This window comes from Camelina sativa, chromosome 20, assembly GCF_030686135.1.
Source record: "Camelina sativa cultivar CO46 ecotype springtype chromosome 20, ASM3068613v1".
Classification (NCBI taxonomy): domain Eukaryota; kingdom Viridiplantae; phylum Streptophyta; class Magnoliopsida; order Brassicales; family Brassicaceae; genus Camelina; species Camelina sativa.
In genome coordinates, this window is record NC_141899.1 from 18,002,214 (window position 1) to 18,119,715 (window position 117,502).

The following is a 117,502-nucleotide window of genomic DNA, read 5'->3' on the forward strand; positions in this document are numbered from 1 at the left end:
AGGATCTTCTGAATATAAAAACAAGTCATTGTGTCATAGTGTCTTCGAAAACAACACATCAGTGTTCTCAGAATTTTTTAACCAGTTTTATTGGTCTGCATGTCTATTTACTTTCTAGCTCGAATATAAATAATATCCATGGCGTATGAATGTATGATGTCTCTTGTTGTAGTATAGTTGCAATAAATAAGCACGACATACATTTTATGCACAAATGGTAGACATTTGATGATTTCTCACCGGTCATCTTTTCTTGGAGGACACCCCGGCTCCTCCGACTACATGAGTTATAAACTCAAGCTATGATGGACACATATAGCAAACTCAAGCCTAATTTCAGTTCTCAAGCTTTAAAACTTTATTTAAAGTTACCTGATTTTTAAGGAAGTTCTTCCATTCACACAATATAGCAAATGTTTCATCCTTTATGTGAATGAAAGTCATGGGTATTTAAACAGTTATCTATGATGGACACATATAGGACTATATACATATATATGTATTGTAAGACAAAGAGTTCACAAAATTCAATATCTCCATCATTTTTTTAAGGATACTCTTTCCAAAAAGAAACAAAAAGTAGCTTATTAAATGCTCATGTTACCAAGTCCACTATGTCATATTGATGATTTATGTAACCCTTTTCGGTTTAAAATTTGAGACAGCTCACATTTTACTGTCTTCTGTCTAATAGATTTAGTCCATTAGCCAAAGATTCTTGTATTGTCATTTTCTAATTCTTGTAAAACACCATTTTCCTCTTCCACCTTCATGTGTGTCTTCAATCATAAACATGGATTTTACTAGTTTTTTCCCGAATATTAATGGTCTTTTTTGTTCTTTGATCGGTCAAGCTTCGACATGTAAGCTCACATTTTGCTAAGCAGCTGAGCTAATTAGTACATGTACTCGTTTGTACAGTGATATGTTAATCAAGTTTAACTATTTTAAAACAAACTTTTTTTGTATAGTGCATGAAAAAATATATAATCAGTCGTATGTATAAAGAATATATGGATGGAATCATCTACACCATTTGATGTAAAAGAGCACCAATTTCCAACACAATATGGTTGACAAGCCAACCATATGATTCAGAGCCATGAAAAAGCATAAACTAAAAAAGGCAAAAAATGAAAGAAAGAAAAAACTTCAGAAAAAGCAGAAACATTATTTGAAAAAAGTAAGTGCTTCTTATGTTAAAAAATGTGGGACTAGGAACTGTAATGATATATCAAATCTGTTCGCCTATTTGGAGTCAGCCACTACTAATTACTTCAACCACATTTAATTGAAATACAAAAAATGGAAATTTCGAATTAAAGATTCGATGTTGACAATAATATAATTGAAAGATTTGATTTGGGATCTGAATATCTGATTTTGTTTTCTAAAATTTCCCCAACAGCTTGGCAAAAGTGTAAGGGCTCCAGCTTGTTTACTTATGTGCTTTTTACAAAAAGTAAATTTCTGTAAGATCCTTGTTCCCCTTTTTTCCTTTTCCATTATACTTGTCATAATTAAATCTTTATTTCATGTATAAATATCTTCTGATGAATTGAAAACTTCAGGATTTAAATAGGTAGAGTTCTGAGTGAGAAAAATGAACCATATCTTAGAGAATATAATTATGTATGTTGATCAGTCTTGACATTAAAGACAAACTGAATACAATCTCTAATATACATTGACTTTCTAAGGTCAGCCGCATGATTAATGATGGTCCAAAGACTTCGAAAGAAAGAAACACAAAACTATTTGTTATGTTCCGATTATAATTATATGTCCCTGTCTTCTTTGGCAGAAAACTTATAACTTTATTGAGTTTCTCATAAATTTTGTCTATCTTAGCAATAGTAATAGTGTCTTTGTGTCTCTGATCAAAAGTGTGATTGGTTAGCCTGTAAGTCCATTCTATCGACTAGTAATAACCTTAAAGAATCATAACTTGGTCCTGAAGAAACCAAAACTGCCGCGAGTTTTCACCAGTGTTACGTATGACTTTGGTGTCTTCATCTTATTTTGACCATCCTATTTAGCCTCTAAGTCCATTCTATCGACTAGTACTGACATTAAAAAGTCTAACACCTTTGCTCATACGTTAATGGATTGACCTACGAAATCTTAAAGATAGATTTGATTATTTCATGGCGGCCAAAAATCTAACTGAACTTAATGCTAATAAATTGCATAGTACCTTCCAAACATTAAAAGTAATTATTGAAGCTTCCTCTATATTTTAAACACAATGCTCACATTCAGTCTACGTGTACCCACATATTGGACCACGGTATCAACCATGCAAATGATACTTTCTAAATGTTATAAATTTGACACGCCCATTTTGGAGAGGGATATATGAAACGCGGCTTCATTCATGATACAAAATTTGTAACATCCATTGGATGAACCCCACTAATATTTGTTTTCAACATCATCTTATCTTGCTTCGTCAAGATGTTGGGGCAAAGGAAGCTACACCTCGTCAATATATGTGTCTAAATTGAATTTTTTTAGTACAATGATAATTTATTCTTCCGTAAATCTTCAAACAATTCAAGTGAAACATATTTCAAACCAGTTTCTTCACAAGTTTTAATCGTATTCTGAACAACAATTTATGAATCTCTTTGTTTGCCAACCAAAACGACCGCAATATTAGGTATTTTCTAGTAGTCTTTTTCATATTCCACACGTCACTAATAATTTTTTTTTTCTGATTTTCTCGATATAGGATTCACCATTTGTTACTACAATATCCGGTTCCTTTCGTATAAAACATCAAAGTAAGAAATCAAAATTTCAGGTGGCTCACACGAGGAGGAAACACAAAAATTCATGGAGACATGTAATGAGAGTCTCCATCTACTGACAATTCTAGAACATTAGTTTTTCCATCTAAAACCAATGCCTGTGTTTGAGAAGCAAAAAAAAAGACTTGAATGCTCTCTACAAGGCTATCTATCTATGCACCCTTTAAATGTAGAGTGGCCTTAAATACAAATGCCTTGGCTCTTTCGCTACATATAATAATATCGATGACATCTTCTTCAGCGAGAGACTACTAAAAAAATCGATCGCGGACGAGCTTCCCATTAACAATTAATATATTGTGGTGAACTTTTCTTCTCTTTAATTGTCAAATATAGTCTAGTTGAATATAATTTACAGGTAGAATGTTGCTAAAACATTGTTTTTGTTACACGGAAGTACGTATAACAAGTTTTACCAATTTTTTGGCAGAGTATTAATACGGCCAAGGTAAAAACAACCTGATTATGAGATCCACAATGGAATCTAAAACGGACGTACGATGTTATATATATATGACTAGAGAGATCTAGTATAGATTTCGATATAGCCAAATTAATTAACAAAAATATGACAAGAAAAAAAAAATCATGTGGAGGCCGTACATCTAGCAATAATTGGAAAAAACGGTCAGCAGAATTATAAATGTGCAGGTCTTAATTTTCTGACGAATGTACAAGCTGTGGTCCTAATTTATATGACGCTTCTACTAGGGAATGAAATCATTTCGACAAGGAAATTTCATTGACACACTCATTGGTAGGACACATATAATCAATTATACTTATGTCCGTTAAAAATAAGAGTTTAGTTCAAAGTTAAAAGTTAAAAAGTTAAAACAAATATTATGTATATAACAAACAAAAACCTCACCACAATACTCTGCCAAAAAAAAATTGAACCAAAACAGGGAAGAAAAACAAAGAGCATACCTAACTAGGAAAACTAAAAAAAAAACAAAATACAAAAAAGAAAAGAGAAAAGAAGAAAATTTTAGAAACATAGAAAGAAGGTATAGAAAGATTTACAAAGTGGGTTATAAGCATGCAAAGAGAAGAGGGTCCCCTCTCCTTTGGGGCAGATGATCATCAATTCCCACCACAATCACTCTCACTAAATTTCCTTTTCATTCTTTTCCCCAATTTGCATCGCAGCTGGAAATAAGTCTTTAATTTACATCACCTCTCCTCCCCGTCCAATTCTCCTTTTAAACCAAACCATCAGTTTCCGATCGCTACCGGCAGTTTGGCAAGTTATGTTTTCTTGATTAGAAAACCGATCTTAATCTTCTCAACTGTCTATAGTCTATAGGTTTGATCATATTTTCTTGACTTGCTCGTCTTGTTTCCAACACTTGTCTATGTCTTCAGCTATTCTCTTTGCGTCCATTGATGCTCCAGAAATCCCACGTTTTGTGAATCCGACCGCGTATAGCCCACATTCCCCTCTCCATCCCTCTGGGAACTCTTGTATTGGAAATCCATCTTTCTTACTAAACATTTTATTCTCCTGAAATATTATTTGTTTTCCAAAGCCCATTTAATACAAACTTTATTACAATGGATATATTTCTAGTCTTATATAAGAAAATAACAATAAATATGTGTTAACCAATATTACTATCATTTATTGATTACCTTTAGCCAAGAGGGTACGTTGCTTTTGTAGCCAGTTGCCAATATTATGGCGTCAAATCTCCCCGTTATACCGTCATCGAACTCAACTTCATGTCGTTTTAACCTTCTTATCCCGGAACACACCTTTTTACCATTAACAAAATCAACATCAATATCAGTAAAACAGGTCTTAAGCATGCATGTATATGTATCATATTTGATTAGATATAACCGTACACCGTACCTTGATATCTCCGGTTTTGATTTTGGCGAGTGTGCCGACGTCGAGAACCGGAGTTTTGCCGGAGATATTTTTGAGTTCAAGTGGGCCTAACTTAGGCCGGTTAAGACCTAACAGGGTTGTATCCCCGAGGATGAACCGGGAAACAACCAAGAGGAAACGGTCAACGAGCCGGATGGGCAACCATTTGAGTAAGAACATGGACAGCCCAAAAGTCGAAGTACCCAACATCTCTCGTGGTAGGACGTGCACCTTCACCAGTTAAAAATATAAAAATAAACTCAAATTAGCAAAATACTGCAACTTTATAATTCGGATGAGAAAAAATCATAATTATAAAATAATATTTAAGAGATTTTTTTTTTTTTTTTTGGGGATGAGAATGTTTGCGCGTGCTCGTTACAATCCCAATAAAGTTGTTGTTCTCATAGTATTTATTCTTTGAAAATGTTATAAAAATGATATTATGTATTAAAGAAATTAGGTAAACCTCTTTTTCATATAAAAAACTATATTAACAATTGTTGGAACTTGAAGTCACAAGGGCCTAAAAGAGAGAATAAATTCTTAAATTAGGATAATACCAGCCTTTGTATTTTCCCGTAAATTTTACGAATTTTCTAAACAGATTTAATAATAAGAATATCAATCTGAAAAGCAAAAGAAATATGATACTTTTTTTTTTCAAAAAAGTAATATAAAACAAAAAATAGGAAAAAAAGTTGCACATGATTTCAGAGAAATCATAATAAAGAAAAGATAGTTAAATGTCCAAAGAAAATATATTTCTTAAAAATATTAGTTTAGGCTTTAGACACCATTTGTATAAAATTTGGTTTGTTTTAAAAATACTTACAATAATAAAAAATCTTATAACTGATAATAGTAAAAATAAGAAATAAGATGCATAGTAAGGGTAAAGAAACTTACAACTATTTTTTCTTCAAAATCATATGTGGTCATTTAAGCAAATACTATTTTCTATCATATTTAAGAAAAAATTTTTTTTTTCTTCTAAATCTCATTTAACTATAGAACATAGAAAACATATATATTGGTGGAACGGAATTTAGTACAATCTAGACTATTATATTGATATCGGATAATACTTACAGAAATGCACACATAATCCTAGAAAATGAAAAAAAACCTAGAAAACAAAAAGAAATTTTTATTAATAAAGTAGGTAATATCTTGAGTTAAGAAAAAAGAAAAACAGTTAATATCAGAAGAAGATCAACTTGAATGAAAAAGCTTTTCAAGATTTTGTTTTTTAGCATAGAAGAAGAACTCCACAAAACATGAAGGAGCCAAAATATCGAAAACGCATACGAAAAAAGTTAATTTAATCTCCAAAATACTTTCTCTTTTAAAAAACTCAAGAAAACAAAAAAAAAAGCAAAAGAAAGAGAGAAAAAAAAAAACTCACAGCGTCTCTGACAACGAGAGAAGGCTGAGCACCGAAGTTGCATAGATCCAAACAAACCTCCATACCGGAGTTTCCACATCCGACAACAAGAACCCTTTTTCCAGCGAAATCTCCACCGGTCTTGTAATGACTCGTGTGCTTAACTACCCCGGTGGCGGCAAACTTGTCCATCCCCTCAAACCTCGGCACCACTGGCTCCGCATTCTCCCCCGTCGCCGCTACTAACCACCGGCAAACATACTCCGTCGTGCCTTCTTCTCCCACGCTCGTCACGCGCCACATCCCAAGGTTTTTATCAAATTCAGCCGACTCAACCGTCTGGTTGAACTCGGGCTTTATGTCAAAACTCCGAGCGTAGTCCTCAAGGTACTCGATGAACTGTTGCTTCGTCGGGTAGGTTGGGAAATCGGCCGGAAAGGGTATTATCGGAAGTTCACAGAACTGTTTAGGGAGGTGGAGGTGAAGACGGTCGTAGGTCTTGAGCTGCCATAGTGATGCTATACAGTTTGATCTCTCGAGTAGTACGGACGTGATTCCTCTCTCCTTTAAACACGCGGCCGTGGCTAGCCCCGACGGTCCGGCGCCTACGATCACCGGTCCGGTGACGACGCAGATACGACGTGGTGACGTCATGCCTCGGTGGTGGCTAGACAAGTAATCATGTGCTAGTTTACCTTCAATCTCTCTCTTCCAACAGAAATCCATCAAGAAAATAACTTCTCTTTGTTTCTCTCTCTTGGCTTTTATATATATAGAGAGAGAGAGACTTGGTGTGTGTGCGTGTTTTGTAATGTGTATTAATAAAGTACGTATTGATTAAGAGAATACGAGAAGGGTTTGTAGTAAAGAAGTGGTGGTGGTGGTGTTGAGACTAATTAAGAGCAAAGGACAGATAGAACAATTTGACATTGATGGCATGGAGTAAGTTAAGTTAAAAAGAACACACAAAAAACAAAAAGAGAGAGATGGTAAAAACTTTTTTTGTTTAGTGAAAGGTATTTATAATGGGTTTTGAAGAGAGAAAATATTCTCCAAATATCGGAATCAAAGAGGTTAGGGTTCGGATTGAATCTGCTGAAAAAGAGGGAGAAAGAGAGAGATCTTATCCAAATGAGAAGAATGAGTAAAGAGATAGTGAGAGATAAGCGTTGTGTGTTGTGTTTTGATGAGAGTAGAAACCGGAGGAGGATGATCAGAGAACTACGGGTCTCTTAAATCGCCATTCAAACTTATATGAGAGAGAGATTGTTAGTTGTGATGTGACTATCTCTTATGTGTGATTGATTATGTGTATATTTATATGATGAGTGTGCGTATATGTGTGCTTAATTAGTTAAAAAAAATGCTTAAATAGGGTGTTTATATATTTAATGGACTTCTCTTTTTAGATTGCCCACCTGTGAGATTTTTGGTGTTCCACTATATAACTTTTGACTCTTTCTTTACCTTATGGAAATCTCAAAGATTGATGTAACTAATCTTTTGATTGTCTTATGCTCAACCAATGGGTGCACAAATAATATGATTATGTTTTTAGTTGATATAAAATTTAATATATATTTTTGTTTACTACATCATTTCAGCATTATATTTATATACATTAATTACTTTGCAAAATATTTTACATATCACTGTTTATAAAATATGATGAACTTAGGAATTCCTCAATAGAAAATTAGTCCACAACATTCGCAAATACAGCAATCTGTTCATCATGCAGTTACTAAGAATCTTTGATGTATATGCATTCAAGATATTAAGATATAAAAATAAACTAAACTGTCAAAAGTTCGAAACATTAAATGGTATTCATAATTTTCAGTAACCCATCTAATAGTGTAAAACATTATATGCATATATTTATATTTCTTCATCGTCCTTTTTTAATTATTAAGCTAAATTGATGATAAAAATGCAATAAATCAAATAAAAATACTATAAAATTATGTCTAAATTGTTAAGATCCCACCTGGACAGTTCAAAGTACTACCATTTATATATAAGAGATATGTAGCTAGTTTACTAACTAATTGGTTTTGAGTTAATAGCTCATAAAATTTTAAAATGGTATCAAAACATTGTTTATTAACCCGTATATGAAGGCCTAAAAAGGTTTATTGTAACGCTTCGACTGTCATCTCTTAGTGCGTTCTATATCCAATTTCAGTCCATGGGCCTACCTTATTCAATGGGTTTCACGTCCTCTCATTATGCCTGTGAGCTCATCCATATCCGACGGCCGGTTTGCTACGTCCGGAAGGTTTTAAAGACTTGTTATCGTTCCTATAAACTGTTCCTATAAATCACCACATGATATTTCCCTGTGTTTGTCCTTACTCGCACAGTTCCAACAGTCACTTCCCGGAAGATCACCCATCCTGAGACTACTCCAACATAAGCATGCTTAACAGTGGAGTTCTTTCAAGACCACTAACTGAAAAGATAAGTACACTTTGGTAACAGATGTGGTTAAATCAATCTTTTAAACCTCTCCGCAAGTCCCTGAAACCGAGGTGTCATATTTATTAATGGTCCAGAGTGATATTCTGTTTGAAATGAATTATTAAGAGTAATCGTCAAAGTTTGAAAGAACAAACACTAGCTAATATATACTCTCTCTGTATAAAAACAAGGATGATTTTTTAGGATTTTCACATAAATTAAGAAAAAGCATTTAATGTTTAGATAAAAATGTATTATTTATTTATAACAGCACATTTCTCATATCTATTAAACAATAGTAATTCATTAAACATTTAAATTATCATTTAATAACTTTAAAAAAATTTACAATGTTTTAGTATTATTTGAAAAAAGTTTACAGGAATTAATCTTTGTGTACAAAAAAAAAATCCTAAAAAATCATCCTTTGTGATACCGAAAGAGTAATAGACATGAGTCAATCCACTTATTATCTATTAGTTTGAATTGGAAGCCATAAATCTTTTATAAACATATGTTTGATACATAATTGCTTATAATGAAAACTAATATTTTTCATCACGAGCTTTGCGAGTTAGAAGACCTACATTGACATTTCAATTTTGCTTGCTACTAATTCAAGTAAAGGAAACTAATATTATGTTCTCCAAATCAGTCGACATCAATTCCCAGTTTGGTATGCTTTTCGATTTCAAACCAGATGTAGTACTAATTCAATTGAATTTGTTTTCACATCGAGCAAAAGCAAAAGCGAAGCGCCGGATTTTTCTTCTACACTCTTAAGTATCCAACATATCTACAATATCATTTATAAATTTTATGACTCCATGTTTTACGAGTTAATTACTTGATAGGGACTTATCTTATAACTCCATTTATAAAGTTTATGACTTCATTTTTTAATATATTTTTTTCAAACACACAGAGAACCCAAACTTTAAAAAAAAAAATTTTAAAGTTAATTTAACTTATTGTAATTATGTAAAAGAGTGTAAAAATGAAAATGACCAAGAAAATAAATATTTTTGAAAAAAGTATCTAAAAAGGAATATTTCTAACACATTTAATATCTAAAACACAAATTTACATATGATGCTTGGGTTTATTAGAGCATCTCTACTAGACATTTCTCTCACAGTTACTCTTATGAATGGGGTCCAAAAACAAAATAAAAAATTCATTATTTGATTCAGTAAAAAGAGAATCGTTTCTTATGTTGTTTGTGGAAGCAACGATTCTCAACAAATATCAACAGATGTCGATTTTTGAGTGGTTATTATTAATTGTGATTAAAATAATATATATATATATATATATATATATATATTTTTAAAGAAACGTTGAGAGCGGTGCTGGGCTGGTGATAGTCTTAGATTCTAGTTTTTTTTTAAGATATAGTTCTGGTTATGAAATATTTGTTTCATGAAAAAAATTATGAAGTATTTCATATTTAAAAATAACAAAAAGAGAAATTTTGGCCTAATAAGTGACATTTTGTGTAAGAATCCCATGTTTTACTATTTGCGCTATCAGCAAATCGTAAACCATAAAAAAAATACATGTTTATAAATCAAAGTATGAATATGTAGAATATGATACCCTTTTCCAATGTGGGCCGTAAAACAGATTCAACAATATTCCTTAGTTGCAATGATCTCAACCGTATATTGAGGAGAACGATCCTTACCTTCAAAGAGTTTTTGTTTCTTTTTTTGGCCTCCAAGTTCCAAGTGAAGCAAGTTATTGTAGGAAAGACTCTCATCACTGGATTAGTTACATAATCATAGTTAATGTAACATATCAAAAAGTTTGTTTAGATGTATAAAAGAACCTAAATGAACAATTAACTTTAATTGTAGACAATTTATTTTTCTTCTATGGTTATATCAAAACTAAAACTTTTAAAATGTGTTTGAAAAGATGTTATTTATTGAGTTAATTATGAAAAGCCACTTTTTTAGTGGCATTTATGGATTTTGCCATTTTGGCTAAAATCTTATGGATTTGCCAATTTTCAAGATTTTTAAACACAATTTTACATATTATGTCTGGGTATGTTTTTTTGCAAAAAAATTTCACAAATGTATAGATTTTAAAGTGATTAAAAGTGGCAAATCTAAAATATTTGAAAAAAATGGCAGATTCATAATAATTGGAGTGAAAAGTGGCATAATCCATAATAATCCCGTTACTTATTTGGGTATTTTCTGGATTTTTTTTCTTGCGCAAAAACCAATTATATTAAGTAAATGGTCGGAGACTTTCTTCTAAAGAAAGCTGTTCCGGTATGGAGGTATTATCATCTTACATATCTACCATTATGCACCATATAATACCATTTCTATATATAGCGATAGCTCACTGTAGAGTGGTAGCTCATTGTACTTACTAAAACGTAGATGTAAACCCATATGAAGTGTCGTGACTTGCCAGCCACATAGATAGTACATTTGGCAACTTTGTACTTCAAATGCTCTCTTTTTCCAAATGGTACCATTTTATATTTATTCTTTTTGCCTCTCCTCAATAATCAATTTAATTGCTAAGCTTCTATTGGATGTGTATGGGCATTATTATAACAATTTCTTTTAGATTTATGTCAAGGGAGTCTTTGCTTTAATTTTTAAAAAGATGTCACAAAAACAATAATAAATCTAAGGTGGTTGATGAGTGATTAATCATGAGTAACAGTATTAGAAATTTTGGCTTTAATTAGAAAATCTAGCACGACGTAGGTGTTTTTTAATTTTGTATTTTTTCACGCACGATATATATACATATATGTATATATATGATTAATAATAATAATAATAATATCTAATAAGTATATTAAATTTTGTCAGAATTACACAATGTATTAATGTTTATCACTTACTTACATTAAAGCATTATATATAGTTACATCTTTTTTAAACAATTTCCCTCCAGATTGGGTAACCAATCGAGAAGTTTTATTTTAGTTTAAGGTGAGATTGACAAAAAAAAAAAGCATTATATATAGTTAGGATTATACAGTACAACCTCTATAAATTAATAATCTTTAAATTAATACTCCCTATAAATTAATAAATTCTTTCGGTCGCAAGTTGGACCGGTGTAAAAAATGACACATTTCGATAAATTAATAAGATAATAATATTTTGAAAATCCTGTATAAAAATATGGTCCCATTAATATCATAAATTAATAATCAAATAATAATAATATATATATATATATCTAAAAAATTTAGTGAAATATGACTCTATTGTTGTTTGCATATTCTTGAATTTGCATTTTTATTGGAGTTTATCTATAATCTTTTTCATTGTCGTCTTCTCAAATCGCATCCAAAAATTGTGGGAAGTCGTAAATGCGATAATTGCTTCTTTACATGTAATTGATTCTAAAATTACCGCAATATCTTCTTCGACTTCATCATTACCATAAATGATACTAGTAAATGATAATAGTAGCAATTTCTTCTAAACTCTAAACTTAAAATATTTATCATTTTTACCTAAACTCTAAACTTAACAATTACGATAGCCAAGATTATAAATTAAGATTTTTAAAAAAAAAAAAAATATGAATGATAACAAAAATATCTTATTTTGTAATATAAAATTTCAAAATTATGAAAATTAAAAGTATCTTCATAAATTAATAAAATATTAATTTATCGATAAATTAAGACCTCTATAAATTAATAAAATTTCATGGTCCCGACCTTATTAATGTATAGAGGTTTTACTGTATTATGAAGTAATTGGACCAATCTAATTACCGAATCTTATTATATATAGTTGATTCTCAAAGTTAGTTACTCACCAGATCGTGACACGTGTTAGTTTTAACGATCAGAGATCAAAGTTAAAAACTCACCAGATCGTGACATGTGTCAGTTTTAACGATTAAATATCCAAGTTAGTAACTCATCAGATCGTGACATGTGTCAATTTTAACGATCAGAAATCACATATCAAAGTTAGTAACTCATCAGATTGTGACACATGTCAGTTTTAACGATCAGAAATCACAGTTTTCAAGATTGGTAAAATGATGCATAAGATAATTGTAATCTTATTATATTAAAAAAAAACTTTGTTAAACCTAAAAGGAAAAAGATTGTAAATACACCCCTCTATATAAGCAAAGAGATGATAATATATTTTTCACCAAACAAATTAATTTCAATTACCTTTTTTGTTCTTGGTATTTTTTTTTTTTATTAACCTTTTGTTTGACACATCATTGTTCTTGAACAAGTCTCGAAGGCAATTTGTTTGTTGTCTAATCGAAGCAAGTATATAAAAAGATTTCTAGATATTACTACTTGTTTTCATCGTCGTTTCTTTGAATTTTGTTTTGTTTCTCAATTTCATAATGCATACTACGCAATCTTTGACTTTGATGTGTTAACAAAATTTTTTATGCATAATAACTAAGGTTTTTAGGATTAACAAATTTCTCACGGTGTTATTATTATTTCATTTAATTTGCAAGACAGGTAGCATAAAAAAAAGATGAATACATAAATGCAAGATAACAACAGAGATTATATAACACCAGATCAACTAAGCAGAAAGCATTTTTATCGTCGAACGACAATACGTCTTACAAGAAAGTGGGAAGCAAGAAATTAAAAAAAAAAACAATGAGCTCATTGGGATAAATTTTCTAATAAAATAAAAAAGAGATTAAGGAAAATATACAGAAAATTAGTAATTTTTAAAAATGTTAATACTCACTTCTATATAAACATAGATCGTCTCATATTATTCATCTAACAAAATAATTTATTCAAAAATATTACTTTCAACTTTGTTCTATTGGTCAAACTTTTTTAATGGGAAGACAAAATTTCCTTATTTTTTTAAACAAAAAAATACTCCTACTTTCTACTTTTTCAGCTTGGAATAGGTAAGATTAATATGTTGACCCAAAAAAATGGAAGATTAATATATGCATCTTCTTTTCTTATACTGAATTTTAAAATTTATTGTAGTAGTTTCAGATTGTTTTATTTAATTTATATTTTCATCTTTGAATTATTTGAGATTCATATATTATCGTACTTATAATTTTCTATTATTTCATTAATTATGTCAAATTAATTTTCTTCTAATTTCTCAATCTTGATTGGTTGGTCATAGACCTATTTTTTTTTTTTTGCAAACATAATTGTTACCATTCTTTCAATCTCAAAAGGAGATAAAGAGGAGAAGGTCATCAACCTAATGGTTGGATAAAAAAGACTAATCAAAGACAAGCCTACAACAAACATAGATAGATTGGAAAACATAAATCGTTGTTGATAGATCTATAGGAGCTTGAAGACAGAGGCTACTTCATGGTGTGTCAAAGAAACTTCCATGAATACATTGGAAAATTTACAATTAGTTACTATTAAAAGATTTTGTGATATTGGAAAAAAGTCTTTAGTTTTACTGGTTGCTGGAGCAGGCCACTTTGAGATAGCTAAAAGACGTTAATATGTTCTTTCCACACAGGAGAAAGGCAGAGCCGAGATTCTCTCTATGGTGGAGGAGGTTGGACGCACGGTTATATCCCCAAGGGAGGAAGGTGGGAGAGGTTGGACGCAAGGTTATATTCCCAAGGGAGGAAGGTGGAGCGAAGGTTCTCTCCATGGTGGAGGAAGTTGGACGCAAGGTTCTCTCCATATAAGGGAGGAGGGCAGAACCGAGGTTCTCTTTATGGTTTATCATACACTATTGTGATGTAATTTATTTTGTATTCCAAATGTTTTTTGAGCCAACAATTTTAGTGATTATAGAAACTATGCAAAAGTGAAAGTAAAGAGACATATAATAGCTGATTTAGTTTGTTCATATACACATTTTCTAGGTGGTGGTAAATAATATATTTGTAACATACAATATACCTAGGTGTAAAAAATACACTTTTAATGGTAACATACATAAAAGATTTGTATATGGGTATAAATCAGTGTATTATAGCAAAATATTTTTTTATAAATAATGTACAATAAATTTTAAATACATTTTTATTAGCTTTTATTTTATTTACAAAACTTTAAGCCCGCACATCGGACGGGTCCTTATCTAGTCTTATTATATAAAGTTGGGTTTTGAAAGTTAGCCATAAACAAGATTTTGACATGTGTCAAGTTTATATCAATCTGTGTAAATGTTAGTATTTAATAAGAGGGATTTGAGATTACAAAAATATATATATATATATATTTTGTTTTAAACAATATTAATAATGTAAAAAGATAATTATAAAAAAATTTACCAAATTACAAAAAAAAAATTAAATAGGTAAGGTTAATATATAAAAAAAATTAATATATGCGTCTTCTTTTTCTAATACTATATTTTAATCTTTAATGTAGTATTTTTAAATCTGTCCTGTCTTTATCTAGTTAAAGTATAAATCACCGCAAATTGTGAAAGTCTTTCAAGTATAGTGAATGGTTGACCAACGATTAATTAATTTATTTACACTTTGTATATATTCAATTCCCGAAATTGTGACCTATTGTAGGTTAAGAAATGAAGTTTATTGAAAATTTATTGTAGTCTTGTTTGTGAAAGGGTACAGCTTTCCATCTTGAACATGGTGTAAAGAGAATCATCTAAAAAGGATCTTTATATATGGTGTGGTGTGGATAGTACTGTTAATTGTAAAATTGTCTACAGAATCTCCTTGTCATGGAAAACTGAAGAAATCATTTGCTTGTATAAAGTTAATCATTTACACAAACAAAAATATTTTTAAATATTTTCATATGATATTATTTCCGACTACTTTACTAAACAAAAATAAAAATCAAAACCATGGAATGCAACTTCTCTTCCATTACCGGATCAAGGTTTCTCTGATGATGTGGTGGAAAACATTGAGTATGTGTTACGTCTCATGCAACGAGGAGAATTAAGTAGTTCACATAGGCTTGCGATTCCTTGGATCCTTTGGGGTATATGGAAGGCGAGGAATAGCTCTGTTTTTGCAAATCGAAGGCAAGATCCACATGTAGTGCTGGCATTAGCTTTAGAAGAGTCGGAGTTTTGGATCCAACATCAGCATGTCAACTCTCAGGAAGAGTGCAGTGAGGCTCGAGGGGGAGCGACACCTTCCCCGACTTGGACAAGACCCCTTCCGGGGATCACCAAATGTAATGTTCATTGCTCTTGGGTGAATGCATCTTCTTACTGTGGGGGAGCTTGGTTATTACGTGATCACGAAGGATATGCTATTCTGCATGCTAGAGATGCGTTTTTACCAGTGGCGAATAGAATTGTTGCAGAACTACATTGTATCTGGTGGTGTCTCACAAGTGTGCAGGTATTGCGGTTTGCGAAGGTTGAGATTTGGTCAGACTGTAATGCGGCAATATCAGCGTTGGACAATCCGTCTGCTTGGCCAAAATACAGATCCCAGCTATTGAAAATCCAACGAGTGATGCAGGAGATGGGAGAGGTTACTTTTAAGCTCTCCTCTTTGAAAGCTAATTCTTTGGTCAGGGAGATTGCTGGGAGTGTTACTCGTGACGGTCGTCTTACTTCTTATTTGGCTAGGGGCGGACCGGCTTGGTTACACGGAAGGATTGAAGAAGAACGTCGTCAAAGATCCTGAGTGTAGAAGCTCTGTTTTTGGGTTAAGATCTTAATTCGTTATGTTTTCAATTCTTTATTTTTTCTCTGCAACATTGGTTGTTTCATTTTATTATTATTTCAAGAGTTAAAAAAAAAAAAAAAAACCATCCTGAATTTTAGTGTATCTTTTGAATAAATACAATAATACATGATGGTTGTAATATCAGAAGTTATCTGATTAAGATTTAATCTAAGGTAAGACTAAAATAGAAATTCTTAAAATATATGTGTGTGTGTGTACCTACACTTTTTAGTAGGAAAATAATAATTTGTTAATATAAAAATATTTATCTATTTATAATCTCTTTTTTTGTTTGCCGTCAATCTATTTATAATCTTTTTGATATAATTTTTTTTTATTAACTAATAAAAACTATTTATTTTGGTATAAACATTAAATAGTACCTTATATACATACGGATACCACATTAAATAGTACCTTATATACATACGGATAAGTATTTCAACTACAATATTTTTAGGTTTTAGTTTTTACTTATCTTAATGTTATATGTTCATATAGTTTTTCCTTGGGAATATATCCTCGTAGAGAATCCTTCCATATATACTAATATTTGAGTGTTAGAAAATTAGAAAGTTAATAGCGTAGATTAGCTCTATTTAATACCCGTGTTAGAGCACATATTGAAATTCATTTTATTTATATTGTAATTTTTATATAAAATATCATTTATTATGATTATTTTTTAAAAAAATTTTGGTTAAATATTATGCAATAAAATCATATGCTAAATATGATGACTCGAAAAAAGACACTTATTTTGTAAGCTTTATATTGTTAATAATTCTAGATAAATACATGTGCTATAACGTTGGTTAAATTTTATTTTATACAAAATTTTGTATATTTTCTATTTTAAATTTTAAAATAAAATTTTAATATGTCGTGTTAGTTTATGTAGTAGTCAACAATATATTCTACATCATGACTTGAATGTCATTATAAGATATAATTTTGTGAATTTGGATTTTAAAAAGCAAGTTATTATATTATGAGTAATTTAATATATTGTTATACTTTTGTTTTAATATATTTGGTTTTTTAGAATTCTTTCATATTATAGTGACATAGTATTGACATTGCTATAAAAAATCAATTTAGAGTGTTTATAGTTTCTAACTTTCATATCAATTTTCAATATTTTAAAGATATTTCAAAATAAATCATTTAAAGTTTATTATATCATAAAAAATTATAAAGTTTAACAAAAAATATGAAATTTTGAATATTCAAATTTTAACCCGTTGCTCGGTAAATTTTTTAATTCAATAAATATTATTTTTAACGAATAATATTACTAAAGCTTGAATATTTTATAGATTGAACAATTTATATTTGTTTTTAATTTAAAAATTCAACTTATGGTATATCCGGAAATAAAACTATTTTCTAATTATAATAAATAATATGATAATTTATTTGTTTAACAAAATAGACTCATATATAAAAATGAGAGGTGAAGTATAATGATAATTAACAAATTAATATGTTAAGTTAGATATCAAAATATTTTAATATGGATGAATAATTTAATAAAAGAAATTAATATGGTAAGTTAGATGATATCAGATGATTCTTTAGAATATTATCTTTAAGATTTTCGGAAATAAATGAAAGTTGCACCCACTATTTAACTTGTAACCAGTTAATCTATCAATTAATCTATAACCTATTTGTAACCAACTTATTAAAAGTATATAGTCTACAAAACAATGTTGTGTACTTCCGTTTTATTATAAAGGGGAAGTACACAACATAGTTTTTGTAGACTTTATATTTTTAATAAATGGTTACAAATGGTTACAAATAGGTTACAGATAGGTTATAGATTAATCCATATATTAATATTAATAGTTACACCTAAATATTAAGGATATACCAAATTGATTGATATATTAATGGTAACAAATAAAATCATGGATATTCCAAACTATATTTTTGGAAGATTTTAGTCATAATCACGTTGTTTCCAAAGATCTTTAAACACAATATTACAAATTTATTTTCCCATATTTTATCGATAGAGCACAACGTTAACCGACTAAAATAAAAATAAATTGATAGCTGATAAAATCGTATTCTCTCTCAGACACGATTCCTGAGACACCTCAACTAACCAAGCTTTCCGACGCCGGTGGGGCTGCTGCTCGCCGGCGTCGGGATCTCTCCGGCACATCTCAATCTCGTTCCCGATCTGTTTCTTTTAGTGCTCTTTTTTGCAGAATTTTTCCCCAATTTTTCGTTTTATTTAACCCTTCTCAAACTCTCTTCGTTATCACCTCCATCCCAAACCCCGACCTCTGCCTAATCTTTCTGGCTTTCTTTCCACCGAAGATGGACCGTAATCGACAAAGATCTCTGCATCATTTAGGCAGCCGCTACAACCATCCGTCTTTTTGGCGATTGATGGCGAAACTAGGGTTCTCCCCAGTGGACTTAGTTTCCAAATTTGATTCAGTTTTTGGCCAATGTTCAGCTTCCGCTAATTCTACAAGCACCGGAGATGGTATTTGCATCGCGAATCCTTCCGTCAAGACCGGACAGACTTCTCACCCAGCCCTTAATTTGGCAAGCGTTTGTGACTCTAGGGTTTTCCCCAGTGGACCTAGACTCCAACCTCGAATCAAGACACAACCACCGGCCAAGCCCGCCGATCTATCACGCACAAGAGTTGCTTTTTGCTCCGCAAGACTCTCTGCAATTTCCGGCCAGCCGCCTCACCCAAACTCTTCGATTGGAAAACTAGGTTTTCTCTTGGTGGACCGTGTCCTATCTACAGGCCCACTAAGTTTACCAAAAGTAAAGCCCACAGCTTCAACCCCCAGGTCCATTAATTCTGAACTTCCACTAATCTCGTTCCTAAGTGTATGTCGTTTTGGTGATTGTAAGAGTTTTCGACAACTTCTACAATTTATATCGACACTCTTGACTCGGGATAGCTATTATCAAGTGCGAACCCTGGTTAGAAGCGATTACTCGAAAAAATCTGTTCATCAAAGCTTAAGGCAATCGAGCCTCCCGCCTCTGTCTTCTATCAATTCCGGAGATAAATCCCATCCAATTGCTGATCCATCGCTAAATCCATGTAAGTCCAATTATGATCTTGTGATCCATGTGTCGATGCCATATTATAGCCGATGGTGTAATCAAGATCACTTTCTCTATGGTTCCCATTTGAGAAGTGATTCGTCATCGTTGCTATGGCTCTGCTTAAATTCCTTGAGAATCATGGCACTAGACTTCAGTTTGGTCTTGTTATTTGAACCCTCTTGCTTGAAGCTTTATGGCTCTTTGATCCCGATTCCAAGTTGTCTCTTTGACTACGACTTTGGTCTGTCCAAGGCTAGTTGTTCGTCGACGGCAGCTCTAACAAATATCTTCAAGCTTCAGAGCATTTTCAACCATGCTCGAAATCTTGTCAAGCTACTTCTCCGTGAACTCAAACCGGTAAGAAGCTCAGCTCAGACTTCTTCATTAACGCCAACTCATCTTATGACAATGGCTATCACCTTTTCCACTGATTTGATCATGGAAGAGTTTGTCGACAATCTTGATCTCACATGTTCCAAGTATCTTCCTGAATTTGGCTCAAAGCTCTCAAGAACATATTGCCGACTGTTTCTATCTTTAATTGTTTTTTCCTTGTTCTTTGGCATTGGGGAATGCCCTTTTATCTTGTATTGTAACCACTGCTTGTATGCTACTTCACTCTCTTGAGTAATGAAATGCAAGTGTTTGACAAAAAAAAATAAAAAAATAAAATAAAAGAGCACAACGTTAACCAAAGATAGATTACGAAATTGATATATTGATTGGTTACAAGTTAAGTAGTGGGTTACAAGATAGATTACGAAATAATATTTAACCAGTGTTATAGCATGGGTACTTATCTAGAATCATTAACAATATAAAATTTACAAAATAGGTATTTTTTCAAGTCTTCATATTTAGCATATGATTTTATTGCATAATATTTTATCAAAAAAAACTTTTAAAAACAATAACATAAATTATATTTTATATAAAAAAATATAATATAAATAAAATAAATTTCAACTCGTGCTCAAGCACGAGTCTTAATAATTTAATAGTATATTATGACGAGAGCAAAAAAATATAGTAACGCCATAATAACTTTAGGAGGGTTGCAAACGCCTGAGGATTGGCCCGTTTTCTCGAACCTGCTGGAGGAGTTATTCTCGCTCAGATCTTCTTTTCCTTCCTTCACCCTGACCAGGATCACCCGCGAGCTCAATGTAAGGGCAGATTGTCTTGCCCGTTCTTCAAGATTATTACCTTCTGAAATTTCATTTGTAAACTCTTTTCTTCCGGTTTGGGCGACCAATCTGGGAGTTATCTTTTAATTTCATTAATGTTTGGTTGAAAAAAAAAAAAAAAAACTTTAGGAGGGTATACCAAATTGGTTATATTGCATGCTGATCAATAAGTTTAATTCAAATAGTTTTAAAGGATACCAATTTCATTGTATTGCATGCCGACTAACTGGTTAACGTAAATGATACCGAATTCGTACCCCAGTTTTAAGCTTCTCGGCCTGCCTTTTTGCTATTTAAATGGTTTTGTCATTTGGCTTTTGGTCATATATATTTAGAAAAAAAAATTTCGTCATTTCGGATGTCATGTCACCACGAGAGATAGAGAGAATTCATTGGATGTGGATTTGAGTGGAGTAAAGATCCCCAAGCAAGACAAAAATACACATACCTAATCCTATTTGTTTAATTGACCACTTCGAGAGTTAATAACGTAAATTAATCAAATAACATCAGCCAGTTGAATCTAGCAACCGACCCAACCATGTACCTGGTAAATGTGATTATTTTAGAGTAATACTAGTAACTACAACCAGATTTAAAAAGAATTGAGAAAATAGCATTGAATCATAAAATTTTAGAAATTATCATTATTCAATGATGTAAAAAATCAAAACTGTCCTCAAACAAAAGAAAGAAGATGTAGCAGCATAATATATTTTATAAAAAATACGTCATTTAATAAAAATAACATATCATAGTAAAAGAATAAGCGTTTTATTTAGAGAAATCATGTATTTTTGACACAAAAATTATGTATTTCTTAAAAGTTATATATGATCTTAATAAATACCGTATAATATAAAAATATGCATGTTGAAAAAATGAAAGACGATGAAGATTCTAAAAAAAATTTGACATTCGGTGAAATAAAAATAGAGATATTTCGCTGTTGAAAGAAGAACTCACACATAAATATGCAGAGAGTTAGGATGACATTATTGTTGATGGTATCAGAGAGGTAAAGAAGATGGAGAATGAAGAGCACTTGGAGAATGAGGAGAGAGGAACTGATGGTGGTAAAAAGGTAAGGGATGAAGATGGACAGGAATGAGAGTTGTTGAATCCTTGAACTCAATTAAAAAAAAAAGGAGAGAAGATGAAGGAAAATGTATTGTATAGTTTGGATACTATTTGGTCAAATGGTAGTTCCTTAATTTCTCTCTAACATTGTGCTATCTAGTACATATACCCTTTATTTTAAGTAAACTTGGCTACTATTCATACAATGCACGAGATTTCAAATTATAGTGAACTGGTTAATAAAAATGAAACAAAGAATATCTATATTAACTATGTAGCATTTTCATATTATTTTTAAATCCTGAAACTCAAGAAATTTCTTATCAAAATCTCTGTATCGGCGAAAACAAACTGAATTCTGTATAATCATATTGTAATGTCCGTGAACCGGAAAATTTCATTTTGTGCATCGATCGATGTAACTGCGCGGATTGTGTTGAAGTTAGTTCTATTTTTTCCGATTTAACGCGTTTTAGTTGATGCGAACCTAAGGCTCAAGTATTTAAAGGGAACTCAACTCCTAGGGTGAGTTTTGGCCGTTCTTGTTGTTCTAAAGGGTTTGAGAGAAGAAGAGTTCTTCCAGAGTCTTTTTTTGTGGTTTTTTAATGTCGTTTCTCGAGAGATCTGTCTGTGGGAGTGGAGATCCGAGTTTAAGGACATGTTGGGACTTGATGTGGTGTTGTTTTCGTGCTTCTAGAGTCAGAATATTTTCTGTTAAAAGTGAGTGCATGACCATGGCTTATCTGAACATGAGATCTTTAAGTTTTCTGTGTTTCTCTGTGATTTGGTGGATTGATTCTTTGTTGGTTGTGATTTTCGTGTTTTCTATGGCCTGTTTTGGTTGTGGTGATGTTCTTGAACGATTGGTGGTGTTGGAGGACGAGTTGCGGTCGAAGACGGTGTCTGATTTCGACGCTAGAGAAAGTGCATCGATAGATGTCATTTAAAACTACTCTAGAATAAGCGCTATTAACTCTAAAATTCTCTAAAAACCTTTGACCAAAAAGATAAGTACGTTTTGGTGATATAAGTGGTCAAATCAATTATTTTAAACATCTCTGCATATTGGGGTGTCAGTTATGAAGTAATCATAATAATAATAATAATCATTTAAACATTTCAGATATTATATATGGGTTGATATGATATATCATATATATATATATAGATATACACTAAAAAGAACACATTAAGTGTTCATTTAAAAAAAAAAAATGGTGAAACATTTATCAATGGATCCAAAATTTGACAATTTGGTGTCTCTATTTCAATTATCACAAACATTTAGTGGAATAATAACACTCTCAGCCTCAAGAGAAACAAATTTTATACGCTCCTCCTTGATTAGTCAAGCCTTAGTCTACTCTATATAGAAGGAACGTAAATATCATAACAACATCTCGATCTCCAGCCTTACTAGCGATTGTTATCAATCGGACTATGCGAGCTAAGCTTCTTGGACTCTATACCGAACAGCTTCCAGACGACGACGACAACAACAACAACAACCCTTCTCACACCACCACATCCGTCTCAAGTGAAATTTATGAAATTCAAACCACACTATCTCTCCTATCTCGTATTTTTTTATTTCTCATTTTTGTAAGCTGTTAAGGCTCGGACAAAACTCTTCTGTATAGATTTAGACTTCATGCTATATAAAATTTAACCTTAAAGCCAAAATATCAATTAATATATAAAATAAGGGAAGACATAAAACGGAAAAGTATGTATCATCTTTATTGCCGCGGATGAATATGATCTTCTACAGATTGTTTTTATTCTCAACAATCTTCTATATATTGGTAATTAGAATATTAGTTTTATAATGAAACATTCTTAATATGGTAAAAAAAGAATAACTGGATAATTGTATGTTTTCAAATAAATTAAAAATTGTTTCCCCTTCAATTCCAATCCTAAGAAATTTTTTTTTGGCAACCATTCTAGATATTTCTAACTAACGTGTACTCTTAGTTCGACATATCACATGTGTTGTGAGTTCTTACCCCAAAAAAACTATACTCCTAAATGATTCTATATATTACTGTATTAGTGTCCAAGATCTTTTGGAAAATGAATTTGATTAAAGCATGTGCAATATAATAACAAAAGAATTACAGATATATAATTTAATCAAAGCTAATATCTGAAAAGGCCATGGGAACTGACTTCAAGTGTGAGATCAACAAAAAAGTATAAAGGAGTAACGTTTAGTAGGCTTTGTAGTGCCTATAATTGTAGCCTAGGCGTTATAATTGTCTTTTACGCGTCAGTTTAAACCGCCTTCTTTTTAAATTTACACTTATGCAATCAGAGTATATCATGATTCATGAAACTAATACTCCTAGTGCAACTTTAATAACCCTAAAGAACAATAGAAAATAAATAAAAATGTATAAAGGGTCTCGCTCCAATTGGTAATATATAGTATTATAGGATAGTGGAAGTGTGGAATGGAACTAGAATTGGTAGAGCGAATCTCGTTCCGTTAAATTTAAGTAACAAACACATGCAGAATCATATTTTTTTGTTTTCCTGATTTTAGGCCTGTAAAATCAGATTATTATGTATGGATTACACAAATCACGACTGTCAAATTAACGTACTCTTTTTAATGAAATAAATTTTCTAAAATACAGTACTAATTACTATTTACTAATTAGAGTTTAGTTTTGAATATTCAAAGTATAGTTTTCGTATTGTGGTATTTTTGGAAAAATATATTTTACTAATATTTTTTGAAAACAAAATTAATAATGGTGTTTTTGGAGAAAAAAATTGTTTAAGTGGTATTTACAAAAATTAGTCGATATTTTATCCGTTTAAGTTGCCGATATACTTCATATGTATCATCCAAAAATTTTCTGAAAACATACTTCATGTATAATTTTCGATATCCTAGCTAAGTCTATAAACGTTTGTAAAAATCAAAAATACAACCAAGTGTATTGTAGCTCATCTTAATTGTTTGTATACAATTAAGATGGATCTATCCGTAATCCTTTGCCCACTCAGTTCCACTTAACTTATAGTATCTCTTTTTCTATTCTTTTTTTCTTCTTTTCCGCTCACGAGAGACATTCGTGGGGAAGAATGACTTATGGTTTTTAAACAATAATTAAAGGGGAATTTCACACTGGCCGGTTCGTTTGCTTTACTTAGAAATATGATAAAAGGAAGAAAAAACAAAGTGATGAATAATTAATCGTGCTAAATTTTCTAATAGCAAATGGGGTAGCTAATAATTACCCAATCTGTCCAATGATTAAAAGATTAAGTGGGGTTGTGAGAAAGAAGAAAGCAAAGGTAGGAATTTCTAACATGATTAAAGAACTTACATACTTAATTAAAAACTTCATTACTATTTAATTACTTTTTTTTTAGTTTGGCTTATGCTCGTTATTAGGATACATAAGGATTGGTTATTAACTGGTTCACAACTGGTTAACCCTTGTTCAATTACTTTGGTTAATATGTGTTAGTATATAAGAAGATTAGATTGAGAGAGTATGGTTAAGCTTTGTAATATACACTTTATTTTCCAATTAAGAAAGTTTGTTAGAGCTCTCTGAAGCTCGCTTCTTCTCATTCTTCTCCGTTATATTTTCTGGTGAATCAGAACTTTGTTATGGTATCAGAGCAATGCTCTTAAGTCTTCTGCTTCGATTGATATCATCAGAATTTTTGTGAGAAGCTCAATTGAGAAAGATGAGTTGTTCTGTTTCTTTTCTTCGGATTGTGAGAATTCTTATCGCAGCAATTTTAGAACTCTTCGTTGGTGTTTTCTTTGGGTTTTCTATTCTGCTTTTCATTTCTTGCCTTTGATTGACCTTGTTCGTGGCAAATTTCTCAATTTCTTTTATCAATTTCGTCGCGATTTCTTGAAATTTTCTTATTCTTTCATTGAGAATGAAATCTTTTGTTCTTCCTTCTTTGACTAACCCAACGAATTCAAACTCGCGTGAGACAGTTGAATCTACGCGTTTTCAGATGGATCAATATGAGAATCCATATTATTTGAACAGTAATGATCATGCTGGACTTGTTTTAGTGTCTGAGTAGGCTTTCTACAGCTTCTGATTTTCCATCTTGGAGGCGATCTATGTTGATGGCATTGAATGTGCGTAACAAATTGGGATTCATCAATGGTACGATCTCAAAATCTTTGGAATCTCATCGTGATTTTGGCACTTGGTCACGTTGTAACGACATTGTGAGTACCTGGTTGATGAACTCAGTAGAAAAGAAGATAGGTCACAGCTTGCTTTATATTTCTACTGCTGAGGGAATGTGGAAGAGTATATTATCTAGGTTCAAGCAGGATGATGCACCTAGGATATTTGCGATTGAGCAGAAACTTAGCAAGATTGAGCAAGGTTCTCTTGATGTCACTGCCTATTATACGTCTTTGGTTCCTTTGTGGGAAGAACACAAGAATTATGTAGAACTTCCGGTTTGTACATGTGGGAAGTGTGAATGTGATGCAGCTGCTAAGTGGGAAAAGCTACAGCAGCGTGGTCGAGTGACTAAATTCCTCATGGGTTTGAATGAAAGTTATGAACAATCTAGGCGTCACATTTTGATGTTGAAGCCAATCCCTACTATAGAAGAGGCTTTTAATATGGTCACTCAAGATGAGAGACAGGGAACTATTAAGCCACCTACTATGGTTGATAATGTAGCCTTTCAATCCTCGGCTCCTGTTTCTTTTGATGTTGATGGTGCTTATATTGCTGCTTACAATACAGTGAGACCTCAGAAGCCTGTCTGTACACATTGTGGGCGTCTAGGACATACGATTCAGAAGTGTTATAAGCTTCATGGCTTTCCTCCGGGGTACAAGACAAATACTGGTGGCTATAAGGGGATTAACATGAATCCATCGTCTTACAACCCTCGTATGCAGAATACTCAATTGCAACCTCGTATGCCTCAAAGTCAACCGAGAATGTCGATGGTTCCTTATGATCCTATTCAGAAGGCGAATGTTGTTGCAATTGAGTATTGATAGTGGGGCGTCTAGTCAAGTTTGTTCTGATTTAGCGATATTTAGAGAATTAGTCCCTGTTTCCAGTGTTACAGTGACTTTACCAAATGGTACGCGAGTTCCTATTACACACACATGCACCATATGCACTTCACAAACATTGATATTGCATAATGTTTTACATGTTCCTGACTTCAAATTTAATTTGATTAGTATTAGTTGTTTTAGTTCAGAGTCTATTTTGTTCTGCTCACTTCTTTCCACATTGTTGTCTTATCCAGAAACTTTCTCAGGGATTGATAATTGGGAGGGGTAGACTCATCAATAATCTCTATATTCTTGAGAAAGAAAAAAAGACCCTCTCACCATCGCTTCCTGCTGTTTGTTCCTTTTCTGCTTCTGTGTTGGCTGATGGAGTTTTGTGGCATCAGCGACTTGGACATCCATCATCTGCAGTTTTAAAAAGTCTAGTTAGTATGATTCCTTCTCTTCGATCAGTTTCTTCGAATGTTTCTCCATGTCAGATATGTCCATTAGCAAAACAAAAACGCTTAGCTTATGTTTCTCATAATACTCTAGCTTCTAAACCTTTTGATCTAGTTCATATGGATATTTGGGGTCCTTTTAGTACTGCGTCTGTAGAAGGTTTTCGGTATTTCTTAACTTTGGTTGATGATTGTACCCGTGTAGCCTAGCTTTATATGCTACGAAATAAGAGTGATGTTTCAATAGTCTTTCCTACTTTTCTCAAAATGATTTCAACATTATATGCATCGAAAGTAAAAGTAATACTATCTGATAATGCTCCAGAGTTAGCTTTTACTGATATTGTCGAAGAACAGGGTATGTTGCATCAATTTTCTTGTTCTTATACACCTCAACAGAATTCGGTTGTTGAACGTAAACATCAACACTTATTGAATGTTGCTAGGGCATTGTTATTTCAGTCGAATATCCCATTGAAATATTGGAGTGAATGTGTATTAACTACAATTTTCTTAATAAACAGAATGCCTTCACCATTGTTAAATGATAAGTACTTAGTGATAAGCTTCCTGATTATACAATGTTTAAAAGTTTTGATTGCTTATGTTTTGCATCCACTCATACTCATGAAAGGCATAAGTTTTCTCCTCGATCAAAACCCTGCATTTTTCTTGGCTATCCCACTGGTTATAAAGGATACAAACTTTTAGACTTAGAGTCTCATTCGATTTTCATTTCTCATAATGTGGTTTTTCATGAAAATGTTTTCCCTTTTAAAACATCGGATTTGTTAAACCAGGCTGTTGATATGTTTCCCAATAGTATCCTACCGATGCCAGCGCCTTTACATTTTGTTGATTCTATGACTTCTCTTGATAATGTTGACATTGATATACCTGAGAATACTAATACATCTCATACATTTGCATCACGCATAACACAAATGGAACCTCGTACTGTTTGTGAAGAGCTTCCTCTCATAGCACAGGATACAGTTTCTGATTCTTTACCTATTGCTAGGCCTAAACGAACGGTAAAGACTCCCTCCTATCTCTCTGAATATCATTGTGCTCTAGTTCCTTATATTTCTTCAGAACAACCTTCTTCTAATCTTTCTTCTTCTCTTTCTTTACCCACTAAAGTCTCTTCTCCTAAACACCACACTACACCCTATCCTATTTCTTCTGTTGTCTCTTTCGATCGTTTCACTCCTGTTTCGCAATCTTACATTTTCTCATACAGTCTAGAGACTGAACCCAAAACCTTTGCTCAAGCTATGAGATCAGAAAAGTGGACTAATGCAGCTGGTGAGGAGCTTCATGCTCTCAAGCTTGCTAATACTTGGAATGTTGAGTCTTTTCCTCCAGGTAAATATGTTGTTAGTTGTAAATGGGTGTTCACTATTAAGTATAACCCTGATGGCTCAGTGGAACAATATAAAGCGAGGCTAGTTGCACAAGGCTTTACGCAACAAGAAGGTTTGGACTATATGAAGACCTTCTCACCTGTGGCTAAGCTAACAAGTGTAAAATTTCTACTTGGTGCTGCTGCTAAACAAGGATGGAGTTTGACGCAGATGGATGTTTCTAATGCCTTTCTTCATGGTGACTTGGATGAGGAGATTTATATGAGTCTTCCTCAAGGTTATACTCCTCCACCAGGTGTTTTTCTGCCTCCTAATCCGGTATGTTGTCTTCAAAAATTACTTTATGGTTTGAAACAAGCCTCTTCTTGGGTGTAAACAATTATCTTTGGTCTTCTTGGGTGCTAACTTCATCCAATCTCCTGCTGATAATACTCTCTTTATCAAAGAAAGACCAGGATTTTTTATCACTGCTTTGGTATACGTGGACGATATAATGATTGCTAGTAACGATGATCAAGCTGTTGAGAGCTTGAAGGTTTTGTTGAAATCAGAATTCAAAATCAAAGACCTTGGTCCGGCAAGATTCTTCTTAGGATTGGAGATATCTTGTTCTTCTCAAGGCATTTCGGTATGTCAAAGGAAATATACCCAGAATTTGTTGGAAGATGCAGGTTTACTTGGTTGTAAACCGAGTCCTGTCCCTATGGATCCTAGTCTTCATCTTACTGCAGCTATGGGAACTACTTTGCCTAATCCTCATTCTTATAGGGAACTCATTCGATGTCTACTTTATCTCACTATTACGAGACCTGATATTATATTTGCCGTTCATCAGTTGAGTCAGTTCATTTCAGCACCTTCGGAAATACATCTTCAGGCAGCTCACAAGGTTTTACAGTACATTAAAGCCAATCCTGGCCAAAGACTTATGTACTCTGTTGATACTGACTTGAGCTTGAATGCCTTTTGTGATGCTGACTGGGGGAACTGTAAAGATACTCGGCGGTCTATTACTGGTTATTGCATATATCTTGGTAACTCGCTTATCTCGTGGGGATCTAAGAAGCAAGGAGTCACTAGTCGAGTAGTACAGAGTCTGAGTACCGCAGTATGGCTCAGGCGACATGTGAACTCATTTGGTTACAGCAGTTGTTTAAGGATCTTCGACTTCCAGTTACAGGACCAGCTAAACTCTATTGTGACAACAAGTCGGCTCTGCATATTGCTATGAACCCTGTTTTTCACGAGAGAACAAAGCATATAGAGATTGACTGTCACACAGTTAGGGATCGGATTAAAGCAGGTACTCTCAAAGTCTTCCATGTTCCTTTAAAGAATCAACACGCTGACATCCTCACCAAGCCACTTCATCCAGGTCTTTTCTATGGATTGCTTTCTAAGATGTCATTGTCAAGCCTGTATCTTCCAAACCAGACATCTTTAAAGCTACAGACTTGAGAGGGGCGTATTAAGATACATGAGGATTGGTTATTGATTGGTTCACAACCGATTAACCCTGGTTCAATTAGTTTGGTTAATATGTGTTAGTATATAAGAAGATTAAATTGAGATAGTATGGTTAAGCTTTGTAATATACACTTTATTTTCCAATTAAGAAAGTTTGTTAGAGCTCTCTAAAGCTCGCTTCTTCTCCTTCTTCTCCGTTACATTTTCCGGTGAATCAGAACTTTGTTACTTGTCCCTTTGATATATTCTTCTATCTACTATTCTTTGTCGAATGTTAACTATTATTGAATTTATTTGACTCACGAGTAGTTTAAATTGTACAAGTTAAAATATACTCAAAACAATTTTCTAAATATATATTTAGAATTTAAAATATACCAGAATACATTTATAAGTAAAATAATCATTATATAATTAACCGAAATCATATAAGCGGAAATTTCAAAAATATTCATTTTATACTACCTCTTTTCATATTTACACTCAAACATCGTCTAATTTTGATTACACCCCTTCTATATAACAAAAAAAAGGTTTTATAAAATCCAATTCATATTATTTTACACAGTTTATTTTTTAAAAAATATTTTATATTTTAAGGGTTTTAGAAAAGATAATTTGGAGGTACAACCACTACACGTCTACACCCGTAGTCATAGACATCAAAAACCAATTTTGAAAAAAGGAAGAATTTTTTTTTTTTTTTTTTGATAAGAGTACATATTTGAATAAATTATTTGAAAAGATAGTATATTTCTAAAAAATTCGCATTTATCCATTATCAAAAAAATTAAAAAGTTATCAGTATAGATTATATTGTTAATCATTATTAAGTTAATTATAATTAAGTAGTCGTTATCTTCAATGCCTCCTTAATAATAATAGTACGTACCCCTTGTGTTCACATCAGAAGTAGTTAAGGTGTTTGCACATAAGAAAAATTACTTTATTTTTTAAAACAAAAACATAATTTATTACCTATATGAAAATAATAAAACACTGCATTATATAAATAGTTATAAGAAAAATAAATAATCATTTAACTGTTCATTAAAGTTTAAAAAATCAATAAAATGAAACACTTTTCTACTATAAAACATTATATATTTAATATAGTACAGATGAGGTAGTATTTAATTTAAATTGTCGACTGATGTTAATTTCGTCATCTATTAGATCAAGTTATTTAATAGCGTAAAGTTATAGTATAAGGTTTTCTCATCAATCTTTTAACAAAAAAAAAAAAGGTTTTCATCAACTTTTTTTTTCTTTTGGACAAACTAAAGGTTTTCATCAACTAGTATTTATTATTACACCTTAACCCAAAGCTTTCTTTAAATATCTTACACAAAACAATAACCAGTTACTCTCTTTAGCGCAGTTTCATGTGATGAATTATGAACGGACCGCCAAATTTTGTCAAGTGTAACTCTCAATCGAAGCCCATTAGGGAAAGTTAAAAAAGTAATGGGATAGACTTGGCTGCTACATACAATTGTAGTTTGTGGACATTCTCAAGTGCATTGTTTTTTTCTTTTTTCTTTTTCGCAAAGCACAATGGAAAAGCAAATGGAATACCCTCATCTTGTATAATTCGTTGAGTTGTGGCGGTAGCTCTTGTTTCTTTTCTTTGACTGATCATATTGTGTGATACGTTCTGTGGCATTAGTTTTTTGTTTACGAACTTAGCTTAATAGCTTATTAGATACATTGATATAGTCCAATTTTTATATATAGATATCAGATCCGTGTATCAATCCTAAAAACCCATGCAAATAAAATATATTTTTCTTTTGCATAACATAAATGTTCATTGGCCTAATTTTATAGTCATTGTTATAAGATGGTTAGATGAACGTACGTTAATTCTCGAATTAAACATTAATTTGGACTATAATTTGATTGGAGCCATTAGCATAGATAGTAGAAGATGATGTGTCAAAACAACGATCCTTCGTCGACATGTACGGCTATATATGATATATCCACGTAATAGTCAGCGCCTTGTCAAATGGAAAATAAAATATAGTGTAGTGTGATGTCAATGGGTATATAACGTATTGAGAAAATTCAATGGATGATGGATACTTATTGGTTTTTATGCATTTTACAAAATATCGTAATATTGTTGGGTAGTTGGAAGGTGAGGTTTGGGTCTTAATTAAGCGCCCACCCAATCTACTCTTGCCAAATTAGACAAACTAAAGAGATTAGACAGATTATATATGTATTGTGTCTATCTTTTAATTCATATAGTCGACAACTATGTATTGTCTGAGTGGGTGACTACTAGATCACACTTATCCTCCATTTGGATACTTTCTCTAGATGTTTTGAATTCGAAAACGTTAGTGGTAACAGTTAGCCTCTGCCCTCATTTGATGAAACTCTGGTTGAACAACAACATGTAACTATTTCACAAGCTCGCAACCTCGCTTTGCATAAATGTTTATAAAAAAAAATGGAGAAAAAATATGTAAAGTTCATGAATTCAGCACATCATCTTCTGGATAACAAGGTTATTCCATAACCCATATCGAACCAAGTTCCACTATAGAATCAAATAACATTTCCACTTCGGGTTAGGGTCGATACTAATGATTATATTAAAAAAAATGTCCATATTAGAGAATCAATTAACGAGTTGTGTAATGGCCAATATATTTTATTTTATATATACATATGTATTTATCATACTTGAGCACAGAACTTAATTAATATTAATTTACGTATAAATCTCGGTAAAACACAAAGTTGGCGAAAAGACAATGGGCTTTTAAATACTGGACATGATACAGATAAAACGACGTCGTTTTACAGCGAGATCTCATTCAGTATAAAAATGCGGTGAGCGTGGATCGAACACGCGACCTTCAGATCTTCAGTCTGACGCTCTCCCAACTGAGCTATCCCCGCTTGTTGATTTAATGTTAGTTGTTGTAAGATATAAACCGCTAAAGAATTATGGATCTTCAACTTTGCCCTATAAATTAGTTTTATAATTGGGTTAGGCCTTTCTTGACCCATATTAATCCATGTATCGAAATAAAAATTCTGAAGACCTTGTAGATTTTTTATCGCGGAAAAATACAACAAAATATTAATGGAGATTTGCTACGATTACATATAACTAGGTGTTAGTTTACGCCACGCGTGAGTTCTTACATAATCGCTATTCTATTTTGAAAAATAATATAAATTAATATGTTATTATTATTTTGTTTTATCTGTGTACATCAAAATTTAAAGACTACATAGTATGACTTTAAATAAAGTACGAAAATCAAATGTTCTTTTGATCGTAATATATTTAGTGCAATTAAATCATATTGTATCTTAAATACCATATGCCATATATTTTTGTAGTTGTAGTCATATTTCAAAATCATTTTGATATATATTTTCATAAAATTTATTTTGTGGTGTTAGTTATGCATGTTTTTTATTTATATATGGCGATAGCTTAAAGAGATTTAAAATGTTTCAATTAAGAAAAAAACAAAATAATAAACAGTAGGTTTGCAATGTCTCATACATATATAACTAAGTGAGTCTAACCATAGATTATTAGACTAATACATTTTCCATAAAAATAAAATAAAAAAACAGCAACTACTTTATTAGGTTTCTTAAAGTATTATTAGACTTTGATTTATATGCAATGAATAATAATAATACATAAACTAAACTTTATATCAACTATATATCATATATTACATGTATATCATATTCAAATAAACTAAACTTTTATTAAGTTAAGATATCATTGGTTAAATCAAGAAAAAATAATGATATTGTAGAATTTATAAAATTATATGAGATTTGAAATATGAGGTTATAGTGACTTGGGGTGGTATTGGTTTGAGATTTATGAAGATTTTTGAAGAGTTCAACAAAATCATAAAAAATGAATAAGTGAAAGATTGTTAAAGATTACTAGAGAGTTTTGTTGATTAGTTTTCTAAAATCTTGTAAAGTCCTCCAAACAATCCCTGTATTTTTATGATATTTTCCATGACTTTATTTTATAAAGAAAGTGTTTAAAATCATGAACCAATAACATAATAATTAAACTCATTAACAATCCTAGATTCTTTTGTTTTAATTGAATAACACAAAACTTTTAATGACTTTATAAAAGTCTGAATCCAATAACCCAGATTTGTTAAGATTTTAAATGACTTTTTATAAATCACAAACTAATAACACTAAAATTTAACATAGTTTAACAAAATCTTGATCTAATAACAACAGATTCTACATAACATTTAAAATCTTTAAAACTCTATTCAAATCTTAAACCAATAACTCCCACAGTGAGATATGTGTCATTCTTTTAATAGTTAATACATGATTTGATGTATTAAAGGTAAATATTTGAGAGTTACAAAAGTGCAATTAAGTGTATACTAATACACTTTTAACATGTTCTATTATACTAAATTAAATTCACTGAGAACATTACTATGATATTATTATGGGAGTTACAAATAAAAGTTTATACTTTTCCAACTCCTAAAATTAAAACTCATTTAATTTAAAAGTTAGTGTTGGTGGGTCCATAATTTGATTTAAAAGTATAATATGTTACTCAAATAAATTTGATTTTTTTGTTAAAACCAACATATGTGAATTTAAATTTAAATTTAACTATAGAAATTAAAAAATAAATATGAATAGATTAAAAAGGCAAGAAATAGTTTATTTTTATATAAAGAATAAAAAAATTAAAAACAATGTTAAATATATATATAACACTTTCTAAATAAAAAAATAGAATTAAACTCTCACAACACATATGAGATATAACAACATTTGATATTGGTAGGAGAGGAGGAGATAACTATTAATTATATATGATAATCCAAATTAGATAATGGAGATGAATCCTTAAAATAAGAACAATGTAAAATATATATAATATTTTCTAAATTAAAATATAGAATCAAACTCTTACAACATATATAAGATATAACAACATTTGATATTGGTAAGAGAGGAGGAGAGAATGATTACTTATAAGATGATAATTCAAATTAGATAATGGAAATGAATCTTTAAAAATAAGAACAATATAAAATATATATCATGCAGTCTCTAACATTAAAATTTAGCATTAAACTTTTACAATGATATTTCATTTGGTTTTTTTGTAACCCATACAACAAAAATAAGAAAGCAAAAACAAAAAAAAATGAAAAATGATTTGAGGTATTGTGGAAGAGAATGAGAGAATGTGAAAATGAGAAAGTAAAAGAATGTGGAAATGAGAGAATGGTTATTTATATGATAAGAATCGATGGAAGATATATTTAGAATTATGGGAGTTACAATTATAATTTATTGTGTTTGAATAAAATTGAATGGTGGAATATGATTAATGCATAATTTATTTATTTCAGTTATAATTTTATTTTAATGTGTGAGTTATTGTATTGTGTTAATTGAGTCTTTAAATATTGTTGAAAGCAATCAAACAATTAGAAAGCAAATTAAAAAAAAAAAAAAAATTAGAAAGCATTAAATAAAAATCAACCAATAAGGAAAGACCAAAACCTTACTTTTATATATATGATTTATTAAAAACAAGTATTAAAGAAGAAGATGTACGGGACAAGTATTAAAGAAGAAGATGTACGGGACAAGTATTAAGAACAAGTATTAAAGTACGTAGTACGGGACAAAAGTTAGAAGCAAGTATAAGGATAAAACATGAAGAAATACTATATTACGACATTTTAAAAATTGTTAAGCATGTACTAAATCATAGATAAATAGTGAACAAAGTTTTTTGAAATATTATAATCTAGAGTAAGTGTGGTGAATGACATTAAGGAAAGGGAATATGCAGTAGAAACCACTGAAACCAAACATAATTAAGTAAATAGCACAAGAGAACAGTATTTTGTCGGAAGGACAAAGGAAATTACTTGAATATCCCTTTTCTCATCTTCTTCTTTCATTCAATTCTCTCTCATCCAAAACCAATATCTCTCTCATTCAACTCGCCAGAGCATTGATGACTTTCTCTCCTTCACAACGAGCCCCACCCCCTATATTGAGATTTTTAATTTTTTTTTTGTTATGTCTTTCGTATCCCATGATTCCCACCACTGTCATCTCCGTATCCACAGTCACTGCCACCATAACCATATATATACCTAACGATGACCACCACCACCACCAGATCTGTAACCTCCATTGTGTCTTTCATAACTCACCACTACTAGTTATGTATCCACAGCCACCACCTCCGAACTGAACCATTTTCACGGCGGTGGTTGGATATGTTTTTAAAAAATTTCATGGGTTTTGTTCTAATCTCATGTTTTCATAACAAATACCACGTTGTTGTTATGGTTGACACGTATTTATTTTGTAAAACATTATATTTTAAAAATATCACTGTATTTCTTATAGATGATGTGCTTTTTTAAAAACATCATTCATGTTTTTTTATAAATCACATAAATCTTCTCTCTCATTATCTCTTGATATATGTTTTCGGTACATAAACTATGTTGTTTTAATGGTGGACGTGTATTTTCTTATAAAACATCCTATTTTTAAAAATAACATTGTACTTTCTATAGATGATGTGTTTTAATATAATTCATGTTTTTTTTTTCAAAATCACATAAAATTTCTCTCTCATTATCTTGGAATGTTTGCTTTCTCCTTTTATGTATCCTCAGTCACTACTGTTATACCCTTCTTTCTTCTGACAACCACCACCACTGTATTAATAATCTCCATTATGCCTTTTGCATCCCAATAACGCCATATTTGTATTCACAATCAACACATTTGTTTCTCCCACTCTTCCCAAACATCTTCTTTTTTCATTTTCTATCCTTATCTCCAGATGGCTTCTCTCTATCACTGTCGTTATTGTTGAATACTGATTTGTTTTTATCTTTCATCAGATTTTATGCCGGAATTTAAATTGGAATAATCTCGCCGATCATATCATATGAAACCTCAACTATTTTTAAGGATGGTTCATCTTGTAAAAACATTTAAGGGGAGGGATATTTTGGTATTAAACCTACTCCAGAAAATGCTATTTACCCACAAAATATGACAAAGTGGTATTCTCTTAATTCTTTTTCAGTCAAGTGGTTTATAACAATATTACCCTTGAGTAAGAAGATATACAATAAAATGTCCTTAAAAAACTTGAAAACATTTGATATTTTAAAAACCCAAATTGTTTTTTTTTAAAAGACCCTAAATTGTTTGATGAGATTAATACCTTGGCATGAGATTTGAGTAACACGGTCCTAAAACAAACAAAGAGAAACAAAAATGATGTGGGTAAAATTAAAAATATTACCTGGAAAAATGATCTTGTTTGATGAAAGATTTCAATAAACAATAAAAAACTAAGAAACAATAATAAGAGATAGAGATCTACAAAACCAGTAAAATTGTTTATTTTTGGTGTTAAAATATTGATGAAAGTGAAACGTGAATTGGGGTTTGAATATGAACTTTTTTTTTGTAGAAAATATTTTGTTCAGTTTTTGAAAAAGAGATGGAAGTGGAAGATTAGAGAGATAGTGGGAAAGAGAAGTTGCTGAAGAAAATAATAATTTTTGTTTTTTATAACCGTAGTTATTTTTTTTTCCTTTTGTATATGGGGGGTTATTGTTGATTTGGGGATTTTTTAGCCAAAATCTTTGAAATAGAGTACTTTTATCCATGCTTCTAGATTTAGGCTTTTTGGTGAGGCAAAAACCCTAATTTAGCCTTGGCTAGTTATTGAGATAAGAGGAAGAGAGAAAGCTCAACAACAACCATCTTTCACTGCCGGCCACATATTCCAATGTCGAAAATGAAATCATCAAACTTATATTTAGTCTGCTGAAAGTGATAAAAACTCATTGTGTCTGCGTATTTTAAACAGATATCTTAAGTTTTTCCAGCAGACTTATATTTAGTCTACAAATATTTTGCAGATTAACCAAATATTTGCGTATGTTCGGCAGACTTCTAAAATGAAATCATCAGACTTATAATTAGTCTGCTGAAAGTGATAGACATTCATCGTGTCTGCGTATTTTAAACAGATTTATTAAGTTTTTCCAGCAGACTTATATTTAGTCTATGCATATTTTGCAGACTAACCAAAAATCTGTAAATGTTCGACAGACTTCTAAAATAAAAATCATCAAACTTACATTTAGTCTGCTGAAATTGATAGACATGCATAAAGTCTACGTAATTTTAACAGATTTCTTAGGTTCTTCCAGCAGACTTTTATTTAGTCTAAGATTATTTGGCAGACTAACAAAAAATCTGCATATTTTTGGCGGACTTCTTAAATTTAAGTATTAGACTTACATTTAGTCTGCTGAAAATGATACCCATGCATAAAGTCTGCGTATTTGTAACAGAAACATCTGTGTATTTTCGGTAGACTTCTTAAATTAAATCACCAGACTTACATTTAGTCTGCTGAAAGTGATAGACATGCATAAAGTCTGCAATTTTTTTTTGTTTTTCCAGCAGACTTATATTCAGTCTAAGAACATTTGGGAGACTTGCAGAAAGTCTGCATAGTTTTAACATACTTCTAAAATTAATCTTGCAGACATACAGTTAATAGACTTCCAATATATTTTCATAAAGTCTGCTCAATTTTGGTAGACCTATCAATTCGTTTTTTACAGACTTGTAAGTTATATTTGACAGACTTATAAATTAAATTCAGCAGATTTGGCAAACTTCTAAAATAATTTTGACGAGTTGTTTTGCCAGTCGTTTTCAACGATCACCGACTTTATCGAACAATCTTTCACCAAAAAATTCTTACGCTGATTAGCCTTTTGATCTGTTAGATTCGGTTGGAACCAAGTTGGAAGAGAAATGCGAACAATGCATAAAATTTTTCGCTTTAAGAACTGGAAAAAGATAAAGAAACAAAAATAACTAAATAAAGAACAAGGATTTTAGATGGAGAAATAAAAAGAAAGCTTTCTTCTTGTAAAGTTATGGAAGAGAAGAGTAGAACAAGTTTGTATACTATTAAAAATCAATAACATAATAATAGTTAGATTATATTTTTGGAATTAATTTTAAATTAACTTGAATGTAATTTTTTTTAAATGATTTAAAGAGAAGTTAATACCAATTTTTTTTTAAAAAAACCCAAAATTTTAATAAGGGTAGATTTGGAATAAAAAAAGTCTGGACATAAAATGTGAGTTATCAAGAAAATAAAAAATTAAATGGGTTATCATAGTTATTTCCTATAATAAGGAGGTTATCCTGGGTAAAATTATTAAATATTAAAGATAAAAAGAAATATTTGTGGACAGAAAACAAAATTTTTTCCATAAAAAATTTGTCGTTTCTCAAATTATTTGTCCTCCTTATCGAAAAATTTTCGTTTTTATTTTCCTATGGACCCTATCATCTCTTATGAAATGTAAAGACAGGTGGCGTTTTATTTAGTCTGAATCTGTAAAAATTAAACTTTGTATTCGTTGCAAAGACACAGATTCTTTTCCCGACAAATCATGGGAGACATCGAGGAGAAGAAACCACCTTCTATGTCTGAACCAGAAAGATCCACACCGATTAAGGTAACAGTATCAAGAATCGCTGTCTTGAAATTGAACCAATTTTGACACACTGCACACTTTTCTTGATTTTGAGTTTAATGAAGTCTTGATTTTTCGAATCTTGAGTAATTTAGAGATATTGTATCATTGTATGTCCCCTCGAGTCTTCTGGTGAGCAAAAGGCTTTGTTTTTTTTTTTTTTTTTTTTTTTTGTAGACTAGAGGACAGTATCGTTTCTGCAAGTCATGTGGTGAAGGAAGTAGTTGCAGGACAGTGAGGTCAAGAACGAAGCTTATGAACGTTTTGATCGAACGTGGACGGCCTCACGAGGCTCAAACCGTTTTCAAAACATTGGCAGAGACTGGACACAGACCGTCTTTGATCAGTTACACAACTCTTCTAGCTGCGATGACGGTTCAGAAGCAGTATGGTTCCATAAGCTCTATAGTCTCGGAGGTGGAACAGAGCGGGACGAAGCCTGACTCTATCTTCTTCAATGCTGTTATTAATGCTTTTTCTGAGTCCGGTAACATGGAAGACGCGGTGCAGGCTCTGTTGAAAATGAAAGAGCTTGGTCTTAATCCGACCACGAGCACTTACAACACTTTGATCAAAGGGTATGGGATCGCAGGCAAGCCTGAGAGATCATCTGAGTTGCTTGATCGTATGTTGGAGGAGAAGAATGTTGATGTTAGACCGAATATAAGGACGTTCAATGTGCTGGTGCAAGCGTGGTGCAAGAAGAAGAAGGTGGAGGAAGCGTGGGAGGTGGTGCGTAAGATGGAAGAGTGTGGAGTTAGGCCGGACACGGTGACTTATAACACGATTGCAACTTGTTATGTGCAGAAAGGAGAGACTGTGAGAGCTGAGAGTGAGGTGGTCGAGAAGATGGTTATGAAAGAGAAAGCTAAACCGAACGGAAGAACATGTGGGATTGTGGTGGGAGGGTACTGCAGAGAAGGGAGAGTGAGAGATGGTTTGAGGTTTGTGAGGAGAATGAAGGAAATGAGAGTTGAAGCGAACCTTGTGGTATTCAATTCCTTGATCAAAGGCTTTGTTGAGGTCATGGACCGTGATGGCATCGATGAGGTAAAAACTTAACACTTTTATCTAATGTCCATTGATGAGGAGCTTGATTGGTAATAAAAAGAATGAAAAGTGCAGGTTCTTACCTTGATGAAGGAGTGTAAGGTGAAGGCAGATGTAATCACGTACAGTACCGTGATGAACGCTTGGAGCTCAGCTGGATACATGGAGAAAGCTGCACAAGTGTTTGAAGAAATGGTTAAAGCAGGAGTCAAACCAGACGCTCACGCTTACAGCATTTTAGCCAAAGGGTACGTTAGAGCAAAAGAGCACAAGAAAGCTGAGGAACTTCTTGAGACTTTGATAGTTGAATCCAGGCCCAACGTTGTGATCTTCACCACGGTGATCAGCGGGTGGTGCAGCAGCGGAAGTATGGATGATGCAATGAGGGTTTTCAACAAGATGTGCAAGTTTGGGGTTTCGCCGAATATTAAGACATTTGAGACATTAATGTGGGGTTACCTAGAGGTGAAGCAACCATGGAAAGCAGAAGAGGTTTTGCAGATGATGAGAGGGTTTGGTGTGAAGCCTGAGAATTCAACCTTCTTGCTCTTAGCAGAAGCTTGGCTTGTCGCGGGACTCACTGATGAGTCAAACAAAGCGATCAATGCATTGAAATGTAAGGACATAGAGATCGCAAAGTTGGAGAAGCTGTACCAGAAACAGTCATCTGGTAGTTTTAATCTCTTGCAGATCCCACTAGGAAAACGAGAGCTTCCAACTGCAAAAGCTATGAATCTCTCTGCTTGCAAACTTGGAGCTCGAGTGCCAATCATATGCCAGAAGCAGTCCCAAGCGCAGTTTGGGATCAGTGGACAATTTGTACATTCTTGTACAGTGTTCTTGAACTGAAACAAACCAAACCGGCTTTGGCTGAACTGAATCCAGAGAATTTGGTTTTCCAATTATTCTTCTGTTGAAACTTCAGAGTCAAATACTTTGAGAACTCTCACTCTATGTACATTGCAGCTGAATGATCTTGTATAAAAGAAAATGTATTGTACAGTTCTGCTGTTTTCAATAACTTTCAGACTCATAGATTTGGAGAAATAAATAAAAACCTCTTAATGAGCAGTAAGATAGACAAAGCAATTACACAACTCTGCTGCAAAAGAAATAGTTTTATCAGCTTTGCATTCTATTATTACCTCACTTTTGTAGGATTTTTTTAACTTGTTGAACCACAGGTTCTGAGGGAAATTTGCTGAGAAGCCAAAGTAAGAGAACACCAACAAGAGCACCCGAGAACTGTGCAATGGGTTTGAGAGTCCGAACAACTATCACTGATGTAAAGCCACCAAATATAGTTTCTAATAGTCCAGCTGAACCCTGAGCTGCTTCATATACCTGTAAGAATCAATGAACTGATGAAATGGGACTAAAGAAACACACAACTCCCACTAAATCAATGGGACTATAACCACAATGATGATGTGTGTAAATGTTGAGCGAGGTTCTTACCTTCTTCAAAACGAACTGACCCAATATAAGAACTTCAAGGAATTTCCTCCAATCCCGAGACATCTACAAAATCAGGTTTAAAGATGTCCTTCTGATATGATTTACAAGCATTTTGTAACAAGTATAGAAGATAACTATTAGTACCTTGAGGAAGACACTGATCAGAAATAACCCACAAACAGCTCCCGAGGCTCCAGCAGAAGCTGACTTTGACGGTAAAACTAACCACGAAACCAAATTAGCTCCAAGACCAGTATACAAGTAGGACATCCACAAACCAAAGGATCCTATTTCTTCTTCAACAATCTTTCCTGTTATGTAGCCACAGAACGAGTCTCATTACCCATTATCTCTGCATTCGATAAACTTATCTTACGAGTAAAATCCTGAACTCTCACCAAAGATGTACAAGAAAAAAAGATTGCTGGAGAGATGGTTCCTAGAATTATATATACAAAAATGTCAACATCAAGGAGGAGAGAAATAAGTAGATGAAGCAAAAAAGAAAGCGAAGAGAGCTCTCTCACCAGTTAGCATGACAGAACGCTGCGGTCACAAACTGATACCATACCGGAAAATCACTATACAAATACAAAGATTTGATCCAGCGAACCTATTTTGAATAAAGAACATACAAAAAAAAAAAAAAAACGAATGACACATCTTGAAACATAGCAGCAACCTGATTTAATACAAGCCACAAAAAGTTCAAATACCTGATAGAAGTGTTCAGCGATAAATATGGCAAGATTGGTAAGTATGATCAAGAATATGCCATTCGCTAGCTTTCGTGGTTTCTGTTTGTCTTGTGTCTTACTCAATTCATATTGTGGCGTAATATCTGAAAAAGAATCCTCACCGGGTTCGCTGAAACGAGATCTGACGACGGTGAGAGGACAAGAGACGGTGGGTTTAGTTGAGTTGAGAGAGAGAGAGAGGGGAGGCTGGTTGGTTGACGAAAAAGCTGCACGGTAGAGATGTAAGGAGGGTGAAGAAGGGAATCTTGAACGAAGAGAAGAGTGTGGGAGGGAGAGATAGTGACCGTGAAGCTGAGACATTTGAGACACTCAAATCTTTGATTCACCACTCGGACTACTTTGTTCTTCAAAAAATTACAATAATTTGTCTTTTTAAAGATTTGAAATTTAAAATTCCTATTTGTTCTAAGTTTGAGACCAGTTTAATATAAAGTAAAAGTTAGATCTAAGATCATCTATATAAATAAAAAGGTAAGATCTAAAGATTATATAAATCAAAAGTAAGTTCAACAACAACTACACCCACATACATATATATAGTTTCAGGAAAGGCTTTAATGCATCGGCTTGTCAGCCCATATTATTTAGGATGACATTTCACTAGTCAAAGCAAGTACACAGTTAATAAGGTGCATTTGGAACATAACACCTGGTAACTACCAGTACCGTTCAAGGACAACGTGCAGTATCCGAGAGTGTGATGTTGATAGACTGGTGGCGTATTGAATAGAGTTTCAATGGAAGATAGGTTCATATGAATCATACCTACGGGCCATGATATTCATCTACTAAAACTTTTTTTCTTTTTTTTTTTTATGTCTGATAATAGGGACAGAGAACCCGGTTTAGTGCCCATTCTTCAGTTTTACAAGGATATATTTTGTCAATCTATCGATCGTTTCATCTGCCATGCATTCACTGGCGAGATAGTATATGTTTCCTTAAGTACAAGAAAAGTTGTCTCCTCATTTTAGGGGGGATTTTTTAACTTGATGATCTACAGGTTCCGAAGGAAATTTGCTGAGAAGCCAAACTAAGACAACGCCAACGAGAGCACCAGAGAGATGAGCAATGTGATTAACAGTCTGTAAAGAATAGCCACCATATATAGTTCCTGATAATCCAGCCGAAGCCTGAGCTGCTTCCATTACCTATGAGAGAATCAATGAACTAAAATAACGGACGAAAGACAATAGACGAGCTGTGAGCTCGTCGATTCTAACTTAGACGAGATGTTGGTCGTTACTTCTATATGTATTCTCCCTTTGCAGCAATCTTGCATCCCTGTTCACGGACGACGTACTCTCGCCTTTATAGGGATTTGTGTCGGTTCGTCCACCGAAGGGACCGAAATGCTCCTCCCAGCTAAAGGGCATTTCTTGGGCTTCAATGTACTTGGGCCGGGCCATGTTGTGGGAGTGAGAACCCACCCCCAACAAACTCTCACCAAAGATGTACAAGAAAAAAAAAGATTGTTGGAGAGATGCTTCCTAGAAATTATATATACAGAAAAAAAAAAAAAACACTTAAGAATCATTAGGAAACAACATCAAGGAGAGGCAAAAAACTAAAAGAAAGCGACAGAGGCAGGCAGCTCTCTCTCTCTCTCTCTCACTCACCAGTTAGCATGATAGAAAGTTGCAGTCACAAACTGGTACCATGCCAGAAAATTGTGATACAAATATAAAGATTTGATCCTGCGAACCTATTTTTTTAAATAAAGAAGACAATGTCAACCCTAAGTTCAAAAATACTAAAATACAAAAAGAGCCACAGCAGCAAGTTCAAAAATACCTGAAAGAAGTGATCAGCCATATATATGCCAAGATTGATAAGTATGATCCAAAATATGCCATTTGCTCCTTGCTTTTGTGGTTTTTGTTTGTCTTCTTTTGCCTTACTAAATTCATCATCATATTGTGGCCGCGTAATGTCTGAAAAAAAAAAAAAAAAAAAACAAGAATTACATTTATACAATGTATATGATGGATTCCATTGAACATTGAGAGATACCGAATACGAAAACTTGGAATGTATCATGTAAAAACGATTTATAGGCACCTGACTGGCTGAATCTGCAAGAAGTTATCCGAGATTTGGAGACTGTGATAGGAAGAAACACGGTGGATTTTGTTAAGATGGTAAGCGACGAAGCTGCACGGCGGCGGCGATGTATAGGTGGGAATCTGAAACGAAGAGAAGACTGTGGAAGAGAGATACGGTGAAGGTGAAGAAGGTGAGACATTTTTTATTTGAGAGATCTCTCTCACACAAAAAAATCAATTTAGAATTTATTTGTTCTAAACTCTTGGTATACACAAAAACCAAACCGGAAGAACCCGGTTATCGTCAGAAAAAAAAACCCGGTTATCTATAATAATGTAGTGTAAACCCTACGAGGGGGAGGCAGTAAAGTGTTTCCTCCTCCTAGTCTCTTCGGCTTCATCCTGAATTAATCGGCGAGCGAGAAAGACATGGCGGCGAACTACGAGTACGAGGAAGCGGGGGCGGGGGCGGGGGAGGAGGGGGAGAGCGGCGGGTACGACCCGAATTACGTGGCGGATTCGGTGAAATCGTTCGTGGTACACATGTACAGACACATAAGGGAGAAGAACGTGTACGAGATCCACCAGATGTGTGAGACATCGTTCCAGAGCTTATCGGAACGACTGTTCAAGGAGACGCCATGGCCAAGTGTGGAAGCGATTGCTCCTTACGTAGACAACGACCACGTGTTCTGCCTTCTGTACCGTGAGATGTGGTTTCGGCATTTGTATGCGAGGTTATCTCCAACGTTGAAGCAGAGGATCGATTCGTATGACAACTATTGCAGCCTCTTCCAGGTTTGATTTTGAATCTTGATTTTGTTTTTTTTTTTTTTGGAATCTAGAATCTCTCTTGTTTAGATGATTAAGAAGATAGAATGGTTGTTAGGTGGTGTTGCACGGCGTAGTTAATATGCAGTTACCCAACCAGTGGCTGTGGGATATGGTGGATGAGTTTGTCTACCAGTTCCAAAGTTTCTGTCAATTCAGAGCAAAGCTCAAAAACAAAACAGAGCAGGAGGTTGCATTGCTCAGGCAGCACGATAAGGCATGGAATGTGTATGGCGTTCTCAACTTCTTGCAAGCCCTTGTGGAAAAGTCCTCTATCGTCCAAATCCTTGAGCAAGAAGAAGACAAGGAACATTTCACTTCCACTGATGGCTACGACTACTCTGGTGGCAGTAACGTCTTGAAGGTCCTTGGTTACTTCAGCATGGTCGGCCTCTTGCGTGTTCACTGCCTCCTCGGTGACTACCACACTGGTCTCAAATGGTTGCAGCCCATTGACATCTCCCAGCCAGGTGTTTACACCAGTGTCATTGGATGCCATATCGCTACTATTTATCACTATGGCTTTGCCAACCTCATGTTGCGACGCTATGTTGATGCTGTTCGTGAATTCAACAAGATTCTCCTCTACATTTTCAAGACTAAGCAGTACCATCAAAAGTCACCGCAGTACGAGCAAATCCTCAAGAAGAATGAGCAGATGTATGCCTTACTTGCTGTTTGCCTCTCTCTCTGCCCTCAAACTAAACTCGTTGACGACTCTGTCAACTCTCAGCTCCGCGAGAAGTATGGTGAAAAGATGATGCGTATGCAGAGGTATGACGATGAGGCTTTCGGTATCTATGATGAGCTCTTCTCTTATGCATGCCCCAAGTTCATCACCCCTTCCGCACCAAGTTTCGACGAGCCTCTTGTCAACTACAATCAGGTACCACAGTTTTTATATCATATTTACAAGTTAGGAAGGACTTGTGTGTGTTTGTTTACCTTAACACCAAACTTGGGAATTATCTCAGGATGCATACAGGCTTCAGTTGAAGATGTTCCTTTATGAGGTAAAGCAGCAGCAGCTGTTGTCGGGAGTGCGGACATTCCTGAAAGTCTACTCCTCCATTTCTCTTGCTAAGCTCGCTAAATACATGGAAGTTGATGAGTCCACGCTAAGGTGAGGAGCCATGGGCTGATGGCTTTTACCAAAAAAGTCAGTCTCTCTGCAATCTAATTTTTTTTTTATTAATCTTTTTGGGGTTTTGCTTGCAAGGACCATATTGTTAACATACAAGCACAAGACCCATTCAGTTGACTCCAATGGTGGGATCATCTCCAATGCAGACATTGATTTCTACATGAACAATGTATCTTCTTTCTTCTTTCTGTATCTCTCTTTGACATGGATACTAGGGTTGCTTGTACAAGTATTAACTTTTAAATCTGGTGAGACTGCAGGACATGATCTACGTTGTGGAACCAAAACCCGCAAAACGTTATGGGGATTTCTTCTTGCGGCAGATTGCCAAGGTATGTAAAACTGAAACTAAGACACTTTGAGAAGAGTCCTGTGCGCATGCATATGATAAGAGTCCTGACTGTGATGTTTGATATTTTGATTCTTTTCCACTGCGTAGCTTGAAGGCGTGATAAACGATATGGACCGCGTCAAACTGGATTGAGGAATTTTTCTGTGTTATGCCTATCCTCTTTGCCCAATTGATATGTGTTTTTCTTTTTTTACTGGAGACAAAAACACTTTGAGAAGCTGTCTTCATGTAGTCAAAATGGTGTAGATCGACTCTTTCTGGTGGAAACTGGAATCATTATTGTTATGAAATATTGTCACTTAAGATTATATACAATCGATGAGTTCCTTTTGGAATGATTTGTCCTGAGTTGTGCTATGCCAAAGATGAGTCTAAATCTTCACTAATACAAGTTTTTGCTTTTTAATATGTACGAGCTTTCTTGCTCTCATCAAAGAAAAGTTTATAATGTGTATGTCTCAGTCTCATTAACAGTATAGAGAAATCGTCATTTGCCATCTTTACATTATATGCTCTAGTCTCATCGAATCGTTCCCCTTATAAAAAAAAGTCACGTTCTTTCACGTGTCTCTTTATAAAACAGGTAAAGAATAGAAAGGGAAGGAAACACCAAATGAGATAGTCTTTCTTGAAAATATCAAAAATACTAGTTACAATAATTACAAAATTGACTTTTGAAGTGTACAAACTAGTTCATCGGGATCTCCGAATTATTGGAGAATTGCAGCACATAGCTGCTTGCGAATCTGTTGTTTCATCTTGGGAAGAAGATGTCTATACGTCATACTCTGACTGGTTTGGTCCTTTACCTTCTTTTTCAGATTGCTTCTTCCTCAAGTCATGCCAGTAATACTTTGGTCCCTTCCGAATCCTTGCGGCCATCAAGCAACCGTACGCTTGCGTCTCCCGGGGATGTCTTCGAGCTTGGTTTTTTCAGTAGTGGTAATCGTTGGTATATCGGGATTTGGTACAAGAAGGTCTCTGTGCGAACCTACGTTTGGGTTGCCAATAGAGACAACCCTCTCTTGGATTACAATGGAACCTTTGGAATCTCTGCTACTAACCTTGTGATCCGGGATCAAGTTAATAGACTCGTCTGGTCAACGGAATTAAGAATCCAGAGATCTCTTGTGGCGGCAGAGCTTCTTGATAACGGAAAATTTGTGCTGAGATCCTACGATCTTGATGAAGATGAGTTCTTGTGGCAGAGTTTCGATTTCCCAACAGATACTCTAATCCCTCAGATGCAACTCGGGTTGGATCCCAAAAACAGGAAAACCAAGAGATTTCTAACAGCCTGGAAAAGCCTAGATGATCCGTCAAGCGGAGACTACACATTCAGACTCCAAACCCAAGGTTCCCCTGAGCTTTTCGGCTACTCTAAAGGTGCGCGAGTCTTCGATAGCGGTCCATGGGAAGATGATACAAAAAAGTTTAAAAAACTACCTCCCTTGTTTAATTTAACATGGACAAGAGTGGATGCCACTTGTTCGTTCATAGCAACAAACAACTCCTATTTATCGAGACTAGTGATGGCCCACTCAGGTTTGTTAATCCAATTTACATGGAATCAGACCACAACAAAGTGGGACTGGTTGTGGAATTTACCGAATGCTAGATGCGATGTCTACAATCCATGTGGGTCTAATGGTTACTGTAATACGAACACGAGCGAACAAGATTGTACATGTATCGAAGGGTTTGAGCCGAGGGACCCTACCTACGTGGCAAAAGGGTGCATAAGGAAGAAGCCTCTGAAATGCGGTGCAGATAAGTTTATCATACACTAACGGAGATGAGTTTTCCAAACAGAGATACTGCGTCGACGATCCCTGTGGAAACCAACCAAATTCAAGAATGCCAGAATATTTGTGTTGCAAACTGCAATTGCACTGCATTTGCAGTAACAAATACCCTACAACGTGGCATCTCAAATTGTGTCACTTGGAGAGGGGAACTGTCCACTCTGCGGCGTAACGCTAATGAAAGTCTAAATCTCTATGTCAAAATCAACGGTTAGTTCTGATGAATATATTAATCATCCTTGACTTTATACAAATATATATATATATATATATATATATATATATATATATATATATATATTGTTTTCACAACTCTTATCTTTAGTTAAAAAATATCATTTTACGAATCTTTTAGGGGAGAAGAAGAGGAAAAAAAAAAGGAAAAATCATAGGTTTAGGAGTTGGCATCCCCACCGTGATTATTATCTTATTCTCTCTGGCTGGTTTTTGTTACTGGAAAAGGAAACAAAATCTAGCAACTGCTGTTGGTAATAATAACATGTTTTCTTCATCCTTCTTCTATTTAATTTGTTTTTTTGGTTTTTAATATGCTTGTTCCAATTCCAGTGATGATTGATGATAATCTTATTATGTTTTGCATTTATCAAGTTGAGGTTGTACTCATGCCAACTGATACAGACATGTATGGAGCAGACACAATAGAGAACCAACAGATGGATTTTGGGATCATATTGAGGGCCACAGACAATTTCTCTGATTCCAATGAAATTGGACATGGTGGCTTTGGTAAAGTCTATAAGGTTAGTAGGAGGAGTTATAGACTAGAGAATAATTTGGACTTTTTATGCATGCTCAATTTTTCATTTTATGCACTTTTGGTTGCAGGGACAGAGCTTTACAACGGAGCAGTTAAAAAGCTTGACGAGTCCTCAACACAAGGCCTCTCTGAATTTAAGAACGAGGTTAGCGTGATTGCACGCCTTCAACACGTTAACCTTGTTTGCCTCCGTGGTTGGAGCACTTACAATGAAGAAAAGGTCTTGATTTACGAGTATGATAAATGTCCCACATCGGTGGGATAGAAAATAACACAATACCATATAAAGTACCACTGGTCCCCCCACTCATAAGCTAGCTTTTGTGGTGGGTTCTACCTTTGGGGTTTTATTGGCTTGGTTAAGGCCCAATATGATACCAAAGTGTATCAAATGGTATCAGAGCATTCTGATCCTTGGACATGCGACGTCTGGCTGGAGAGGAGAGAAACGGGAGAGGAGTGAATGGAAGAGGCCCAAAAGTAACAGCCGCCCGCGTACCAGCCACCAGCGACGTGGATGTCGCTTGTTTAAACGGGGCGGTATTGATAAATGTCCCACATCGGTGGGATAGAAAATAACACAATACCATATAAAGCACCACTGGTCCCCCACTCATAAGCTAGCTTTTGTGGTGGGTTCTACCTTTGAGGCTTTATTGGCTTGGTTAAGGCCCAATATGATACCAAAGTGTATCAGAGTACTTGGAAAACGGAAGCCTTGAAGGCCATCTCTTTGGTTAGTGTTTAGTAATATACTATTACTAACTTATTAACTCGTACGTAGCATGACTTGTTAATGAGAGCATGCATAGTTCATATGTAATAATAGATAATGAGACTGATGGATTTTGGGATGATAATTTTGATACTTTACTCCAATCTTTGTGTTGTGTAGGTGGAAGAACCCAAACCTCTAGACTTAATTGGCAGACAAGATTTGAGATAATTGATGGCATTGCGCGAGGGCTTGAATATATGCAAGAGGAATCACGGGTTAAAATTGTACATAGGGACTTGAAACCGGGAAATATCTTGCTTGATATAGATATGGTCCCAAAAATTTCAGATTTCGGCCTGGCAAGAATCTGCAGAAAGAACGAGAATGAAGCTTTTACCACTGCGGCGGCTGGAAGCTAGTAAGACATCATCATATCATATCTCTGATTTTTTTTTTTTTTAAATGCTTTGAACCTTATATACATCTATATATATATATATATATCTGAGAATTAGTTAACTCCTTAGCATTGACTTTTATTATACATACATATACAGTGGTTACATGTCTCCAGAATACGCGGGAGAGGGTATATACTCGACGAAATCGGATGTTTACAGCTTCGGAGTTATTGTGCTTGAGATTGTAACTGGCAAGAAGAACAGGACGTTCTCCCTGTCGGACCCAAACTGTGTTAATCTCCTCAGCTATGTAAGCAAGCTTGTAGAAGTTTTGTTCTGGTTTTTTTTAATTTTTAATTTTTAATTTTTAATTTTTAATTTTTTTTTATTATTATATGTAAAATAAAGGTTGATTGGTAAATTAACAAACGTTGCTGCGTTGGTTGTTTTTTTTTTCTCTTAATAGGTATGGATAAACTGGATGAACGGGAGTTGGGAAAAGATTGTCGATGAGATCATGCTACATGATGCATCACAGTCTGGACAAATCCTAAGGTGCATTGAGATTGGTCTCCTCTGCGTCCAAAAGCTTGCTGAGGACAGACCAAAGATGTCATCCGTGGTGATGATGTTGGGGAACGAAACATGTCCAATTCCCAAGCCTAAACCACCCGGTTTTTTCATTGGAAACGGTCCGTCTAGCACTGGTGAACCTTCATCGGTTAATCAGTACACAGTTACCAACATCCCACCCCGCTAATAAGCGCAGGCGAATGAATTACTACTACAAGTCCGAGGATAAGTTTCGTTCGACTATTTTAAGTTTTAAGAATACCTCATTTTAGTAAGTGTTGAAATAAAAATGTGATAAACTTTAATTTGATGATAGCAGAAGAACAAGAAAGCTCGTATCACTGAAAATTTAAATGGCATACGAAATCATGAAACTCAGAGATTGTATATAATCTGATTGAAACTCAGAGATTGTATATAAACTTAATGGTAAAATGGCACGAATTCATAGATGATTCCAGTTTCCACCAGAAAGAGTCGATCTACACCATTTTGACTACATGAAGACAGCTTCTCAAAGTGTTTTTGTCTCCAGTAAAAAAAGAAAAACACATATCAATTGGGCAAAGAGGATAGGCATAACACAGAAAAATTCCTCAATCCAGTTTGACGCGGTCCATATCGTTTATCACGCCTTCAAGCTACGCAGTGGAAAAGAATCAAAATATCAAACATCACAGTCAGGACTCTTATCATATGCATGCGCACAGGACTCTTCTCAAAGTGTCTTAGTTTCAGTTTTACATACCTTGGCAATCTGCCGCAAGAAGAAATCCCCATAACGTTTTGCGGGTTTTGGTTCCACAACGTAGATCATGTCCTGCAGTCTCACCAGATTTAAAAGTTAATACTTGTACAAGCAACCCTAGTATCCATGTCAAAGAGAGATACAGAAAGAAGAAAGAAGATACATTGTTCATGTAGAAATCAATGTCTGCATTGGAGATGATCCCACCATTGGAGTCAACTGAATGGGTCTTGTGCTTGTATGTTAACAATATGGTCCTTGCAAGCAAAACCCCAAAAAGATTAATAAAAAAAAAATTAGATTGCAGAGAGACTGACTTTTTTGGTAAAAGCCATCAGCCCATGGCTCCTCACCTTAGCGTGGACTCATCAACTTCCATGTATTTAGCGAGCTTAGCAAGAGAAATGGAGGAGTAGACTTTCAGGAATGTCCGCACTCCCGACAACAGCTGCTGCTGCTTTACCTCATAAAGGAACATCTTCAACTGAAGCCTGTATGCATCCTGAGATAATTCCCAAGTTTGGTGTTAAGGTAAACAAACACACACAAGTCCTTCCTAACTTGTAAATATGATATAAAAACTGTGGTACCTGATTGTAGTTGACAAGAGGCTCGTCGAAACTTGGTGCGGAAGGGGTGATGAACTTGGGGCATGCATAAGAGAAGAGCTCATCATAGATACCGAAAGCCTCATCGTCATACCTCTGCATACGCATCATCTTTTCACCATACTTCTCGCGGAGCTGAGAGTTGACAGAGTCGTCAACGAGTTTAGTTTGAGGGCAGAGAGAGAGGCAAACAGCAAGTAAGGCATACATCTGCTCATTCTTCTTGAGGATTTGCTCGTACTGCGGTGACTTTTGATGGTACTGCTTAGTCTTGAAAATGTAGAGGAGAATCTTGTTGAATTCACGAACAGCATCAACATAGCGTCGCAACATGAGGTTGGCAAAGCCATAGTGATAAATAGTAGCGATATGGCATCCAATGACACTGGTGTAAACACCTGGCTGGGAGATGTCAATGGGCTGCAACCATTTGAGACCAGTGTGGTAGTCACCGAGGAGGCAGTGAACACGCAAGAGGCCGACCATGCTGAAGTAACCAAGGACCTTCAAGACGTTACTGCCACCAGAGTAGTCGTAGCCATCAGTGGAAGTGAAATGTTCCTTGTCTTCTTCTTGCTCAAGGATTTGGACGATAGAGGACTTTTCCACAAGGGCTTGCAAGAAGTTGAGAACGCCATACACATTCCATGCCTTATCGTGCTGCCTGAGCAATGCAACCTCCTGCTCTGTTTTGTTTTTGAGCTTTGCTCTGAATTGACAGAAACTTTGGAACTGGTAGACAAACTCATCCACCATATCCCACAGCCACTGGTTGGGTAACTGCATATTAACTACGCCGTGCAACACCACCTAACAACCATTCTATCTTCTTAATCATCTAAACAAGAGAGATTCTAGATTCCAAAAAAAAAAAAAACAAAATCAAGATTCAAAATCAAACCTGGAAGAGGCTGCAATAGTTGTCATACGAATCGATCCTCTGCTTCAACGTTGGAGATAACCTCGCATACAAATGCCGAAACCACATCTCACGGTACAGAAGGCAGAACACGTGGTCGTTGTCTACGTAAGGAGCAATCGCTTCCACACTTGGCCATGGCGTCTCCTTGAACAGTCGTTCCGATAAGCTCTGGAACGATGTCTCACACATCTGGTGGATCTCGTACACGTTCTTCTCCCTTATGTGTCTGTACATGTGTACCACGAACGATTTCACCGAATCCGCCACGTAATTCGGGTCGTACCCGCCGCTCTCCCCCTCCTCCCCCGCCCCCGCCCCCGCTTCCTCGTACTCGTAGTTCGCCGCCATGTCTTTCTCGCTCGCCGATTAATTCAGGATGAAGCCGAAGAGACTAGGAGGAGGAAACACTTTACTGCCTCCCCCTCGTAGGGTTTACACTACATTATTATAGATAACCGGGTTTTTTTTTCTGACGATAACCGGGTTCTTCCGGTTTGGTTTTTGTGTATACCAAGAGTTTAGAACAAATAAATTCTAAATTGATTTTTTTGTGTGAGAGAGATCTCTCAAATAAAAAATGTCTCACCTTCTTCACCTTCACCGTATCTCTCTTCCACAGTCTTCTCTTCGTTTCAGATTCCCACCTATACATCGCCGCCGCCGTGCAGCTTCGTCGCTTACCATCTTAACAAAATCCACCGTGTTTCTTCCTATCACAGTCTCCAAATCTCGGATAACTTCTTGCAGATTCAGCCAGTCAGGTGCCTATAAATCGTTTTTACATGATACATTCCAAGTTTTCGTATTCGGTATCTCTCAATGTTCAATGGAATCCATCATATACATTGTATAAATGTAATTCTTGTTTTTTTTTTTTTTTTTTTTCAGACATTACGCGGCCACAATATGATGATGAATTTAGTAAGGCAAAAGAAGACAAACAAAAACCACAAAAGCAAGGAGCAAATGGCATATTTTGGATCATACTTATCAATCTTGGCATATATATGGCTGATCACTTCTTTCAGGTATTTTTGAACTTGCTGCTGTGGCTCTTTTTGTATTTTAGTATTTTTGAACTTAGGGTTGACATTGTCTTCTTTATTTAAAAAAATAGGTTCGCAGGATCAAATCTTTATATTTGTATCACAATTTTCTGGCATGGTACCAGTTTGTGACTGCAACTTTCTATCATGCTAACTGGTGAGTGAGAGAGAGAGAGAGAGAGCTGCCTGCCTCTGTCGCTTTCTTTTAGTTTTTTGCCTCTCCTTGATGTTGTTTCCTAATGATTCTTAAGTGTTTTTTTTTTTTTTCTGTATATATAATTTCTAGGAAGCATCTCTCCAACAATCTTTTTTTTTCTTGTACATCTTTGGTGAGAGTTTGTTGGGGGTGGGTTCTCACTCCCACAACATGGCCCGGCCCAAGTACATTGAAGCCCAAGAAATGCCCTTTAGCTGGGAGGAGCATTTCGGTCCCTTCGGTGGACGAACCGACACAAATCCCTATAAAGGCGAGAGTACGTCGTCCGTGAACAGGGATGCAAGATTGCTGCAAAGGGAGAATACATATAGAAGTAACGACCAACATCTCGTCTAAGTTAGAATCGACGAGCTCACAGCTCGTCTATTGTCTTTCGTCCGTTATTTTAACTCGTCTAGACCAAATTGTATACCGCGACTTCGCAACGATAGTTCGAGCCTCCTTCGGATGATGACAAGACAGATTGGCGAGTCAAGATTCGCGCATATCTCGCAGACGGCGACGTACCAGCAAACAAATGGGCCAAACGATGATTGAAAACGAAGGCGCCCACTATACCTTGATGAAGGAACACTTACTCTGATGGACGGCATCAGACGCCCTGCTGTTATGTTTACACGGTGACGACACAGAACGGGTCATGATGGAAACTCACAAAAATGGCCGAGCCTTATCACTACGAAGTAAGAAGCATGGTCACTACTGGCCAACGATGATGTCCGATTGTGAGAAGTTTGTCGCCAAATGCGAGAAGTGCCAACGACACACCCCCATCATCCATCAGCCGACCGAGCTGCTGCGGGCTGGCATAGCTCCATATCCTTTCATGCGCTGGGCGATGGACATTATCGGCCCGTTACCCGCTTCCAGACAAAAACGCTACATCCTCGTCCTCACCGACTATTTCACCAAGTGGGTCGAAGCCGAGTCCTACGCCAACATCAAAGCCAAAGAAACAGGCAGGCTGAAGTAACGAATAAAACTATACTCGACGGCCTAAAGAAAAGGTTAGACGCCAAGAAGGGTGCTTGGGCCGACGAGCTCAACGGGATACTTTGGTCCTACCGTACGACCCCGCGACAAGGTATGAACCAAACTCCGTTCTCCCTGGCCTATGGGATGGAAGCAATGGCGCCTGCCGAGGTCGGCAGTACAAGTCTTCGACGAACAATACTCGTCTAGGACACCGCACTCAACAGTCAGATGCTTATGGACAGACTCGACGAGTTGGAAGAGGAACGCGATAAGGCACTTCTGCGAATTCAGAATTACAAGCTCGCCGCGGCCAAGTACTACAACAAGTAGGTCCACAATCGACACTTTGACAAAGGGGACCTCATCCTACGGAAGGTCTTCGAAAACACCGCCGAGGCAAACGCCGGAAAGATGGGGGCTAACTGGGAAGGTCCATATCAGGTGTCCAAGGTCGTCCACCCCGGCGTGTACGAGCTTTTACTAATGAGCGGCGAGCCAGTACCCAGATCTTGGAACTCCATGCATCTAAAGCGTTACTACTACTAAATAAAAATGAACTCGGCTACGCTTAGCTCGCTTTCTACAATTTCGAACAATCATGTAATGTGAACTACAAGTGGCTTGATCCCTCCTGATTGGAGGGTACATAGGCACTCCCGTTTAACGGGATACAACTGTCTGTAATATAATTTCCTTTTAGTTATCTCAAGTTTGCAAGACTTTACGAAACATTTATAAGCCGTTATCCTTGCTCGATAACGACTCGACGTTCCGACGTGTTATCTAAGCCGAGTCGCAACTCGCAAAATAGGGGTAAGCCGATCATCACGAGTCACACCTGAATTAAAAGAAAAATACGCCAAGTCGCAACTCGCAAAACGGGAGTAAGCCGATCGTCACAGGTCACACCTGATTTAAAAGAAAAATTAACCGAGTCGCTACTCGTAATAAGGATAAACCAACCATCGCGCGTTGTACCTGAATAGTTAAAACAATGAAAGTATAATAGAAAAGCCGTGTTAAAGTTAGCGAAGGGTGCCGACCCCTAGCCCGACAATAGTTCGACACGGGAGCCGACCCTGACACGGCACATACCCAAAAAAAAAAAGAAGGGGGGGGGGGACAAGAGAAAAGATAAAACTTGACAAATCACCAAGCATGAGTAATGATCAGTGCTCTCCAGCTGCTTGATATACCGACGCAATACGTCGACCCGAGTTCGGCAAACATCGAGCTCCGTGTGATCTTTGAAAGGCCTCCTACCAATGGGCTCAAGATCGCCCTCTTCAAGATCGGGAACTTTCGCTTCAGCCAATAACGTTTCACAGCGAGCGCGTTCCTCAAGCAATCGGTCCCATCTCCATTTCAAAATGAAGAATCCGTCATCGATCAAAAGCTCAATATATTCCACAGTTCCATCCACACGGCAAAACTGGAAATGACGCTCGAACATATGACGCGTAGCTGCGATATAATTCCCCAGCCTCTGAATCCGAGTGTGGTAGTACTCGTTCTCCGAACGAATCACATCGTCGGATCTTACAGCGAGTCACTCTCGCGCTCTCCTCAACCACACCGACCTCGTTGTCACAGGCATCAGAGCAACCTCACCTACCCTACCAACGAGCTATCTCTCGGAAGCAAAGAAAAGAAACAGAATGAAATATGCAGAGTTTGGAGGGCTACTTATAGAATGAAGGGCGCAATTTCCCGAGGACAAACGACCAGTCAAGAGAGCCTCAGAAATCGCAACTGTTAAATGGTCAACACGAGTCATAAACGCTATTGGATAAAAAAGAGGCTCATGCAATAAAACCAATCAAGATCAAAGGGAGCCGACCCCTGAAACACAGCTACCATGAGTTCCAAGGGACCCAATCTCCGAAAATGGCAACTTAAAAAAAACACACAACGAAGGGAGCCAACCCTTGAACACGGCAATCCGAAGTTTACGATAAAAAGATAATGGTAGGAGCTGACCCCAATACGGCGAAGACCTTATCAAACTAAACTGGCGACAGGAGAATCCTCCTCGCATTCCTGGGTGGCAACCTGTTCACTTTGCTCCTCTACCAGAGTGACGACCTGTCCACCTTCCCCTTCTGCTTGGACGACGACCTGTTCTTCTTGTCCTTCCACCCGGGCGACGGCTTTGTCACTTTGTACCTCCACTCGCCCATCCCTGGGGGTTTCCATCGCTAAGGTACTCTCTTGCGCCTCGGTCGTTCTCTCCTCTTCGTCACTGGTCGAACTCATGATGAACTTCCTCGTAGCCCGGCGACCTGACCCATTCCACCTCTGGAAGGGAAGTAGCAAAACACAAGGACATGTCGAAGTTGTCTTCGATGATAACAGGAATGAAGATCTGTTCGACTTCCTCTTTTAACTGAGCAGCCACATTGTCAATCCTCTCAATGACTTTGTCAACCAAAAGAGAGACTTGACCATCTGCGACGACTGCCTCCAGCATATGCTTATTCCCGACGGCCTGCTTATACTCCAAGAACTTTGGACGCGAAGCTTCAAACGCATCAGCATAACTCTTGTGCTTCGATAAGAGCCTCTGAGCACGACCGGCAAGATGGCGATAGGCGCAAAGTTTGATGTAAAGACCATAGTCTTCTCGACGCACCCGCAACCTCTTCGTTTCAGACTCCAGCGCCACCTTTAGCTTGTCACGCGACGACTTAGCAGTCCCTAGCTTGACACGAAGCTCATCCCTCTCGGCTACCAGTCTGCCGCGACTATGTTCAAGTTTCGCAACCTGATCACTCAACTTCCGATTTGAACAAAGGGCCTCCTCCAACTGACTTTCAAGCTGCTTCACTCTCTTAGTAGAAGGGTCGGGACGCTCGGCGGCAGCAGCTTTTAACTCGCGGATGTTGCGCTAATAACGGGAAACGGCCCGATTGATCGTCGCAATAAGCTGCAAAGCGGAAAACTCGGTCAAAATATTTAAAAGGATGGCCTAACTGTAAAAATATCCAAGGGATTGGTAAGCAAACCTCGAAAGACGTCTTCGCAACATCAATGACCGAGTCCTTCTCCCTCATCCGGTCGACCGGTACAAGGATCCCTGTACCAAAATGGATTTTGCGGAATAGCTTAGCACATGAGAAAGAGTCATTTGGGAAAGCACGAGTTGTAGTGGAGTAGCCGAAATCCCACTCGTAATCCCCCTTTTTCTGCCTCTTAGCCGAATCAGGAGCAAACGAGCCCGCACCGCCCTTCCTCTTCTGAGGAGTACTCGCTCCAGCCCGTTCAACAGCGTTTGGACGATAAGAAGTTTCATTTCTTTTCCCTAAGGAAAGTGTTTCAGCCGGGCCGACCTGACGCTTAGGAGGTGGGGGAGGAACTACGGCCTTCTTCCCCGCACGTGCCTCGGCAAGACGGGCGTCCTGCGACGAAGCAGTCTTCTTTCCCGCTAAAGGTTCGGGCAACGTATTCTCAGAATGATCGCACGGACGAGGAGGGTTAGAAAGTAGAGTGGACGGCGTTCCGGTGGATCGCCGGAAACATCAGGAACTTCCAAGTTTAAACGCCCCATTCCTGCTAATCGACGAGACAATTTAAAAAAAAAAAAAAAAAGATGAGCTCGGCCACCCGTAACTCGCTCAGATACTTACTTGTCGGTTTCGAAGTTTTGGCTTTCAACGACGAAGTATTCCTCACTGATGTCTTCCCCGTCGCTCGACTAGTTTCCGGCCAAACGTAAGGACTAGCAGACTTAATCTTGTCTACCTCGGCACGGAAAGCAGCAGGGTACAGAAGCAGACACCTTGGCACGGAAACTGCAAGACAAAAATAAGGTTAATCACGATACCAGAAACCGAAGTAAAAATGCTACAGAGCAGGTCGGCTACCGGGTGAAAGATTCCACCCAGAGTATAAGGGAATTGAAGGATCTTCAACGACCCCCGAAACTACTTTCATGAAGAAATACCATCCGGCCCAGTTGTAAGTCTTCCCCTTCGTCCCCTTAACAAGTATTGGCCTCCTCGAACCAACGTATTAAACGCCCGGCGATTTTTTTCGGTTTGTGGGAATAAACCGGGTGAGTTCCTCAAAATGTTCAACTGAAAGACTGATTCCCACTGCCTCGGCCAAGATAGAGATACCGACCGCATTCCGGAAAGTCGCCATTGCAAAATGGGATATCGCCATCTTACGATTCACCAAGTATGACATCAGGAAAGCAGGAAGGGGAAATGTGATTGCACACTCGGTGAAAAGCTTCTCCAAGATACAGATGTAACCGTCTGGAACATCCCAAGGACGCTGACTTTCGTCTAGAATAATAATAGGAGGAAGAGGGTACAACCCGCCGAGTCTAACTGCTCTCTCGGCCGATTCAAGCTTAATAGTGGTTTGAGAAACGTATGAGAGGATGTGCCTCCTAGCCCCAGAAACACGAGGAATAACCGGCAACGACCCACGGACAATGACACGATCCTCGGGAATACAAGAATCGTCTAGATCCTCATCAATAAAATAGGGGATCGCACAAGGAAGATGAGACGAACTCGTAGTCGCGACGTGGGAGAAAGCCCGGCGTTGAAGTTCAGCGAATAAAGCTGAGTCAGAAGACGCATCGGAATGGGGACTCGTCGATGACCTTGGCCCACCACGACTCAGCCTGTTGACATCATCAGAGTCTTGTCGGAGATGACTTGCTGCAGAGGAGTCAGATGAAGCGGATCCAGGGGAAGTCATCAAAGACAAACAAGAAAAGAAGACAAACGATTTTAAGAAAGAAGAGAAGGAAATATACCTGATGACTCGAGAACAGAGGATGACTCGTAGACAAGATGGAGAAAATGAGGAAGAAGGGAAGTATTTATAGGAAGGGAATGAGGATTCTTGAAGCGTAATCATTACAGCACGTGTTTGGTGACGGTACAACTTCCGGATTTCATGCGCGTCAGGAACCGCACACGATGATTCGACCTCTAGCGTCGAAAACCGAGGAATCTCACGCGTGACCCTTCACTTCCTCAAATCTTGTCCAGAATTACCACCCCAACGATCGAAATTCAGAATCTGAAACCCTTCGGACGAGCTGAGTTCCCACGCCGAGCCACCAAGGGGAAGACGAGTCCTTCGGACAAAGTTCTCCGTCTAAAGGCTACAAAACTGGTGTTGAGGGAGGGAATACAATTAGGGGTGGATTCTCACTCCCACAACATGGCCCGGCGCAAATACATTGAAGCCCAAGAAATGCCCTTTAGCTGGGAGGGGCATTTTGGCCCTTTCGATGGACGAACCGACACAAATCCCTATAAAAGCGAGAGTACGGCGTCCGTGAACAGGGATGCAAGATTTCTGCAAAGAGAGAATACAGATAGAAGTAACGACCGACATCTCGTCCAAGTTAGAATCGACGAGCTCACAGCTCGTCTATTGTCTTTTGTCCGTTATTTTAACTTGTCTAGACCAAATTGTAGCCCGTCCTTTTGTGCCCCGGCACCGATTTATAAAGAGAATTTCGATTTCCATTTTACGGAACTAGACATTCTAGTTGTGACCGATTTGGACATCAACAAAGTTCAAGATTTTTCACCTAGTTGGACTCTCTAGCTAATAGATTTAGAGCTCTAATGGGACATTGGGAAAACTCCTTCTGTGGGTTTAACAGGAAAGCTTGTTTAAGAAGAAGAAGGAAACTTTGGTTTGTGGCTGTCCTACTTGTTCACTGGTGTTGGAGCTAACCTTGTTTCCTGGTTAGTTTTACCGAGAAATGCTGTTTCTGTTGGTGCCTCGGGAGCTGTTTTTGGGTTATTTGCTATCAGTGTCTTTGTCAAGGTACTCTATATTATTATTTTTCCTTCTCTACTTCTATCTCCCTGTGAATCATCAACCTACTCTCAGTTATATATATGTTTTGCTAAACTTATTTTGTAGATGTCTTGGGATTGGAGGAAAATCCTCGATGTTCTTATATTGGGTCAGTTCGTTATTGAGAGGGTAAAGATTCCTGCTTAAAATGTAGTCCTATTTTCTTTTGTGTTTATTTATTTATACAACATTGTATATGTTTGATACTGTAACAACAAGTCGTGATGTGATTAGAAGTTCTTACAATTCAGGGCACGGTAACTAAATTTGTTTTAGTTCATTGATTCTCTCATAGGTAATGGAAGCAGCTCAGGCTTCGGCTGGATTATCAGGAACTATATATGGTGGCTATTCTTTACAGACTGTTAATCACATTGCTCATCTCTCTGGTGCTCTCGTTGGCGTTGTCTTAGTTTGGCTTCTCAGCAAATTTCCTTCGGAACCTGTGGATCATCAAGTTAAAAAAATCCCCCCTAAAATGAGGAGATTGATAGATTGACAAAATATATCCTTGTAAAACTAAAGAATGGGCACTAAACCGGGATCTTTGTCCCTATTATCAGGCAAAAAAAAAAAAGTTTTAGTAGATGAATATAATGGCCCGTAGGTATGATTCATATGAACGTATCTTCCATTGAAACTCTGTTCACACTCTCGGATACTGCACGTTGTCCTTGAACGGTACTGGGAGTTACCAGGTGATACGTTCCAAATGCACCAAATCCCTGATTTAACTGTATACTTGCTTTGATGTGATAAAGCCTACACTGAAACTATATATGTATGTGGGTGTAGTTGTTGTTGAGCTTACTTTTGATTTATATAATTTTAGATCTTACCATTTTAAAAAAAAAATTTATGATCGTAGATCTAACTTTTATGTTATATTAAACTTAGAACAACTAGGAATTTTAAATTTCAAATCTTTAAAAAGATAAATTAAAGAACAAAGTAGTCCGAGTGGTGAATCAAAGATTTGAGTTTCTCAAATGTCTCAGCTTCACGTTTCCCTTCTTCACCCTCCTTACATCTCTGCCGTGCAGCTTTTTCGTCAACCAACCGGCCTCCCCTCTCTCTCTCACTCTCAACTCAACTAAACCCATCGTCTCTTGTCCTCTCACCGTCGTCAGATCTCGTTTAAGCGAACCCGGTGAGGATTCTTTTTCAGATATTACGCCACAATATGAATTGAGTAAGACACAAGACAAACAGAAACCACGAAAGCTAGCGAATGGCATATTCTTGATCATACTTACCAATCTTGCCATATTTATCGCTGAACACTTCTATCAGGTATTTGAACTTTTTGTGGCTTGTATTAAATCAGGTTGCTGCTATGTTTCAAGATGTGTCATTCGTTTTTTTTTTTTTTTTTTTTTTTTTTGCTATGTTTCAAAATAGGTTCGCTGGTTCAAATATTTGTATTTGTATAGTGATTTTCCGGTAGGGTATCAGTTTGTGACTGCAGCGTTCTGTCATGCTAACTTGTGAGAAATCTGTCTTCGCTTTCTTTTTTGCTTAGTCTTTTTATTTCTCTCCTCCTTGACGTTGACCTTTTTGTATATATAATTCTAGGAACCTCTCCAGCAATCTTTTTTATTTATTACTCCAAAATCTATGAGTCTAGAAGTTATTGAAAACAGCAACTGTACAATACATTTTTTTTATACAAGATCATTCAGCTGCAATGTACATATAGTGAGTTCTCAAAGTATTGACTCTGAAGTTTCAACAGAAGAATAATTGAAAACCAAATTCTCTGGATTCAGTTCAGCCAAAGCCAATTTTGTTTGTTTCAGTTCAAGAACACTGTACAAGAATGTACAAATTGTCCACTGATCCCAAACTGCGCTTGGGACTGCTTCTGGCATATGATTGGCACTCGAGCTCCAAGTTTGCAAGCAGAGAGATTCATAGCTTTTGCAGTTGGAAGTTCTCGTTTCCTTAGTGGGATCTGCAAGAGATTAAAACTACCAGATAACTGTCTTTGGTACAGCTTCTCCAACTTTGCGATCTCTATGTCCTTACATTTCAATGCATTGATCGCTTTGTTCGACTCATCAGTGAGTCCCGCGACACGCCAAGCTTCTGCTAAGAGCAAGAAAGTGGAATTCTCGGGCTTCACACCAAACCCTCTCATCATCTGCAAAACCTCTTCTGCTTTCCATGGTTGCTTCACCTCTAGGTAACTGATATGATTAGGTTTTGATATGTTATTAGAATTATGGTGTTATTCCTTTTTAATTAGATTTAAGGTTTTATATAGTTTCCTTTTAATAGGAGAGATAGGTCGGTTTGTAAGGTTCTATATAAGAACCCTCTTATGCTAATGAGAATTCCAAGCTTCCAACAATTAACCTAATTCTCAAGGAGAGAGTTGGGTTAAAGCAAAGTTAGCTCTTAAATATCTTGTTCTTAAGTTTAAGCAACATGTGTGATAACAAGATCTAAGGCCACGGCTTTGGCTCATAACAACTTGCTATCAGAGCCGATTGATTCAATGGGAGACGGAGAAGTAACGCTTGCTCAATTGATGAAGGAGATTAAGAAGATTCATGAGAAATTGGATCCAATGCAAGTTACGCTTGCAAGCACTAGAGGAGAGAACAACAACGCAAGAAGAAGCCTCAAAATCCACAATTTCTGCACAACAAGAAGAACGAGATCAAAGAAAAGCAACAGTGGAGGAGCTTCACGATGAACAAACAAAACTCCAAGAAACTCTCGCAGCAGAAAAAGAAGAAATCACTAACAAGTTTCAAGCTCTTTCCTCTTCTATAAGAGGGGACGTGACGGGGGAGGAGAAGGAAGCAGCCTTCATGTCTAAGGTGAAGCCAAAAAGTGATACAAGTTTTAATGATGGAGCCATGGTTGAGGGTAGCTCAATCGGGAGGGCCATGGTTGAGAAGTTCGGTGGGTAGGGAGTGAGGCCATCGACTAACTGACGGAGGTGGAGAATGGGCCATTCGACAGATTAAAGATGTCCAAGAAGATGAAGAAACAACCAGTTACGTGACAGGAGATATTAGAGTGCAAAAAGGATTTGGTTGGAAGAGCTCTAGAGAAAGTGGAAGGGAAGAGGCTGGTAGAATTATGGTGCCACCATCAAGGATGGAGTTTCCACCTTACGATGGTAAACTACCACAAATGAGTGGTTACAAAAGTGTGAAGATTATTTCAAAGATCAAGGTATCTTCAATGACGATGCAAGAGTTCGCCAAGCAACCTTTTTCTTGACTGGTAAAGCGTATCACTGGCACAACAATTTGAGAAGGTTAGTCACGCATAGGCTAGGCTGGGCTGAATTTAAAAAGATTTGTAAAAGTCGTTTTGGAAAGGCCGATGCCGTGAATCCAATTGGAGAGTTATGTAATCTACGACATATGGGAACAGTTGATGAGTATTGTAACCAATTTGAGGAATGTTTGGGAAGGCAAACAAGACTAACTGGAGACCAACAACTGTGGCAGTTTTGCGTTGGACTTACAGATAGTTTAAGGAAGGAAGTCGAGTATCTCCGTCCTGAGACCATTTTTAAAGCAATGGAATATGCTCAAGATAATGAATACAAGATCGATAATAACAAGCAGACACACACATTTGGAGGACATTTGGCACCAATAGCTCAACACTCGGTCTTGTTCCCTAGGACAGGAAATCTTGAGAGCTCCAAGGGTGGAAAAGACAAGGAAGCTCAGTTGCTCCAACAAACATAAGAGAAACCGGCTCCTCAACAATTGTTTTTGAAGAAATTGACCACCGTAGAAATGGAAGAGCGACAAGCAAAAGGTCTCTGCTTCAACTGTGATGAATTCTTCACCCGAGGGCATGTTTGCAAACCAGTTCTTTTTTCAGATCATGGTAGTCAATGATGGTGCTAATCAAGACGACTAATAATAGGATTTTCACCCAGGGTATCAATTCCCTATGCAGTTGTAATACAAAGGGTTATCAATCCAAATGGTTATTATGCTAGTAGATGAGATATGACCAGAACTATGCAAGTCAAGTCAAGCAATAAATGATTTTGATCTAACAATCCTAAAATAAATAAAAGAAAGTAAATAAACAAGAACCACACGACCTAAGCACTCGATGCAAGCATTCGAGTACATGATCGGGTGGGGTGATCGAGTAAACAAGATGAGTATGAACAACTCGAGGGTGTACACGAAGCTGGTGATCGAGTACCAATTTGGGTATAGGATCGAGTGATGAATAAAAATGTAAACAATCAAGATGCGAAAGCTCCTAAGGATGGGGTAAGCGACTCCTAAGTGTTCCTGACCAGTATGGATGTCCTACATGCCTCAAGCAAATATTCCTTAGACAATGAATCTCTAAAATCTTGTTAAAACACTCTCGTGATAGAAACAATCAACCTTGATCACTTCCCTACCCAACTCTCATTGGAGAAACATGACCAAGCAGGCAATACAAACCGATTCATTATTGTCAATAAACTCCTTACACATCTAATCTCTTAGGCTAAGTGTAACATCCGCAAACCAAAATCTCGGTTTAGGGATTGCATCGGTCGATGCAAGGTTGATTTTCTGCGGTACGAGTTTAAGTTATACGCTGCGTTTTGGGTTAGGAAAACCCTTAACTCGAGTTTTTGTCTCATTAGTTGTGTTTAGACGCTTTTGAGAGAAAAAAAATTAGAGAAAAGTTCCCTAAGTGTTCTTGAGTGTTCTTGGTGATTTCTGGTGATTGGAGGCGTTTCCTGTTGAGATCGTGGTAGGAGCTTCCTAGGAGCGTGTTCTTGCTTGTTTAAGGTTCAGTAACTTCTTGGCAAAGGTAAGTGCATGACCATGGCTTATCTAAGCTGGAGATCTCTCTGATTTGCTTGTGATGTGCTGTAGGCTTGTTAGATTGATATTTGGGACGTAAGGAAGCTTTCTTGCGGCTTGAGATCGAGTTTTGTGGTTGTAGGAACGAAGATCCGGCGAGAAGCTTTGGGAGAAAACGATGCTCGGCATTGCATCGGTCGATGCACTTTGTGCGTCGGTCGATACAAATGTGAGGACGACGCGTAAAATCTAGGGTTTTACTGCTATGTCGAGCATGCGTCGGTCGATGCAATGGGAGCATCGGTCGATGCAAGTTAACCTTGCATCGGTCGATGCAGATCTTGCGTTAGTCGACGCAACCACCAACTGGTGTCGGTCGATGCATACTCTGTGTCGGTCGATGAAGAGTCCTGTTTTGTTATTGTTGATTGTTGGTTGATGGTTTGAGACGTCTCTATTGTTTGTATGTATTGCCCAGTAAATGGGAGGATTGCCTTACTGAGTGTTTATAAAATACTCATGCATTGCAATTTGTGTTTGTGGTGCAGGTAAAGGCAAAGTGTGATCGTGGAATCAAAGCAATGAAGAGGAGGATGTTCTAGGGACTCGATTGGTTGTTGTCTGGCATTGCTAGGTTACTAGAGTTGGGTCATTAGAAATATTGCTAGGATGCTGGTTCTATGATTCTTGTTTGGTTGAACTTTGGATATTGTTTATGTTATAATTATTGGATATTGAGATTGGTTATTTCCGCTGTTGATTGTGATTGTGGTTAGGTGGCTAGTGGGTATGAGACCACTAGTTGTAGTTTATTTATTATTATTATTTATATTTATTTATTATTTAAAATAAATAATAGTGGGTATGGGACCGCGTAGGTCAGCTTCTTGGGATTGGTTCTGCGGGCCTTGTTGTTGTTGGAATCCAGGTGGTGCAATTGGTTGGTGGTAGTTACCAGAATATTGCTGCTTAGGAGCATAGCCTTGATTGTATTGGACAAAAGGCTTTTGCTGGACTTGGTTCCCTTGAACTGCGAATGGGTAGATTTGGTCTTGAGGGTTTGCAACGTTTGGGTTATGGTATAACAGATTTGGATTCGGTTTGTAGTTGTGGTACCCTTTGTTGTACCCTTTGTTGTAACCTCCTTGGTTGTTGATGTAGTTCACATCCTCTAGCTGAGCATTCTCCCCATCTTGTTGCAGAAACTGCTCTTCCTCTGAGATTGCATGGACATGGTGCTGCTGGTTGAGTAGTTTATCCAACTTGTCATTGAGGGCTTTCATGTCCCTCTTGTACTTGGCATCATCCTCTCCAGTAGATCGCACAATACGATCGTACTCCTCATTGTAATGCAGATCTGATTGAGCCAAGTTCTCCACTAGATCCCAACCTTCATCGACATCCTTGTTGAGGAAGTTACCATTGCTTGCGGTGTCCAACAACATCCACATCTTAGGGACCACTCCTCAGTATAGTGTACTCAGCAATGAAGCATTGCTGAATCCATGATGAGAGCATCTGGTAGTGTAACCCTTGAAACATTCCCAAGCTTCACTAAACGTCTCATTGTTCTTCTGAACAAAGCTGGAGATGTCATTTTGCAGCCTTGCTGTCCTGGAGTTGGAGAAGAATTTGGCTAGAAACGCCTTCTTTCATGCTTCCGAGGTGGTGATGCACTCCTTGAGGAGTGATTTCTCCCAGATATGTGCCTTGTCTCCCAAAGAAAATGGGAACAGCCGGAGTTTGAATCCATCTTCACTAACTCCATTAATCTTGGTTAGGCTACAGAGCCTATCAAACTCATCGAAATGGTCCAATGGGTCCTCCATTGGCAATCCATGAAACTTGTTGCTTTGTATCATCTGGATGAGACTACTCTTTATCTCAATGTTGTTGTTCTGAACAGCAGGTGGCACAGTGCCATTTCTTTGAGTATGAGTAGATGGAGCATCTCCTACTCCTATGTTGGTCCACACTGGAGGAGCTGGTGGACCATTCTGATTGTTCATTGTCTCCTCAATTGTTGTTGGTTGCGGTAGATGGACTTGTTGTTGACGGAGTAGCCTTGGTCTGTCGATGTTGTCGATGAATGGACGCAAGTGTTGACTACCCTTGGATCGTGTTTGCATGCACAAGCAGGTGACCGAGTGAGTGCACGACGGTCTACCTGATCCAGGTGATCGAGTGACGGGTCAGGTGGGTGCTCGGGTTGTACCTGAAAAGCAAAACAAACAAACACGAAAGCAAACAAGTCAGTTCCGAACCAAAGTATAAAATAGAACTTGATTTAGCAAGTGCTGAAATCTTAAACGTAGCAAATTAAGTTCAACCAAATGGCAACGGCGCCAAATTGATAACAGGATTTTCACCCAGGGTATCAATTCCCTATGTAGTTGTAGTACAAAGGGTTATCAATCCAAATGGTTGTTATGCTAGCAGATGAGATATGATCAGAACTATGCAAGTCAAGCCAAGCAATAAATGGGTTTGATCTAACAATCCTAAAATAAATAAAAGAAAGTAAATAAACAAGAACCACACGACCTAAGCACTCGATGCAAGCATTCGAGTACAAGATCGGGTGGAGTGATCGAGTAAACAAGATGAGTATGAACAACTCGAGGGTGTACACGAAGCTGGTGATCAAGTACCAGTTCGGGTATAGGATCGAGTGATGAATAAAAATGTAAACAATCAAGATGCGAAAGCTTCTAAGGATGGGGTAATCGACTCCTAAGTGTTCCTGACATGTATGGATGTCCTACATGCCTCAAGCAAATATTCCTTAGACAATGAATCTCTAAAATCTTGTTAAAACACTCTCGTGGTAGAAACAATCAACCTTGATCACTTCCCTACCCAACTCTCGTTGGAGAAACATGACCAAGCAGGCAATACAAACCGATTCATTATTGTCAATAAACTCCTTACACATCTAATCTCTTAGGCTAAGTGAGTTAATTTCTAGCATTGATTGATTCAAGCATTTCATCTACACCTCTCGGTGGTAAAACACCCCAGATCTAATCTCAACCTCTCAGTCTGTTGATAGCATTAAGAACACCAATCTAGAAAGGAATTTATAAAGCATAAACAACCAAGCTAAGACATCCTAACCGATCAAGAACACAAAATCATCTATCCCATCCCTAGAAAGTTTGTTTCACTACTCAGATCTCATTGCAGAAAACATAAAAGCATAGATAAACGAAAATTGCATTGTATTGAAAAATAAAATAAAAGTGAAGAGTACAAAATATAAATCTAAAAGGATAGCAAAAAGAAGTAAAATAAATCCTAACAATAGTGGAAAAAGAGTTTGAGTCGCTCAAGATCTCTCTCAAAAGCTCTCGCTCTCTGGTTTGAGGGTCTGCGGCGTGCTAGGGCGAGAGGAAGAAGACGGGGGGGGGGTTTATATATGAAAACCCCTTTAACCTAGCTTCCAAGTCCTACCCGAGGGTCTGCTCGATGATGTGCACGAGGAAGAGGTCGGGTTACTCCTCGGGTAGGTCTTCGGGTTATTCTTCCTTCTCTTGAATCCTCCTCGATCGGGTTGGGGTTCGGACTGTTCTTCCTGCTTAATAGCTCCTTCGGGTACATGCTCGGATTTGAACTTGTTTCTCCCCATTTTAGGTTCTAAAGCACCTGTTTTCATCCAAAATATGCAAATGCAAGAATGCAACACCCTAAATGGCGTAAATGCGAATTCCTACAGTTAATGACCTAAAAATGCTAAGGTTAGGGCATAAAAAATGCAAAATATGGACAAAAAAGGATGCTTAAAACATGTAAATTAGAGAGTTATCAACGACAAACCAATTGAAGAGGAGGACATGCCATGAGCTGAAGCTTGAGGACAAGCTTCAAGTGGAAGAGGGGAGTAATGATATGATTATTTGGTTTTGATATGTTATTAGAACTTTGGTGTTATTCCTTTTTAATTAGATTTAAGGTTTTATATAGTTTCCTTTTAATAGGAGAGATAGGTCGGTTTGTAAGGTTCTATATAAGAATCCTCTCATGCTAATGAGAATTCCAAGCTTCCAACAATTAACCTAATTCCTAAGGAGAGAGTTGGGTTAAAGGGAAGTTAGCTCTTAAATCTCTTGTTCTTAAGTTTAAGCAACGGGTGTGATAACAAGATCTAAGGCCAAGGCTTTGGCTCATAACAGTAACCTCACATTAGTGTCTCAAATGTCTTTATATTCGGCGAAACCCCAAACTTGCCCATCTTGTTGAAAACCCTCATTGCATCATCCATACTACCGCTGCTGCAATGCACACTGATCACCGTGGTGAAGATCACAACGTTGGGCCTTGATTCAACTATCAAAGTCTCAAGAAGTTCCTCAGCTTTCTTGTGCTCTTTTGCTCTAACATACCCTTTGGCTAAAATGCTGTAAGCGTGTGAGCGTCTGTTTTGACTCCTGCTTTTAACATTTCTTCAAACACTTGTGCAGCTTTCTCCATGTATCCAACTGAGCTCCAAGAGTTCATCACGGTACTGTATGTGATTACATCTACCTTCACCTTACACTCCATCAAGGTAAGAACCTGCACTTTTCATTCTTTATACTACGTGATTACATCTATCTTCCATTGAAACTATGCTCAATATGCCACCAGTCTATCAACATCGCACTCTCGGATACTGCACGTTTTCCTTGAATGGTACTGAGAGTTACCATGTGATATGTTCCAAATGCACCATATTTAATTGTGTACATGCTTTGACTAGTTAAATGCCATCCTAAATAATATGGGCTGACAAGCCGATGCAGTAAAGCCTTCCCTGAAACTATATATGTATGTGGGTGTAGTTGTTGTTGAGTTTACTTTTGATTTATGTAATCTTAGATCTTACCTTTTTTTTTTTTTTTTTTTTTTTTAATTTATATGATTTTAGATCTAACTTTTAATTTATATTAAACTGGTCTCCAACTTCAACTAGGAATATTAAATTTCAAATCTTTAAAAAGACAAATTATTGCAATTTTTTGAAGAACAAAGTAGTCCGAGTTGTGAATCAAAGATTTGAATGTCTCAAATGGCATATCTGTTGGTGTTGTTGTTGGAGTAGGTTAATAAGAGCGGTACAAGTGTAGGCTCCAATTGTGTCGTCGGTGGCAGAGGTGCAGCAAAGGACAAGCTGTCACCAATTGACCTGCAGAACAATTGGTGGCAGCTTGTCCTGTGGGAAGATTGTTAATGGGTGGGGACCAAGGTTCGAGGAACGCCTGGCGCACCAATAATCTACTGGTGGATTTGGATGTGAGTTCCTTTCCACGGTGAAGGGTTAGGATCGATGTCCTGCAGGGCCAGCTTAGGGTCTATGGGGGCAAGCTAGCAGTGGGCTAGTGGGGTCCACGGGACGGGTTGTTATAGTTTCACCATGGGGAGCGACGGTGTTGTTCTAAGAAGAAAGACGAGAGTTTCCGCTTGTGCATTGATTATTGGGGTCTAAACCGGGTCACTGTGAAGAACAATTACCGTCTTCCCAAGATCGATGAGTTGTGAGTTCCTTTCCACGGTGAGGGGTTAGGATCGATGCCCTGCAGGGCCAGCTTAGGGCCTATGGGGGCAAGCTAGCGGGTCACCAATAACCTACTGGTAGATTTGGATGTGAGTTCCTTTCCACGGTGAGGGGTTAGGATCGATGCCCTGCAGGGCCAGCTTAGGGCCTATGGGGGCAAGCTAGCGGTGGGCTAGTGGAGTCCATGGGACGGGTTGTTACAGTTTCACCGTGGGGAGCGACGGTGTTGTTCATTAAAAAGAAAGACGAGAGTTTCCGCTTGTGCATTGATTATCGGGGTCTAAACCGGGTCACTGTGAAGAACAATTACCGTCTTCCCAAGATCGATTAGTTGTTGGATCAATTGAGAGGTGCTACTTGGTTCTCTAAGATTGATCTAGCGTTTGACTATCATTAGATTTCGAAAGATGAGGCAGATGTGAGAAAGACGGCCTCTAGGATGAGGTATGGGTATTATGAGTTCGTTGTGATGCCTTTTGGGTTGACCAATGCACCAACAACGTTCATGAGGTTGATGAACAATATGTTCTAGGAGTTTTTGGACGTGTATGTTATCATCTTCATCGATGATATTCTGGTGTACTTTAAGAGTCCTGAGGAGTATAAGGTAGACTTGATAGCAGTGTTAGGGAAGCTGCGGGAACCGAAGCTGTTCGCTAAGTTGAGCAAGTGCAGTTTCCTGCACAGGGAGATGGGATTTATGGGTCACATTGTGACTGCAGAGGGAGTTTCTGTGGATCCAGAGAAGATTCAGGCCATTAGAGATCAGGAGTTTTCTTGGATTTGCGGGTTACTACAGGAGGTTTGTGAAGGGTTTTTTTAGTAAGGCATGACCTATGACTAAGTTGACGGGAAGGATGTTCCTTTTGTTTGGTCGCGAGAGTGTGAGGAGGGTTTCGCAAGCCTGAAGGAGATGCTGACTACTATGCCAGTGTTGGCATTGCCAGAGCAGAATGAGCTATATGTAGTTTATGCAGACCCTTCCGGAGTTGGCTAGGGATGTGTGCTGATGTTGATCCTCCCTCAATCTTAAATTACACAGTCCCTTGTGTAGATAGAAGTCTGAAAAATAATCCAAGAATCACAAAAAGAAACAAATTACAATGCATTGGTATAAACAATGGTTGGATGAAAGGTGGTACCTCATTGGGTTGTGAAGAAGGAGGTTGTATCAGCCTCCATGCTCGCCAAGTTGTATTCAGGGCTGTCACCGGATCCAGTGGGTGTCGGGATTAGCTCATCAGAGAGCTCGGTTATGTGCACGGACGACTTGCTTGGACCAACATCCGAGTGATGTGTCGGGTACGACATCGCATAGCTAACCGGGTATGGCATCGGGTACTACATCAGATAGGGCGGCGGGTAAGAACCTGAATGTTCACCCGAGTATGTGCTCGAATGAGGCATCAGATAGGTCAGCGGGTAAGGCATCAGATAAGGTTGGTGGTAAGGACCCGAGTGATCACCTGAGTAGGTGCTCGGGTGGCGTATCGGATAGGGCATCGAGTACCCCATAGGGTTGGGAGCTGGGGTACTCGATGCCCCAGGGTATCAATTCCCTATGCAGTTGTAGTACAAAGGGTTATCAATCTAAATGGTTGTATGCTAGCAGATAGGATATGATCTAAACAATGAAAGTCAAGCCAACCAATAATGGGGTTTTGTCGAACAGTGCTAAAATGAACACAAAAAAAAAGAATAAAACAAAGAACTACTCGACCGAGGTACAAGATGCAAGAGATCGAGTACCGGATCGAATAGGTGGTCATGTGACAAGAAAACACAAACAAAATGATGAACAACTCGAGGCACCACACAATGCTGATGATTGAGTACCAGGTCAGGTTGGTGGTCGAGTGAATGATAAAAGCTTAAACAATCAAAATACGAAAGCTCCTAAGAATGGGTTAATCGGTTCAAAAAGTATTCCTAATCAACCTAGAATGTTTTACATGCCTCAAGCAATATATTCCCTAGACAATGAATCTCTAAACCTTGCTAATCAACTCTCATAGCAGAAACAATCAACCCTGATCACTTCCCTACCCAACTCTCGTTGGTGAGACATGACCAAGTAGGCATTAAAAATCAATTCACTATTTTCAATAAACTCCTTACTCATCTAATCTCTTAGGCTAAGTGAGTTAATATCTGGCATTAGTTTATTCAAGTATTTCATCGAACACCTCTCGGTGCTGAAATCCCCATAATCTAATCCAAACATCTCGGTTTGAAACTAGCATTAAGAACTCTAATCCATAAGGGAATTTTTATAAAAACAATCAAGCCAAACCATTATAATCGATTAAGAATACCTACTAACCTATCCCATACCTAAAAACTTTGGTTCATTACTCAGATCTCATCGCAAACAACATAAAAACAAAGATGAATAAGAATTGCATTGAAGATAATGAGTATAATCAAAAACAATAAAGAACAGAAAGTAGAATTATAAACTGGAAAAGAAAAATGCTAAGAATTAAAATCTCCCTAAGAAAGTATGAAAATTGGCTGGAAATCCCCTTTGGAAGCTCTCGCTCTCTCTCTCGCGTGTGGTCGTCCCCTCTCTCGAACATTAGGAAATGGTTTATATATGGAAACCTTTTTGACCTAGCCGAAACAGCTGTCATCAGAAGTCCTATACGAGGCTAGGGTCGAGCACCTCCTCGGGTTGGGCTTCAGGTGGTTCTAGCCCTGGGCATATTATCCAAACCCGAATCCTGAACCCAAACCCGACCCAAAGTAAATGGTTCGGTTCGGGTTCGAGTTTTGTGTAAAATCCGATCGGGTTCGGGTAATATTCGAACCCGAAGTAAGATTCGAACTAATCCGAATTAAATGTAAAAATGCATCTATGGGGAATTGATAACTCTCTAATTTACATGTTTTAAGCATCCTTTTTGTTCCTATTTTGCATTATTTATACCCTAACCTTAGCATTTTTAGGTCATTAACTGTAGGAATTCGCATTTAGGGCATTTAGGGTGTTGCATTATTGCATTTTCACATTTTGGATGAAAACAGGTGCTTAAGAGCTTAAAATGGAGAGAAACAAGGTCAAATCCGAGCATGTACCCGAAAGAGCTATTGAGCAGGAAGAACAGTCCAAACCTCAACCCGATCGAAGAGGATCCAAGAGCCGGAAAAACATTCCGAAGACCTATCCGAGGTGCAACCCGAGCTTATCCTTGTGCACCTCATCGAGCAGACCCTTGGGCAGGAGTGGGAAGCTAGGTTAAAAGGGTTTCCATGTATAAACCCTCCTCTTCTTCCTCTCGCCCTAGCACGCCGCCGACCCTCAAACCAGAGACTCTCTGGCAGAGAGCGAGAGCTTCTGAGAGAGTTCTTGAGTGACTCAAACACTATTTCCACTTTGTTAGAATTTATTTTACATTTCTTTTGCTATTCTTAGATTTTGACTCTGTACTCTTTTGCTTTTATTTTATTTTCAATACAATGCAATTTTTGTTTATCTTTGTTTCTATATTTTCTGCAATGAGATCTGAGTAGTGAAATAAAGTTTCTAGGGATGGGATAGACAATTATGTGTTCTTGATCGGTTAGGATGTCTTAGCTTGGTTGTTTATGTTATATAAGTTCCTTTCTAGATTGGTGTTCTTAATGCTATCAATAGACCGAGAGGTTCAGATTAGATTCTAGGCTGTTTTACCATCAAGAGATGTAGATGAAATGCTTGAATCAATCAATGCTAGAGATTTACTCACTTAGCTTAAGAGATTAGATGTGTAAGGAGTTTATTGACAATAATGAATCGGTTTGTATTGCCTGTTTGATCATGTTTTTCCAACGAGAGTTGGGTAGGGGAGTGATCAAGGTTGATTGTTTCTATCAAGAGAGTGTTTTAACAAGATTTTAGAGATTCATTGTCTAGGGAATATTTGCTTGCGGCATGTAGGTTACCCCATCCTTAGGAGCTTTCGCATTTTGATTGTTTACGTTTTTATTCATAACTCGACCCTATACCCAAACTGGTACTCGATCACCAGCTTCATGTACACCTTCGAGCTGTTCATGCTCTTCTTGTTTACCCGATCACTCCACCCGATCCTGTACTTGAATGCTTGCATCGAGTACTTAGGTCGTGTGGTTCTTGTTTATTTGATGTTAATTATTCTAGGATTGTTAGGTCAAACCCCATTATTGCTTGGCTTGACTTGCATAGTTCTGATCATATCTCATCTGTTAGCATAACAACCATTTGGATTGATAACCCTTTGTACTACAATTGCATAGGGAATTGATACCCTGGGTGAAAATCCTGTTATCAATTTGGCGCCATTGCCATTTGGTTGAATCTAATTTCCTACGTTTAAGATTTCAGCACTTTCTAGATCAAGTTCTATTATACACTTTGGTTCGGTACTGACTTGTTTACTTTCATGTTTGTTTGTTTTGCATTTCAAGAACAACCCAAGTACCCACATGGCCCGTCACTCGATCACCTGGATCGGGTAGACCTTTGTGTACTCACTCGGTTAACTGATTGTGCATGCAAACATGATCCAAGGGTAGCCAAAACTTGAGTCCTTTCATCGACAACATCGACAGAACAAGGTTACTCCGTCCATAACAAGTCCAACGACCCCAACCAACCATAATTGAGGAGATAATGAATAATCAGAATGGTCCACCATGTCCTCAAGCAAGGACCAACATAGGAGCGGGAGATGCTCCATCTACTCATACTCAAAGAAATGGCATTGTGCCACCTGCTGTCCAAAACAACAACTTTGAGATCAAGAGTAGTCTCATCCAGATGATACAAAGCAACAAGTTTCATTGATTGCCAAAGGAGGACCCATTGGACCATTTAGATGAGTTTGATAGGCTCTGTAGCCTAACCAAGATCAATGGAGTTAGTGAAGATGGATTCAAACTCCGGCTTTTCCCATTTTCTTTGGGAGACAAAGCACACATCTGGGAGAAATCACTCCCTAAGGAGTCCATCACCACCTGGGAAGCATGCAAAAAGGCATTTCTAGCCAAATTCTTCTCCAACTCCAGAACCGCAAGGCTGCGAAATGACATCTCCAGCTTTGTTCAGAAGAGCAATGAGACGTTCAGTGAAGCTTGGGAATGTTTCAAGGGATACACAAGCAGATGCCCTCATCATGGATTCAACAATGCTTCATTGCTAAGTACTTTGTACCGAGGTGTAGTCCCTAAGATCATGATGTTGCTGGATACCGCAAGTAACTGTAACTTCCTCAACAAGGATGTTGATAAAGGTTGGGATGTAGTGGAGAACTTGGCTCAATTTGATGGCCATTACAATGAGGAGTATGATCGCAGTATACGATCTACTGGAGAGGATAATGCCAAGTACAAGCGAGACATGAAAGCCCTCAATGACAAGCTGGATAAGCTCTTCAACCAGCAGCAACATGTCCATGCCATCTTAGAGGAAGACCAGTTTCAGAAACAAGATGGGGAGAGTGCTCAGCTAGAGGATGTGAAATACATCAACAACCAAGGTGGTTACAACAACTACAAACCAAACCCGAATCTGTCATACCGTAACCCGAATGTTGCAAATCCTCAAGGCCAAATCTACCCATCCGCAGTCCAAGGGAACCCGGGCCAGCAAAAGCCTTTTGTCCAATACAATCAAGGCTATGCCCCTAAGTAGCAATATTCTGGCAATTACCACCAACCAATTGCACCACCTGGATTCCAACCACAGCAAGGCCCGTAGAACCAATCCCAAGAAGCTGATCTACGCGGACTGCTTCAGCAGATGATACAGAATCAAACATCGGCTGCTATGGACATTGCATAACGGTTCGCGAAGAAGAGCAACAAGATAGACTCCGGGTATAATGACCTGAACGGCAAATATGATTCCCTCAACACTAAGCTGAGATACCTAGAAGGCCACCACAACACCCAACCACCTCCGAAAATTAACCAGCTTCCAGGTAAAGCTGTTCAGAACCCAAAGGATTATGCCACTGCCCAAGCAATCTTTCTTGATGATGATATTGAAGGTTACCTCACTGAGGACAGCAATGTTCAAGATCGGGAGGATATGGATCACTATGGGGTGAATAAGTATCAGTACTATATATCCGAGTATGAACCCGATCTGTCACCTGAGGAGGCTGATCGAGCTGATGACCAAGCACCGGCTCAAGAATTGCTAATCAATGCATCACTCGGAGCTGAACCCGATGATGTACCCGATGATGGTGATCATATGATCCATCGAGTAGAAGTTCAGATGACATATCAACCTCAACTTCCCCAAGCTGAAGAAGGAGAATTAGAGGAAAGGTTTAGAGCTACTCTTAACATCCAATTAGAGGCGCTTGCAGAGCGTATGGCCAAGCGAAAAGCCCTACCTCCTAAGCTCTTGCCACCACATGAACTTCGAGAGGAAATCATCAAGGAGACAGCTTAGCTGGAGATTGACGTAAAGGAAGCTGTCAAGGAGATTGGGAATGAAATTTTGAGGAGTGGAGTGTGTTTAGATCTTGAACAGTGAATTGAGGAAAAATTGGAGGATCCTGGCTCTTTTACATTGCCATGTTCAATAGGACTTTGGATTTTCAACAATTGCTTGTGCGACTTGGGAGCTTCAGTCAGCATCATGCCACTATCAGTTGCCAACATGATGGGTTTCAGTAGTTTTAAACCGAGTAGTCTGTATTTGGTTCTAGCTGATAGAACAATCAGACACCCATTGAAATCCTAGAAAACCTGCCTCTCAGGATTGGAAGAGTGGAAGTTCCTACTGATTTCATGATCCTTGATATGGATAAGGAACCAGACGATCCACTGATCCTAGGAAGACCATTCTTGGCAACAGTAGGAACGGTAATAGATGTGAAAATGGGGAAGATCAGCATTGAGCATGGAGAGCACTTCAAAATGGAATTTGGCATCAAGAAGGGAATTAAGAAGCTAACCATTGATGGTCAAGCTTTCTCTACCCAAACAAAACCAAGAAGGATCAAGCATCACCAAGAAGCTGATACTACATTTGCTGTGGAACCAGGACAAGACCAGGAAGATTGGTTGAGCCAGTCTGTTCCAGTGGAGAGGATTCCAGAACCTCTCCCTCCTAAAACCCATGCTTGAAGAGCATGAAGAGTCAAGCTAAGTGACTTAAAACAAGCTCACTTGGAAGAAAGTCCTTTTATTTTATTTAATTTTAATTTTATTTATTTATTTTGTCTTATTTTCGATTTTACGAATTTATATTTATATAATAAAAGGAAATTTTGGGAAACCCGAGGCTTTACCCAAATCCGTACTCGACGCACTTGATCGTGTTCCTACTCGGGTGGCGAGTGAATCCCGAATTCCACAAAAACCCTAGCCCACTCTCGGTGAAACCCTAGCGGCAACCTTTCCTATTTAAGAGGACCAACCCCTTCCTCCCAAAAAAAAAAAAAATCGATAAGTGCTTTTAAACTTCCTTCTTCTTATTTCTTCTATCTCTCAAACTCGAGTGCTTTAAGATTTTCGGGAGCTAACCCTATTGATCTCAAGTTTAGCTTTTCCTTCTTTTCAAGGATTCAACAATGGCCCCCAAGATGAAGACCTACCAAAAGAAGGGGAGCAGATCAACCTCCACCGCTGCTAGAACCGGAGATGAAGCCGTCGAAGCTCGTGATTTCCTAGGAAGAGGAGACGTTTCGCATTCCCAACCGTTGAGTGGACGTTTCCAATCCCCAACCTGATCCGTCACCCGAGCAGGTGCTCGAGCAACCGATCGTACAGACCCCCGAGTTTGCTCACCAAGCCCGGTGGCAAGTGCTGTCCACCGATATCTTTGACGTAGGGACCTGTCTACGTCCGAGAGAACCGTCACCGACCCTATGGAGGTCGATTCTGATGTAGATAGAGGAGAATCGGAGAAGATCCAAACCTCCAGGTTGAGAAGCAGAGCTGTGGTTGCAAGAGGGAAGAGACCAGCATCTGAAAAGGCTAAGAAAGTAGCTGAGAGAGAGGCAGAAGAAGAAGATCAAGACACGGAGGAGGAGAGCCATGACCGAGAGGAGGAGCAGAGAGAACGCACCCGATTGGCATCGAGGAGGCTGAAGTAAAAAGAGGTGGAGACTCCGGCCAAGCTTTTCAAGGTCCTCCACAAGATGAGCTTCGTTGGTACCCGCTACGCTCACCGAGAAACAATGAAGCAGATAGGGATCGCTAGAGATGTCGAATTTTTTTTCGACATGTGCCACCTGGGCCAGATGATGGGAACCAACCTCGAAGCCTATGAGGAGGACACGGTTCACTTTCTCTCCATGCTGCGGCTACACTATTTTGAAGACCACCCGACCTTGCTACTCGATGGGGGATCGGGTTCATCACTTTCTCCGTGCGCAACAAGGAATACAACCTTACCTTCAAGGAGATGGAGAAGCTGTATGGTTTCAAGGCTGTTAGTGGAGAAAACATGGAGGTGAGCAAGGAGGAGATGAAGTCCCTATGGCTGACACTAGGAGACAAGCTTCCCTACAAGTCTACAAGCTCCAAATCTGCTCAAATAAGAGCCCTGTTTTGAGGTACTTTCACAAGTCTCTAGCTTGCACCTTATTTGCTATGAAGGAGACTAGGAATGTGAATAATCATGAGCTCTAGCTGCTAGACATTGCCTTGTGTGGAGTATTAGACAATGCTAGGGACGCTAAACCGCTAGTAGGTGATGTTGCGGATACAAGTTTGGTCTTTGTCTTGTTAGATCAGTTCTTGTATCTGAAGTCTTGGGCAATGAAAACTGAGAGGAGAGAGGGAGCTGGAGAGATCTCCATAGGAGGTTTGGTCACACCAAATTTGGTAGCTTGCGATGTGCCCTTGAAGGGAGTGGTACATGAGCCGAGATGGTTGGACATCGACTACCTCACATTGGCGAGATACTTGGCTTATGAGAAGCCAAATGATATGTTGCTCTTCAAGTTCATTCATCCAGCAGTCGGAGCTACCCAAATGATCCTGCCCAACGTCGTGTGCACAAAAATCCAGCTAGGGGACAACATATACTTCACGCCACCATTGGAAGAGCTGTATAACCCGGAGGAGGAATCCGAAGCTAAAGAGAGAGAGAGCCGACTGGGCAAGGACAGAGTGATAACTTGGAGGACTATGATTTTGAGGAGTATGTTTGCTCCCAAAAGCAACCTGTTGGGGTGAGAGCAGCTCACAAGAGGATCAGATGGCTGAAGAGGATGAACAAGTTCCTGGCTAGGAAAGTGAAGGACTTTACCGGATCAGTGAAGGTGATGGGGGGTCAGATCAGGGAGCTGCAAGACAAGGCAAGTTGTGCCTCAGCCCCCACTTCGGCTTATGCACCCACATGGATGGGGAGGAGCGGACCACTAGGAGAAATCCGAGGATTAGCACTTCGAGAGCCTCATAGGACATCCTCCTATGAGCCCTAAGCAGAAGAGGATGTTACCAGACCTGACAGATCGTGGAGAAGCCACTCAGATGCCTATCCGACGACTAACCCGATGGGGTACACGATGCCTTATCCGATGCCACCATCGAGCACACATCCGGGTGACCACTCATGTCCTTTCCCTCCGCCATATCAGATGCCATACACGATGCCGTACGCGATGCACCCTGCAAGCATGCACACGGGAGACCATTCCGGACCTCTTCCACCATACCCATCGTACTACCCGATGTCCTACCCGATGAGCTACGCGATGCCTTACACGATCAACAACTTGGATGCTGGTCCGAGCAAGTCGTCTGTGCACATAACCGAGCTCTCTGATGAGCGAATCCTAGCGCCTGCTGCAGCCGGTGACGCACGTTGGCGAGCATGGAGGCTGCCACATCCTCCTTCTTCACCAACCCATGAGGTACCACTTTCATCCAACCATTGTCTATACCATTGCATTTAGTTTTGTTTCATTTTGTGTGATTCTCATATTTGTTTTTCAGACTTTTATTTACACAAGAGACTGTGTAATTTAAGTTTGGGGGAGGGTCTGAGAATGTATATAATATTTTGTTCTATTTTCTTATTTCAAATTTTTGCATGCTAGTTTTATTCGTTTGAGTCTGCATCTATTTGAATTAAAAAATCCAAAAAAATTGAAAATTAAAAAAAAAAAAAAAGTGTTCATGTAGTTGCATTTACATATTAGGATTGAGTCTAGACTACTTCATATAGGATTGTTGCATAGGCATCTTAGGGGACAATGATTAAAACCACCTTGTTTAAAGTCAAACCTTAGGATTGAAACTATAGCCTTTAATCACAATTCATTGTTGTTGCTAGATCAATCCTTGGAAAAAAATAAAAAATCTTTGTTTAAAACCTTGTGTCTTTTGAAAGCTTCCTCCACTTGCTTGAACATTGCATCATCTCTATATTATTGGACTTAACATGAACTTAAATTGTTTTGCTTATGGAATTTGAATATTTGCTCATGGTAACTCTAAACTCGGGTTAGCACTCCATTTTTACCAATCTTTTCGTTTAACCCGATTTGTTTTTCCCTACCTTTGAACCCAAACCTTTCTTTCAAGCCTTGTTGTGAATTGTTGAGTGAGGCCTTTTCATTGTGCTATAGGTTGTGAAACCTTGAGAGTATTGAGAACGACAAAGAACTGGCTCTTGTTTTAGCTAAGTTTAGAATCATTTGGACTAGCTAACAGAATCGGTTTTGAAAGATAGGTGGTTAGCATGATTATTTGGGGTTGGGTTGAGGAATAAAAAGAAGAAGGTCCCTAAGGTTCGGTTCAAATAGCACTAAGTCTCTAAGTAAAAAAAAGAGAAAAAGATCTTGCTATAGTCTCCTAGAAAAAAAAAAGAATATAGGAATATAATTAGGAGTTTAGCAAAGAAATAAAAAGAAAAATAAAAGAGCTAGATGTTTAAAGTTTAGACCTTAGGGATTATTATAAAAAAAAAAGAGTTAAAATTAAGGATGTGAGTAGTTTTATTCTAAGGGATTTGATAAAAAAAAAAAAAGAGAAAGTGAATGAGAAAAGGGTAGATTATCAAGAGTTAAGCTTTGTATGCCCTAATTGTTCTCAATCTTAGATAGTTTTCACAACTGTCTAGCATTCCATCTTTTGAGAGAAAACCACCCAAAGATATTGTTTGAAACCACCCTACCAAAAAGCCTTACCCTTGAAACCAATTGAGCTTAATTCACCTTCCATTTGCAAGAATTCGCCAAACATTTTAATGAATGTGAAAGAGATGTTCTTTGGAATTGCAAGTCCTTACTTTTAGTTGGAAGTTGAACTAGATCGATGCATGGTGATAAGCATAGAAAAATATTTGTAAGTATGTTGATTGATCTTAGCACCATTAAACTAACTTTAAGGACTATAGCTTGAATCCTTCGCTTAGCATGAAAAAGTTATGAGTCCCCATTTTCAAACCGCATCCTCCTACTTCCTTGCTAGAGGACTAGCAAGATTTAAGTTTGGGGGTCTGATAACTCTCTAATTTACATGTTTTAAGCATCCTTTTTTTTGTTTATATTTTGCATTATTTATACCCTAACCTTAGCATTTTTAGGTCATTAACTGTAGGAATTCGTATTTAGGTCATTTAGGGTGTTGCATTCTTGCATTTGCACATTTTGGATGAAAACAGGTGCTTAAGAGCCTAAAATGGGGAGAAACAAGGTCAAATCCGAGCATGTACCCGAAGGAGCTATTGAGCAGGAAGAACAGTCCGAACCTCAACCCGATCGAAGAGGATCCAAGAGCCGGAAGAACAATCCGAAGACCTATCCGAGGTGCAACCCGAGCTCATCCTCGTGCACCTCATCGAGCAGACTCTCAGGCAGGACTGGGAAGCTAAGTTAAAAGGGTTTCCATATATAAACCCCCCCTCTTCTTCCTCTCGCCCTAGCACGTCGCAGACCCTCAAACCAGAGAGCGAGAGCTTCTGAGAGAGTTCTTGAGCGACTCAAATACTTTTTCCACTTTGTTAGAATTTATTTTACATTTCTTTTGCTATTCTTCTTAGATTTTGACTCTGTACTCTTTTGCTTTTATTTTATTTTCAATACAATGCAATTTTCGTTTATCTTTGTTTCTATATTTTCTACAATGAGATCTGAGTAGTGAAACAAAGTTTCTAGGGATGGGATAGACAATTATGTGTTCTTGATCGGTTAGGATGTCTTAGCTTGGTTTTTATGTTATATAAGTTCCTTTCTAGATTGGTGTTCTTAATGTTATCAATAGACCGAGAGGTTGAGATTAGATTCTAGGCTGTTTTACCATCAAGAGATGTAGATGAAATGCTTGAATCAATCAATGCTAGAGATTTACTCACTTAGCCTAAGAGATTAGATGTGTAAGGAGTTTATTGACAATAATGAATCGGTTTGTATTGCCTGCTTGGTCATGTTTCTCCAACGAGAGTTGGCTAGGGGAGTGATCAAGGTTGATTGTTTCTATCACGAGAGTGATTTAACAAGATTTTAGAGATTCATTGTCTAGGGAATATTTGCTTGAGGCATGTAGGACATCCATACTGGTCAGGAACACTTAGGAGTCGATTACCCCATCCTTAGGAGCTTTCGCATTTTGATTGTTTACGTTTTTATTCATAACTCGACCCTATACCCGAACTGGTACTCGATCACCAGCTTCGTGTACACCTTCGAGCTGTTCATACTCTTCTTGTTTACCCGATTATTCCACCCGATCTTGTACTCGAATGCTTGCATAGAGTACTTAGGTCGTGTGGTTCTTGTTTATTTGATTTCTTTTAATTATTCTAGGATTGTTAGATCAAACCCCATTATTGCTTGGCTTGAATTGCATAGTTCTGATCATATCTCATCTTTTAGCATAACAACCATTTGGATTGATAACCCTTTGTACTACAACTGCATAGGGAATTGATACCCTGGGTGAAAATCCTGTTATCAGGAATCGAACCAAGTACTTTGAACATTTAAGGGTGCATCTTAAACCATTTTGCCATCTAAGTTTCTTTGTCCTAAAGTTAAACGTTAAATATATATACATGTGTTCTCAAATTTATAAAAATATAGAAATTAGTTTTTTTTTTTGTTCATGGTTTGTTTGAGTTCGCGTATACCCGAATTACCCAAACCCAAACAGGTAATACCCAAACCCTACCCAAAAATACAAAAAACCTGAATGGTGACTATATGTCTAAACCCGAAAACCCAAAAACCCGAACCCAAGTGGGTTCGGGAACCCGAATGCCCAGGGCTAGGTGGTTCCTCTTGAGCCTATATCTGCTTGTTCGGGTTAAGGCCTTGGGTTGTTTTTTTTGCACGATCCTCCCAACAGGTACATGCTCGGGTGACTCCTCATTCTTGCTAGTTTAAAGCTCCAAAGCACCTGTTTTCATCCAAAATGCAATAATGCAACAATGCAACACCCTAACAACCTAAATGCAAATATCTAAGGTTAAAGACCTAAAAATGCTAAGGATAGACTCTAGACAATTCAAAACATGACTAAAAAGATGCCTAAAAAGGTGTAAAATAGAGATACATCAGTCAGATTGCATGGTGTGCCTGCGAATGTTATGTCTGACATAGATTCCAAGTTCACTTTTGTGTGTTTGGAGGGCATTACATGCAGAGATGGGCAGTCGGAGAGGACGATCCAGACTTTCGAGGATTTACAAAGGATGTGTGTGCTGGATTGGGGTGGTCATTGGGTGGATCACCTAAGCTTGGTAAAGTGTGCTTGGTAAAGTGTGCTTACAACAACAGCTATCAGGGAGGGAATGATTGTATATAGGTTGGAGTTGACTGATGTTATGCGTGCGTTCAACAAGATCTTCCATTTTCTCGATGTTGCGGAAGTGTCTTCGTAGGGATGATCAGTTGTTGGCTAAGAGTCCTGAGGATCTTTAGCCTAACATTACTTTGGAGGCGAGACCAGTGAGGGTTCTTGAGAGGAGAGTCCATGAGCTTTGGAGAAAGAAGATTCCTTTGATGAGAGTCTTGTGGGACTGTGACGGCGTTGAGGAGCAGACTTGTGAACCAGATGTGAGGATGAAGGCAAAATTCAAGAAGTGATTTGAGAATCAGGTTGAGGCTTGGGCTTGCCTAGCCTTGGTCCTAGTTGTAGTGGTGGTTGTTGGTGAAGTGTAATCCATGGCTGGAGCGGAATGGAGTATTTCAGCCCATCGCTTTTGATACTTGGTCGCTTAAGGGTGGTTGGTTGTGCGACTAAGTACCACGATGAGGTGATGTTTGCGATACATGTATTAAGAGAATCTTTTTCCTCGAAGCGGAAAGTTTCTAAGAAGGAAAAGTTTCTAAAAGTGGAAAATTTCAAAAATTGGAAAGTTCTAAAATTGAAAGTTTTATGTGAGTTAGAATTTGTCAAATTTTAGTGATTGTGAGCCTTGGTGGGGCTTGTGTGGACTTCGTGACGAACATTTGAGTCATTGTGCGGCCCATGTGACGGTCTTCTGAGACATTGTGTGGCCTTTGTGGTGAGCTATTTAGCTAATTTTGTGGCCTTTGTGGCGGGCTGTTTAACTAATTATGTGGCCTTGTGGCGGGTTGTTTAGCCAATGTTGCTTGTTTGAGCAGTTCTTTGGGATGTGTGGTCTGTTAATGCGGTCCTTCGGGATGTATGGTCTTTGTGACGGTCCTTCGGGATGTGTGATCTTTGTGATGGTCCTTCAGGATGTGTGGTCTTCGTGATGGTCCTTCGGGATCTGTGGTCTTCCTGGTGTGGCCTTGATGGCGGTCCTTGTTAGGAAAATTGTTTGGCCTTGGTGGCGATCCTCTTTAGGACATTTGTTTGGCCTTGGTGGTGGCATGTTTAGACATTTGTTTGGCCTTTGTGGCAGTCCTGTTTAGGAAATTTGATGGCATTAGTGGTGACCCTTGTGGCATTTTGATGATCCTTGTGTGGTCATGAGGTATTCCAGTGAGGGAATATATGGTTGGTAGGACATTGTGATGTTTTATGCGAGCCACGGGAGGGAGACCTAGTTAGTAGATAGGACTCAGACGTGTTCAGAAATGTTTGATCTAAGGATGGTTGGTCCTGAACGGCTTTTTGGGGAACTTTAGTTCTCCTAGTACTGTCATATTCTGAGATTTTGTTGCTTGAAAGTATGGCTGGTATATCGACTTTGGATGACGATCCGGGCGCGGTCTATATGGTGGCAACTCGATAGAAAAATATTGGATTTTCTTTATATTTATGGCATGCGGGCTTAGGCCTGATGAGGAGCCAATACTATAGCATGCAGGCTAAGCCCTGATGATGAACCAATAAAAACTCAAGGTTGAGACCTATGAGTAAGGAAAGTCCAAAAGTCGGGAGCAAATAATGCCTAGAACGTGAGTCTACCGCCTAGAGGTAACCTTTGTAGATCGGTCGGAGAAGGTGCGAGCCATGGAGACGGTTGCACAGGAGTCCTTAACTGATGGTTGTTCGAGATTTGAGGACAAATCTATATTGGTGGGGAAGAATTGTAACATCCGCAAACCAATTTTATGGTTTTAAGGTTGGGTGTCGATCGGCACCAACAATTTCTAGTTTGATCAGTTTGTTTTAAACCATCAAATTGGAGCGGTTTCATTTAGGAGAAACCCTAAACCGATGTATATAAGCTAGAAGTCGAGTTGATGGTTTACAGAGCCGCTCATTTGTCGACTCCAGAGAGTTTTAGAAAGAAGAGAAAGTTCCTTTAAGTGTTCCTGAGAAATTATCTCAGATTACCAGAGAGTCTAGGTGGCTCAAAAACAAATGTTTTTTCTTTTGTCCGGGGGCATTTGAATACAAGAGTTAACGATTGGTCTATTAAGCTATTGTCGTGGGGGTAGGAAAGAAGTGATGATTAAATCTGTTGCATCTGCGTTAACGACCCATGTCCTATCTTTCTTCCACCTCCCCAAAAAAATTACTACAAAGCTTCCGAGTACGGTGACAAATTATGGATGGAGTGCCAATGGGAAAACTCAAGGTTTGCATTGGCTGAGTTGGAACAAGCTTCGTTGCAGTAAATCCGCATGTGGTATAGGTTTTTGAAATGTGGATGATTTTAACATGGCTCTTCTTGCAAATAAATTGTAGTGTCTTATTACGGAACCTGATTCTCTATTCGCAAGGTTTTTTAAAGCGCGGTATTATTGGCATTCTAACTTGTAACAACCCGTCCCGTGGACCCCACTAGCCCCCCGCTAGCTTGCCCCCATAGGCCCTAAGCTAGCCCTGCAGGCCACCAAGTGACAACTTGTCCTGTGGGAAGTTGTCAAAGGGTGGGGACCAGGGTTCGAGGAACGCCTAGCGCACCAATAACCTACTGGTGGATTTGGATGTCCACAGTGAGGGGTTAGGATCGATACCCTGCAAGGCCAGCTTGCTGCCTATGGGGGCAAGCTAGCGAGAGGCTAGTAGGGTCCACGGGACTGGTTGTTACATAACCCCTTGGATGTCATCAATCCTACTCTCCTTCTTATGGATGGCAGAGTATTATGTCGGCTAGCTCTATGGTAAGAAAATGGCTTATTAATCAAGTTGTATCCGGGAATTCTGTCTCAGTATGGAATGACCCTTGGATTCCAGCTCAATTTCCGAAACCAGCCTTAAGCAACATATTTGTTTTGGATCTTTCGCTTCAAGTCTACAACTTGCTCATCCGGAGGTGGTCACCCCTCCAATTTTCGGTCCAGATATTATACCCTTATAGGCTTTTGCTTCGAAAATAAAGTGTCCTCCGAAAATGAAACATTTTATGTGGCAGGTTGTGACAGGCTGTGCGTCGGTTGCCACTAATTTAAGGAAACATGGGATCGGTTGTGATTCGGGATGTGCTTCTTGTGGGGATCTAGAGAAAACTATTAATCATGCTCTTTTTGAATGCCCACCAGCATGAAAAATTTGGGCATTATCTCAGATTTATTTCCCTCCATGACATTTTACCTACCATGCTAATATGGATTTTTTATTTTATTTTGGAGACTACCCAACAAAGTATATGCTTCTGCATTCCCATGGATTTTGTGGTATATATGGAAAGCCAGGAATGGTAAGCTTTTTGAAAATGAGGATATAAAAACTCTTGAGGTGCTCCGCCACACGGAGGCAAAGGAGAAAGCTTGGCAGCATGCCTAGCTAGAGCCTTCAAAGGAAGACCAGGAACCTATGGTTTTGTGTCCACCACCAAGGGTGTGCCCAATCACCCTTGGGCCTTTGGTTTCTGGGTTTCGGTGTTTTGTTTATGGTTCTTGGAAAGCTGGTGATACATTTTCACGCGCAGGTTGGTATTGCTTGCACCCAAATGAAGATCCGCCGACCATGGCAGCTGCTAATCTCCGTCGGAGCCTATCTGCCCTACACACAGAATTTGAAGCCTTCGTCTGGGCTATGAGGTGCATGATTGGCACCGATAACCACGATGTAGCTTTTTCTCACTGACTGTTCTGGTCTGGTGAAGATGGTGTCTTCACCTTCCGAGTGACCAGCCTTCTCAATTTATCTCGAGGTGGTTGCAATTGATAAAAAAAGATTTTCGACATTTTCTTTGTCTCCCTATTTCTCGCAATGCTAATGTACATGCAGATTCCTTGTCACAAAAAGTTTGTTCCGAACCGCATCATATCACTTATGTAAACAATGTTCCCTCCAGTTGGTTGTTTTGAGCTGATCTATTTAAGCTGTTGACCAAGAAATGAGAGTATTAATAGCAGTATAGTATAGTGTTTTTATGTTTATTCTGTAGTTGACTTTTGAAAAAGTTTAATAGCATTTCTATACGGTAGGATAACCGCAAAAATATTATGTAATTGTGCCTAGTTTTTGATTCTTCAATAGCATAGATTAAAAGTAAAACGCTGTTATATGGTAACTAGGAAAGTGAAAATTTGATTGCCTCCAGAATTGTACTAATTAATATCACAAAAAAAAAGAAGAGAAATGTGACATCCTGGTTTCAGAGACTTGCGGAGAGGTTTAAAAGAATTGATTTGGCCAACTATGTCAACAAATTGCATTTATCTTTTCGGTCAAGGGTCCTGAGAGAACTCCACAGTTAGGCGTGGTTGAGCTGGAGTAGTCTCAGTGAAACGATTGACCTTTTTAAAAAAAAAATAATAAATAATAAATATAATATAATATAATAAACTACAGCTAGTGGTCCCATACCCACTAGCCTCCTAACCACAAACACATTCAACAGCCGAAATAACCAACCAATATTCAATAATAATCCAATAATAAAATATAACCAAACTCCAACATAATCAATATCCAAAACAACAGGAATCATAGAACCAGCAACCTAGCAATGTTCTAATGACCCAACTCTAGCAACCTAGCAATGCCAGACAACATAAAACCGAGTCCCTAGAACATCCTCCTCTTCATTGCCTTGATTCCACGATCAAACTTTTTCTTTACCTGCACCACAAACACATATTGCAATGCATGAGTATTTTATAAACACTCAGTAAGGCAATCCTCCCATCTACTGGGCTATACACACAAGCAATAGAATATCAATAACCAACACACAACAATCAACAAATGTCAAATAACAAACCAGGACTCAGCATCGACCGACGCCACACGTGCATCGACCGATGCCAAATGGGGAAGCATCGATCGACACAGAAGCTGCATCGATCGATGCAAGTGTAACTTGCATCGACCGATACCCAATCTGCATCGACCGACGCATGCTCGACGTAACACGAAAACCCTAGAGTTTAACGCGCCGTCCTCGCACTTGCATCGACCAACGCAAGATATGCATCGATCGACGCAACGTCGAGCACCGTGATTTCCCCGAAGCTTCTCGCCGGATCTTCGTTCCTACAACCACCAAACTCGATCCCAACCACAAGAAAGCTTCCTAACGTCCATAGCATCGAACTAACAAGCTTAACATCACACAACAAGCAGATTAAAGAATCCTCTAGCTTAGATAAGCCATGGTCATGCACTTACCTTTGCCACAGAAGAATCTGAACCTTAAACAAACAAGAACAAGCCTCTAGGAAGCTCCTACAACGATCCCAGCTATAGATCTCTCCAAGAAACGCCTCAAATCTCCAGAAATCACCAGGAACTCTCAAGAACAGTTTCACTCTTTTCGTTTCTCTCAAAAACGGCTCCACACCCACGAATGAGACAAAACTCGCATCTAAGGGTTTTCCCTAACCCAAAACGCAGCGTTTGACTTAAGTCAAAACGCACAGAATTGAACATGCATCGACCGATGCACCATCTGCATCGACCGATGCAACTCCCAAACCGGGATTCCGGTTCACGGATGTTACAATTCTCCCCCACCAAACTAGATTCTTCCTCGAATCTCGAACAACTATCAGCCAATGACTCCTGTGCAACCGTCTCCACGGCCCGCACTCCTCCGACTGATCTACAGAAGGTCACCTCTAGGCGATAGACTCACGCTCCAGGCGTCATTTGCTCTCGACTTTTGGACTTTCCTTTACTCATAGGCCTAAACCTTGAGTTTTTATTGGCTCCTCATCAGACCTAAGTCTGCATGCCATAATGTTGGCTCCTCATCGGGCCTAGACCCGCATGCCATAATGTATAAGGAAAATCCAACTCGTCTCTCGGGTTACCACCCTACAACGCGCCCCCGGATCGTCATCCGAAGTCGATATACCAACCATATTCCCAAGTCACAAAGTCTCTGAATATGGCAGTACTAGGAGAACCTAAGTTCCCCCAAAGTCGCGAGCAAACGATTCTGAACACGTCTGAGTCCTATCCCTATCCAGGTTTCCTTCCCGTGGCTCGCGTAAAACATCTCAGTGTCCTACCAACCACATATCCCCTCACTGGAATACCTCATGACCAAACAAGGATCAAATACATGCCACAAGGGCCGCTACAAGGCCAAACAAATGTCCTAAAGAGGACCGCCACCAAGGCCATAGAAATTTCCTAAAGAGGACCGCCACCAAGGCCAAACAAATGTCCTAAAGAGGACCGCCACCAAGGCCAAACAAATGTCCTAAAGAGGACCGTCACAAAGACACTCTGGCTGAAAAGCCCGTCACAAAGACCATCTGTCCCGAAGGACCGTCACAAAGACCATTTGTCCCGAAGGACCGTCACAAAGACACTCTGGCTAAACAGCCCGCCACAAAGGCCAAACAAATGTCCTAAAGAGGACCGCCACCAAGGCCAAACAAATTTCCTAAAGAGGACCGCCACCAAGGCCAAACAAATGTCCTAAAGAGGACCGTCACAAAGACACTCTGGCTAAAAAGCCCGTCACCAAGACCATCTGTCCCAAAGGACCGTCACAAAGACCATCTGTCCCGAAGGACCATCACAAAGACACTCTGGCTAAACAGCCCGCCACAAAGGCCACACACAAGCCCCTCCAAGGCTCTCCACCGCTAAAATGGACAAATTCCAACTCCCGTAAAACTTTCCATATTTAGCACTTTCCATTTTTGGAAACTTCTATTTTAGGAAACTTTCCTCCAAAACCCTGCCTCACGGAAACTTTGTACCCCGAACACCACCTCATCTTGTTACTGAGTCGCACAACCAACCACCCCAAGCGACCGAGTAACAAGAGAGATGGGCTGGAATACTCCATTCCCGCTCCAGCCACGGATTACAGATGGGACCAAGCTAGACAAGTTCAAGTCGCGGCTTGCTTCTCATACCACTTCTTAAACCTTGCCTTCATCTTTGCCTCAGGCTCCCAAGTCGCGGCTTGCTTCTCCTCTGTCTATCCTGAGCCTCCATCATGTTCAGCTTGAGAACCCGAATCTTCTCCGAGGTCTCTTGAACAAAACTAGCACCAAACATGCTCCTCTCCCCCACCTGAGTCCAGCATAATGGTGTACGACATGGCCTCCCATACAAAGCCTCATAAGGAGCCATCTTAATACTCGCCTGATAACTGTTGTTGTAAGCAAACTCTACCAGGTTCAAGTGATCTGCCCAATGGCCACCCCAATCCAACACACACATCCTCAGCAAATCCTCCAACGTCTGGATCGTCCTCTCAGACTGTCCATCTGTCTGGGGATGATAAGCTGTACTCATATGCACCTTAGTGCCCATCTCTGCCTGAAATGCCTTCCAGAACACCGAAGTGAACTTAGAATTTCTGTCAGACACAATGCTCGCTGGCACCCCATGCAATCTGACTATCTCTCTCACATACTTCTTAGCCAAGACCGCTGCTCCATCAGTCTTCTTAATGGCCAGAAAATGTGCTGACTTAGTCAACCGGTCGACAATGACCCAAATAGCATCAAAGGTCTGTGACACTGGCAATCCTACCACAAAATCCATGGTGATCATATCCCACTTCCACTCAGGAATGGGCAAACTCTTCAGTAAACCGCCAGGAACCTGATGCTCAGCCTTCACTAGCTGACACACATCACACCTCGAAACCCAACTAGCCACATCCTTCTTCATCCCGACCCAATGATAGTACCTCTTGAGATCACGGTACATCTTAGTCGCTCCTGGATGAATAGACAACTTGCTCGCATGAGCCTCTCTCAGAATCTCCTGCCTCAACTCCTCATCCTTGGGCACACAAACCCGACCGTGCACAAAGATAGTACCATTATCTGAGACCTGATACTCTGAATGCACATCCTTAGAGGCATTCACCAGCCCCAAATCCTTCTCCTGAGCCAACCGCACCCTACTCAGAAGATCTGCTCTGTCAACTGCTTCCAAACCCAACGGTTCCTGTGAAACAGCACACAAGCTCAAAGCACTAATATCTCCAACCAGAGACTCCATCTCCTGCTCCTGAGCCGAAGCTACCCTCTTCCGACTCATAGCATCTGCAACCGTATTAGCCTTACCAGGATGATAGGCTATCTCCAAATCATAATCCGCCACAAGCTCCATCCACCGCCTCTGTCTCAAATTCATCTCAGGCTGAGTGAATATATACTTCAGGCTCTTATGATCTGTAAACACCTGTACCTTTGCACCATAAAGATAAGATCTCTAAATCTTCAGGGCAAAAACTATAGCACCCATCTCCAAATCATGAGTAGGATAGTTGCCCTCATGCACCCGCAACTACCGCGAAGCATAGGCAATCACCTTCCCATGCTGCATCAGAACACACCCAAACCAACTCTAGATGCATCTGTATAAACCACATAGGGTTCTCCCTGCTCAGGCAAAGCCAACACTGGCGTAGTAGTCAACATCTCCTTCAGGCTTGCAAAGCCTTCCTCACACTCTTCTGACCAGACAAAAGGAACATCCTTCCCTGTCAGCTTAGTCATAGGACGTGCTCTCCTTGCAAACCCCTGCACAAATCTCCTGTAGTAACCTGCCAATCCAAGAAAACTCCTGATCTCTGTGGCATTCTGCGGTCTAGGCCAATCCCTGATAGCCTGAATCTTCTCTGGATCTACTGAAACCCCCTCAGCAGAAACAATGTGACCCAGAAAGCCCATCTCACGCTGCCAAAAACTGCACTTGCTCAACTTAGCAAACAACTTATGCTCCCGCAGCTTCTCCATAACTGCCCTCAAATGCACTGCATGCTCTTCAGGACTCTTAGAATAAACCAGGATATCGTCGATGAAAATAACGACAGACACATCCAGAATCTCCTGAAACACACTGTTCATCAATCTCATAAGCGCTGCTGGCGCGTTAGTCAACCCGAAAGGCATCACCACAAACTCATAGTGCCCATACCTCGTCCTGAAAGCAGTCTTCCTCACATCTGCCTCATATATCGGTATCTGATGATAACCCGACGCCAGATCTACCTTAGAGAACCAAGTAGCACCCCTCAACTGATCCAACAACTCATCGATCCTAGGAAGAGGATACTTGTTCTTCACAGTGACCCGGTTCAAACCCCGATAATCAATGCACAACCTGAAACTCCGATCCTTTTTCTTCACAAACAACACCGGCGCTCCCCACGGTGATACACTAGTACGGATGAATCCCTTACTCAATAAATCCTCTAGCTGCTTCTTCAGCTCTGCCATCTCTGTTGCAGCCATCCTGTAAGGAGCCTTGGATAACGGCATCGTCCCTGGTTCCAGTTCAATGGTAAAAGGGTCCGACCGAGATGGTGGTAATCCCTGCAAAGACTGAAACACATCCTCAAACTCCTCCACTACCGGGATACCGCTCACCGTAGACTTCCCCACTGACTCTGGCATAGATATAGTAACCAAATAAGCCTCACGCCCCTTCTCGATCATCTTCCCAGCCTGAATGGCTGAGATCACGAGATTCCCCGAAGTCGGTCTAATACCCTGAAAAACCAACTTCCCTCCTGAACGCTCAAACTCCACCCTGCCCCGATGGCAATCCAAATGCACCCTATGCTGACGCAACCAATCCATCCCGAGAATAACATCATATAGCTCCACTGGACTGATAAGCAAATCCGCTGGCCATGACTCCCCTGCGATCTGAATATCAATTCCTCTAGCTCGTCCAATCACTCTCAGGAACTCACCTCCCGCAACCCTGACAACTCCTGCACGCTCTCCAGGATCCCCGCTGATCCCCGCACACTCTGCACACTCCGGAGTAATGAAGCTATGAGAAGCTCCAGAATCAAACATAACGTGGGACTTAAACCCGCCCACCAACAAGGTCCCTACACAAACCTCATGTGTTGAGAACCTAACACTTTATCATAGGAAAACATAAAATCTGACCCTACTAAATTCACAAAGATTAAGTACCAGAAATTATACCTGTGATCGCCCCAACACTGGTTCCACCAGTCTCTATTGTCATGTAAGCACGTGGCGTCTGCTCAATCCGTGCCACCTGCTGACCTCCAGGCTGCACCTGCTGCAATGCTGCCACTGCTGCCGGCTGCAACTTGGGACAAAAAGGCCTGATGTACCCTGTCTCCCTACAATGATAACATACCCGAGTTCCTGTCGTCGGAACACTCCTCTTGGGACAACTAGCAACCCTGTGATCCTTGCTCCCACAACCGAAGCAACCCGCACCACTCGGCTTCTGCGTAGCCTCCCACTTCCTCTTGGTTCCCTGAGCATGCCTACCGCCCCTGCTAGAACCACCCTGCTGCTGAGCCTTACTAGGCTGAACTGCTGGAGCTACCGCCACTGACTGTGCCCGGATATCCTCCTCAATCTCTGCTGCAGTCTCAACTAACTCTGCACGCGTAGCATAACTCCGCCCTCTACAGTGAACTCTCAACTCATCACGTAGAGCCCTCAAAAACCTCCTGATCTGAGCCTCCTCAGACTCCAAAGCCCGACCCCCATAACAAAGAAGTCGACTGAACTCCAAGTCCAGCTCCCGCACTGACCGTGTCCCCTAAGACAACTGAAGGAACTGCACCTCCAACCGATCCAATGCCTCTCTAGGAAAATACTTGCGGTTGAACTCCAAGACGAAGTCAGCCCAAGTCATCTCCCGCTGCACTCTCCTAGCAGCCACTGATCTCCACCACAACTCAGCATCACCACTCAAATAGTAGACCCCTATGTCCACCCAAAACTCCTCAGGACATCTTAGAATATGGAAGTTACGTTCCACACTCGTCCTCCACGCATCCGCAACAGTAGGATCTGTACCACCCGAAAACCTCTCAGTGAACAGATCCTTCATCTCCTTGAACATAGACAAATAACGTCTATGTGCTCCCACATCCGCAACCACTGGCTGCCGCTCCTCCGCCACCACTAGTGGCACTACCTGAGCCTGAGCCGGTACCACTGGTGGTAACCGCTCTAACACCTGTGCTAGCATAGCCGCAAAGTCAGTACCAGGGACTCCACCCGCTGGGACTCCCACACCCGGACCCCGAGCATCACCGGCCACTGGAGCATCAACACCGCCCCCTCCATCCACACTCACAGAATCCCCCGGAACACCCTGCGACTCACCAAGACCCTCAGCTGTCACACTCTGGTCCTCGGTCTCACTAACCACTGGGACTCTGCCCCTACCACGACCACGTCCGCGTCCACGACCACGTCCGCGTCCACGACGTCGACCAGCCACAACATCCTCTCTAACCATCTGCACTACCATGAACAGAAGGCTAAGCAGACAATTTCTATTATAACACAGAAACATAAACTCACCGTTGAATCACACAGTCGGCTCGAAGAGGATGTTCTAGGACTCCATGCCACACACAATTGACTAACTCACATAATCAATCAATACATGCAATCCCAAACATCTACAACATAAACCTAGTGAACCCAAACCTAGAATCGTAAGGGCTCTGATACCAAAATGAAACGACCGACCTTTTTTTAAAAAAATAATAAATAAAAAATAAAATATAATATAATAAACTACAGCTAGTGGTCCCATACCCACTAGCCTCCTAACCACAAACACATTCAACAGCGGAAATAACCAACCAATATTCAATGATAATCCAATAATAAAATATAACCAAACTCCAACATAATCAATATCCAAAACAACAGGAATCATAGAACCAGCAACCTAGCAATGTTCTAATGACCCAACTCTAGCAACCTAGCAATGCCAGACAACATAAAACCGAGTCCCTAGAACATCCTCCTCTTCATTGCCTTGATTCCACGATCACACTTTTTCTTTACCTGCACCACAAACACATATTGCAATGCATGAGTATTTTATAAACACTCAGTAAGGCAATCCTCCCGTCTACTGGGCTATACACACAAGCAATAGAGTATCAATAACCAACACACAACAATCAACAAACGCCAAATAACAAACCAGGACTCACCATCGACCGATGCCACACGTGCATCGACCGATGCCAAATGGGGAAGCATCGATCGACACAGAAGCTGCATCGATCGATGCAAGTGTAACTTGCATCGACCGATACCCAATCTGCATCGACCGACGCATGCTCGACGTAACACGAAAACCCTAGAGTTTAACGCGCCGTCCTCGCACTTACATCGACCGACGCAAGATATGCATCGATCGACGCAACGTCGAGCACCGTGATTTCCCCGAAGCTTCTCGCAGGATCTTCATTCCTACAACCACCAAACTCGATCCCAAGCCACAAGAAAGCTTCCTAACGTCCATAGCATCGAACTAACAAGCCTAACATCACACAACAAGCAGATTAAAGAATCCTCTAGCTTAGATAAGCCATGGTCATGCACTTACCTTTGCCACAGAAGAATCTGAACCTTAAACAAACAAGAACAAGCCTCTAGGAAGCTCCTACAACGATCTCAGCTACAGATCTCTCCAAGAAACGCCTCAAATCTCCAGAAATCACCAGGAATTCTCAAGAACAGTTTCTCTCTTTTCGTTTTTCTCAAAAACGGCTCCACACCCACGAATGAGACAAAACTCGCATCTAAGGGATTTTCCTAACCCAAAATGCAGCGTTTGACTTAAGTCAAAACGCACAGAATTGAACATGCATCGACCGATGCACCATCTGCATCGACCGATGCAACTCCCAAACCGGGATTCTAGTTCACGGATGTTACACTCAGGATGGGTGACCTTTCGGGAAGTGACTGTCGGAACTGTGCGAGTGAGGAAAAAACACAGGGAAAGATCATGTGGTGATTTGTAGGGACGGTAACAAGTCTTTAAAGCCTCCTGGATGTAGCAAACCGACCGTTGGATATGGATGGGCTCACGGGCCTAGTAAGAGGACATGAGGCCCATTAGAGAAAAGTGGGCTCATGGACTGGGATTGGACATGGGGCCTACTAAGAGGTGGTGGTCGGGCGTTACAAGTTATATCAGATCCGAACCCAGACGAGTGTGGAGTCGAGTAGGCTCACACCATCGAGCGTGACGGTCTTGGTGCGCAACGAGGACGTTGCGATCTGTTAGTGGGGGTGAATTGTGACACCCCGATTTCAGAGACTTGCGGAGAGGTTTAAAATAATTGATTTGGCCACCTATGTCACCAAAGTGCACTTATCTTTTTAGTCAAGGGTCCTGAGAGAACTCCACAATTAAGTGTCCTTGAGCTGGAGTAGTCTCAGGTTGGGTGATCTTCCATGAAGTGACTGTCGGAATAGTGCGAGTGAGGACAAAACAAAGGGAAAAATCATGTGGTGATTTGTAGGGACGGTAACAAGTCTTTAAAGCCTTCTGGACGTAGCAAACCGACCGTTGGATATGGATGGGCTCACGGGCCTAGTAAGAAGACGTGAGGCCCATTAGGAAAAGTGGACCATAGACTAGGATTGGACATGGGGCCCACTAAGAGGTGGCGGTCGGGGCGTTACAAGAAAAATTTTAGTTTTGGGGACATTTTCAAAAATACCATTTTTTCCATGTCTATTTTTAAAAATACTCTTGCATGTTAATCATTTTCAAAACTACCTCTCTTTATGTACAAAATGGCCAAATTACCCTTTTTAGAGTGACAGCAAGAATGTACCGTCTTCAAATCCAAAATATATAAAAAAATTCCTGCCAAAAAAAGAAAAAACTTTCCCGCCAAAATTACGAAACTGGATATTTCCCGCCACTTTTTTAAAATTTAAACCTTATAAAAACATTTTTAAAAGGTTTAAAAGGTTATTAAAAAGTTTTTAAAAAGGTTTACAAGGTTTTTTAAAACCTTTTAAAAAATAATACAAGGTTTTAAAAAGTTTTTATAAGGGAAAACCTTATAAAAGCCTTGTAAATTTTTTTTGCGGGAATTTTTTTTTTGTCGAAACTTTTTATCAATGTTTTTGAGAGTTTGTTAAAAATACACTTTTTGACATACCCCTTTTCAAGAATACCGTTTTTTTTGGCCTAATTTCATTTTTGCTCTCTTTTAATTTTTAATGACCATTTTACTCTTACATAAAAATATTTTAATCAATAAAATGAAAAAAAAAATTTATCCCTAAAAAAAGTTCCGACATATTTCCCGCCAAAAGGTTATCGAAAAAATTTTCGGCCAAAAAAAATTATGTCAAACAAAAAATGGGACATTTTAAAAAATACCCCTTTTTTCATATCCCTTTTAAAAAATACTCCTGCATGTTGACTATTTTCAAAACTATCTCTCTTTATTTACAAAATGACCTTATTACCCTTTTTGAGTGACAGCAAGAATGTACAGTCATCAAAATTCAAAATATAAAAAAACTTCCTGCCAAAAAATGAAAAATTTTCCCGCCAAAATTACGAAACTGGATTTTCCTGTCAAATTTTTTAAAATTTATACCTTATAAAAAAATTTAAAAAACTTTGTAAACCTTTTATTTAAAAACATTTCAAAAGGGTTTACAAGGTTTTTAAAACCTTTTAAAAAGGCTTACAAGGTTTTTAAAAAAATTTTAAAAGATATTTGATAAGGTTAACAAGGTTTTTAAAAGGTTTTTAGAAAATTTTAAAACCGTATAAAAGCTTGTAAATTTTTTTTGGCGGGAAATTTGTTTTGTCGAAATTTTTTGTCAATTTTTTTTTGACAAAATGTTTTTTGGTGGAAATTGTTTTGGCGGGAAAATATGTCGGAACTTTTTTGGAGGAAAAATTTTATAATATTTTTCATTGGTATTCACTAGCCCAGTTCGCATTTGGTGATCTGTGCTAGCATGGATTGAAGCTGCGTTATGGTCTAGGTCTAGAAACAAGGAAAATGCAACACCATTTGCCAACCTTCGTGAGTGTTTCTTAGAGGTTTCGGAATTTTCAGCTTTATGAAACATCTGCACAAATCATTACAATTGTATTCACTGTCTTCTTTTCCATTCTTTGTGCAGGTTCAACGACCAAGGAAGAACTTGTGGCTGTCCTATTGTTGATTTGAAATGATGACATGCCTTTTAGTATTTTAAGCTTTACATTATTGATTCACTTGACTACTCTCTTCATATATTTTGTTTATTTTAAAATGTTAAGCTATAAGTACTTGATTCGGTGACTACTCCCATCTGATATGTTTTGATAATGTATTTTTTTTAATAGAAATATCCTAGGATAGCATCATTCTATGTTTTTTTTCCAAATCTAATACACACGCTCAACTTTTCCAAAATTAGCATTTTTATTTTATTAATATTTCTTATAACCAAAAATGAAAAAATTATATTCACGAGCTTCTTCTTCTTCTTCACCAATCGTATTTGGGAATAACGACAAATATGTTAGATCTGGAGAAGCTGTAAAATTGGGAAATAAAGCTCAGATTTGTAAGCGAGAACTGAGCTTTTGGATTTCTCTACGCATGTCTCTGCTCTCGAATCGGAGTCATCAGATCTCCGAGAACTTGTCACCAAGAAAGATAAATAAATTGCCGAGCTGCAATCTCATGTTGAGTCTCTCCATGCTTCTCTCTCCAATGCGTTTCAAATGCTTTCTCTAACCGATGGTGAAAAGGTCAGACCCGATTTTGATTTTTTTTAATCCGATGTGTTTTTTTTTTTTTTTTGACTATCTTGTTCTTCGGAAAATTGCAGGAGAGTTTGATAAGAGTGTATGCTTCATTGTCTAATACTATGAAGAGACTTCAGAGAGATGTCACTAATTTTGACTTGAATTCAATTTCAAATTTGACTTGGGTCTCTTTGTTTCTAATTTGGATATGAGTTTTGTGAATTATGTGCAGCTTGAGAGTTTTACGAAGACATTTATGATGTCTCTTCAAGATGATGACCAAAATGTTTGGATTTATCTATGGGTTTTATAACAGGCAAACCCAATTTATCTACAGATTTATTGGCAGGCACAACACAAAACATTTGAGGGATTTTAGTGAAATCTTGTGTTAATCTACTAACATGGATGATTAATATTGTGTGCTTTTATCAAATTTTCATGTGATGACACTCCATTAAAAGTTGTCAAGAAAAGAGAGAGACAAGCTACTGTTCCTTGTAGAGATCAGTTTGCTTATTGCTTTGGAATTTCATTCATAGGTTAATATCATAGAGTTTCTCACAGAAATATTGATTGAATTAAGCCTTTGTCAAAATTTTAGGAAGCATAGTTGAACATTTAGGAAGAGGGACCCGTAAATATTATGAAGACCTTCCTAAACGGTTTTTATGACATCTCCTTATAATTTTGGCCAGGTATATGGTAATGATGAATGGTCTTACGGGTATTGTGAACAAGGAACTGTGTATTCAGCTATCCTAGTGGTAAGAATCCAATGTACACATATCTTTGAGAAAAATTTTCTTGGGAAGACAGATTGCACACCTTTCATGGTAAATAAGATCTTGCGTGAGCTCAGCAGGGAATGGCCAAGACAAACTTATGATTTTTTGTCAAAAAATTGCAATCACTTCTGCTATGTACTATGTGACAAGCTTGGTGTGCCAAAGATCCCATGTAAAGCCATAATTTGGGAATTAGAGTGAGTGTGTTTATGTGTGTTGGCCTTCAAGGCTTATGTGACTGCTTAGGTTCAGTCTCTTAACAGGTTGGGTGACTCGCTTTTCTCATGCTGGTGACACAGCCTTGGAAGTGGAAGGAAACACAACAATGTATACACAGCTGAGTACATACTAGGTAATGCTACTAGTCTAAAGATGGCTGACATTCTCGACAAAATGTAGAAACAAAAATCATCATATGTTAAGAAGTTAAAGCCTACAGGCAAATTTCCAAAGACATATCAGCTTGTGTCTGACTAACTCTTATGTCGTGTCTGTCTCTACCCTAGAAGACACATTAGCTAGGTTTTTAATTACTTATACATTTTGTTAACATATTTGAAAGAAAAAGTTACACTACATGTAAGATCAATGCTTTTAGCCACATAGATGCTGGTTTCAAATATTTAAGACGACCTTCATAAAATTGAAGGACGTCTTTCTAAACATTATGGAATCCTTCCTAAATTTGGAGAAATATGTATAAATCTATTTATTTATTTATTTTTCCAATATATCACAAATTACTTCATTAGTAAGGGGTAATGTATCACAAATCTCTTCTTCTTTCTTTTTTTTTCTCAATGAAAGCCTTCATGAAATTAGAGAAATCCTTACTAACTATGTAAGAATCATTCCTAATTTTCAAGAAGACCTTCATGAATTTGAATTAATGTTTTTACAATCTCTTGTAAGTTGTTTTGGCCGATTTTTTTTAATTTTAATTTTGTAAAAATTTTGTGAAAGTCTTCTTGAATTTAAAGGTGCCTTTCATGAATATTATTGAATATTTCCTAAAACATTATATATTGTTAGAAACAAGAGGTTTAGGAAATTGTTCTCTTGTTATTAATCTATCCTATAGGATATAACATATATATATAATGATACAACTTTCGAGTTTTAGGTTATACACCAGATCTACTAATGGGCCGATAATGGGCATCAATACAATATAGAATATTCATAACACCCCCCCCCCTTGGATGACCATTATAAAAATGTAGTTCCAAATGCGCATGTGAGATGCTGCCTCGTTAAAAACCTTACTAGGAAAACCCAGTGGGAAAAACCATGGTTAAGAGAAAAAGAGTGTAGCGCGGTTTTACTCCCCCTCATGATAACATCACTTGAAATCTTCGAGATGTCGCCAATCCAACATGATGAAGTAACTTCTTGAAGTAATGGTTGAAAACACCTTGGTAAATGGTTCGCCAAATCTTCACTTGAACAAAATTGTAGGACATGTATATCACCGTACATCACCATTCTTCTGCAGGTCGTTGGTCTCTTAGATGACTCATCTTGATCATTATCTTCATCTCTCACGATCTCATCAATGTATGTCAAAGACTTTGAAGATGATAGTCTTTCACCATTGGAATCATAATATTCCTCTTTAGGTGTTTATCTTTTGCGTGTTCTTTGTTGTCTCATGAAAAAACCTTTCAAGGAAAAACCCATTGGGATAAAAACCATGATAATGGGAAAAGAGTACAACCACACTTATGATCATATTTCTCCCCCTTAAAGCCTCATCTTCAGGTTATGCATTATGATCATATATATCATCTTTTCTGAATTGTTATAAACAGTGCTCTAGTGTATAAAAATTATATGATCATCATATATTATTTAGGGTCATTGAACTTTAAGTCATTTGAACACCTTTCATATAGAAGATCTATTTGAACTTTGAGCCCAAATCTTCTTTTACATACAATCTTCAAAACAATCATCTTATACATAGGAGTTATTGATACTCTCCTTGTAAAACTTTCTCTTTCAACTCTTCTTCTTAGTATGGTACTACAAGACCATTTTTCTATGTAAGATGATGTAAGCATCTTGAGATAACATCTCTTTCATCAGATGTCAAATCTGTAACCTCAAGAAATTTCATGAAAAGTCTGATCTTATATAATCCGATTTCTCCATTTCAGGAGTAATGTTTCACCATTGATTATTACTCCATATAGACCTTGGTATAAGACATATCTACCCAAGATCAGATAATATTTTCCTCTTAAACATATTTTGCACTTGTTCTTGTAGCTTTCTTTAACAAGAACCACTAGTAAGTGCAGAAGAGACGATAGACACATATAATTTTTCTTTAAACAAGGTTCATGTAACATATATTTTTAGTGTGTGTGAAGATGAAAGTGATGATGATGAATGATCAGGTGGAATGCAAGAGGTTTCAATTACTCTTATGTTGTTTTAATAAAAGAGATGTCAATCCATAATGAGTGTGATGCAAGCAATCAAGATGTGAACACTAATTTAAGTCAAGCCAGATATGATTATGGTTTTGTTCTAACAACCTAATGACAATAATGAAATGCATAATGTAAAACTACTAAGATCAGATACTAAATGCAAGTGAATAGAGATAAACAATGCAGAAGTAACGCTAAACAAGAACAAGAACCTACAAATGCTATGAAATGAATCTAACAGGATTAAACAGGAGTAAATGCAATGAAATAGAAATAAAACAAGAAAGATGCAGAAAATAAACAAGAACTCTGGAAGGAGTTCGAGCAAGCACTCGATCGTATGCTCGATCGAGTACAGGGTCGAGTGACTTGATACGAAGAACAGAAGAACATAACCAAAATCAACTATCAAAACAGAACGAAATGCAATCAAATCAAACAGGAAATAGTTCTCAACAATTAAACAGATAAATCAATAAACCAAGTGGGTCCTAGAGATGGATTCATGGGCTGGACTCAAGCTATGACTACCTAAACTGATCAACAAACCTCAATCAACAATGAGCTATCTCTAAACAATGATCTTCTAATACTTGCTAATCCATTCTCATGATAATAACAATCAAGTTTAAACACTCCTAGACCTAGTTCTCACTAGCTAAGACATGTATAAACAGGCATTAAATTCCAGATCATCATATGTCAAACATCACCTTAAACATCCAATCTCTCAGGTTAAGCATGATAATCTCTAGCATTAGCTTTATCTAACAACTTAAACATTGGTGTGTTGCTAAGAAGCTTAAGATCTATTCTTACCCTCTCAGATATAAGAAAAACATAAAGCACATCTAATCTAGAAGAGATATTTAAACAATCAAGCTTGATCAATCTAAGCAACCATAACTCTTATCCAGCCTAATCCATCCCTAAGATCCTAACACACTACTCAGATTCACAAAACATGATGAACAAGAACACAAACCCATAAATTACAGGAACTTGCATGATTAGAAAGATAAGAAAAAGATCTACAATATTGAACAAAGAAGTAAACGCATATTCTCAATACTCTGGAAGTTATGGAACCAACAAGTATGAAAAATCTAGAGAAAATATATAAAAAGTGGCTGATGATGTAAACAAAAAGCTAAAAATCCCAAAAAGGGTAAAAACTAGGTTATGAGGTGGCTACAGATATTATTTCTGACTAAAAAGACTTTTGGGCGGCCATAGAGCACATTAGGTATATATAGGAAGGAAGGGAAGCCCTAAATCGGTCGAGTGGCATGGTCGAGTGGCTTCTTCTACTATTTCTTCCACTTGTCGAGTCCCTCTCCTCACACGGTCGAGTGTCTGGTCGAGTGTGGTGGTCGAGTGGACTTCCGAACCTCTGGTTTTCTTCTACTCCAACCTATGTCTGCTTCACTTGTTGGCTCTACTCCTCTTCAGCACTTTCCATGCTCCTTGGGGTCCAAATCACCTGATTATGCAAGAAACAATGCACATGCATTGCAAATCCTATCTAATGCACAAACAGACCTTAAACTACTCAATAATGACCAAACTAGCTAGTAAATCATGCAAAAGGTTTGAAAATATATGAGCATCAACACCCCCAAACTTAGTCCTTGCTTGCCCTCAAGTAAATAAACAAGACATAAGTAGGAAAGTGAGGTTTGAAAATTGGATCTCAGAACCTAAAGCTTGTTAATAAACTAGCTAGAATCAATGTCCAACTTACTAGTACTATGATGCAAGGTGAATGAGCTGTACTTAAAGATTTTAGACTAACCTATCACAACCTTAACTGATTCAAGCCTTAGACATCCACATGCATTCAGTTCAACCATTTCCTTTAACATTCATTAAACAAGAACATGAATCAACCTATGCAATGCTTAAAGTCATTTGGCTTGGTAATAAAAGGTTTAGAGACAATGATGGTCTCTCTTTAGAGTGGGGCTTATCAATATCAAGGTTCTCTCATAAATAATGGATTGAGCTTTAGAAGAATGCTAAAGGTAAAAAAACTTAGACACATACAAGAACAAAACCTTGTCTACCCAAAGGTACCCAAAGTGTTTGATCCTAGCATTCTAATACAAATGATCCTAGTTCTACCCTTTATCTTCATCCTTTCTCAAATACCCTTTTCTCTTTTGTTTTTAAGCCTTAGGAGAGGTTTCTTATTTGAATCTTCTAGTGGAATGGAGGTTTCTTTCTTATTTGCTATGGTTCCCTTTTCTTCTTACTTCTTAAGACATAAAAGCTTTTTTTCTATACTCTTCTTTTCTTTCTTTCTTTTCTTTGACCAGAACCATCTTTTATCAATCTTATATTTCCCCATTCTTTCACTAGAGCTTAAATTTACTTAAACACATTCCCCCTTAAAGACTTTACCATTTTCTTTCTCTTTTCCCTCTTTTCTTTTCTTTTTCAAACCAACCAAGTCCCAAACCCGGAAATTAAACCACCTAGTCTTATCTAGCTTGAAAATTGCAAACTAGAACTACACAAGGCTTTATTCCTGTCAGCTCAAACCTAACACTTTCTACCAAGCTCAATCCCAAAAAGGCCTCACACACAAAATAATTAACATGGCTTGAAAGAAGGGTTGGTTAAGGGTAGGGGAAACTGATTGTAAGATGAAATCAGCTACTTGGATCAACAAGAGTGGTAAAAAGGGGAAAGATGATCAAAATATGTATATGGTATCCATGAGTTTTAAAGTAATGCACAAACTGATAATTAAAAGTCAATATTAGGTTCTTATAAGTATGAAATGGCATCAAATCACAACATGCTTCAGTTTAGACCAGAATGCAATATAGGAATTCAATGCTTGGTTCAATCTTATGTTTCTAGCTACTCAACTAGCATCAAAGTACTATTAACTTGGGCATTGATCCTAGTTTAGTGAATTTAAACAAGCTAACAAGGCAAAGCTCATCATAGATCCCTAATGCAAATTATGAAACAGTCCTATATGAAACATGCTAACAACATCCTAATATGCAATGCAAACTACATGAACACTCTTTTTTTTTGTAAAGATTTTTGCAAAAAATTTCAACTTTTTTTGGTTTTTCTATGCCTTAGATGAAATGCAAGTACAAACATGATAATGCTAAAAAGTTAAAATAAGAAAATAGAAAACAATGTCAAATACTATCTAGAACCCTCTCCCAAACTTAAATTACACAGTCCACTGTGTAAGAGAAATTTGAAAGAGGATTTAAGACTCAAAATAAAACAAAACAAGCATTGCAATGGTATTTATAATGGAATAGGTGATGTTGGTACCTTATGGGTTGTGGAAGAAGCTATCTACAGCATCACTCATGCTGTCATATGTGTAGCTGGAGTCTTGAGCTTGGATCTGACTTGCTGATGGAGAAGGAGGCAACTCGACTATGGCCCCAGACATGCACACGGTCGAGTGCTCTGTCGAGTGACTCGGTCGAGTGGGTGGTGGTGGATAGAATTGATGTCCTTGCTATTGATCATGGCCTGCTCGAGACTTAGCCACAAACGTACGGACGTCCATACATACGTCTAATAAGGCCGAGTCTCACCAAGTCACATGAGGAAGAGAAGAGGCCGGTTCATCTAAGGCCCATAAGATCATAAGAAGTCTTCAAAATATCTCTTATAGCTGTTAGGAGATAAGAGGAGGAAGAGTCACATGTTTTGTCCTAGGAGACTAGGAGTGGTCGCTATCACCTTGGGGATCAGCTCCCTCTCTCTTCATGTCACTTTCACCTAGATATTCGAATGTAAAGGGTGTAGCCCTAGTTTTTCTCCCTATTTAAAGGTTTGCGCCTACATTGTAATGTTATCTATTCTAATGAGATTCTTCTTACACTTTCATTCTCTTTGTCTAAACTCTCTACTTCAATCTATTTACTTCCGCTAATTTCAACATGGTATCAGAGCATGTTTCTCGATCTTGATTCTCTAAACATATTCTTCTTATTCTACTAAATTCTACACTCGATTCTTCTCTATTCCACTATTCTCAAAACTTTAACCGTTGGATAATATTCTTGTTCTCGCTATTCTCTTGCCATGGAAAACACAAAACCAATCGTTACTCCGGTAGTATTGAAAGGTGCAAACTACCTGTTGTGGAAAAGGACCACAAAGACCGCTCTTAGTGGCCGGGGACTATGGATCCACATCAAAACGGACCAACTCCCCAAGAAAGCCAACAAAGAAGACGGCAAAGAAGGAAAGGAAGAAGACAAGGAGGCTGAACTTGAAAAGGAAGTCAAGTGATTCCAAGAAGATTAGACCATGCTTGCCATTCTTCAAAACTCGCTTGACGCACCCATTCTTGAAGCGTACTCATATTGTGAGACGGCTAAGGAGTTGTGGGATACGCTTGCGAATGTGTATGGAAATGTGACTAACTTGACTCGCGTCTTTGAGGTCAAGAAAGCTATCAACTGTCTTCATCAGGAAGACTTGGAGTTTACAAAGCACTTTGGGAAGTTCAGGTCACTATGGGCCGAACTCATGATGCTTCGACCAAGCACCATAAATCTGGCCATCCTCAATGAGAGAAAAGAGCAAGACAAAGTCTTCGGTCTCCTCCTTACCTTGAATCATGCGTTCAATGATCTTATCAAACACATCGTACGAGGTGACAAGCTACCTACTCTTGAAGATGTGTGTTCTCAAGTACAAAAGAAACAAGGTTCATTGGGGCTCTTTAGTGGGAAGGAGGATCTAGTCACCACCAACAAAGGAGTATACAAACAAGAGGAAAGAAAAATGGTGGTGTGTGACCATTGTAAGAAGAGAGGTCATGTGAAGGTCATGATTCTTCATCCTCACCTCAAACCGGCCAAGTTCAAGGCGCATCTTTCTCAAGAAGGGACAAGCGGTCAAGGATCCGGTGCTACAAACCAAGGGAACGTTAATGCTATGGCCGCATCCTATGGGGATCTTGTGAGGAAGTCAGACCTGGAGGCTCTCATTCGATCCGTTGCAACACTAAAGGATTCCGATACCACCTTCTTTGCTTCTAAACCTAGTAGATCGCTTGTTGTTGACTCTGGTGCTTCTCATCACATGATAAGTAATCCTAGTCTATTAAACAACATAAAACCTGCCCTAGGGAATGTTATTATTGCAAATGGAGACCGTATACCTGTTAAGGGAGTAGGAGACTTGAAACTATTTGATAAGAACTCCAAAGCTTTTTTATGCCCAACTTTACTTCAAATCTCTTATCGGTAAAAAGAGCTACTACTGATTTGAATTGCTATACCATTTTTGGTCCTAACAGTGTGCATTTTCAGGATATTGAGACTGGAAAGGTTCTTGGGAAAGGGGATGCGAATGGAGATCTCAATGTCCTAGAGAAAATTACATCAAGCCCTCCTTCTTCTTTTTCTTTTAAAACTAGTCTTGTTAGTAGTTCAAGTGATGTTTGGCATGCAAGATTAGGCCATCCTCACTCTCGTGCATTTGAATTAATGATCCCTAATGTTTCTTTTGATAACTCAAGTTGTGAGTCTTGTATTCTTGGGAAGCACTGCAAATCTATTTTTCCTAAATCTACTACTATTTATGAGCATTGTTTTGATTTAGTACATTCTGATGTGTGGACATCTCTTTGCCTATCTAGAGATAATAACAAGTATTTTGTGACTTTTATTGATGAAAAATCTAAATATACATGGATCACCCTGTTACCATCTAAAGGTAGAGTTTATGATGCCTTTGTTAATTTTCAGAATTATGTTACTAATCACTTCAATGCTAAAATAAAGGTACTAAGGTCGGATAATGGAGGAGAATACACAGGCCATAGATTCAAAGAACACTTAGCTAAGCATGGCATCTTACACCAAACAAGCTGTCCCTACACGCCGTAACAAAACGGCGTGGCTGAGAGAAAGAATCGGCATCTTATGTAGGTGGCATGATCAATCATGTTTCACACACATGTTCCTAAAAGATATTGGGGAGATGCTGTGATGACCGCTTGTTACTTGATCACTTACATGTGTTCGGCTGTGTGTGTTTTGTCTTAGTTCCAGGAGAACAAAGAAGCAAACTTGATATCAAAAGCACCAAGTGTATGTTCATAGGCTACTCAACCAGTCAGAAGGGTTACAAGTGCTATGATCCAACCACAAGTCATTTACTTGTCTCACGCGATGTCAAGTTCATGGAGCATGCTGGCTATTTTGAGAAGGGTGACTGGAACGACTTAAAAGATCTCTCATGTTCACCTAATGATCGATCTGCAAGCCTGTGGTTCCTTGTTGAACATCTTGGCAATACTACCACACCGGTTGATCAAGGATCTGACGAACCAATGTCAGTTGACACATCACCTATACCGGTGGTCGCTCCCTCCTCTGATACGATGACGTCTAATACTCCAACGGAAACTCCTGACACCTCCTACCGACTCCTCCAACCACACTGGTGATGATGAGTCTCCTACCGCCTTGAGTCCTTCTTCCTCCCTTGGTGACCAATCGTTTGACCAAGAGGAGATCGTTCTTGTAGAACCTCTTGGGGAGACCACAACACCTCCACCTCTTCGCTGCAGTGAACGCATCAAGAAAAACAAGCGTGTGTACTACAACAAACAAGCTGTGGCTCATCCTATTCAATCTGTTTGTTCGCTTGATATTCTACCCTCAGACTTCCAAGCCTTCATTAGCAAGGTTGGTGAACATTATATTCCTCAAACCTATGATGAAGCACGAGAGATTAAGGAGTGGCTAGACGCTGTTCAGGACAAAACCGGTGCTATGATTCGCAACCACACTTGGGATGAAGCTGAGTTACCGAAAGGCAAGAAAGCTGTTAGTTCTCGATGGGTGTTCACCATTAAATACTTAAGAAATGGTGACATCGAGCGCTACAAGGCTCAGCTGGTTGCTCGGGGGTTCACTCAAACGTATGGAGCTGACTATACGGAGACTTTTGCCCATGTGGCCAAGTTACATACTGTGCGTGTTGTTCTCTCCCTTGTCGTGAACCTTTCATGGGATCTTTGGCAAATGGATGTGAAGAATGCCTTGCCTTTCTTCAAGGGGAACTTGATGAGGAAGTTTATATGACACTGCCTCCCGATCTTGACGATATTGTATCTCCGGGCAAGGTTCTTCGTCTCCGCAAAGCCATATACGGTTTCAAGCAGTCTCCTCGTGCTTGGTACCATAAACTGAGCTCCACTCTCAAGACCCGCGGCTTTCAACGTTCTGAGGCTGACCATACGCTCTTCACTCTTCAAGGACCTCTCGGCATTGTTGTGGTTCTTATCTATGTGGACGATATTATTGTCTCCGGTGATAACAAGGACGATATCCTCAAAACTAAAACCTTTCTTAAATCTGTGTTTGATATTAAAGACCTTGGTGAACTCACATATTTTCTAGGCATTGAAATTTGCCGCTCTCCGGAGGGTTTATTTCTTTCCCAAAGAAAATGTACACTCGATCTCTTAAGTGAAATAGGGAAACTCGACGTTAAACCGGCGCTTACTCCACTTGCTGAGGATTATCAGCTCAAGCGAAAGGGGGAGAAGGTCAAGGATAAGCCACTGGATCCATTAGATGAACCATACGAAGATGTTACACGCTATCGTCGGTTGGTAGGTAAGTTAATCTATCTTACGATTACACGGCGTGACTTGTGTTATGCTGTGAATCAGGTAAGCCAATATATGAAATCGCCAACCAAATATTAGTGGAGTGTGGTGGAAAGGATCCTGAGCTATATCAAAGGGAGTCCAGGCCAAGGAATTTGGATGGGAAAAAACTCAAGCACTGAAATAGTCGGCTATTGCGACACGGACTATGCTGGTGACACACTGGATCGACGTTCTACCACTGGATATTGCACGTTCATAGGTGGTAACTTGGTAACATTAAAGTCGAAGAAGCAAAAGGTGGTCTCATGTTCAAGTGCAGAGGCAGAGTACCGAGCGATGAGGAAGTTAACAAATGAACTTACATGGCTTAAAGCACTTCTCAAGGATCTTGGTATTGAGTCCAAACAATCGATCACAATGCATTGCGACAATGAAGCTGCAATTCACATAGCCACCAACTCAGTCTTCCATGAGAGAACCAAACATATTGAAGTGGATTGTCATAAGGTTCGAGAGAAGATTGAAGAATGAGTGACACTTCCATGCTAAACCAAGAGTCAAGACCAACTGGCAGATATCTTCACCAAGGCTACATGTCCTAAGGTTTGTGAACACATTCATAGCAAACTTGGACTAGTAGACCTTACACGCCCATGATCGACTTCTCTAACACATGGACATCACACTCTTTTTCCCTTAACATAGTTTTGTCCCATGAGGTTTTCTATGTTAAGGTTTTTAATGAGGTGATGCTTCATGATGCTTCATGGGTTTCAAGCTTAGCCATTTCATTAGGCTAAGCTTGAGGGGGAGTATTGATCATGGCCTGCTCGAGACTTAGCCACAAACGTACGGACGTCCGTACATACGTCTAATAAGGCCGAGTCTCACCAAGTCACATGAGGAAGAGAAGAGGCCGGTTCATCTAAGGCCCATAAGATCATAAGAAGTCTTCAAAATATCTCTTATAGCCGTTAGGAGATAAGAGGAGGAAGAGTCACATGTTTCGTCCTAGGAGACTAGGAGTGGTCGCTATCACCTTGGGGACAGCTCCCTCTCTCTTCATGTCACTTTCACCTAGATATTCGAATGTAAAGGGTGTAGCCCTAGTTTGTCTCCCTATTTAAAGGCTTGCGCCTACATTGTAATGTTATCTATTCTAAAGAGATTCTTCTTACACTTTCATTCTCTTTGTCTAAAATCTCTACTTCAATCTATTTACTTCCGCTAATTTCAACACTTGCTGCCCATAGTAGTGTTGCATGAGGGTAGGGTCCATGAAGTACTGAGGTGGGTAGGGAAGGTAAACTTGGCCATAGGGATAGCCTGGATAGCCTGATGGAGCTGGAAAACCATAGGGAGGTCTGGGCAGGTACTCGACCAAGTGCATTGGAGGTGCTCGGTCGAGTGATTGCTCGAGTGCACCGGTCGAGTACCTCGGAAACTGCTGTTCTGCGCGAATTGGATCTCTCCTCCTCTGTGTTGGCTCATAAGACGAAGCTCTTGATGGTTCAACCGGATTTCAAGCCCTAGACAATGTTATGGTTGAGCTACTCCTCCTCAAAGGCTCAGTTGGTGCTGGGGATGAATTTCCACTCTTCAACTCAGCAATCTCTTTCTTCATGCCTTTTATAGACTTAGACATCTTCAACACCTTCTTCTTCAATTTTTTAACAGTCTTGCCATGCCACTTGTTCCACTTTTGGAGAAGTGTCACCTTTTTGCTGGTCTTTATAACCCCTCTAATATCTCTTTGACTTGGCTCATAATCTTCAAAATAGAACTGCTCTTCCCCATCTTCCATCTCGACATCTCTAGCTTGTTCTTCTCTCATTTGAGTTGTACCATCAAACAACAACTCAGTGGCTGGCCAAAAGTCAATGTTAAGCCCTTCTCTTATGGTGGTAAGTGGTTCATTGGGCAAAACAAACTGAGTCTTCCCCACTGTTAGATGCTCAAAGTTGAAAAGGTGCTTCCCATGGTGTTGCTCCTTGGCTAGAATGAGAGTAGAGGTGAGGTATGGAATGTCAATCCACCTTGGCTTTGTATTCTCACCTTGAAGTGGTACATTGGCAGCTACAAGGATTGGAGTGATGATGCCTCCAATGCTTAGTGATAACAGCATTTTCACCTAGGGTATCAATTCCCTATGCAGTTGTAGTACAAAGGGTTATCAATCCAAATGGTTGTTATGCTAGCAGATAAGATATGATCAGAACAATGCAAGTCAAGCCAAGCAATAATAGGGGTTTTGTCTAACAACCTAAGGTGAACAAAAATAAGAAAACAAAAATCAAGAACAACTCGAAATACCACACGATGCAGGTGATCGAGTACCTGATCGGGTTGGTGGTCAGGTTGATATAAAAACTGTAAACAATCAAGATGCGAAAGCTCCTAAAGATGGGGTAATCGGTTCATAAGTATTCCTAATCAACCTAGAATGTTTTACAGACCTCAAGCAATCTATTCCCTAGACAATGAATCCCTAAACCTTGCTAAAACACTCTCGTGATAGAAACAATCAACCTTATTCACTTCCCTACCCAACTCTCGTTGGAGAAACATGAATAAGCAGGTATTAAAATCCGATTCATTATTGTCAATAAACTCCTTGCACATCTAATCTCTTAGGCTAAGTGAGTAAATCTCTAGCATTAGCTAATTCAGACATTTCATCGAACACCTCTCGGGCGGAAATGCCTAGAATCTAATCTCAACCTCTCGGTCTATTGATAGCACTAAGAACACTAACCCAGAAGGGAATTTTCATAAAAACAATCAAGCTAAAACATCCTAACCGATTAAGAATACATACTAGCCTATCCCATCCCTAGAAACTTTGATTCACTACTCAGATCTCATGGCAAAGAACATAAACCCAGAAATAAATAAAAATTGCATAATAATAAAGATGAAAAGGAGATAAATGTTTTATTAAAAAGAAACAATAGCAAAATGTAAACAGAATTCAAGTTGAAAGAATAACAAAAACTGGAAAAGAAATCCTAAGAAAAGTGTAGAAACGGTTCTTGCCTCCATTTCTCGAAAATAGGGTTAAGAGGAGGTATTTATAAGGAAACAGGTTGACCTAGATACGTCGGCAGGTATACGACCATGCTGCATGAGGTGGAACTCGAGCTCCACTTCGGATGCATGATCGGATAGGTGATCGGGTGGTTCCATTCTTCGATCTAGATGTATATACGCTCACTAAAACAGGAATAACTCTTGAACAGCACATCCAATTGGCTTCAAATCACCACCTTTGGAAAGAGAACTCGATATCCAATAACTTTGATGAAGAAATCAGAAGCTGAATCCCACCGTAAAATCTTCATTTGAGTCGATATTTGAAGGTCCCGTCATGAACTCGATCAGGTGCTATGTGGCAATTATCGGGTGGTATGGTCGGGTGCTTCCTTTTTCCTTCTTTATGCTTCTGTGTAAACCCTATAAATGTAACTAGTTCCTTCCTTGTGATAGCTGCAACTTGTTAACCCTTCTTTTTGCTCTTTTTAGGCTCTAAAGTACCTGTTTTCATCCAAAATGCACAAATGCAAGAATGCTGCACCCTAAATGGCCTAAATGTGAATCCTACAGTTAATGACCTAAAAATTCTAAGGTTATGGTATATATAATGCAAAATATGGACAAAAAAAGATGCTTAAAACATGTAAATTAGAGAGTTATCAGACCCCCAAACTTAGATCTTGCTAGTCTTCTAGCAAGGAAGTAGGAGGATGAGGTTTGAAAATGGAGACTCATAAACTTTTTATGCTAAGCGAAGGATTCAAGCTATAGTCCTTAAAGATAGTTTAACGGTGCTAAGATCAATCAACATACTTACAAATATTTTTCTATGCTTATTACCATGCATCGATCTAGTTCAACCTCCAACTAAAAGTAAAGACTTGCAATTCCAAAGAGCATCTCTTTCACATTCATTAAAGTGTTTGGCGAATTCTTGCAAATGGAAGGTGAATCAAGCTCAATCGGTTTCAAGGGTAAGGCTTTTTGGTAGGGTGGTTTCAAACAATATATTTGGGTGGTTTTCTCTCAAAAGATGGAATGCTAGACATTTGTGAAAACTATCTAAGATTGAGAACAATTAGGGCATACAAAGCTTAACTCTTGATAATCTACCCTTTTCACATTCACTTTCTTTATGTCCAACACCTTAAAATAAAACTGCCTACAACCTTAATTTTAACTCCCTTTTTTTTTTTTTACAAAAGATTCTAACTTTGAAGCTAGCTCTCTTTTACAAAATTTGTTTTTTCTTTCTTTGCTATACTCCCATTTTTTGTTTTCTCTTTTTTTTTTTTTTTTCTTTTCTAGGAGGCTATAGCAAGACCCTTTTTTTTTTTAATTTTACTTAGAGCTAATTAAACTGAATCTTAGGGACATTCTTCTTTGGTTTCTATTTTATTCCTCAACCCAACCCAAATAAACACGCTAACCACCTATCTTTCAAAACCGATTCTATTAGCTAGTCCAAATGATTCTAAACTTAGCTAAAACAAGAACCAGTTCTTTGTCGTTCTCAATACTCTCAAGGTTTCACAACCTATAGCACAATGAAAAGGCCTCAATCAACAATTCACAACAAGGTTTGAAAGAAAGGTTTGGGTTCAAGGGTAGGGAAAAACAAATCGGGTTAAACGAAAAGATTGGCAAAAATGGAGTGTTAACCCGAGTTTAGAGTTACCATGAGCAAGTATTCAAATTCCATAAGCAAGACAATTTAAGTTCAGGTTAAGTCCAATAATATAGAGATGATTCAATGTTCAAGCAAGTGGAGGAAGCTTTCAAAAGACACAAGGTTTTAAACAAAGATTTTTCATTTTTTTCCAAGGATTATTCTAGCAACAATGAACTGTGATTAAGGGCTATAGCTTCAATCCTAAGATGCATATGTGACAATCCTAAATGAAGCAATCTAGACTCAATCCTAATATGTAAATGCAACTACATGAACACTCTTTTTATTTAATTTTTCAAATTATTTGAGTTTTTAATGCAAATAGATGCAGACTCAAATGAATAAAACTAGCATGCAAAAATTTGAAATAAAAAAATAAGAAAATAAAACACAACCTTTGAGTTCTCTATGGGTTTTTCGTGGTTTCTATGGCTGGGTTTTGCTTCTGAGGATGCATGGATCGGATGGGAGAAGCTTGGATGCGATTTTTAGAGTTTTTGATTGAAGGAAATATGGTGTCGACCGACACCAACGCGAGGATGATTCAATGACCTTGGCGAGTGTCGATCGACACCATGTAGAGCTGTCGGTCGACACATCTAGGGTTTTTGGGGATGTTGATCAAGGTGTCGGTCCACACCATATTG

At 38.3% G+C, this 117,502-nt stretch overlaps 8 protein-coding genes, 1 long non-coding RNA gene, 3 other non-coding genes and 1 pseudogene across 15 annotated transcripts; 8 read left to right on the forward strand and 5 right to left on the reverse strand.

The window, feature by feature from the left end:
• Positions 1–3,642: 3,642 nt before the first annotated feature.
• LOC104771046 (indole-3-pyruvate monooxygenase YUCCA6) lies at positions 3,643–7,420 on the reverse strand. 2 transcript variants are annotated; one of them, XM_010495524.2, is made up of 5 exons: positions 6,098–7,358; positions 4,672–4,920; positions 4,449–4,571; positions 4,144–4,320; positions 3,643–3,965 (listed from the first exon to the last, which is right to left on the reverse strand). In XM_010495524.2, the coding sequence occupies exons 1-5, from the start codon at positions 6,800–6,802 to the stop codon at positions 3,900–3,902; spliced, it is 1,320 nt and encodes a 439-aa protein (XP_010493826.1). In that variant the 5' UTR covers positions 6,803–7,358; the 3' UTR covers positions 3,643–3,899. The 2 variants fall into 2 exon arrangements, with proteins under 2 accessions (XP_010493826.1, XP_010493825.1); XM_010495523.2 differs by having other exon boundaries at positions 3,643–4,320; positions 6,098–7,420.
• An 8,004-nt stretch (positions 7,421–15,424) lies between these two features.
• Positions 15,425–16,141, forward strand: LOC147919116 (putative protein phosphatase 2C-like protein 45). The gene has a single exon (XM_087503848.1). The coding sequence runs from the start codon at positions 15,425–15,427 to the stop codon at positions 16,139–16,141; it is 717 nt and encodes a 238-aa protein (XP_087359974.1).
• A 5,346-nt stretch (positions 16,142–21,487) lies between these two features.
• Positions 21,488–26,551, forward strand: LOC147919117 (uncharacterized). The gene is made up of 2 exons (XM_087503849.1): positions 21,488–21,544; positions 25,595–26,551. The coding sequence occupies exons 1-2, from the start codon at positions 21,488–21,490 to the stop codon at positions 26,549–26,551; spliced, it is 1,014 nt and encodes a 337-aa protein (XP_087359975.1).
• A 6,141-nt stretch (positions 26,552–32,692) lies between these two features.
• Positions 32,693–32,765, reverse strand: TRNAF-GAA (transfer RNA phenylalanine (anticodon GAA)). The gene has a single exon. It is a non-coding gene; the product is annotated as a tRNA-Phe (tRNA).
• A 6,376-nt stretch (positions 32,766–39,141) lies between these two features.
• Positions 39,142–41,578, forward strand: LOC147919118 (pentatricopeptide repeat-containing protein At5g25630). Its single transcript, XM_087504256.1, has 3 exons — positions 39,142–39,439; positions 39,635–40,507; positions 40,583–41,578. Exons 1-3 carry the CDS (start codon positions 39,374–39,376, stop codon positions 41,354–41,356), a joined length of 1,713 nt encoding a protein of 570 aa, XP_087360382.1. The 5' UTR covers positions 39,142–39,373; the 3' UTR covers positions 41,357–41,578.
• Positions 41,468–45,007, reverse strand: LOC104774351 (rhomboid-like protein 11, chloroplastic). Of its 2 annotated transcripts, XM_087504260.1 has the most exons (7): positions 44,785–45,007; positions 42,682–42,806; positions 42,493–42,578; positions 42,364–42,404; positions 42,110–42,276; positions 41,966–42,028; positions 41,468–41,851 (listed from the first exon to the last, which is right to left on the reverse strand). In XM_087504260.1, the coding sequence occupies exons 1-7, from the start codon at positions 44,966–44,968 to the stop codon at positions 41,654–41,656; spliced, it is 864 nt and encodes a 287-aa protein (XP_087360386.1). In that variant the 5' UTR covers positions 44,969–45,007; the 3' UTR covers positions 41,468–41,653. The 2 variants fall into 2 exon arrangements, with proteins under 2 accessions (XP_087360386.1, XP_087360385.1); XM_087504259.1 differs by lacking the exon at positions 44,785–45,007 and having other exon boundaries at positions 42,682–43,231.
• Positions 45,008–45,109: 102 nt separating this feature from the next.
• LOC147919119 (uncharacterized) lies at positions 45,110–47,430 on the forward strand. Its single transcript, XM_087504258.1, has 6 exons — positions 45,110–45,566; positions 45,658–46,485; positions 46,574–46,722; positions 46,819–46,912; positions 47,004–47,075; positions 47,183–47,430. Exons 1-6 carry the CDS (start codon positions 45,198–45,200, stop codon positions 47,225–47,227), a joined length of 1,557 nt encoding a protein of 518 aa, XP_087360384.1. The 5' UTR covers positions 45,110–45,197; the 3' UTR covers positions 47,228–47,430.
• Positions 47,431–47,841: 411 nt separating this feature from the next.
• LOC104771049 (G-type lectin S-receptor-like serine/threonine-protein kinase SRK) lies at positions 47,842–51,683 on the forward strand. The gene is made up of 7 exons (XM_087503850.1): positions 47,842–48,859; positions 49,000–49,110; positions 49,468–49,647; positions 49,747–49,923; positions 50,574–50,814; positions 50,954–51,107; positions 51,264–51,683. Exons 1-7 carry the CDS (start codon positions 47,866–47,868, stop codon positions 51,555–51,557), a joined length of 2,151 nt encoding a protein of 716 aa, XP_087359976.1. The 5' UTR covers positions 47,842–47,865; the 3' UTR covers positions 51,558–51,683.
• A 53-nt stretch (positions 51,684–51,736) lies between these two features.
• Positions 51,737–54,125, reverse strand: LOC104774271 (uncharacterized). The gene is made up of 6 exons (XM_087504257.1): positions 53,628–54,125; positions 52,709–53,536; positions 52,472–52,620; positions 52,282–52,375; positions 52,119–52,190; positions 51,737–52,011 (listed from the first exon to the last, which is right to left on the reverse strand). Exons 1-6 carry the CDS (start codon positions 53,994–53,996, stop codon positions 51,967–51,969), a joined length of 1,557 nt encoding a protein of 518 aa, XP_087360383.1. The 5' UTR covers positions 53,997–54,125; the 3' UTR covers positions 51,737–51,966.
• Positions 54,126–54,187: 62 nt separating this feature from the next.
• Positions 54,188–62,344, forward strand: LOC104772606 (rhomboid-like protein 11, chloroplastic; annotated as a pseudogene). The gene is made up of 7 exons (XR_015592378.1): positions 54,188–54,409; positions 54,537–54,676; positions 54,766–54,851; positions 54,981–55,023; positions 61,522–61,688; positions 61,788–61,850; positions 62,017–62,344. The product of XR_015592378.1 is annotated as a rhomboid-like protein 11, chloroplastic (transcript).
• Positions 62,345–62,683: 339 nt separating this feature from the next.
• Positions 62,684–67,274, forward strand: LOC104774328 (uncharacterized). The gene is made up of 2 exons (XR_015592381.1): positions 62,684–63,014; positions 67,063–67,274. It is a non-coding gene; the product is annotated as an uncharacterized LOC104774328 (long non-coding RNA).
• Positions 67,275–68,014: 740 nt separating this feature from the next.
• On the forward strand, positions 68,015–68,121 carry LOC147919120 (small nucleolar RNA R71). The gene has a single exon (XR_015594266.1). It is a non-coding gene; the product is annotated as a small nucleolar RNA R71 (small nucleolar RNA).
• An 8,961-nt stretch (positions 68,122–77,082) lies between these two features.
• On the reverse strand, positions 77,083–77,189 carry LOC147919121 (small nucleolar RNA R71). The gene has a single exon (XR_015594243.1). It is a non-coding gene; the product is annotated as a small nucleolar RNA R71 (small nucleolar RNA).
• Between the last annotated feature and the right edge of the window lie 40,313 nt (positions 77,190–117,502).

Coding starts and splice junctions, on each gene's coding strand:
- LOC104771046 (XM_010495524.2), bottom strand. CDS start 6,802: ATGGATTTCTGTTGGAAGAGAGAGATTGAAGGTAAACTAGCACATGAT. Junction 4,921..6,097: donor CTCTCGTTGTCAGAGACGCT/GTGAGTTTTTTT, acceptor TAACTGGTGAAG/GTGCACGTCCTACCACGAGA. Junction 4,321..4,448: donor ACGTACCCTCTTGGCTAAAG/GTAATCAATAAA, acceptor ATAATATTTCAG/GAGAATAAAATGTTTAGTAA.
- LOC147919116 (XM_087503848.1), top strand. CDS start 15,425: ATGCAACGAGGAGAATTAAGTAGTTCACATAGGCTTGCGATTCCTTGG.
- LOC147919117 (XM_087503849.1), top strand. CDS start 21,488: ATGGAGAATGAAGAGCACTTGGAGAATGAGGAGAGAGGAACTGATGGT. Junction 21,545..25,594: donor GAACTGATGGTGGTAAAAAG/GTAAGGGATGAA, acceptor GACTTGTTTTAG/TGTCTGAGTAGGCTTTCTAC.
- LOC147919118 (XM_087504256.1), top strand. CDS start 39,374: ATGGGAGACATCGAGGAGAAGAAACCACCTTCTATGTCTGAACCAGAA. Junction 39,440..39,634: donor AAAGATCCACACCGATTAAG/GTAACAGTATCA, acceptor TTTTTTTTGTAG/ACTAGAGGACAGTATCGTTT. Junction 40,508..40,582: donor ACCGTGATGGCATCGATGAG/GTAAAAACTTAA, acceptor TGAAAAGTGCAG/GTTCTTACCTTGATGAAGGA.
- LOC104774351 (XM_087504259.1), bottom strand. CDS start 43,023: ATGTCTCAGCTTCACGGTCACTATCTCTCCCTCCCACACTCTTCTCTT. Junction 42,277..42,363: donor TTTTTTCTTGTACATCTTTG/GTGAGAGTTCAG, acceptor GCTACATAACAG/GAAAGATTGTTGAAGAAGAA. Junction 42,029..42,109: donor TGATCAGTGTCTTCCTCAAG/GTACTAATAGTT, acceptor CTGATTTTGTAG/ATGTCTCGGGATTGGAGGAA.
- LOC147919119 (XM_087504258.1), top strand. CDS start 45,198: ATGGCGGCGAACTACGAGTACGAGGAAGCGGGGGCGGGGGCGGGGGAG. Junction 45,567..45,657: donor ACTATTGCAGCCTCTTCCAG/GTTTGATTTTGA, acceptor AATGGTTGTTAG/GTGGTGTTGCACGGCGTAGT. Junction 46,913..47,003: donor TTGATTTCTACATGAACAAT/GTATCTTCTTTC, acceptor GTGAGACTGCAG/GACATGATCTACGTTGTGGA.
- LOC104771049 (XM_087503850.1), top strand. CDS start 47,866: ATGTCTATACGTCATACTCTGACTGGTTTGGTCCTTTACCTTCTTTTT. Junction 49,648..49,746: donor AATTGGACATGGTGGCTTTG/GTAAAGTCTATA, acceptor TTTTGGTTGCAG/GGACAGAGCTTTACAACGGA. Junction 51,108..51,263: donor GTGTTAATCTCCTCAGCTAT/GTAAGCAAGCTT, acceptor TTCTCTTAATAG/GTATGGATAAACTGGATGAA.
- LOC104774271 (XM_087504257.1), bottom strand. CDS start 53,996: ATGGCGGCGAACTACGAGTACGAGGAAGCGGGGGCGGGGGCGGGGGAG. Junction 52,376..52,471: donor GTTGATGAGTCCACGCTAAG/GTGAGGAGCCAT, acceptor TTTGCTTGCAAG/GACCATATTGTTAACATACA. Junction 52,012..52,118: donor TCTTGCGGCAGATTGCCAAG/GTATGTAAAACT, acceptor TCCACTGCGTAG/CTTGAAGGCGTGATAAACGA.